Source organism: Schistocerca piceifrons, chromosome 8 (genome assembly GCF_021461385.2).
Source record: "Schistocerca piceifrons isolate TAMUIC-IGC-003096 chromosome 8, iqSchPice1.1, whole genome shotgun sequence".
In the NCBI taxonomy this organism is placed as follows: domain Eukaryota; kingdom Metazoa; phylum Arthropoda; class Insecta; order Orthoptera; family Acrididae; genus Schistocerca; species Schistocerca piceifrons.
Window position 1 is genome coordinate 9,852,377 of NC_060145.1, and position 144,179 is coordinate 9,996,555.

At 41.7% G+C, this 144,179-nt stretch overlaps 3 protein-coding genes across 8 annotated transcripts in view; 2 read left to right on the plus strand and 1 right to left on the minus strand.

Annotated features, from left to right (window-relative positions):
- Positions 1–20,312: 20,312 nt before the first annotated feature.
- On the plus strand, positions 20,313–81,449 carry LOC124711237 (ubiquitin-conjugating enzyme E2 G1-like). Its single transcript, XM_047241198.1, has 6 exons — positions 20,313–20,489; positions 21,101–21,203; positions 56,512–56,609; positions 68,794–68,972; positions 81,044–81,161; positions 81,315–81,449. Exons 1-5 carry the CDS (start codon positions 20,444–20,446, stop codon positions 81,122–81,124), a joined length of 507 nt encoding a protein of 168 aa, XP_047097154.1. The 5' UTR covers positions 20,313–20,443; the 3' UTR covers positions 81,125–81,161; positions 81,315–81,449.
- An 11,173-nt stretch (positions 81,450–92,622) lies between these two features.
- LOC124711803 lies at positions 92,623–95,313 on the plus strand. Its single transcript, XM_047242025.1, has 2 exons — positions 92,623–94,640; positions 94,912–95,313. The coding sequence occupies exons 1-2, from the start codon at positions 94,322–94,324 to the stop codon at positions 95,250–95,252; spliced, it is 660 nt and encodes a 219-aa protein (XP_047097981.1). The 5' UTR covers positions 92,623–94,321; the 3' UTR covers positions 95,253–95,313.
- A 10,229-nt stretch (positions 95,314–105,542) lies between these two features.
- The window catches only part of LOC124711160, a 72,618-nt gene continuing 33,981 nt past the window's right edge, over positions 105,543–144,179 (minus strand). For all 6 annotated transcript variants that reach the window (XR_007005433.1, XR_007005434.1, XR_007005431.1 and 3 more), the window contains 2 exons: positions 108,163–108,292; positions 105,543–106,127 (listed from right to left, as the gene is read on the minus strand). Coding sequence is in view for 2 of the 6 variants with exons in the window: in XM_047241072.1 (XP_047097028.1) it covers positions 106,087–106,127; positions 108,163–108,292 (171 nt within the window). In the remaining 4 variants the exon portion in view is untranslated. The remainder of the gene's footprint in view (positions 106,128–108,162; positions 108,293–144,179) is intronic.

Below are 144,179 nucleotides of genomic sequence, written 5' to 3' on the forward strand. Positions count from 1 at the left end.
AATTGAAATTACACACTTTTAGTTTAGCAATATATTACTTAAAATAATAATTCTTCTTATTATTTTGTATGAAACTAAGGAAACAGCCCCCATGGGTCAACGTTTTAGGTATATCTACCTTTAAATATCTGTAAGAGACAATGAAGATGAAAAAGTTTGTTTACCCAGACAACTGTGTGCAGGGAAAACAACTGTAATTTATGCCACTAGATTTTTGGCGCTGGACTCAGTTAGGCTTAAGATGCTAATTGAAGACCATGTGCATAATGTGGATGATCCTGCCTGTTCTTTAATAGAGAAGAAGATAAAATTCTATTTCACAAAGTGGATGTATCTGCTAGACTTCTTCCACTCTCCAGTTCAGTCTGCAAGAAAGCTTGAGATCACTTCTGTGTCAGTAAATTGAGCCATGAGGACTTCTGTAACTTGAAAACACTGGCTTGAGACCTAGGTCCCTCAATCTGATAAAATTTGAATCCTCACCAACCAAAAACTTCTAGTGTTAAGAGATCTGTCTATTGTTTTCTATAAATAACCATATCAAAATAGTTTTAAAGAAGCCGTAGTAATAAAAGGGGAGACGAAAATTCTGAGTAATAAAACCACCAGCTTGTCCTCAGCTTTTAATTCAAAATTAGCAATCTTAAAAACCAATGTAGAAGACTCTCATTGGTGAGTAAGCGTTCACTTACAAGATATTCCATTACAAATCATCTCTTAAAACTCATGAAGTTTAAGACCTTAGAGAGACAAAACTTAGATAACAGTTATAAACATGTTGTCTTTTTTGTTTTGAGTAATAAAAGTAATATGAGTTATATACTGTCTCCTGCAACTGTGCTTAAGCGTTATTAAATAAGATTTTTATTATAGTTGCAAATACAGGATGTGGCCCATATTACTATTTAGTTACAAACTTTTGTGATGTGATAAAATTTAGCTGAATCTGAAAAAATTATTCAGTTTTATAAAATTAGTTGATGTGGTGGAACTTAGTTGATTGTGATGAAATTACAATATTCTATTACTGAATGTGAATGCCAATTCATAATTTTTGTTTTACTTTTAAATAAAGTTTGTACAAAGATATTTTCTCTAAACTACTTCATATTATGAAGTTCATTTTCAGCCCTTCTGATGGTTTATTATTTTTCTATACAAGTATTTGATGTTTGTTTCAACATTTCATTTTCCTCATTGATAATTTTTACGAAGTTCTGTCTTTTCCCCGCATTCTGAAGGAAATTTTGATAAACTGAAATAAATAAATAAATAAAATAAAAATAGGGTGCAGCAGACTTCTAGCAAAGAAACTCACTGTAGGTCAGTACCAGAAGAGAGTAGAAAGAAAAGAGTCTTCTTGTTAGGTAGTAGTCATGGCAGTGGTATAGACCAGTAGTACAGTACAAATTAGGGACAGGGTACCAGATCACAAGTATCGTGAAGCCAAGTGCTATTCTTATCCAGGTGACAGAGGACATAGGAAATTGTGCAAAGCTTTTGGCAAAGAGGATCAGGTTATTGTACTTGAAGAGGACTACACAGCCTGGATAAGAACAGTAATTACAGCATTAGTGGTGACCTGGATGGAACAGGGATAGCAGCCACACAGATAAATATGAGTTTTGTGGAGGTCGTGCAGCATCATGACCAGCCATATGTACACTGAGATGAGCAGGTGATGATCGAAGCATCCAGATGCAAGTCATCCCCTTTCACTCTGGTCATCGTTAATCAAGAAATGGTCAAGACAGGGGAAGGAATTCAGCGACCAGTCACATATCCAATGTGTATTTTATTTCTGATTTGCATTTCAGGTTAGTGAACAGCTACCCTCAGTTTGTTTAAACTGAGTCATATAGACTTGTCAAGTTAGTGACAACACATGTTACTGAATGAGTTTAACACATACATAGCCAGATTCTAGCTAAATCTGGCTATCTATGTGTTAAAGTTGTATAGTAACATCAGTTGGCAGAAGCTTGACGAGTCTTTATGACTCGGTTTAACCACACGTTGTACAGCTTTCAACAGCTGAAATCTATATCTGCAGTAAAATAAAAATTGGATTTGTAGCTGATCTGACTGATTATCAGTAATCCTTCCCATTTTTTAAAATATACCACAGTCGTAAAACTCATGTGCAGATTGTGTAGGGCGCAGCCTACAGACCCATGCCACAAAGGGACCAACACTACAAATATTTCAAAAAATTGTCTTCCTTTCAATATGGTGGTGTGGGCACTCTTAAAATTGTAAAAATACAGAAACACTTTGTATGTGCTTACTTGGCTGAAATTGTTGGTGGGCACCTGATATGAATTCCCAGCTGTCCTCCGTCGGAAATGAGGCATTCCAGTTGGAAAACTCGCTAAGATTTATAAAAGAATCGTCAACGTAATTTGGGGCTTTTGAAGTGCATTCAATTTTGCAGAAAGCCAATGTCTCACACTCCTTATCTCATCCAAACCAGAAGCCATAAAACTCTTTTTATTCTCGCCAGTAGATGTTGATTTCTAAGTTTTTGAAGTTGGGGGAAATCATTTAAAGATAACTATATTCACTAACAAATACATCGAGACACATAAAAGATCCATAGTGTCTGACAGATAACTTCCTAACTCATGATGTCACAGTAAAGTCATGTGGCCATGATGAGCATTTTAATGAGATATTCAAAAATCAATTTAACAAGTTTGTTTTGTTAAAAAATACTAACATATTTTTATAAAAAAAGTATTTTACTCATAGTAGTTTTATTACTACACATTACTTATGATTCAAACATCTTCTTTTGAAAACTGAAATGCCGAATTCTAAAAAAATTTAGCAATGTTTATAAATCATGTTGAACACCTTACTGATTTCGAATCTTCTCATTTTTGAATCTGATCAACTCATTAAGTCACAGAATTACGTTGAAAATTTTAATACACTTACATAATAAACTTTAAATTCTGCTTTAAGGGCTTTTTGTTCGAATATTGCTCTGAAATGGTATTTTTGGTTGTTAGTTTTCATAACATTTCCGGTGCTAGGGCTCATACCACAAGTTCAGCCTACTGATGTGTAAAACCAGTATATGGTACTGTGTGAATCTCCTTTCATTCCCATAAAAGAAGCGCTTTTCTCCCGAATTTAGAAGAATATGTCAAGAATTGTAACTCTACTAAGCCACTTCAGTGCACAGTAATATCACCATTTTCCCTTACAGATGTTGCAAAAAGCCTCTGAACTCGCAGTAATTGACACTGTGGTGTGCCATAAAACTCGTTCTCTCTACCATGACCTTCATAATGTTGTCATATTGCTTACTTTTTGCGCACACAGACTCCTCATGGAGTGTACTTCAGTAGGGAGGCTGTGGGGGTCCACAGTTTTTAAAGACGTTATGTCTGCATCATGAGAGTCCAGGATGTTATGGCCCCCTTCCCTCCCCCTACTCTCCCTTGATTTATGACCCCTCCTGAACCCTCTCTCCCCCTCCTGCTAGACCATTTGCTTTATTTATAAATGGTGGTTTTGCTATCCTAATGGTTGGGTTGCCAGCATTGAATTTCATGACTCTATGAAATCCGAACATCCTTCATTCTCCCTTCCCCTCTCCCTCTCATTCTAGGACACTTGGTTGTTATCTGGGGTTTATTTAGAATGAAATTTATTACTCATTTAGGACAGGCAGTTATCCTATTCGTTGGAGAGTAAGCGAGGGTGCTTATTTATGATACAAATTATTACTGAGTTAAGGCAGGCTGTGGATGTTTATTTATCATCCTTATCACCATAATTTATTACCCTATATATCATCCAATATGGCTTCCCAAGGATCTCCCCTCCCCCCCCCCAATTAAGTGACAGTGGACATAATCTAGAATGAAACGACAGGAAAATAATCCAAGTTAGACACCTTGTCTGACAGTTGCACATTGCATGCTCTATTTATTTAAACATTTAGGAATGTTTTTGTGTAATTTAACATAGCACTCCTTTTAACAACATGTGTGTAGCCATCTTTTTTTAAAAAAAGTGTACCCTTGCTATGAAGCAGCAACATTGTGTATGTATTGGGTTTCATCTTTTTAAACAAAGTAAACTTTTGTTATGTAACAGGTACACTGTGGAGGTGTTGGGATTCATTTTTAAGCGACATACACCCTTCCTACGTGACAATTGCACCGTGAAGTTGCAAGCTTCATTCTTTAAAACAAAATTCTTTAAAACAAATTGCACTGATAGCCTCTGGTTCCATGTATAACAATTACCACAGGCATTTTTAAGCAGTTGTCCTGTACCATCCAGTGTAGAAGAAAGGAAGGGAACAATTACAACGTTTCTATTATGTAAACATCCTTGCAGCATGCCTGCCGCTAGCACTCAGCAAGCCCAAACACCAGCCATGCTGTCCTCTGTCGTCTTTGCCACACCCTCGTCTGCCGTGCTCTGTTCGATATGAGTGATGCTACAGGTCTGCAGTGTGAGAGAAGTAATCCAAAAAGTACCAGCACCTTATGCTGTATGGTGGAGAGTACTTCTGATATCTGTGCTATTTAACCCCTGTTCCTTCCGTGAGATGGATGTAAGAGAAACCAATATGCTGACCAACTGTTCACAGAATACACTCTCTTGGATTTTCAACAACCTGTCCATGATACACAATGCCTCTCGCATACCATCCACCACTGAAGATTGTTTAGCATCTCCGTAACACTCTGATACATACTAAACGATTGCATACATGCTGTCTATTTCGGATCTTGTCTACGTCTTTTGTTAATGTAACCTGGTAACAGTGCGAAACTGGTGAGCAATACTCAAAAATTAATAGAACAAGTGCTTTGTCAGCTGCTGCTTTCATTGATGAATTGCATTTTCCTAAGATTCCTCCAATGAATCTGAGCGTGTCAATTGCTTTTCCTACATTTTGTTTTATATATTCATTCGACTTAAAGTCCCTCTGTGTGGTTACCCTCACCTGGTTTATGTTGTTACTGCTTCTAGCAATTTGTTGTCAATAGTGTAATTGTACAACATTGGATTTCTAGGCCATATTCAGTGTCAACTCTCAGTCCCTGCACCAGTTATCGATTCTCTGCAGATCTTCCTACTATTAGCTACAGTCGTCTGGCATTGATGTCTCCTTATAGTCAACTACATCACTGATGACCAGCCTCATTAGAGCTTCTGATGTTGTACACTGGAACATTTATTTTCGTGTGGAATCTTCACAGGTATGCCACAACCAATCAGTCACGCGACAAGATTTTATCAGTAGTGTCAAAATATGATCCATGTGTATTTTTTAGCGCTATAGAACAAATAAGTTATAACTTTAACAATTAATTAACCCCACCTTCCCCCCTCTACCACTCCCGCCCCAACCTCCACCCACCCCCAACCCCGGATGTGATTTCCTAAGCTTGCACATGGGTCCCTGCTTCCCCCCCTCTCATCCACCTATTCTATTGGTGGGAATTTCGAATTTTGGAGGGGATTTCTACACCAAGGGCTTTGATGACATCCCACCAGGGCATTGGCGCTACATTAAATGAGAGGAAGGTTAGGTTAGTGTACTTTATTTATTTTGATTGGGAAACTGAGGTAAAGATCGCTCCTAACTGTGTAATTAATGATAAAGATCGATCCTAATTACACTATTATATGAACTGTACTACACAAGGAGTGCCTAAAATCACAGTAAGGCTAAAACATTAACGATGTCATACAGTGTTATCCCACTGGGAGAAAAATTCGCAGTACTGTTCGAAACTAGTGGCAGACATACTCAAACTCTACGTTTCACCTACAACATGGCTGGAAAAGGCTGAAGATACTATTTTTGCTGTTTTGTGGGAAATATATTCAACTGAGAAGATGCTGGTGTTGGGACAGAGAGCAGTTTAATAACTAATTGCACACATAAATTGTCCTGAAAAGAAAAACAGCACTCGTAATCAACAGGTCATAATGCAACACATGTTCTGGAGATTGGGAAAAATCATTATAATAACACAACTACCGCAGAAACCGGCCCCAGAAGAATGCAGAGGTGTGACAGTTGCAGCTATGTCCTCCTCGATGGATGGTTACAAACTAACCATCTTAGAGGCAGTCTTACCTTCCCATCCCCCACCAACCCTCATCCCTCTCTCCCCTCACCGAAGGCTGGGATAGAGGGCTGTTCTATCTTGCCACTGATTGTCCACAAAGAGATCCTTCTGGTGGCATTGATATACTGTCTCCAGCCTGTAGAAATCAGTCACAAATAGACGAAAGACAGGAACACAAGGCTTCATGCAATCTGTTGAATGTGTTTCTCAGAAAGACTTGGCCACCCTGAAACAACAACGAAATTCCAGAGAACTCTCCAGATCGCTTTTTCAAACAGCCAACTCATACTGCTTCTGCGTGCTACGCCCTGCTTTGCTGCCTACCGACATCCGCTGGTGGAGGGATTCGCTGTCGCTGGCCACCTCCAGGCATCGGCTCTTCGCCAGCACAAAAGGATGTAAAGTCAGCTAAACAGTATGAGATAAACAGGGCCTCCACAAGCACAACTTATTTGTCTGTCTGAAATGTAGCGACACCATACCGCTCCACACACCACCGCCTGACCTACGCACAGCGCCTCCAGGGACCACACACACACACACACACACACACACACACACACACACTGGAGCGTCCACCACACCGCCCCTGCAAGAGCAAGCCGTTCTGAATGTGAAAACACTTCACTGTAACAACTGTAATTAACGTCAACGCGAGTACTATAAGCGAGCATTTATTAAAAATGAAAACACAATTGCGACGATAATAAATGTCCTCTTTCTATGAAAATAGGCGCATTCCATTTTCTTTTACTTTTATGAGCAAAGTCGTTATAGTTTTTACGAATTCCTTTCCTGTGCTAACCTCTTCATCTCAGAGTAGCACTTGCAACCTACGTCCTCAATTATTTGCTTGACATATTCCAATCTCTGTCTTCCTCTACAGTTTTTGCCCTCTACAGCTCCCTCTAGTACCATGGAAGTCATTCCCTCATGTCGTAGTAGATGTCCTATCATCCTGTCCCTTCTCCTTATCAGTGTTTTCCACATATTCCTTTCCTCTCCGATTGTGCGTAGAATCTCCTCATTCCTTACCTTATCAGTCCACCTAATTTTCAACATACGTCTATAGCACCACATCTCAAATGCTTCGATTTTCTTCTGTTCCGGTTTTCCCACGTCTAACGTCTAACAAAGTGTAAAAAAAACTACAGCACCGCCATTGATTATAGATGATCAAATTGCAAAGGCCTATACATGTCCACCCTACATAAAACTGGGAAAAAAAACTTCCACTATTTTGCTGCGAAAGCTACTGATCATCGCAGAATGTCCTCGTTATTTTCGAAACCGTCATCAGAGCAAAGAAAAACGAGAATTTAAACTCTATGTTAAGCAATTTATTTCAGCTTGACGGGCAAATTACACGACCTGAGAGCGTCTCTCGCCTTCAAATCAGTGTCTTTAAATTAACTGTCATGTACGTGTGTATTACAAACATTTCAGACACGTGAAATAAGATTTAGAAAACAGCCTTTCACGCCATTTGCTCACATGTCGGAAGAAACACAACCATTTTACATTCCACAATAACAAGCTATAATTTAAAAGGACGTTGCTGTTTTGTACACTATGGCAGATCCCATTTTACCAGTCATCCTTTATCACACTAGCGTTTACGAAACAAATCGGAGAGCCTGTCTTGTAGTAGAACTTTCTATAAGAAATTACCGCGTCGCTCTCTCCCAACCGATACATCAACAACAAATACCATCTGTGTGCTTACATTTGACATTTGTGATCCACAACTCCCCTCTGCAGACATGCGTGTAATATTTTTTTCATACACCAGACAATCATTCGCAATAACAGCAGATTCTTGCGTTATAGTTTTGTAATCAGTTTGATAACCACAGCCTGTTTCACGCATTCTTCTCATAAGTCGGGAAAGACACGATCATTTCTAGGTTCCAAAACGTGCTATAATTCAAGTGGTGTCTATAATTAGATGTTATGAAATAGGAAATAACGCAGGACGTGCGGTAACAGCTATTTTTAAACATGCAATCTTGACGATAATAATAAAAAAACAGTCATGATTCCACGAGAATAGATACAATTCTATTAATGTTATGAACAAAATCGGTAAAATGGAAATGCCGTGTGGCTAGAGCCTCCCGTCGGGTAGACCGTTCGCTTGGTGCAAGTCTTTCGAGTTGACCCCACTTCGGCGACTTGCGTGTCGATGGTGATGAAAGGACGATGATAAGGACAACACAACACCCGGTCCCTGAGCAGAGAAAATCTCCGACCCAGCCGGGAATCGAACCCAGAACGTTAGCTATGACAGTCCGCCACGCTGAACACTCAGCTACCAAACGAAATCGGTGTAGTTTTGAGAGAACTATATGCATCCAAACTTTAACCAATTATACCACTCCTTGTAATAGAACCACCTACAAGATTTTACTGCGTCTCTCTCTCTTCTGATAAATCGAAAATCAAATACCATCTGCATGCTGACATCGAGCATATTATGTATACAAGTATCGCTCCATTGGAGCCAGTGCCCAGTGGTCGAAGTTGCTTGCACAGACCAGCATAAAGGCGGCCGGAGTGGCCGAGCGGTTCTAGGCACTACAGGTTCGAATCCTGCCTCAGACATGGATGTGTGTGATGTCCTTAGGTTAGTTAGGTTTAAGCAGTTCTAAGTTCTAGGGGACTGATGACCTCAGCAGTTAAGTCCCATAGTGCTCAGAGCCATTTTGAACCAGCATAAAGCTTTGTCGAGTGTACTGGAGGAAGACCATATCTAACAGACTATCAATCACATGAGTGGTTCCCTGTTTTGTTCGTTCATAAGCAGTTATGTACATTGTTTTTCAGCTGTAACACATCTAAATAGTGTATGACTACAGCTTTTTACACTGTCATACACTTTGTTTTTCTACCACGACTTCAAGGTCTGTGTCACTCCAGATCTCTCCTGCTTCCTGATCTGACTTCCAAAGGACACAAATAATTTATAACTTTCACTAATCAAGAGTGCAATCCTTCCATAAAAATCTGTATCCATGTTCTGTGACATTCAAAATATATGCTCTTAAGAGAAAAAAGATATTGTGTAATTGTTTTTATGCTTTTATTGATCTTAGATTTTCTACTTTTTAATTCCTCACTAGCATTCCCCATTTTACAATTGAATTATGCTATAAATTTCAACTGTTTTGCTCTATAGCTTTCAATATCAACAACTTTCCGGCCCGATGCTTCCATTTCCAACAGAAAACCTACAAACTGTCACGTATTTACACTTTCAACACCAGTACTTAACTTATTAATCAATTTGGCTGCCTCTGCCCTGCTGCTGTTCCTGAAAGTGAAATCACTGACACTGTTGAAGCCACTGCTGATGCCAACGTTGAAGATCTTGGAGTCGCTGCCATAGCCTCTCCATGTTCTAGTTGCTGCCAATTGAGTCTCTGCTGCTGGCTGCTGATATCTCGTACTCAGAAAAATGACTTGCAATTCCGCTCCACAGCTAATTCCCCATGCCTGATTCCTTCAACATATTTTTATCCATGCAATCTTTAGCTCTGAGTTCCTATAGAAAACTGCTTATTGTATTTCAGATTCAGTAAGTGGATCACGAAATATTAGTAATCTGTTAGAATCACACTTGCAATTCTAAAGGATTGAATTTATATCCTGGATGAGAAAAAGCCCAACTGAGACTTACACTGGTATTAATGCTTTTTACTAAATACAGTTCCTGAGACAAGATTAAACATTAAACGCATTTGGGTGATGCATGGCTTCATTGAGTATTTTGGCTTGATACAGTCAAAGGATCAAGCCGTTCATGTCTGTTTTCATGCCCAACAGCTAAACGTGCTGCAAAAATATGATCTTTTAGTCTAATTGTCCAAGTGTATGCATGTAACGTGGATTTTTAAGTAAAAATATATTTCAATAAAATAGAATGATAATAACAATAAATGATAATAATAGTGAAAAAACGGTTAGATTCTGCTAAATAAATTATGTAAATGACACCAAAAGGCTTAGGTTGAATGAACTGGTTTATTCAGTCACTCAAACAAAGAAATTGTTTATAATGCTGCTCCTACAGTAACTCTTTTACACATAAAGTAAAATAATAATAATTTTCAAATGCAGTAAAGCTTGTGTGTTTGCACAATTAGAATGGTGAAAGATCCCCAAATACCAGTTAAACGCTACTTCTATCCAAAAAACACAAAATATTTGCCTTATCTTAAATACAAAAAAGCCCACTGTGTTGATCATCTCATGAAATCATTAGCAGATCCCTGCTCAATATCCAGTATTAATTCCCAAATGCAACCGAAATAACTTAAAGTTCAAAGCTGCACATCACCCATCGAAATTTTATTTCTTTTGGACTACCAGTCAAAATATAGAAAAGTTACATATATGTATATACAGGGTGGTACATTGATCGTGACTGGGCCAAATATCTCAAGAAATAAGCGTCAAACGAAAAAACTACAAAGAACGAAACTTGTCTAGCTTGAAGGGAGAAGCCAGATGGCGCTATGGTTGGCCCGCTAGATGGCGCTGCCATAGGTCAAAAGGATATCAACGGCGTTTTTTTAAACAGGAACCCCCATTTTTATTACATATTCGTGTAGTATGTTTTAGTTGGACCACTTTTTTCGCTTTGTGATAGATGGCGCTGTAATAGTCACAAACATATGGCTCAAAATTTTAGACGAACAGTTGGTAACGGGTAGGTTTTTTAAATTAAAATACTGAACGTAGGTTCGTTTGAACATTTTATTTTGGTTCTTCCAATGTGATACATGTACCTTTGTGAACTTACCATTACTGAGAACGCATGCCGTTACAGTGTGATTACTTGTAAATACCACACTAATGCAATAAATGCTCAAAATGATGTCTGTCAACCTCAATACATTTGGCAATACGTGTAATGGCATTCCTCTCAACCGCGAGTAGTTCACCTTCCGTAATGTTCGCACACGCATTGACAATGCGCTGATGCATGTTGTCAGGCGTTGTCGGTGGACCATGATAGCAAATATCCTTCAACTTTCCCCACAGAAAGAAATCCGGGGACGTCAGATCCAGTGAATGTGCAGGCCATGGTATAGTGCTTCGTCGACCAATACACCTGTCATGAAATATGCTATTCAACACCGCTTCAACTGCACACGAGCTATGTGCCAGACATCAATCTTGTTGGAAGTACATCGCCATTCTGTCATGCAGTGAAACATCTTGTAGTAACATCGGTAGAACATTATGTAGGAAATCAGCATACATTGCACCATTTAGATTGCCATCGATAAAATGGAGGCCAATTATCCTTCCTCCTATAATGCCGCACCATACATTAACCCGCCAGGGTCGCTGGTGTTCCACTTGTCACAGCCATCGTGGATTTTCCGATGCCCAGTAGTGCATATTATGCCAGTTTACGTTACCGCTGTTGGTGAATGACGCTTCATCACTAAATAGAATGCGTGCAAAAAATCTGTCATCGTCCTGTAATTTCTCTTGTGCCCAGTGACAGAACTGTACACGACGTTCAAAGTCGTCGCCAAGCAATTCCTGGTGCATAGAAATATGGTACGGGTGCAATCGATGTTGATGTAGCATTCTCAACACCGACGTTTTTGAGATTCCTGGTTCTCGCGCAATTTGTCTGCTACTGATGTGCGGATTAGCCGCGACAGCAGCTAAAACACCCTTGGGCATCATCATTTTTTGCAGGGCTGGCCGGAGTGGCCGAGCGGTTCTAGGTGCTACAGTCTGGAACCGTGTGACTGCTACGGTAGCTCCTTCGAATCCTGCCTCGGGCATGGATGTGTGTGATGTCCTTAGGTTAGTTAGGTTTAAGTAGTTTTAAGTTCTAGGGGACTGATGACCACAGCAGTTAAGTCCCATAGTGCTCAGAGCCATTTGTTGCAGGTCGTGGTTGACGTGTCACATGTGGCTGAACACTTCCTGCTCCCTTAAATAACGTAACTATCCGGCGAACGGTCCGGACACGCGGATGATGTCGTCTAGGATACCGAGCAGCATACATAGCACACGCCCGTTGGGCATTTTGATCACAACAGCCACACATCAACACGATATCGACCTTTTCCGCAATTGGCAAATGGTCCATTTTAACACGGGTAATGTATGACGAAGCAAATACCGTCCGCACTGGCGGAATGTTACGTGGTACCACGTACTTATACGTTTGTGACTATTACAGCGCCATCTGTCACAAAGCGAAAAAAGTGGTCCAACTAAAACATTCATATTTCTGTACATACTACACGAATGTGTAATAAAAATGGGGGTTCCTACTTAAAAAAACGCAGTTGATATCCGTTTGACCTATGGCAGCGCCATCTAGAGGGCCTATCATAGCCCCATCTGGTTTCCCCCTTCAAGCTAGACGAGTTTCGTTCTTTGTAGTTTTTTCGTTTGATGCTTATTTCGTGAAATATTTATCCTGGTCACTATCAATGGAGCACCCTGTATATTAAATTAAAAGTCTTGCTCTCTTGATCCCCCTCAGTCCATTCTATATCAAAAAGTTGAAGCATAACAAATTAAAATATAAGCTTTGCACATGCACACTTATAACAAATGACAAAGAAAAATTTGTTAAAATATTTTCACTTTCAAATTACAATTGTCTTTAATGTACACTGAATTAATTTTTAATTAAATACACCAAAAATCAATTGATATTCAAGCCATACGTTGTATGGTTAAGTAAGGAGAGGTATGGAGGATATTGTGCTGTGTTCATTTGATGTCTAACGGTGGAGACTACAATGATCTGAAACATTTACATAATGAAAAAAGATATTAAAAACGCAATAACTCAATACATAAAATAATTGTGACTGTCAGGGGTGATTGCTAGTGTTCTAAGTTATCATCCCATACCCTGTTTGTCAAGATAGCATGACGTTTGCGATGATTATTAACTTTTAATGTATTTTGCAACAGTTACTGTGAGTACCTGACTTCTTTAGTTTTCATGACATTGATAAGTTAATGTTTCAATACTTGCACTTAAGCGCTTTGAATATCCTTATGTGATTGATTTTGTGCTATGATGAAACTGTAAATTATTACTAATTTCGAAGTATTTCAAAGTAGCTACATTCTATAAGTTACAAGTCGCCATTTTGAAATCCACTTACACTGCGGACCATACTTACTGATGGCCAACTGCTTCCCACAACTCCTGCCGCCAGGGGAAACTGCCAATTATCTGTCACTGGGTGCTTGCCTGTGTATGACTGCGTGACTTATCGTGAAAGCCTCAGCCATCAGCGATCATCCTGCCCCCCAGCACTTAAAATTCCATGAATCAAAATTCAACCTGATGAACAGCTTCCCAGTGTATGCACTTCGTTATACCCTGTGTATTGTGTATACTGCTCTGAAAAACTTTAGACTGAGATAGATAAACAATAGCACATTAACAACTCGATGGAAATGAATTAAAGTGCGGAAACATGTGACCAGAGGTCTCCCAGCCGTGCACAGAAAGCTGGACGTCATATGGCGTGAGGTCAGCGTTTCTATAGAACCAAATGGGGCTGGCTCTGCAATGTGGAAGCAGTTGGAGGAACAGAAAAAATAGTTTGTGCCAGCCAACAGCTACAGTGCACTGTGAATGTATTTGTCGTTACAATATGACCCAGAGACAATGTTTGGATGATTTCACATGAGGTCAATTTCATTGGGAAACTAGAAGAAAGACTAAGTGTGGTGAGTGTAGGCCAAGAGTTTGGTATTGCTCAGAGCATTGTCTCATGTGCACAAAGAATTTTCTGAATCACAGGAACTCCTACCCAAAGGAGTGAAATTGGTCGACCATGGTCAGCAATAAATGCAGATGACCGCTATGTTGTGTGACAGAAGATAAGGGATCCATATCAAACAGTAAGTGCTATTGCAACCATACTTAATAGGATTGCAAGGCACTCAGTCTCATGCTCCACAGTGGCACAACGACTGCATGGGGTGATCTCGTAGCAAAAGACCAGTACATTGTGTTCCGTTGACAACTGCACATTGGTGGGGCCATTTTCGATGCTGGCAAGAGCATGGGGACTGGACCGATGAGGAGCTGGGTTGTGTATTCTCCCCAGGTGAGAACAGGTTCAGTCTGAGTCGTGATTTTGGATGTTCCCTCGTATGGCGAGAGACAGGAACACATAAGGCACACAGGAAGATTGTTGAACATTACCATGATGGTTATGATGTGGAAAAGCATAATGCTGCATGTGCACACTGACTTCCAAATAGTTGAACAAAGTATGCTCATTAGTCAAAGTTATTGTGACACTGTACTCTTTCCCCAAGTGCGTCTTTTCAGGGGTGCGTTGAGCCATGACTTCATTTTTATAGATGACAATGTGCAACTGCATCGAAATGCACAGGTGGACTAGCACTTGAATGAGATGATATTTAGCAAATGGATTGGCTTACCCATTCCCCTGACTTAAATCCTATCAAGTACATGTGGAAAGCGATGGGGAGATGTGTTGCAGCATGTACAAATGCACCAATGATTATCCAGCTGTTGTCAACTGCGCTGGTGGAGGACTGGAACACCCTATCACAAAAGCTCCTTACCAACCTTGTGGCTAGAATGTGACCACATTGAAGAGTATGCATTGGCATCTGTAGTGATCATACTCCCTATTCAGGCCCATTTCATGCCTTTTGTGATGTCCAGGGGATTATAATAAATCGCTGTGAGGTTAGTGTAATTATTGTCTTTAAATAAAAGTGTCATTTCTGTTTCTCTCATTATGTATTTCTTTCAGTTACCTTTCGCACTATACTGCAGAGATCTTTTCTGTGTATAGTGCAAGATTCATCAAGCTATGTTACTTGGCAATGACACATCGTGTAGATGTTACTTTCATCCTTAAGTTTTGCACACCACTTTATTAAACTTTGTAGAGAAATGTATTAAACCTTTGTACATAAATATGACACATATTAATCTTGCACATAATATAATTTTTGCAGAACTAGTAATTTGATGACTATACAAAGTACATACCGTATAAAAAATTTAATATCAAATAAAAAATTAAAATGCCCTCCATATGGAATTCTATTGGGTGACTTACCATTTCGTTTTTTTCACAGTCCATATTCTCAGACTGTTTTTCTTTCTATTTCCTATCATATTATTAAATTCCTGTCTCTCAGAACAATTAAATCATCATCGGCTTTAACGATTTGAATAATTTTTTCCCTTTATCGTAAGTTATTTCAGTCTCTTCATCATCAACAGAGGGAAGACATATAATCTTGTACTACTGTGGTAGGTGTTGTTCTGTGTAGTATTTGTTAGATTGATGTGATAGATTTGTACCCCATAAACAGCTATTACAATCAAAAATTGCATTAATAATATACACTCGAATAGATTGGTTGTGTTTTTCCTACATTCTGCATGCATTTGCCAAAATTATAAAGGTACAGATTGTCAATGATTTTCCACTCTGCTCCTTGATGTAGTATCACAGATCATGAATAACTACTGCATTTCCTGCAGAAATGAGTCTTTTAGCAGAAGGTTCTAGTATTGCCTAAAGGGGGGAGAACAATTGGTAATTTTGAGAGAAGATATCTTATTTCTTGTACATTGAAATGAGCCAGTGAGACCATCAAGACACAGCACCAATATGAACTACTAACAAATTTGCTATCCTGTTCTGCCAGTTACTAATAGTCACTGATAAATGACTGGGTTTAATTAAAATATTAGAAAACCGACTAAGTATTTGTGCTGATTCATTTAGAACAGAACTTAAATAGAGACAACCGATAATAGTCAGAGAAGCTTTATCTTCCTTAATTGATGACATCTTATACATGATAAAAACTTTGAATGTTATGCTCCCCTGCAGTGTATTTCATTTTCTTTTCTGAAAGTAATCAAACTAGTTACTCTAGATCATTTTATTTATATTATGGAGAGGTCGTTTGCAATCTTATGTCATCAGTGTAGAAGATGACAGACGAGCAGAGTTTTTCTTGAATTTTAACAAGAATGTGAAATTTTACTATGGACAACAATTGTAAATTTCTATGGATGTGCCTTATTCTCATCATGTTCCGTATACATTTCTGATTATTTAATGACTGTTACTTTTACTTTACAATGTTTTGTTATTGTGTATAGTTGTAGATGCCATTCTCTACATTTATGTTGTGCAGCCCTTTTTCACAATTGACATTCTTATGGAATACAGTTCATCTTTACTCTTGTTTTTTCTTGTTGTTACCATCGGCATTCATTGATACAACATAACAGCTTTTACTTAGAAAAAAAGAGTAATTAATATAAAATATAAATTGACGTTTCCAAAACTAATGTCGTTTTTCATTATAACAATACAGGAATGTGTAATGATAGCTGTATAGGAAGGGTAAACAAGGCCATAGGACAGAAAATCAGAGTACTTGATTGTTAACAAACACACAGAACATAAAATGAAAAAAATTTCAACATTTCAGGAAGCAGTATTCAAACTTTTATTGATCAACCTGTATTATAATAAAAACAAATAACCACAACAGATATGTTATATAAACTAATTAGATGCATTTATTACATATCAATAGCATTTGTAAAGTGCTTTCTTTAATGTGAAAAAATATTTTAACAGATGTGTTACAACTCAGATTTTGTCTATAAATGTCAATTTAAGTGTTCTATGTACAATACTTCCGTCATACAGTTTTATAATTTATCAGATTCGCATGTGCAACATTGAATGTAATGTTGTGTATGGTACTAGAAATCTTTGTATGGTGTAGGAAATTATAGGCTCTTCTATTTTTATACTATATATATTCTGGCAAAATCCATGCAGTATATATAGTATCTTGATAAAGAAACTGCTACTACCTCTACCAGTAGTAGTAGTAGTAGAAGAAGAAGTTAGAAGAGGGGATAACTCACCCTCAAATTCAAAATAGAATCTGACAGGGATTCTGTCAGAGCCTGGAGCTTTGTTCAATTTTAGCGATTTGAGCTGTTTCTAGACACCACTGCCACTAATGCTTATTTAGTTTATCTTTTAGTGTTACACTAATTAAACTGTGGAAGTTCTCCTGGGTTTTCCTTTGTAAAGGAATGTTTCAGAATGGAGTTAAGCATTTCAGCTTTTGCTTTGCAACCCTGTCAGTTCCTGTCTCACTCACTAACTTTGGAGTCACTAACGGACTTTACATATGACCACAATTTCTTTGGGTTCTGTGAAGATCACTTGACAATACTCTGCAATGGTAGTCATAGAAGGCATCTCGCATTACTCTCTTGACAGCCAAATGCGTTTCATTCAGCCTCTCTCTATCTATAGCCCTACGCTTTGTTTTATACCTATTATGCAGTAATCACAGTTTCTGTAGAAGTTTATTTATAGTGACTATACCATGGAGAACTGTTCTGCTGGGTACTTGTTTACCATGGAGGTTCCCTCTAATTATGAACTGTTCTAGTTAGTACAAATCTATCCAGTGCATGGTCAGCTGTTCTTTTAAACTTGAGCCAGAGTTCCGTTTCATGGTGAAAGTTTCAAGTTCCTCATTGAGATATGACGCTACTAATTATTCACCTAGTTTATTGTATATATCTTTCTGCTTCTTTCAGTTGTCCTTCATATTTTGGTAATCATTGTTACCACAATTACATCATGATCAGTGATATTAGTTTCAAAGTGAATATTGAAACTGGACCCAGGTCTAGTTGTTGCTATTAGATCCAGTATATTCCAGTCATGAGTGGGATTTCTAACTATCTGTTCTAGGTAGTTTTCAGAGAATGCATTTAGTAAAGCTTCACGGGATGTCTTATCATGTCCACCTCTAACAAAACTGTAATTTTTTCAATTAATTGTTGATTTGGGAACTTATGCATAAGTGAATTGAGGTTTTCTCTAAAGTTTTTGGTTATATCAGGAGATGAGTCTGGTTGGCAACAGAAGGATCCAATTACCGTTTTATTCCCACCCCTGATACTGAATCTTGTCCAAACAATCTCCCATAGAGGTTCAGTTTCTATCTCAGTGTAATTGAGTTTCTTGAATTCTGCAACAAATACACCACCTCAATTTCTGATTTGTCCACCCTTTTGATATACACCTTAGTTTTCCCTAAAAATCTCACTGCTGCGAATTTCAAGTTTCAACCAGATTTCTGTACCCAGGTATTATGTGAAATTCACTGCTTTTCATGAACGCTTCAAACTCTGGCACTTTGTTGCGATTGCTTGGGCAGTTTACAATTAGGATTTTAACAGTCTCACCTGTCAAAAACCTTGTTGTTGTGTGAAAATAAAAAAAATTTGGTGGCCCCTTATTGCACTCCTTTCGGACAAGAGGTAGCTTTAATGATAATTAATACAGAGATATCTTCTAGTCTTGTTCTTGTGGACATCTGTTGGAACATACCCATAAATTTGTAACATTTCAATTGATATCACTGAGTCCTGTTAATGTGCTACATTTGTCATTGTTGTTATTCCACTGACTGTGTATAAACAAATGTGCTGTGGGGTTTTTCATCAAAGCTATGAGATTGGTAGAAAATGTTTTGACTACTCTTCAAAAAACATTAATGACACTTTATTTTATTTCTGTCCCTTTTGCAGAATTATTCGTGACAAATATGAAATCTGTCGAAAATGATTCTAATTCTGATTGAAGTATTAATGTGAAAGGTCATTCACACGAATAAAGAACAATGGTAAGACTTAGAGTCTGTTGTAATTTTCTCCAACTATATCTTTCTTTTGTATTTACTTTTGACTCTGGTCGAAAGTAGCTACTTGTTTGTGTATTTACTAATTCCAACAATCCAAACTTTTAAAAAATATCAAAATCCACACAGTCAGATGCTTTGGACAGATCATAGCGAATACATACCTCTCATTTCAGGCTTCTAATAAGTGGAGTGGAGTGGACAAATTACGTTTTGACTGGGACAGACTTTCTTGAATCCAAACACTATCGCTTAAAGTAAATTAGTTCAGTTTATTTTTATGCACCATTGTCGTTTTTTAATTTTAATCTACAACAAAATTTCATTAATATAACCTAATGCCATCTATTCAGAAATTCGTCTATGGAGTGGAAGGAATTGTCAAGCAGAAATGATTTCAGTCAGTTTTTAAATCTTTCGTTATTTGCATGAGCATATTTTAGTTCACAAGGAGGGTGGTTAAATTTTTTTTGGCTGTTGCTCTATAATCGTGTCACTACATTACTATGTCGAAAGTTTTGGGAATAATCTCAGTAACGAATTTAGACCAGTATTATTTACGTCTTGCTTTTACTTTTCGTAAGAAGAAGTTTAACTATAGCACATCGGACTGTGTAGCTTCCCGAGGTTTCCGACGTTGACACTAACTGGCTGGAAAAATTTCGTGTGCTAATGACACATTGCATATGTCACTATTCAAGTATCAGCTACTTATATACTAGGAATAACATTTCAGAATCATGTTCGGCATTCATTTGATAGTTTGCGAAGCTTTTTTCTTGCTAATTTTTCTTTGTATTAATTCAGTCAGGGACCCTCGTATTTAAACCATATTCGGTTTGAATATCATACTGCTTTACTTTCGGAAACTAAACACGAAAAACATTTGTCACATTGCAACATGATGGAAGGAGGAAGTCGTAAAGGAAAAGCGACTTAACTGTAATTGGAGGTAATATATAATCATTTATTCCATTAATCTGGTGCGAAAGTATAAATGAAACTACAAACACACTTTAATTTACGATGGCTTTATTAGATGAGTTTACCTTCACAAGGTCAGATGAATCACTGAAAAAAATTATTTATCTAATACTGTGTAGTAGTTCTGCCGATGTCAGTCCAACGGATTTTGCTGTTTTTTCTGGTTTTGTTATAAGGAAAAAATTATGTGATGTGGAAAATTGTTGGGGTGAATGCAACGGATGTTCTCATAAACGATGATACGGACTAGAATTCTGTAGATGGACAATTACCCAAATGTTTTGTAAGCTGAACGTTGGAAATTTCTGTAGACTTGCTTGACATAGAAACAAAATAGAAGGGAATGGAATTATAGTCTATGAAGTGACATTATTCGTATGGCAATTCGTATAGAAGGCCACGGAATACTAGAAGTGCCCGAAGTTCCCGGTAGAGAGCTCAGTTTGTCGGAAGTTTTGTAGAAACAAAATTCTCATACATGTAGCAGCAACTGCCGGAAGTAAAACTCTGTGGTAGCGCATGCGGCCTTGAGATTACTAAACCTGAGCCATTTTCCAAGGAGTGATTGTTTGCCTCTTTAAATTAAAAGTATTCTCTCATTCATGTCAGAGCCACAGTCAGCTCTTTTATTACGGAAACAACTAGCAGGTAAAGGAAGATAAATTTCTGTATTCCTTATAGTCAGGAAATCTTTATTATTGTCATAGCAAAACCTCTACTTATTTGTGTTGTAGATCGGAGATGTTGCCAGACGAACCAAATCTATATTTTGACACTCTAACAGCTGACACATCATTAGATTTTCTATAACTCTAAGATATCTAAATGTGTTAATGACGAAGTGTGGTGTATCAAAAGTATTGGATTTGAAATTCGTTTTGTTGTTAACCTAGAGGTAGACTTATTTGCAAGTCGGTATTATTGTTAGAACACGACAACGACATACATTTAGGAACTTATTTTAGTCTCGGGCCGTGCATAAAACCTATATTAAGCGTATGTGAGCCGAATTAAATTATGTTAGCAGGAAATGTTAAATCGATCGACTAATGTTTGACGTACCTAACCTCAAATAGTGGTACTATTTTGGGCTTTCTTTGATAGTAAAAAGTTTTACGTAGCACCAAAATAGTTTTATTAGCCATTTTAATAAGGACCTGTTATAAAAACTTGTTAGCTAACTGAAATTTTTATTAGTTTAGTTAGGGACTGCCACCTCGAACGACAGTTTATACTATATTTCCTTTTTTTTCCCGTAGAACTTAATAAGAACCCTGTTGAAGGGTTTTCCGCTGGCCTGATTGACGACAATGACATATACAGATGGGAAGTCCTCATCATTGGACCTCCAGACACCTTATAGTAAGTATTATTAGACTGTCATTAATTTAAGTACATGCTTACAATGTATGTTAAATGTTATTTCTCCATATAGTCTGTAACCATTGAAAATAAAAGTGCATGTGTATTATATGGGTGTGTAAATGTATGAAATGTTTAGTATGCAAGGACATTAATACATTGTTGAGTTTGATAGCACTAGTGCTTAGAAAGTAAAGATTGTATTTTGGAGAATGCAAATTTATAGTGTTTACGGTAGTTCAGTAAAATGGGAGAAAATTGTTGATTGAAGGATGGGATGCATTTTAATTATCTACTGTATTGTGTCGAGGGATGGTTGTCAAAATTATCGGATTATATTAGTTTTAATCTCAAAGCAGATTTCTAAAAACAGTTATGATGAAGTCTTGCTGCTGCCAGTAAGTTGTTTTGGGAAATGGATAGCATTGAACAAAATAATGGAGTTAGTTGTTTTTATTATTCCACTTCCTTCAAAATCAAATAAACTAAATACAATAAATCCATAAATATCTTTGTATGCAGCATGACAGTTTAAAAAAAAGTAAACATTAGTGTTGCAACATTCCACATATGAAAGAAAGATGACATTCAACTTTTATTTTCTGTACAGGGTATTATTTCACACATTCACATTAAATTTCACTGGTTTTCTTACTAATAATATTTCCGTCTGTGCTTTTTGAGTATGTAATACTTGGTAATCAATGCCAAATGTGCATGTACAACTGCAAGACAAAAACAGAAAAGCATATAGCAACTAATGACAAACTTTTAATTGACAAAACATGTTATAGAGCAAATCTTGGTTTGCAGATTTTTAAACTGAAAGGCAGCAATGGGCACACACGCGTGCCCTTTTGTGACCATTGTTAAAGAACCAAAAGAATGCCCAATCTGTTTTTGTGCTTAGGCATGTAGCAGTTGTTTTGAAATTTATTTTGATATTGTGTAAGTAATTAACATTTCATGTCCGAAACTTAGATGCTGTGAGTCTTAATTACCTAGTTTTCTGCATGTTACAATTGTAAGAACATAAGTTAATATGCAACATTTAAGACTTCACAATTTTTTAACCCTTTTGACACCTTTTGAACTTTGAATTTTATCTTTTGTCTCTCTTTCTGTTGTCAGTCTACTTACATTCCTTAAGTTAATAGTGTTTCCTAGATAGTGCACTTTTGCAGTAGACAAGTCATTGGACTAGAATATTTTCTTTATCCTCGGTTAATATAGTGGAAGGACCAAACTCGACACAGATTGGAACTTATGTCACTTACTTTGTAATTCAGTCGCTCTTGCCACAAATCCCTGGGTGCAGTAGCCTTTACTTGTTTAGAAGCGTCTGTAAAAGCCATTTGTTCAGACTTATAACTTGTCTTGGGCCCAAACCTGGAACAAGATATGTTTGTGCCATTGACAGTCGTTTGTTCCCAGTGATACACCCAGTCAGCGATTGGATGTAGATTCACAGAAATGAAATTCAAAGAGTAATTCATAACATTCTCTTGAAGTAAAGGTAACAACTCACTGAATGGTAGTGGTGTTGAATAGTGGAAAGGTTTTTAAATAAGTGAAAACTATGTCTTTAGGACAATTTCTTTTTTGAGCGAGAAACCGGACTTAATATTACCAAACTTATAAATTAGTCAGTTTGCACTGGTATGTTTTGAACTTGATTGGTACCCTCATTTTATTTTTATATTAAGAGGTGTCAGACTAGATTATCATAGAAAATGGCCTTACGCACCCCTCCTTGAAATTTAACAGTTGGGGTTGATCTTATTTTTAACATTTCACTTAACTTCCTAAAATACCATGGATCAGTGCAATATAATACTAAAATTATAGAGTTTAACTTTCTAATGTACAGAAAACTTTGTCAACAAAGAACCTTACCTTAACACTTGCCTTTATGAAAATAGTGAAAATTGCTCTAGACACACGTAAGTTTCTTTTCCCACCAAACAGCATTGTTTTCAGGACCTTCTAACGTACAGTTTTGCCATGCAGTATTAATGAAATTTCCTGTACTAGAGAGAATGGTTTTACTTTCCTTGTTCTTTAACAAAACAAGTGACAGGCTGGAGTACTCCCAAAGAATAGTGCTGCTATCTTAGTTTGAATTATTGTTCTGCCTCCCTCCTGTCTCTCCAGGATACTCTTCATTCCTAGTTTAAGAAAAGTTTGAGGTAAATTAAATGCAAGTATTTATTCTGCTTTCAAATGTGAAACAGTACTGATAACTATTCAGCACAGCTTCATCAAACAGATGAAAAAATGATTTAATCAATATGATAAGCTTGATCATGTGCTGTGTAGAACTTGTTCAGTCTATAGGTAGATTGGTATTGTCTTAATGAAAGCTAAAACACAGTGTGAGCAGCCCTGTAGTAACATTTAAATACTAAAAATGTTAATATAATGCTCCTCATGACCACATATTTGTACTTAAATGGCATAAAACAAAACAAAGATAAAACTTTTATTCAACAGGGTGCACTTAACAGGTTCTCTCTGTGGTCATTGATCTGCTGATCTTCTAAAAGCTACTAGCGAACCCAGCTATGGTTTGCCATTGTTAAATTCGTATGGGAGTCAGGTATATATCCTAATCTTGTTGGCCCCATTCTCTCTGCTGTATCCTTCCTCTCCCCTGTCACTATATCCTCCTTCCCCACTTCCTCTCTGCCTGCCTTCTCTCTCTCTCTCTCTCTCTCTCTCTCTCTCTCTCTCTCTCTCTCTCCCCCTCTCCCTCTCTCCCTCTCTCCCTCCCTCCCCCCCTCCCCCCCTCCCCCCCCTCCCCCCCCCCCCCTGCCTCATCCTTCCGCCTTAAAAAAAGTAGCCTATACCCATCGCAATGCTCAATAGAGTATTGTGTAAATATTTGAAGTAAATTGGTCTGAAACTACTTTTCAGGGTTTTTGGTACCAACATTAAATGAGTGTCTTTATATGATAGATCACATAATAATTCATATATGTAAGTGTTTAAATTTCATTTAGATACCCTGTAAGACAGTGTCAGTAACACTGTAGTTTGCACTGAATAATTTCTAATAGCATCAATCAAAATAAACATATCTTGTCAGTGATTTATGTATCGTGTTGATTTTATGGTGTAATATCAGTGAATGATGCCTTTGACAAAAATGTGGAGTGGCGTGATATCAATATGTGCAACATGGCATTAACCTCAACTTTTGCAGACTTGAAGCACCTGTGGTGTAAGACCACTTACATATTCAGATACAAGATATTGAGAGGAAGTGTGACATGAAATTAACTAGCAGTAATTAATCACATTAATGTAAATTACTATTAGGGTAACAATGATCGGTTTGTGAAATTTTATTCAATGATTATTAATGAAATAATTTTACTGGTTCAATCTGAAACACACTCAAATGTAACACAGTATCAACATTGAATTGGAGAGAAGTGGCTTCTCTTTATGAAACATGAGAGGGTAGGACACTACTGGGAGACAAGCCACCAGCATATCACAAAGATTTCTCAAGTTGCTGTTTATTTTTGATGTGTGTCCCAAGGAACAAACATTGTATATCTGCTACAATCAATAAAGCTGTACTTGACCCCAACTTCAGTGTTGTTGCAGGGATTGCATATTTAAAAAATCATTGATGGCACCCATTATGATAGCCTGAGCAAAGATGTGTGCTGGAACAAATCTGCATCCAGCCTCTTTTCTGAGGTCAATAAGTCGTCTCCTGCCATCTGCAGGATACAGTGATCAATCATGTGTAGAGTTCCTTGTCTATTTCAGGTGTGTCGGCATTCCATGCTCTTACTTGCTATTGCAAAGGGAACCAATGGGCCTGTGTTGGTGGTTCAGTCTGTAACATTAGCATTGACAGTCATGTCTACAAACTGCTGTGAATTCTACACACAGCTAGTGTAGTACTAGCAGTGATAAATTTTCCACATCGTGTGACAGTGTCACAGTGGTGTCAGATAAGTTGGAGTTGTTCATGTGGGGTGGATGTGGTTACCTAGATTGTTCAAGTGGCCCATAATTGATTTACTGAAGTGTTTAAGAATATGACACTGTTCTGCAGGTGTTCAGTCCAACTTTTAATGTCACTACACTGAGGTTGGTTAACCATTAAAGCAAGTGATCATTTATCTAAGAATTTAGAAAGTATCTCTGTTCCAATGCCGCCAGATCGAAAAGGGGAAACTTATATTACTTCATGGATACTGTGTGCGTGGAGGGTACTTCACCGCACCATGATGCAGAACACCTTTGTAGTCTCTGCCACTAGTTGGCTGACCATCTCTGTGAAGCTCGTGCTCACCTGTAACAAAACATGCTGCTCTTCTTTGAATCATATATTTCCTCTTATCAATCCTGTCTGGTAAGGATGAACAGTATTCAGACATTGCTCAAAAAAGTGCTAATTCCTTTTTTGGACTAAATTTCTGGAGGTTTTTTCCAGTGAACTTGTCTGACGTCTGCCTTACTCGCAATTAATTTTGTGTGGTTGCTTAACTTCAAATCAGTTTGTAAACATACTCCACGATGTTTACTGGAAGTAAATGCTTCCAGTGATTGTTCTGTTCTCATGTAATTATACAATAAAAGATCTTTGTGTGAATGCATGCTTTCCCGGCATATAAAGCTGGTGAAAAGTTCTCAGGCTTCCAGCCAGGTGATGGTGTCTTCAAACTTGAATGACTCAATGAGTGACATACTCGTCATCTTTTGGCGAAGTGCCGAGACTTTGCGGATGCCAGTCCCTTTATATCTGTGGCGTGCCCCCCACAACCTGGCAACAGGAGGCTGGATCCAGAGGAGCTGGGTGGAGGGGGAAGCGGGTGCGCCATTCGTGTCTGTCAGAACATTCTGGTCGCGTCTCGCAAGCTGGGCAGTTCTTGGTGTGTTCACAGCGTATTGGGGCTAATGCTGGATTCCAGGCCATGCTAAGTTGATAACCTTCATCCCTGTCCACAAGTGGGAGGCTACTGAGAAAATTGATCATAAATAGTGTCGTCTGACCACCGCAGAAGACGAAAGAGATGCTGGGCTCAGCTAAAGACCCACTCACTCAACACACCTGGTATATATAGCATTGCCTGTGAGTGTGGTGTAAGTACCTTGGACAAAAACAGCGCTGCATCTCGAAAAGGTGTGGGGAACACATCAGACAAGTCAGACTTGGACGGACAGAGAAACCTGCTATAGCTGAACATAGTATCAAAGATAACCTCACCTTTGATTTCGATAATACCAGGGTGCTGTGCCGTGTTCAGAGCTATTGGGACAGCGTCATTAAAGAATCGATAGAAATACCGGTCCACAAGAATGTTGTGAACTGGGGCAAAGGTTATCAACTTACCGCGGCCTGGAATCCTGCAGTACGCCGTGAACGCACCAAGAACTGTCCAGCTCGCAAGGCGCGACCAGAATGGTCTGACACACGAACGGCGCACCTGCTTCCTCCCTCCACGCTACCTGAAGTCTCCTGAATCCAGCCTCCCGTGGGTGGGTGGTGGCGACACGCCGCAGGTATAAAGGGACTGGCATCCACAGTCTTGGCACTTCGCCAGAAGATGAGTATATCACTCGTCAAAACGTCGTTGTTTGAAGACTCTGCCACCTGGCTGGAAGCCCGAGAACTCTTCACCAGCTGTATATGCCGGGAAAGCGTACATTCACATTTGACACCTCTATGGGGAGGAGATGCTCTGCAGCTTCAATCTGCTGCAGAAAGAACGCAACTGGAAAGCCAAACTTCTCATCTCATTGGCTTTTCTCTAACGTTGCCGAGACAAGAACATCTTGCTATGATTTTCGGTATCAAAACATCCTGTGAAAACGAATAAAACCGAACATATTTCACGGCAAGCAAGCATGGCCATTGTCAGGGAATGCATTCACTACACATGGCAAGAATGTATGCACACTGGCCGCATGCCACCTGAAGATGGCAGAAGCATTACTGGCACATACTTGGGAGTGGTTTGACTGCAGATCTCATGCCAACAGTGAGGGGCAGAAACAGTGTGCTTCTGCACAACAGATTGGCAAATACGACAGACTTTCTGTAGTTCAGTTGACTCGGGTGACAAATAGCACTAGAGCTATTGTAAATTTGGCAGATAAGGTGCTAGATGCAGCCATAACTTCTGTCCTCATGAAAGTGTTGAACTTTTGCACCTGTACCAAAGACATACCGAAACGGGACATTATCAGCGGCATAGAGGAAGAAATTTGGGGCCTACCCAAGGAGGAAGCTGAGCAGATCCAAAGGGAGACCTGCAGGATCATAGACAAGTCAAGACTCCCAAAACCAACATTACTGTGCAGGAACTAGAGGCTATCCGTGCACTGAGGGGTGATGCTGACACCATGGTCCTCCCAGCAGGCAAGGGAAATGAGACGGTGCTGATGCGCATGTCGACTACCAGCAGAAAATCTGCTCTGCTGCAAGACCCAGCTTAAAAGAAATTCAACAAGGACCCTACCTTGACGATGACCAGAAACACCGTGGCGCTACTGAAGGACTCAGATCTACCAGAGGCAGTGAAGAAACGGCTGTATCCCAGAGTGCCGACAACACCGCGCCTGTATGGATTGCCCAAGATTCACAAAGATGGGGTACCTCTCCGGCCGATTCTGGACACTATTAACTCACACAGTTGTGGACTGGCCAAATACCTGGTGACACTGTTAAAACCACTGGTGGGGGCACTGCAGTCACCACATGGAAAACTGCAGATTTTGTGAGAATACTGAAGGACATTCAAATACAGAGAGATGACTCACTCATGAGCTTAGACGTCACCACCTTGTTCATGGAAGTACCTCTACAGGACACCTTGGCACTCCTTAATCAGCACATCTAGCCTTAAACAGTGAGTATGTGCTTACGGCCACCTACTTAAAGTGCAATGGAGAACATTATGAACAAGTGACTGGAGTGGCCAAGGGATCTCCCCTTGCTTCAGGGATTGCTAATCTGTATATGGAATACTTTGAGGAGATGGCCCTACAAACTGCTCACTGTAAACCCAGGCACTTCTTCTGCTATGTCGACAATACTTTCGTGATTTGGCAGCGTGGCAGGCAGGCATCAGAGTAGTTTATGGACCCTCTAAACAGCATACATGAGAATATCACCTTCATGATGGAAGTAGAGGAGAATGGCTATATTCCTTCCCTAGACATATTGATTAGGAAGAAGGTGGATGGCTCGCTGGGCCATTAAGCGTATAGAAAGGAGATGCACATAGAACTGTGCCTCCGTGCAACCAGCTGCCACCATCCGGCTTAACCCTTTCGTGAGCTGTGGGAAACATGCTTCCCACTACAACAAACTTGCTCCTAGTCCTGTGGGATTCACAGTTTCCACCTCTGTACGGTGCTACCACCTAGTGAACAGTGTAGGGTACTACTTCCAATCGGAAGTTCCTGCCGTTTTTGCTGTGCTTTAGCGCAGAGGCATTGTATAGCTGAGTGTTGCTCTGTAGAGGAGCCTTTCAGTGCTGTTTGCGTGACATTGGTAAATACTTTTGATTTATCCAAATTTATGAAGGAAAACGTAAGATTGGAACGAGGAGAATTCCAGTTTGAAACAAAAGGAGCCATTTCTGCAGTGAAATAGATTGATAACTGTCCAGTCACTTTCCTGTCCTCAATTCATGACCCATGAGAAACAGCCACAGTGAAAAGGAAAAACAAGGATGGTACTAGTACAGAGATTTCGTGTCCTGAAGTTGTGGCAGAATACAACAAAATAATGGGTAGTGTCGATAAGTTAGATCAATTACAAGAAAGGTATGCTATTGGCAGACATTCTGTAAAATGGTGGCACAGAATATTTTATTTCCTGGTGGATGTTGCTGCAGTGAACAGTTTTATCTTGTGGAAAATAAGTAAAAGAGAAAGTGGACAGCATGGTCAGCTCACATACAGGATCCATCTAGCCAGACAATTGATTGCTGGCTTCTCATCCCAAAAAGGCATGGACAAAAACCTGTCTTTCTGGCAAAAAGGGGTAAAGTACCTGAAGATTTTCTTCATGTGGCTGTAGATGAGCATCAACCCATTTTAGGAGAAAGCTACTGGACGTGCTGTCATTGTAGTACCAAAGCTGCGGAAAAGGGCACTTGCTATGTTTGTACATATTGTCAAATACCACTTTGCATAGACCCATGTTTCAGAAAATTTCATGGCAAGTACTTGTGAACAATCATTGTAACAAGAGAAGTAAATTTATCAAATATGACATATATTGAAAAAGTTGTTTTTGTCATTTGACTCCAAGGCAGGGCAGTGGGAAGAATACTTCCCACCTTGTTGTGTGACCTCACTTTCACAGTTGGAGCAAATTTGATATTCTGTATGATAGGTATATTTATCTGTTAACTACTATCTGCTCTCCATTCATTAAAAAAAAACTACTCGATAATTTTGCCCACGAAAGGGTTAACGCCAGTAAGTACTGACCACCTTTGTACATAGGGCTTGTGTCATTTGCGACAAAGAAAGCCTCAGACAAATTACACCACCTAAGAGAGGTATTTCGTAAAAATGGGTGTCGACGACGACGTGCCTTCCTGGGTATATTGGGGCCCCCTGTCAGTCAAAAGTGGGAGGCTGCTGAGAAAATCGAAAGTAAATACTGTCTTCCGACCACCACCGAAGACAAAAGAGCTATTGGGCTCAGCTAAAGACCCACTCAAACTCAACACACCTGGCATATATAGCATTGCCTGTGAGAGTGGTGTACAGTACATTGGACAAACGCAGCACTGCATCTCGAAAAGGTGTGGGGAACACATCAGACGCGTCCAACTTGGACAGACAGAACAACCTGTTATAGCTGAACATAGTATCAAAGAAAACACACCTTTGATTTAGAGAACACCAGGTTGCTGTGCCGAGCCGGGAGCTGTTGGGGCGGCAGCATAAGTAAAGAATCGATAGAAATATGGGTCTTCGAGAATCTTGTGAATAGGGACGACGGTTATCAACTTAGCATGGCCTGGAATCTCGAAATACGCCATGAACACACAAAGAACCGTCCAGCTCGCGAGATGTGACTGGAATGCTGTGACGGAGACACGCACGGCGCACCCACTTCCCCCTCCACCCTGCCTGCCAACCCCTCTGGATACAGCCTCCCGCGGCCAGGTCTTGGGGGTGCGCCGCAGGTATAAAGGGACTGGTATCGGCAAAGTCTCGGTACTTCGCCAGAAGATGAGTATGTTACTTGTCGAAATGTCACAGTGTGAAGGCATTGCCACCTGGCAGGAATCACCAGATCTTTCTATGTATTTGCAATATAATACATTTATGTCAGAAGTTGGTTGCTGCCACTCCCTACACAAGTGTCGATTCTCAGTGAGTCTTTCTGCATTTTGCTACAATTTTCCAGTGTTGACTTCTCTGTACACAGCAGCATTGTCTGTGAAAAGCCTCATGGAACTTTTGACGTTATCTAGATGTTAATTTAGGAATATTGGGATAAGCAGTGGTCTGTAAAACTCTTGGGCAACTAGAATTTAACTTCCTCTGAAGAATTTTCTCTGTTGAGAATAACATGGTTTCACAGAATTAGATATTTACACTGGCCTAATAATGAAATGAATTTGGAGAATTTTCAGATAAGATTCCTAGTCCACTTGGACTAAAATACCAAGATTATAGTTGTGGTGCACACAATTTGCAGTTGTACTGACAACTCGATTAGCTACATAATCCTGCAGCCTATCGGCTGATGCAAATATTTCCAGTGGTTGTTGAATTCAGCCTGCTTGACTCACTTTGCTTAGTAATTTTGTCAGAACATTCTTGATATGATAAAATGTATTGCGATTATTGTGACATTGAAATGACCTTGAACATGACAATACATATAAAATTTATCTGCACATATTTATTTTTAAATGAATTAAGCAGAACAAAAAATAACTTTCAAACCACTGAAACTTGCTATGAAAGATACTGTTGAAAAAACACTGAAATACTGCACACAAAGTGACAAACTCCTCACAATAATATAGAATCGAAAGCAAATTATTTCAGTGCTCGGACTGTTTACTGTCAGCATTAAAATGAGATACCTTCAAAGAAAAGAATACTAGGCTTGTGGCCTGTTGCTACGCAATTGGCTGTTGATTGAGATGAGTAAATCTTCCAAAGGAATGAAATTTTATTTAGTTCTTCTAGTCCTTCTCTGTGGCTTCACTCAAGTACACGTTATAAATATTACACACATCTCCTCCCCCTGTGTCCACTTCTACCTCCCATTTCTATCCGTCCATCTCCTCCTCCCAGCTCACTTGCACATACACACACAGTTCATGTTTGATATTCAGGTTTGCCTGAAGGAATATTTTAATAGGCAACCTATCCCCAGTTATTGTGTTCTATGTCTACATCTATACTCTGCAAACCACCATGAGGTGCAAAGGTATACCCCATTGTACCATTTATTAGTGTTCCTTCCTGTTTTGTTCACGTGTGGAGCATGGGAAGGATAATTGTTTAAATGCCCCTGAGCATGCAGCAGTTATTCTAATCTTATCCTCACAATCCCTGAGTGAGTGATATGGAGGGGGTTGTAGTATATTCCTAGAGTCATAATTAAAAGCTAGTTCTTGAAACTTCCCGAGTTTTCATCGGTATAGTTTACGTCTATCTTAAACTATCTTTCAGTTCAGTTCCCTCAGGATCTCTGTGACACTCTCCCATGGGTTAAACAAACCTGCGACTGTTCGTGCTGCTGCCACCCTTTATGTATGTTAAATATCCTCTGTTAGTCCTATCAGGTATGGGTCCCACAAGCTTGAGCAATATTCTAGAACTGGACACATGAGTGTTGTGTAAGCAATGTCCTGTGTAACTAATTACTTCCCCAGAATTCTACCAATAAACTGAAGTCTGCCACCTGCTTTACCCATAACCGAATCTATGTGATTCCATCTCATATCGCTACAAAGTTTTCCACCCAGGTATTTGTATGAGTTAGCTGATTCCAACATTGACTCATTGATACTACAGTCATAGGATACTAAGTTTCTTTCGTTTGGTGAAGTGCAAAATTTTACATTTTTAAATAATTAGAGCAAGTTGCCAATTTGTGCACCACATTTTCTCAGTAATGAGTTTACCACATGCAGTCTACTCCAATACACAGCACTGTTACAGGGAAATTGCTGTTATCACTATTCACTGGGGTTTAAAATTGAAAATTACTAGTCACTCTAAAGTGCCAATCTTAGTCTCAGGATACTGGCATTGTCACATCAGTCTCGTGATGTTGATTGTCAGGAACAGTGATCCAAAACTGCTATGTCTGGTTTTCAACGACTTACTAATAGTGTGCAGTGACACACTGTTATTAGTTTCCTTCTCTGCCTATTGCAACCCACGAGTGTCAAAGGCACTTGAGTACTGCTTGGTGTTTGGGCCCACTCTGGCTCGAACCTCCTGCTAATGACACTTCCAGTGGCCAAATTCCTTCTCTGTGACCAGTGTATGGACATGTACAAGCAAAGTCATTGTGAGGAAGATGTGTGTAAGCTTAAAATTCTCTTTATCCCACCATACCCCAGTGATTACACATATCAACACATTTTGGTCACTGCGTGTAGAAATTATGGGCATTTTCTGATTGTTATTTCACGATACATTATTTCTGAGCAGTGAAAAGATAATTGTTCGATCTTTTAGTACTCCGAAGAGCTGTTGGAGGATGATCCTGCTTCCACAAAGCTCCACATGACTTGAAAAACACATTACAGGTATGATCATTTCCTGAACAACCATTGTTCTAGTGATCTTCCATGATTCTCCTGATCGCAAAAGTTTGTTGTAAAGTAGGGGACAGAGCGACTCAACTTCGGTAGCTGCTTGAAGAGTTTGGTTCTGAAATTGATGAAGATGGTTTTAAAATTGGCAAAAGTATTTCTGAAATGCCTTTGTCATGCAATAGGATTTCCGGGACTATTCTGAGATATTAGGTTGCCTTAATTCTGCAGTTGTGGGTGCTGACAGACCCTTGGAGGGTGAAAAGGGCTTCGTTGGTCGACAACATGTTAGGCAACCAGTTGTTTGATTCTCTCATTTTTGAACTACCCACACTGTAAATGCTCTCCATGCCACAAAATTGGTGGGTAACAGTTCATGACACTGGATTTTGTACGCATAGCATTGGAGCATACATCTTAGTGCTCTCCAAACAGCAATGTACGGAATGCTGGTGTGATATGAGACTTGACAATCGCTGACTTCACCATGTGGAGGCGAACCCGCTTGTCTCAATTTCTTTTTGAACTGTCAAAATAGTAGTTAACACTTGTCTGATTGCCCACTATGGGGCCAGTCGTCTAATCAAGCTATGTCTTTAAACTTCCTGATCACTTTCTTCACAGCAATATTTATCACAGTACCTTCACTGAATCGAATGCCCTTCTTATGGTGATAGGGTCATAAAGCTTCACTAACAATGCCTTTTCTGTTAAGTGACCATGCTGTGATTACTGGCGCATCTCTCTGATAGCTCGTGCGTTCATATATTAGCTTAAAGAGTTCAAAGCATCTTTTCATTGAAGTATTAGGCTGGCAGGCAGGCTTGATTCGTCATATGCAGCAGTATGTTTTTTGTGGTTGTAGCAAATACACAGCATAGACAGTAAAATTATGCAGATTCCTCATTTTGCTATGTGATCAAATTATTCTGATGCGAAGGGAGGAATTTGTATTAAAAAAGGAAAAGAGCTACCTGGCTTTGATGTTTGCCAGAAAACAATACATTTTATGTACTTGAAACTGGTTCAGCTGTGTCAGAAGTGTGCTCCAGAAAGGAATTAGTTACCCTGTGTGAAACGTTTGTAAATGATTTATTGTAATTGCACTCAGAGCACAGGCGAACTGGAGACTGTGGCTGTACTACTGATCCTACACCATTTCTCACTAGCTCCAACCAAAATATTCAGCACACGGCCAGGAATCCAGCACAGGTAGCACAGCAGGCAGTGAGGGGTCACAGACGAAGGGCCCCACCGTAGGTAGTTGGCTTAGGCCGTAATGATGATGCACTCGGCGTGACCTGTGGCAAGCAAATCTGTAGCAACAGAAGGGTTAAGCACTTGTTTTATAGTTTAAAATTTATTGTGAATTGTGTAGTTACCGTTATTTAAGCCTAGAGAACATTTTTGTGAGAGGTCAAACGGAAAGTCAAGGTTGGGATATTATGAAAAGGATAGGTAGCTACTCATCATAAAGATGACATGTTCAGTTGCATGCAAGCACAACGAAAAGATTGTTACTACACATTGAGCTTTCAGCCAAAGCCTTTTTCAGAAAAGACACACATACATTCACACAAGCAAGCATACTTCCTGTGAACATGACTGCTATCTACAGTTGGTCCATTGTGTTGTTAATGGCCCTCTATCACTTCATTTTCTTTTCAATGAAAATATTTCGAATTTGTTTCTTACGCTGCCACTAAAGTGTCTGATAGATGCATTAAACTAACCACATTTAGGGATGCCTCAAAGACTTAGATCAGTTACTACCTACACTCATTACTATACCCCTGCGGGTCCGGGGTAAGAATAGGCCCGAGGTATTCCTGCCTGTCGTACGAGGCGACTAAAAGGAGTCCATCCCCCTCACGGGGGTAGTTAGCGCCTGCGTCCGGAGACGGACGGTTTCACGACCTATAATCGTGGTCTTTTTGGTTTTTCACTTCTCGTTTCTTCCTTCCTTTTGTTGGTTCCTTTCTTTGCTCTTCTCTACTTCACTGTCTTCCTTACTCTTTCCCTTGACTTCTCCTTGCCTTCTCATTGCCTCCTTCTCCTTGCTTTCTCATTGCCTTCTTCTCCTTGCCTTCTCTGGTCTCCGCCTCGGCGTTTGAGACAGTCTGTCCTCTTTCTCCCTCTCTCTTCTTTTTCCTCTTCTTCCTTCCTCCCTGTGCGTGTCTGAAGGCCGACCCACGCGTTCGCACGCGTAGCCGGTGACGGGGTAACGCGTAAGTCCCCGCCCTGGGTAGACATGTAAGGCACGCGCGTACCCCCTGGTAAAGGCCAGGCCCGGGGAGGGGTGATTGCCTGAGCTGATACCTTCTGACCATGCCGATTGGTCCCTCCGTCTGTTTCTCGGGAGGTGTGACCTGAGGTGTAAACATTCACCTAAGGCGGGAGTGCCCTCTGAGAGGGTCCCCACAAGGAAGGAGCGCGCCATCGGAGACGCTGGCAATCATGGGGGATTCCTCCGCAATGGATTCTACTCCATCGCTTTCGACTTTGACCCACAAACAGAAACGTGACCAGCCAACAGTGACAAAAGTACTACCGCCTGCCCCACAGTTCCTCGTAGTTTCTCGATCTGAGGACGGAAAGGATTTTTCCTCTGTCAACCCTTTCGTTATCCAGAAGGGCGTAGATGCCATAGCCGGATCTGTCAAATCTTGTACCAGGTTGCGTAACGGTACCTTATTACTAGAAACTGAGAGTGCCTTTCAGGCACAAAAACTGCTTCGGGCCACACTCCTGTACACGTTCCCTGTCCGGGTGGAGGCCCACCGAACTTTGAATTCGTCTCGTGGTGTAGTCTATAGTAGCTCTCTCGACGGATTGACTGACGAGGAGCTTCAATCTTTCCTCGCTGAGCAGGGCGTAACGGCTGTCCATCGGGTCATGAAAAAGGTCAACAATGACCTTGTACCGACCCGGACACTTTTCTTAACCTTCGATAGTGTTAAGCTGCCATCGCGCATCAAGGCGGGCTACGAGGTTATTTCTGTTCGCCCCTATGTCCCGACACCTACGCGCTGCTACCAGTGTCAGCGTTTCAATCACACTCGACAGTCTTGCTCCAATGCGGCTAAATGTGTCACTTGTGGCAGGGATGCCCATGAGGGTGACTGTCCACCTCCGTCTCCTCGTTGTGTGAACTGTCAGGGTGGCCATGCCGCATCCTCCCGCGACTGTCCTGTCTATAAGGAAGAACGCTGTATCCAGGAAATTCGAGTCAAAGAGAAAGTGTCCACCTCGGCTGCTCGCAAGCTATTGGCTAGTAGGAAGCCCACGCTGCTCCCAGCGGGGAAATACAGCACTGTCCTCGCCTCTCCTCGGACTACCCGGGAGGTAGCAACCCAGACATGCGATCTGACCTTCAGCACCACGGTCGTCCGTTCGGCCAGTGCTAAGATCGCCCGGTCGACGTCTCCTCTTCCTCCCATCACCCCACAGACACCAGCCACTTCCTCAGCTTCTGCTCAGTCGAAGACCCCGAAGTCAGATGCACGGGCCTTCAAGAAGGAACCATCCCGTGCAGACTTCCTCCGTCCCTCGACCTCCCAGCCTTCGACCGGTACTTCCACCAAACGTCCTTCTAAAAAGGCGCATAGGAAGCACAGTTCTCCTTCTCCGCCGCGGCGCCTTTCTTCTCCTGCGCCACCCAGCGGTTGCCGCCCCAGGCCGTCATCCGTTTCGCCTGGCCGCACCGCTGGTAGCCGAACATCTGGCCGTTCACCGGCGGAGGAAGCTCCCCCTCCCGGCCATCCTCCCGAGATGGCCGATGACCCTATAGACCCCATGGACGATGACTGTCCGCCTCCTGCTAGCGGCGGCAGTGCTCGCTCGAAGCCAGGCCCTAAGCGGCCTTCGAGGTGACCCCTTCTCTCATCTTCCTTTTCTTACGATGGCACTTATTAACTGGAATATTCGCAGCATTCGCTCCAACCGAGAGGACTTGAAGTTGCTGCTCCGCTTGCATCGTCCGCTCGTCGTAGCCCTCCAGGAAACGAAGCTACGCCCATGCGATCAACTTGCCTTGGCACACTACACCTCTGTGCGTTTTGACCTACCCCCTGTGGTAGGTATCCCAGCTCATGGAGGGGTTATGTTGCTGGTCCGGGATGATATTTACTACGATCCCATCACGTTGCACACCGGCCTGCAGGCAGTTGCCATCCGCATTACTCTCCCCACTTTTACGTTTTCCTTTTGTACCGTTTACGCTCCATCGTCATCTGCCGTTACCAGGGCAGACATGACGCAACTTATTGCTCAGCTACCTGCACCATTTTTGTTAACTGGAGACTTCAATGCCCACCATCCTCTTTGGGGCTCTCCAGCATCCTGCCCGAGGGGCTCCTTGTTAGCAGACCTTTTCAACCAGCTCGATCTTGTCTGCCTCAATACTGGCGCCCCTACTTTTCTTTCGGACACATCTCATACCTATTCCCATTTAGACCTCTCTATATGTACTCCCCAACTTGCACGCCGGTTTGAGTGGTATGCACTTGCTGATACATATTCGAGCGACCACTTCCCGTGTGTTATCCATCTCCTGCAGCATACTCCCTCTCCGTGCTCCTCTCGTTGGACCATCTCCAAGGCAGACTGGGGGCTCTTCTCTTCCAGGGCGACCTTTCAGGATCAAACCTTCACAAGCTGCGATCGTCAGGTCGCACACCTCACGGAAGTCATTCTCGCTGCTGCTGAATATTCCATCCCTCACCCTACTTCTTCTCCACGTCGCGTACCGGTCCCCTGGTGGACCGCAGCATGTAGAGACGCTTTACGTGCTCGTCGACGTGCTTTACGCACCTTTAAACGCCACCCTACAGTGGCGAATTGTATTAATTATAAACGATTACGTGCTCAGTGTCGTCGTATTATTAAAGAAAGCAAGAAAGCCAGCTGGGCTGCTTTCACAAGCACCTTCAACAGTTCTACTCCTTCTTCTGTTGTCTGGGGTAGCCTGCGCCGGCTATCTGGCACTAAGGTCCACTCCCCAGTTTCTGGCTTGAAGGTCGCGAATGAAGTCCTTGTGGCCCCTGAGGCTGTCTCCAATGCCTTCGGCCGCTTTTTCGCCGAGGTTTCGAGCTCCGCTCATTACCACCCTGCCTTCCTCCCCCGCAAACAGGCAGAGGAGGCTAGGCCACCTGACTTCCGCTCCTCGAATTGTGAAAGTTATAATGCCCCATTCACCATGCGGGAACTCGAAACCGCACTTGGCCGATCACGGTCCTCCGCTCCAGGGCCTGATTCTATTCATATTCAGATGCTGAAGAACCTTTCTCCTGCGGGTAAAGGTTTTCTTCTTCGTACATACAATCGCATCTGGATTGAGGGATGTGTTCCCGCATGCTGGCGCGAGTCTATTGTTGTCCCGATTCCTAAGCCGGGGAAGGACAAGCACTTGCCTTCCAGTTATCGACCTATCTCGCTTACCAGCTGTGTCTGTAAAGTGATGGAGCGAATGGTTAACTCTCGATTGGTTTGGCTGCTCGAGTCTCGACGCCTACTTACCAATGTACAATGTGGATTTCGAAGGCGCCGCTCTGCTGTTGACCATCTGGTTACCTTGTCGACCTTCATTATGAATAACTTCTTGCGGAAGCGCCCAACCGCGGCTGTGTTCTTTGATTTGGAGAAGGCTTACGACACCTGTTGGAGGGCGGGCATTCTCCGCACCATGCATACATGGGGCCTTCGCGGTCGCCTCCCTCTTTTTATTTGTTCCTTTTTAATGGATCGACAGTTTCGGGTACGTGTGGGTTCTGTCCTGTCCGACACCTTTCGCCAGGAGAATGGGGTGCCACAGGGCTCAGTTTTGAGCGTCGCTCTCTTCGCCATCGCGATCAATCCAATAATGGATTGCCTCCCAGCTGATGTATCAGGCTCCCTTTTCGTGGACGATTTTACCATCTATTGCAGCGCGCAGTGTCCACGTGTCCTGGAGCGCTGTCTTCAGCGTTCTCTTGACCGTCTTTACTCCTGGAGTGTCGCCAATGGCTTCCGTTTTTCTGCCGAGAAGACGGTCTGTATTAACTTCTGGCGCTACAAAGAGTTTCTCCCACCGTCCTTACGACTCGGTCCCGTTGCTCTCCCACTCGTGGAGACAATCAAATTTTTAGGCCTTACCTTTGACAGGAAACTTAGCTGGTCTCCACATGTGTCATATTTGGCCGCCCGTTGTACCCGTTCTTTAAATGTCCTCCGTGTTCTCAGTGGTCTGTCGTGGGGAGCGGATCGAACCGTCCTACTTCGTCTATATCGGTTGATCGTCCGCTCCAAGCTGGATTATGGGAGCTTCGTATACTCCTCTGCACGGCCATCCATCTTACGCCGCCTCAACTCCATACAACATCGGGGTTTACGACTTGCGATCGGAGCATTTTATACCAGTCCCGTAGAGAGTCTTCATGCTGACGCTGGCGAATTGCCACTCACCTACCGGCGCGATATACTGCTTTGTCGGTATGCCTGTCGGCTACTGTCAATGCCCGACCATCCGTCTTATCGTTCCTTTTTTGACGACTCTCTTGACCTTCAATACGGGTTGTATGTCTCTGCCTTGCTACCCCCTGGAGTTCGCTTTCGTCGCCTCCTTCAACACCTTCATTTTTCACTCCCTGCAACCTTTCGAGTGGGCGAGAGCCGCACGCCACCTTGGCTCCAGGCTCAGGTCCGCGTTCACCTCGACCTCAGCTCGCTCCCAAAAGAGGTCACCCCCGGTTCGGTCTACCACTCCCGTTTTTTGGAACTTCGTTCGAAGTTCAACAACATGACTTTCATTTATACAGATGGCTCTAAGACCAATGACGGGGTCGGGTGTTCCTTTATTGTCGGGGCACAAAGTTTCCAATACCGGCTCCATGGCCATTGTTCGGTCTTCACAGCTGAGCTCTTTGCCCTCTACCAGGCTGTTCTTTACATTTGCCGCCACCGACATTCTGCTTATGTCATCTGCTCAGATTCCCTGAGCGCCATCCAGAGCCTCAGTGATCCGTACCCGGTTCACCCTTTCGTACACCGGATCCAACGCTCTCTTCAGCAGCTGGTGGACGTCGGTACGCCGGTTAGCTTTATGTGGGTTCCTGGCCATGTCGGTATCCCTGGGAACGAAGCTGCAGATGCCGCGGCCAAGGCTGCGGTCCTCCAGCCTCGGACAGCTTCTTGTTGTGTCCCTTCGTCCGATTTTAGCAGGGTCATTTGTCGGCGCGTTGTGTCGCTGTGGCATGCCGATTGGGCTGCACTTACCGACAACAAGCTTCGGGCCTTAAAACCTCTTCCCGTGGCTTGGACGTCCTCCTCACGCCCTTCTCGGCGGGAGGAGGTCGTTTTAGCAAGGTTAAGAATTGGACACTGCCGGTTCAGCCATCGCCATCTGCTGACGGCTGCGCCGGCGCCGTTCTGCCCATGTGGGCACTTGCTGACGGTTAGACATATTTTAATGTCCTGTCCAGATCTTACCACACTGCGCCTCGATCTTAACCTGCCTAATACTTTAGATGCCATTTTAGCGGATGACCCACGAGCAGCTGCTCGTGTTCTTTGTTTTATCAATTTGACAAACCTCGCTAAGGACATTTGATGATGTTTTTTAATCTTATGCCTGTCAGTCTGTCTTTTATTGTGTTTTCCCTTTTAGTTGTTGTTGTCAACTTTTGCCTCGCGGTGCATTCTTAGAGTAGTCAGGGCGCTAATGACCATTGACGTTGTGCGCCCGAAAACCACAAAAAAAAAAAAAAAAAAAAAAAAAAAAAAAAAAAAAAAAAAAACTCATTACTAACATGACAGTTTCTTAACCTAACTTTACACAGCTAAAAAAAAAATCAGCAGTGTGAGGGTGGGTATTCACATATCCTTTCTTTGCGTTAATGACAACTTCATTATTATTTACTTTTAAATTGTATTTGTGCAAAATAAAAGTACTGTTATCTAATGGCACTAGGTTGTCAACTGATAATTGTAGTTGGACTTGACTTGATTAATGGTATTTTGCCAATCAAAGATGACAGAACTTCGTGGTGATAGCTGATTAAAATTTATGCAGTGCAGTTTTCAGAGTTCAGCTTGATCGGAGGTGACTTTCTGTGTCAATCTAAGATCAAATGCTGTACACAGTTAGCTCTAAAAGTTGTTTCTGTAGTATGGAGAAAAATCCTTCATTTAACAGGAACTGCTGTCCCAACTTCTGGTGAGTTATTTTGGTGACCACATATCTCTTAAAATATTGTGTGGGTAACAGTGGTTCACATTTTGATGTAATATGTGAATATGGTCTTTTGATCCCCACACTTTATAAATAGGTTAACTGTCGTCTTGTGTCCTTCAGCATATATTGCAGGTACTTCATTGCAATTATGTGAGCTTGTTGCAGTTAGAAATCGTCAATTTATGCATGCAAATCCTGGCTCAGGCATTTACAACTTTGCTGTGCATTTCTTACATCTTAGGACTGTGCCAGGTATTTCTGCCAGATTCAGTGAATTCATCTGCAGATATTTTTTATGGAGCGATGAGTTGCTATTATGAAAAATAGATTTCATAGTTGATTTTCATACAGCTGCTCAGTATCTTCTAGCCCCATTTCGTTCAGGATGGTCATTTTTCAACAACTGTGGCTGCCATACTTCATTCAAATTTCCTGAGTTTCCCTCTGGATATCTTTCGGGTTTACTTTTAGCCCAGTTAAGTAGCTTGTCACAAGCCTTTGGTAAGCTTACCCTGTTCCCCTGCGGGTCTGGGGCTTACAATAGGCCCGAGGTATTCCTGCCTGTCGTAAGAGGTGACTAAAAGGACTTCCACACGTTCTAGCCTTTATGTAATGGTCCCCTGTAGGGTTTGACCCCCATTCTTCAAAATTTTCCCGAAGAGTGAGCCAATTGGGGAAGGGCGCCTTACATGGTGCATTGTGCCCACCATGCATTGAGATCTTTAGCCCACTTTCTCGTTGCATTGCAGTCTAGCCCATTCTCCATCTCTCGGGCGAGGACGCCTTCCTGGGTGCGTTTCCCACCATGCACTGTGTAGTGTCGCTTTATGCGTCGACGATGACCATTGACTTCTTTGCACCTGATATCCAGCACGGTAGCCAGTCAGTTGGGGTGGGGCTGCCATGTACCCTGTTAGTTGTAGCCCCCGACCACACAGGATCTGCTGATGCCTGCGCCGTTAACTCCCCACGTATGCCAAGGGGTAGATGCCCATCCCCCTGGGGCATCGGGACTCCTGCCAATGGACATCCTGTCAGGTGGCCTTTGCTGTGGCTGGGTGGCACCCCTGGGGAGGCCCCCTGGTTGGAGTGTGTGGCATCAGAGTGGATGGCACGTGATGAAGCTTAGTCCATCATCTCTTGCTGGTTGTGAAACACCAGTAGTCTCTAAGTGATAAAGAGCTCAATTCAACGCACAGAAGTAAGACACAGAAGTACGACCCCAAATCATTCCCCTCCCTGGCCACACCATGGGAGGAATGTCAGGCTAAGGATGGCAGTGGATCTTATTCAACCCGGTACCTTGTATGTTCGAGAGCTGATGGGGAATCTTTCATGACGATGAAGCCTCAGTTTTTTGTTGAGCATTTAGGGGACAAGTTTGGGGATGTGGAGGGCTTGTCCAAAATGAGATCTGGGTCATTCTTGATCAAAACAGCATCCTTTGCCCAGTCAGGGGAGTTAATCACTTGTGACAAACTGGGGATGTTTGTTACTATCACTCCCCATAAGAGCCTAAATATTGTTCAGGATATTATATTCCACAGGGACCTTCTGTTCCAGTCTGACGATGAGCTGCGCACCAATTTAAAGTGCAGAGGCGTAAATTATGTCCGGCATGTCCACCAGGGTCTGAGGGATAATCAGGTTGCCACTGGCCTTTGAGTGACACATTGCCCGAGAAGGTCAAGGTGATGGTCTATCGCTGTGATGTAAAGCCCTGTATCCCTTCCCCAATGTGGTGCTTTAAGTGCTGGTAGTTCGGCCATATGTCTTCCCACTGTTTTTCCAGCGTAACATGCAGAGATTGTGGATGCCAGTCACATCCCAATATTCCATGTGCCCCGCCTCCCATCTGTGTCAACTGCAGAGAGCACCATTTGCCTTGCCTGCCAGACTGCAGGATTCTCCAGAAAGAAAGGAAAATTGTGGAATAAAAGACCCTGGAGTGACTGGCCTACACTGAGGCTAAGAGAAAATTTGAACGCTTGCATCCTGTGCGTATGACATTGTCTTACACCGCTGCTACAACAGTTCTGGCACCACCATGAAGCTGTGGCTGTCAGGATAAGGGCGACTTGGGAACTACTTGTATGCAATGTATATCTTCCTCCAGATGGTACAGTATCCCTGAATGTATTAAATGCGCTGATCGATCAACTTCCTAAACCTTTCCTACTTTTGGGAGATTTTAAAACCCATAACCCTTTCTTGGATGGCTTACTGGCTGATGGAGAGATGTTGAAATGTTATAGTCTCAGTTCGACCTCTGCCTCTTAAATACTGGGGCTGCCATTCATTTCAGTGTTGGTCATGGTAGTTACTCGGCGATTGATTTTCAATTTGCAGCCCAGGACTACTCCCATCTATCCACTGTAGAGCACATGATGACCTATGGTAGTGACCACTTCCCCATCTTCCTGCCACTGCCCCGTGTCAGGCTCATGGACGCCTGCCCAGATGGGCTTTAAACAAGGCGGACTGGGAAACTTTCACCTCTGGTGTCACCGTTGAATCTCTCCCACATGGTAACATCGATGTTCTGGTTGAGCAGGTGACTACAAAAATTTTCTACAGCAGAAAACTCTATCCCTCACTCTTTAGGGTGCCCGAGGCTAAAGGCAGTTTCTTGGTGGTCGCCGGAAGTCGCTAAAGGAATCAAGGAGTGTCGGATAGCTCTACAGCAGCACAAGTTGCACCCTTCCCTGGAGCACCTCGTAGCCTTTAAACGACTCAGTGCCTGTGTTCGCTACCTTATCAAACGAGTGTTGGGACAGATATGTCTCAACCATTGGTTGCCATGCATCACCTTCCCAAGTCTGGGCAAAGATCAAACGTGTTTTCACGTACCAGACCCCAACAGGTGTCCCTGGTGTTACCATAAATGGCGTGTTATCTACCGACGCAAACACAGTTGCCGAGCACTTTGCTCAAGCCTCTGCTTCAGAGAATTACCCCCCCAGCCTTTCGCACACTCAAACAGCGGCTGGAAGGGGACGTCCTCTCATTAACTGTACGCCACAGTGAATCCTATAACGCCCAATTTACAGAGTGGGAGCTCCTCAGTGCCCTTGCACATTGCCCCGACACAGCTCCCGGGCATGATCGGATCGACAGCCAGGTGATTAAACGTTTCTCATCTGACTACAAGCGACATCTCCTCGTCATCTTCAATCGGATATGGTGAGATTGTGTCTTTCCATCGCAGTGGCGGGAGAGCACCATCTTTCTGGTGCTCAAACCCGATAAAAACCCGCTTGATGTGGATAGCAATCGGCCCATCAGCCTCACCAACGTTCTTTGTAAACTGCTGGAACATAAGGTATGTCTGCGGTTGGGTTGGGTTGGGTTGGGTCCTGGAGTCACGTGGCGTACTGGGTCCACATCAGGGCAGCTTCCGTCAGGGTCGCTCTACTGCTGATAATCTTGTGTCTATCAAGTCTGCCATTCGAGCAGCCTTTTCCAGACAGCAACACATGGTTGCCGTCTTTCTTTACTTACGTAAAGCATACGACACGACCTGGCAGCACCATATCCTTGCTATATTGTATGAGTGGGGCTTCCGGGGCCCACTCCCAATTTTTATCCGGAACTTTGTGTTGCTCTGTACTTTCCATGTCCAAGTTGGTGCCTCCCATAGATCCATCCATACCCAGGAGAATGGAGTCCTGTAGGGCTCTGTATTTAGTGTCTCTCTCTATTTTTAGTGGCCATTAACGGTCTAGCAGCTGCCGTCAGGCCCTCCGTCTCACCTTCTCTGTATGCAGAAGACTTCTGCATTTCATACTACTGCTCCAGTACTGGTGTTGCTGAGCGGCACCTACAGGGAGCCATCACAAGATGGTCATGGGCTCTATCACATGGCTTCCAGTTTTCAGCTGCAAAGTTGTGTGTCATGCACTTCTGTCAGCGTTGTACCATTCATCCGGAACCAGCGCTCTACTTTAATGATAATCCACTCACTGTAGTGGAGACATATCGATTCCTAGGATTGGTTTTCGACACTCAATTCAATGCCCTCCGTTGCCTGAGTAACAAAAAAATTGGGGTGCAGATTGCTCTACGCTGCTGCAGCTCTACAGAGCCCTTGTCCAATCCCAAATTGACTATGGGAGTGTGGTTTGTGGTTCGGCAGCACCTTCAGCATTGCATTTACTCAACCCAGTGCACCACTGTGGGGTTAGTCCCTCCATTGCAGATCAGATGTGTGCAACTGCTCGCCAGTTACGCAGCACACATTTGTAGTTATCGTGAGCATCCGAATTACCGTCTCTTCCCGCTCGCAGCAGTCCATCTCCCTTATCGCCAGTGCAGGTCGGGGCTAACAATTGCAGTTTGCGTGCGGTCCCTTCTCTCCGAACTGGAGTCCTTCCCTTCACCACCTCTACTTGCGGTCCGTTCATGTACGCCTCCATGGTGTACGTCTCAGTCGCAGCTTCGTCTGGACCTTTCACATAGCCCTAAGGATTCAATTAATCCTGCGGCTCTTCGCTGTCACTTCCTCTTGATTCTTGACGTGTTCTGGGGCTCTGAAGTGATTTACACCAACGGCTTGATGGCTGATGGTCGCATTAGCTTTGCCTACGTGTACGGTGGCCATATTGAACAGTATTCCTTACCCGATGGCTGCAGTGTATTCACTGCAGAGCTGGTGGCCATTTCTCGTGCACTTCAGTATCTCCGTTCACGCCCTGGAGAGTCTTTTCTTTTATGTACTGACTCCTTGAGCAGCCTGAAAACTAGTGTTAACCTCGTCATCCTTTGGTAGCATCCATCAAAGTGTGTCCATCTATGCCCTGGAATGGTCCAGTCATTCAGTGGTGTTTCCTAGTGGACCCCTGGTCATGTCGGAATCCCAGGAAATGAACTTGCTGACAGGCTGGCTGAACAGGCTACATGGAAAACGTTTCTGGAGATGTGCATACCCACAACTGACCTGTGATCGCTATTACACCACAAGGTTTTTCAGCTTTGGGAGACGGAATGGCAAAATCTCAGTATGCACAACAAACTGCGAGCCATTAAGGGGACCACAAACATGTGGAAGTCCTCGATGAGGGTGTCTCACAGGGACTCTGTGGTTTTCTGCAGGCTCCACATTGGCCACACATGGGCGACCCACGGGTATCTCCTGCACCCTGAAGACCCACCTCAGTGTTGGTGTGGTGCCCGATTGACAGTGGCCCACATTCTCCTACTATGTCCTTCTTTGGCTGCCCTGTGACTTCCTCTACGGTTGCCGGACTCGTTATCATTGATTTTAGCAGACAACGCCACGTCGGCTGATTTGGTTTTACGTTTCATCCGTGAGGGTGGGTTTTATCATTCGCTGTGAGTTTTAGCACCTGTCCTTTGTCCCTCGGTGTCCTCCACTCTAGTGCTTTTAGGGTGAAAGTTTTAATGTGTTGCAGGGTGACTGGCTTTTCCTTTTTGTTTTCATGCTCGGCCAGCCACTGTAATCTGCTTCCTTGTTTTACTCTCTTTAACTGTTTCTTGCATCTCTCTGTTCTCTTGTCCTCTCTTGTTCCTTTTAGTGTTTGTTGCCTTTCCTTTGTTCTAGTGGTCTTTCCTTTCTTTCCGTTTTGTGTTATATGTCTGGTCTATTTTATTCTCACACTTGTGGCATTGTTTTATTAGGGACAAGGGACTGATGACCTCGTAGTTTGGTCTTTTTCCCCCTCTTTTAAACAAACCAACCAACCCTACCAGGTCATTTATTTTTTTACCTCTTGCAGCATTTCATTACACCACATTGCCATCACCCCACTTATACCCAGTCTATTACTTGCTCTGTTGATTCATTCATCCCTCCCCCCTGCAGTGGACCCATGGCCCTTCCTTGCCTGTCAGAAAAAGCAACTAAAAAGTCTAAGTAGGTCAAGTTTTTTACCTTTGTCTTGTGAGTATTCTTCAGAGTTTTGAAGGTTTTTGCTTTTCACTTCTTTAATGCTTTTTCCCCTTCTCATATTTTGCATTTTAAATTCTGGTCCCATCTTTGGGTTTGACCTTCACTTTTCCAAATTTTACCGAAGTGCAGGCCATTTGGGGAAGGACTCCTTACTGTGGTGTGTCACCTCTCCATTGTCTGCTGTTACCTTTTGTACCTACCAATCAAGTGGTCTACCTCTGCATCTGAAATAAACTGCAGTAGACAGTCTGTCATGAGGTTGTCATGTATCCTCTCAGTAGCAGCCCCCTGACAACGCAGGGATCGCACTGCAGTGCCTGAGCTTTGACTTTCCTGTGTCAGCCAAGGAGTAGATGCCTGTCCACTTCGGGGTACGGGGACTCAGTGCGAAAGCTACTGTGCCAGGTGGCCTTTGCATTTGGGAGGGGGGGGGGGGGGGGTTATACATGGGGAGAGCCTCCGATCAGAGTGAATGGCATCGGGGTGGATGATCCTCAGTGAAATAAATCAAACTTCATAGTAGCTGTGCCAACATGGCTGTCTCATCAGTCACGAACAGTGATTTTAATGCAGAAGTTTACAATCCTGCAGCATTTCCATCATTGACCATACCTCAAGACTAGAACCAGGCAAGGAGAAATCGCAGGGGACAGTTTGCAGAGTTCTTGGTTTCTTCTCACACTGACGGTGGCTCTTTCACTTCAATGAAGCCAATGTTTTTCATTAAAATATTGAAGATCGGTTTGGGGAAGCTGTGGCAGCAGAGAAGATAAGAAATGGATCTTTGCTAATCAAAACCTCTTTTGCCAACCAATCACAAACACTTCAGGCGTGCATCAAGTTAAGAGATATAGCGATCACAATTTCTCCTCACAACAAGCTCAATAGAATTGAAGGTGTTACTTTCCATCAGGACCTAATGCTACAAACTGATGAAGAGCTGTGTATCAGTTTGGCATGGTGTGTGGAGTCGATTTTGTTTACCACATCCAGAAGGAACCCAAGGATAATAGTGGACAGCGGAGCTTTTGTTCTAGCCTTCACATCAACATTTTACCTGGGAAAGTTAAGATCATGGTTTATAGGTGTGATGTTGGGCCTTACTTTCATCCTCCGGTGAGGTGTTTCAAATGCTAAAGTTTCGAACACATGCCGTTCACTTGTTCTCATGAGGCTATATGTAGGGCACTTGGACGGGTGTCCCTTGAGAGCAGCCCTTGTGACCAAGCCCCTCAATGTGTCAGCTGTCCAGAACCGCACCCTCCTTGTTCACTACAATTCCGTGTTAAAGAGGGAGAAGAAAATTAGAGTATAAAACACTTGATCACCTGTCTTACCAAGAAGCAAGGGAGAAGTTTGAAAGACTTCATGCAACTATTATGGCCTCCAATTTTGCGACTGTTGGCATATTCCACACCTCATGCGATGACAAGGTCTCGCACGACATCTGGCCCTGGTTGTATGCCAGGGCGTGCCCCACCATTGGGGGAGGAAACATCAGCTCCCTCATCCCCTGCACTTATAGCACCAGTGTTTCTCACACAATCAGTGCAGCCAGAGATGCCTAGTCATCCTCTGGCATCATCAGTGAGTACACATGTGAAGGTGTGCTCTTCTCAAGACAAGGACCAGCTGCCACAGGCTGCAGGCCAAAGTAAAGTACTGTCATATTCTCTCCCAGAAGATAAAATGGGGAAATCTTCACAGAAATTGAACTTGGTATGATAAGCTACTTTCTGAGGCTTTGGATGTTCTGCTCCCCAGCCCTGCAACTGTAGAATCTATGCACACGGACAATGGATCACACATTCAGATGGACCACTATCTGGTAGTGGAGTAATTACATCCAGATTGTCCATTCACCACTTTCTCAGACCTGACTCAAACAGCTCCTTCATTGGAACTGTAACAGCTACTATTCTCATTTGATCGAACTCCGCCATTTAATGGCTACTTACTCGGTAATTGGCATAGTGATTGAGGAAACAAGATTTACAGCAACACACCTTCCTGCTCTGAAAAACTGTAAACACTGCTGTACCAATTGTGTTAATGTTGATTGTTTTCAGTGAGCAGGTGCCCCTTACCACTGCACTAGAGGCTGTGGCCATCAGTGTCATACCTGCTTGTATGACAGTATGTACTGTTCATCTACCCCCAGGTGGGCCCTTTCATTGTCACAATATGTTAGTTAGTGATCGACAAATTGGTACAAGATACTATTATTCGTGCTGCAGCAGCAAAGCTACACAACTCCTCCGGCTCATCCCGACAACCACCCGTGCCATGGTGGCCTGAAGATACAGCCACAGCTATCAAGGAATGCCCCCAGGGTGCTTAAACACCACAAGCGCCGTCCCTGTACAGATAGTTTAATAGCATTCTGCACCTACATCTACATAGAAACTCCGCAAGCCATAATACGGGCGTGTGGGATGGTACCCCCCAGGCACTTAAATGTGATTTGCAGGAGTATCCATGTAAATGTAGATGTACCCTGTACCACTACTTGCCATTTCCCCTCCTGTTCTAATCGCAAATAGAGCAAGGGAAAAATATTTATGAGCCCTAATGTCTTATATTTTATCTTTGTGGTACTTGCGTGCAATGTATGTTGGCGGCAGTAGAATTGTTTGGCAGTCAGCTTCAAATGCCAGTTCTCTAAATTTTTTCAATAGCGTTTCTTGAAAAGAATGTCGCTGTCCCTCCAGGGATTCCCATTTGAGTAACACTTGCATATTGTTCGACCCTACCAGTAACAAATCTAGCAGCCTTCCTCTGAATTGCTTCCATGTCTTCCTTCAATCTGACCTGGTATGTATCCCAAATGCTAGATAGTAGTTGCATCAATGTCCTATATGTGGTGTCCTTTACAAATGAACCACTCTTTCCTAAAATTATCTCAATAAACCAGACTGACCATTTGCCTCCACTGCCACAGTTTTCACATGGTCGTTCCACCTCATTATCGCTATGCAATGTTAAGCTCAGCTATTTAAATTACTTGACTGTGTAAAACAGGACATTAGTAATACTGTGTCCGAATATTACAGGTTTGTTCTTCCTACGCATCCTCATTAACTTATATTTTTCGACATTTAGGGCTAGCTGCCATTCATCACACCAACTGGAAATTTTTTAAAGTCATTTTGTCTCTTCCTACTGTCCAACACCTTACCATACATGTGGCTTCATCAGCAAACACAGCAAACAGCTACAGATTGCTGCTCACCCTGTTCGCCAAATCCCCCCACCAAAGGCTCACGGTTCTTTCATGAGTTCGTGTGGGGTGCACACAAGGTGCTGAGCTGTTGCAGCCCATTCTTCTTTCTGTGGCTGCTTTTCCTTCACCCTGCTCTCCCTCCCTATCCTCGCACCTTCCCCGTTGCCCCTTCCTTTCTCTCTCTCTCGGTGTTGTGATTTATCTTGACCTGCCTATCCACCTGGTTCCCTATATTGCTTGAAATTTTGTTTCTTCTGCCTGTTCCTTCATCCGTTTTGGCATTTAGGTCCATGCTTGAGGTTTGACCTCCACTTGTAAATTTTCTGTTTTTAGTGTTAGCCGTTCAGGGAAGAACTCCTTCCCTAGCATCTGTGGTGTGGATTCCTCTCCCCTATTCCTTCCCCTCTTCCTTTCCCACTGTAGCCCTCTTCCACCCTGCTAGGTCATCAGCACATGTAGCCATTCCGTGTGTTTGGGCTGTTATGTACCTATCTGGCTGAGCCCCCTGAAAACACAGGGATCACATTACTGATATCTGAGCTGTTCCCTCCCCATGTGTGCCAACGAGTCGTTGCTTGTCTTCTTGGAGTATCAGAACTCCCGGCAATATTTGCTGTGCGTGGCAGCCCTTGCTTTGGCTTGGTGGTACCCATGGGGATAGTCTCAGATCGGAGTGGGTGTATCAGGGCAGATGCTTGGTGCATGAAGTGTATCTAACTGCAAAAATTAGCAATTCTTAAACAACTGTCACTTTGAATGGTGAAGGATCATTCAATGCTGCATCATATGACCCAGCAGTGTTACCTTCCCTAGCTACACTATGGCAGGAGGGCCATGCTTGCCGTCTTGGGATGAAACAATCCCTGCTACCTTGCCTACACTAGGATGGATGGGGACACATTCACCACCACGAAGCCATGGAGAATATTGAGGACAATTTTGGTGAAGTGGAGTCTCTTAGTAAGAGGCGGTCAGGCTTCCTGCTTCTTCTGTCACCCAACCTCCAGCTCTTCATGCTTGTGTCTTGACTCTTCACAAGTTTCTGAATATGGTTCAGGGAGTGATTTTTTCATAGGGACCTCACCCTGCAAACTGATGAGGAACTCCAGGCTAATCTGGAGTGATGCAGCATTCATTTTGTTCAACGTGTGCCGAAGGGTCGCAAAGACAACCGCACCGATATCAGTGCCTTCATTCTGGCTTGAGTGGGATTCCCTCCCAGAGTAGTTCAAGATTATGTGCTACAGGTGAGATGTGAAGTGGTACATCGCACCACCCTGGAGGTGCTTTTGGTGCTTGCATTTTGGGCATGTCTTCCTGCTGTATGGTGGACACTCATTGTGGTGACTGGACACCCACTTCATGAGGGAAGCCCCTGTGTTCCACCATCTGTGTGTATCAGTTGTCGTGACCGCCATAGTGCTCACTAGCCAGATTGCCCAGCTTGCAAGAGAGAGAAGAAGGTCCAAGAGTAAAAGTCTGGATCACTGTCTTATGCTGAGGGTCACCAAAAGTGTCAGGCACTCCATCTGGTGTCAGGCACTCCATCTGGTGTCAGGCACTCCATCTGGTGTCAGGCACTCCATCTGGTGTCAGGCACTCCATCTGGTGTCAGGCACTCCATCTGGTGTCAGGCACTCCATCTGGTGTCAGGCACTCCATCTGGTGTCAGGCACTCCATCTGGTGTCAGGCACTCCATCTGGTGTCAGGCACTCCATCTGGTGTCAGGCACTCCATCTGGTGTCAGGCACTCCATCTGGTGTCAGGCACTCCATCTGGTGTCAGGCACTCCATCTGGTGTCAGGCACTCCATCTGGTGTCAGGCACTCCATCTGGTGTCAGGCACTCCATCTGGTGTCAGGCACTCCATCTGGTGTCAGGCACTCCATCTGGTGTCAGGCACTCCATCTGGTGTCAGGCACTCCATCTGGTGTCAGGCACTCCATCTGGTGTCAGGCACTCCATCTGGTGTCAGGCACTCCATCTGGTGTCAGGCACTCCATCTGGTGTCAGGCACTCCATCTGGTGTCAGGATCTTAACTTTTGTTTGTTACATCCTTTCCCTCTCCTACCTCTTCCTTACCCCAGCTCAGTTCCCCTCTCCCCTCCCTCTCTAATGCAGTTCCTACGACCTCCCGTCCGGGAGTCACTCCCCACTCCCCGGCGAAAGAAGTGCTCTTCTTCGGCACCTACCTGTGATGAGGCTCCCCAGGTGGACCCTTTCCCAGGTGTCTTTCAGGGCGGAGGCCTCCTACAACAACTCGACCATCAGATGCACTATGTGTGCGCCCCAAGGTCGTCTGCTCTTTCACTTTCGGATCTATCAGATGCCTGTACTCCCTCTGTGCCCTGACCTTCTCCACCTCTGAAAATAAGAAGAAACATAAGTCCCAGGACAAGGCACCTGGGCATCCTCAGAGGTCCCTGTCCCCCCTCTCAACCTGAGTCTTGACATCTTATTTATGGATGTCACTCCATCATTCTTGGTGACAACCACTGAGTGACATGACCACCTCCTGGCTTCTTTATGTCCAAACTGGACTCTTGCCACATGATCATCCAGTGGAATTGCAAGATATACTATCGTCACCCACCGAAAATACATCTTGTCTCCTCCTACTCTGTCTTGCTCTTAAAGAAACGCACTTCTGTGATGACCACTCTCCAATGTTTTGTGGTTATCAGACATTCTGTTGGAACCATGTTAGTGCCAGGGTAGTATCTCATGGGGTCTGCACTTGTGTTCTCTCCGATATCATTAGTGACTTGATCCCCCTACGTACCAACCTAGAAGCAATGGTGGTTAGAGTGCAAACGACTCTGGCAATAACTGTTTGCAATGTCTACTTCCCTCCAGGTGGGCTACTTCCTTATGCTGAACTGTCTACCTTAAGACAGCTACTCCTGCCCCTGTTCCTCCTCCATGGGGACTTCAGTGCCCAGCACTCCCGTGCAGGAAGGCCACTTAAACACATAGGGGTCTCCTAATTTACTAACTTATTACTGATCTCAATTAGTCTTCAGTGATGGTTCCCCTACTCACTTCAGTGCCGCTTATGGCAACTTTACTGCTATCGGTCTCATGATCTCCTCCCCTGTTCACATGGCTTCCCTGCATTGGTCATCCCATGATGACTTTTGTGGCAGTGACCACTTTCTGGTGATTCTATCATTCCACTGCTGCCTCCAGGCAGACAGGTCCCCATGTTGGGCATTCCGCAAGTCCAATTGGCCTTTATATACACGTGCTGTGTTACACCTCCCTCTTGAATTGCATTGATGCGGTCATGGAATTGCATTGATGCGGTCATGGAAGGCATCTCTGCCACTATTCTTCATACTGCTGGCACTGCTGTCCCCCTATTCACAGGTCCTCCTCATCATCGACTGTTACTGTGGTGGACAGAGGATGTAGCAGTTGCTGTTCAGGACTGCCAACAGGTACTGCAGCGATTTAAACGACATCCTTCCCACACCAACCTCCTCACTTTTAAGCTTCTGTGCGCAACTCGTGGTCGTGCGGTAGCGTTCTCGCTTCCCGCGCCCGGGTTCGATTCCCGGCGGGGTCAGGGATTTTCTCTGCCTTGTGATGACTGGGTGTTGTGTGATGTCCTGAGGTTAGTTAGGTTTAAGTAGTTCTAAGTTCTTGGGGACTGATAACCATAGATGTTAAGTCCCATAGTGCTCAGAGCCATTTTTTAAGCTTCTCTGGGTTAAGGCTTATTACCTTATTAAGCAAAGTAAAAAGCAGTGCTGGGAGTGCTGTTTCCTCCCTGAGGCTGTATGCCTTTTCATAGCAGGTTTGGTCAAAGCTCCATAGCCTTCTGGGCCACCAGCAACAGTCTGTTGCCCAGACACAGACAGCATTTGTGTCCTCTTCCTACCCTGCTAACTCTCTCTGGGAGAAACAGAGTTGAACAGATGCCCCTCTGTTTCAACGTGCACAGTGTGGTGCCCTATAATGAACCATTCACTGAATGGGAATTCTTACAGGCTCTTACCTCTTCACAAGACATGGTCCCAGACCTAGATCCCATCCACAACCAGATGACCAACACTTGGGCGTTTCCCAGAGTGGTGGGATCGAACGTAGTTTTCTGATTTATTGACCTTCTTCCATAGATTGTGAAAATCTTCTTTGGTATAACATTAATGCAAGGGTGCTGATCTAGCTGTTTAGTGCCCTCCACCATAAATAATATGAAGCAGTGGGTGTCAGGTGTGGATAATTTTACTTAGAATTCCCTCCCCCCCCCCCCTCCCCCAATGACACACAAAGTATTGCAATTTAAGAGTTGTGAGTCCATTCATAGAAAACACATTATTTTATTTTATTACTATGTGTACTGTCTTGGGAATTATTCAAGACTAATTAGAAGTTCCCACCAGGTTGGAAAAATGAGCCTTTCAATGTGTCTGTACTCTTCTGGTAATTGGAAAGTGACAAATACTTTCTTATTGTTCTTTGTAACTTTACTGCTTAACTAATTCATGTCTGTTAAGTATGTGCTTCTCTTAACTTGTGAAAAAACTCCAAATCAAAAGCTTCATAAACACCTGAGTTACGGGCATTTATGTAGATAAGTACTATTTTGCATTTACATGCTTGTAGAGCCAGTTATCTGAATATCGCTACATTTAAAATTAGATATACAAAAGTTTTAGTCAGAGAACAAAGATTTTGTACAAGTTCTTATGGTAAAAGTTCCGGCAAATGTGCAAAGTTTCATAAAAATCTGAGTTGAGTGACAGGAAGTGTGTAATTAGACATGGAATGACCCTCTTATAACCCCTGTGTTCATAATTTTCTTGTTGCACAACTACTGACTTGATTTTACAAAAGTGCTTATAACTGAAAATTAGTTTCATTTGATGGTTCCAGTTCATACACAATTGCAGAGTTGAGGAATAGAACTCTTTCCTGAAGAGCTTAATTTGTGAAACTTTTACAAAAGATCATTGCTGAGAAACAAGAGACCATTGCCAACAAAAATATTAGGTCACAATAATATAATACCAGTAATTGCTGCTGATGACATGGTGGTCGGCCAGTACCGTTGGGCCTTCAGGGCCTGCCCAGGAGTAGTTTTTTTAAATTGCTTCTGCTTCAGTCCAGAGACTAGTTTGCTCTGTGTAACCATACTAGTCTACTTGTTGCATATAAATAATTTCTTGTTTCTGAATTTAAATTCCTTTTCCAAATTTCTCCTCGATTTCATCTGTAGCTTGCTGTATGTGTAGATTGAATTACAGGGGTGAGGGGAGGTTGGAGCTAGAACACGTCCTCACTTCCTTCTCTGGTACTGCCTTCCTTTCATCTCCTTACTCATAGCTGTTGTCTGATTTCTGTGCAAGTTTTAGATAACCTTTTGCTTCCTGAATTTTAGCCCTGCTATCTTCAGAATGTCAGTCTATTCCAGTGTACAAATGCTATAAATGTAAGTTTGTTGACTTTCTTCAGGTTATCTTCTAAGATAAATTGTAGGTTCAGTATGGCCTCACATTTTATGTAATACTTAGAGAGTCCACATCTGCTTCTAGAAAAACTTTGCCGTTGAAAACCTGGTTTTTAAAATCCTATCTTACCATTACGCAATCTGACTGAAAAGTTGAATTTCCTCCAGATCATCTTGTATACAACCTCCTTTTAAGATGAGTATATGGCTCTATGACGGACTGATAAAAACAGTTTTAGAAGGTTATGTAGAAGGGAAAAGGAAGCGAGGAAGGAAGAGATTCCAGATACTGGATGACATGATGGACGGTACAACATACAGCAGCCTTAAGAAGGAAGCAATGGATCGCAGAAAATGGAGAGGCAAAGGACCTGCTAATATAGCAGATAACATGATGATGATGATGATGATGATGATGATGATATGGCTCTAAGGTCAGCAGACCAACCAGGGAAGCCTGAAGACTCAATTGTTTCACAATTCTTAGAAGCATTTTCAAGCACGAAATTGTGTCAAAAAGTGAAATTTTCGCGGGTTCCCATTTTGTTCCCTACATTCCATGTTCTCCTACTTTCTTTTCCCAGTGGCAAATTCCAGTACCACACGATAGTTAATTTTCGTCTCATTAAAAGTGCTTAAATAGTTCATCTCGTTTATTTTAAAATTAATTTTGACAGTGGTTTGATCTTTTATTGGGTATTTTTCATCAAAGAAATGTATGTTTTGATTTTCAGCGAAGGTGGTTTTTTCAAAGCACACCTTCATTTCCCAAAGGAATATCCACTGCGGCCACCCCGTATGAAATTTATCACAGAAATATGGCATCCAAACAGTGAGTAGCAATTAAAATAAGTTATATACCATCTTGCATGCTTAGTCATTATTGCTAACAAAATTAAAATACTGATTTTTCAGTATCTAAAAATTAGTGTTAATTTGCACTCTGAAATCGTGAAAGTATTTGCCCTCGGTATTGAAAGTACTTCTTCTGTGTTAGAGTAGTATCAGTGTGCAATTTGGACAATATTGTCTGTATCATTTCCATATGATATACTGTAATACTCCCTTTTTATACTTTTCAGTTGATTGACATAGTGTTAAATGCAGGAAAGTGTAAAATATAGGAAAACAAATGCAAATAAATTCCTTGCACTGTCATTCTCTTTGTGTTGTTCAAAGTATGAAATTAAAACAATTTAAATTTTGCCTATTTTTGAAAAATCTGAAATTGTTTTTATTTCTAATAGCAGTTACCTTAACTTACTCTACACAATATACAAAGCATCAAAACAAATCACTACCACCAGATGCCCTACTAATGTACTGCCTCAAAATGTTGATAGCTTCCATGGCAGCTCTGTTGCTTGGCCCAACTGATTCTTGATCATCCTCCTCTTCACAAATCATCTGTCTCTTCCCTTCTTCAAAATGTTTGGTAATGAAGCTGTTTGCACCTCTGAAGTGATGACTGAAGCATCAACATGGCATACTCTTGAAATGTAGATAATGTGCCTATCACAGAAAAATCTGTAGGCTCAGGCAGATCTTCCAGTGGTTTCAGTTTGTTTTCTGTGAACTTAAATCCTGCTGTCATGAAACAGTTAGGAATAATTAAAGGAATCATGTCCATCCCTGCTTTGGCTGCACAGTACATAGCATCCAAAAGTGATATTCATTGATTTTATGTCCATGACATTATCATGCATAAATACAGCCTTCTGGACAAGCATTTTTTTATATTTCCATTTAAATGAGCAGATAATTCCCAGATCTAATGGTCGAAGCTATCATACAATTGGAAGGCAGCAACACTAACTTAATATTTCTGAGATGGAAACTGTCAGGGTGTGCTGGACATCTGTCAAGTAGCAGCATTATTTTCCTATTTTTGCTCTCATTTTAGCATCCAGTGCTTGCATGGTGGATGTGAAGATGGAATTGGTCATCCATGCAGTGCTGTTGGAATCATTAGTCATTCACATTTTTTAAACTTGTTGGCTTTTTAAGTTTACCAATTATCAAAGGAGGTAATTTTTCACATTCGTCAGCATTAAGCACAAGTGAAACAGTTATCCTCAGTTTCCCACTGTGGCATTTATCACCTTTAAGATGTATGATATTACTTGGTAGTGTGTTATAAAAAGACCATTTTCGTCTACATTAAAAATATTTTTAGGACGTAATCTTCAAAGATATATTGCAGTTTGTTTTTCCATTGGTCCACAGTTCCACTATTAACACTTAAACTTTCACTACACAGCTGGCTGTAGACAATGTTCTGATGAGTTTTAAATAGACTGATCCAACAATTCAGTGCTGTGAAGTTTGTGATAACCCATTTTTGCAACAAACTGAAGGCCCCCCCCCCCCTGCAGTTTTTTTTTTTCAGTATGTTGCCATCAAGTGGAGTTCTTGATACTCATGCTAACAAACCACTCCGCAATGAGTTTGGACAAACCATCATATGCTGATGGCCAAATGTATTCACACTTTTTTGCCATGGAACCAGGCTGCCTCGCATTGGCTTTGATATAGGTCCTTCAGTAATTGAACTCACAATCCAAAATGTGAATCTATCCAGTGGAGAATCATCATTCTTTCTTCCACAGAAATACATTTATGTTTCTAATTATGTCTTTTGTAGGCACTAATTCAAGTTACCACAGAATGTGGTTCGTACCCTAGTGTTTGCTTATTATTTTTTAGAGGTACTGTTAGAATTGCAGCTCCCTTTTTACATTCAAAGAAACAGATACTGTATGTATAATGCAGAATATAAAATTTACTTACTACCGTTAGTGAAAATTTAATGGTGCATTTTGTTTCAGAATTCATAATTAAATATGCAGTAATCATTTCTATTTTTTAGTGATAAGAAGACTTCTTGCCTAGTTCGTTTCATTACACATTGGCATGATTCAGAACAACTCCTGTCGACTGTCTTCTGTTTTAAATTGTGGCCATGTATACAGTCAGATGGTAATGGTTATTTTATATTTTACCTAAAAACTAGTGAGATCATTTTCCAACCAAAAAAGTCGGTTTAACATAGATCCATGTGAAGCATTCATTGCAAGCAGTATTCCTCTTCACAAACCCTGTCCTCAAAGGCTTCCTGCACAAATATTGCATAATTCAAAATATACTAGATAAACAAACATTGCATAAAAGTTATATTCTGCAATTTACGTAAATGTTCTGGAAGAAATAAGCAATGAACTAGATGACAGCACTATCTGGATTTCAATTGACGAAAGTACCTACACTTGTGGCCTCTAAATTGCAAATTTAATTATTGGTTCTTTAAAAGAGGAGCCTTCTTCTTATTTAGCAGCCCGCAAAGAACTTGGAAAAAGTAAGTCATTCTATGATTGCCACACTAGCAGGAAAAGCTGTCAAAGTATTTTACCTCAATTTGGTTCATGTGATGTGCTTCGCTCATGGAGTACATAGTCTTGCTGAAGAAATACATTGTATTTGTGTGAATGTCAATAAACTGAGTTCATCCACAAAGAAAGGGTTTCTAAAATCTCGTGCTGGCATCGAGACCTACAAAGAAAAACTACCAAATGTGCCTTTACCTCCCGAACCAATGGTAACTCATTGGGGTATGTTGGTTGAAGCTGTGTTTTTACAATGAAAAATGTAAAATAAATTGCAAATGATACTTTGGCCCGGTGGGAAAGTTTTGTATTCGAGAATAGTACTTCTGTGGGGACCAATAAAAATGAACGTAAGTGGGTAAACATGAATTGGGGAGTGGGGGATTAAAACAGATAAGTGAATAACACTAATAACCAACAGGGGAGGAAGGTTTGAGATTGCTTATGGAGTTTTTCCTTGTGATTGATGGAATCGGAAAGGATGTCAGAAAGTTTACATCTGCATAGTTCAGGGAAACCATACTGTTCAGATGGTTTTGGCCCTTCCACTCAGAACTTTCACATTCTGATGTGGAGGTTGATGGTGTCTATCATCTGCACAAGAATGCTCAGTATATTTTAATGCTACAGACACAATAAGATTGTACATTCAGCATGGTCCACATCCTTCAATAAATTCGTGAATGGTTAATTATTGGAACATACATTTTTAACAACTAAGAGAATTCCATGATGCAAGCATTGGCATTTCGACTAATGCTGAAGAAAGGTTTATTTTTAAGTAGTTTGTAGTGGAAAAGGGTTTTGATTATGATGGCTATTCCAATGTACATGGTTAGTGGCAACCAGTCAGCCAATAGCCATTCCTTCCTTCCGGCCTTGATCATCAGATATGTTTACATTTCATCATAGCTGTCAGAGTACTCACTGGTAGCTTTTGGATGACTCCTGTCTCCACAAATGTTTCTACATTAATAGCACTATAGAGCACCTGGATACTTGTATTTAATCACTGAAGTGTTAAATTTGACTCACTTTGTTTCTGGTTCTGGAATAAAATTTTAAATGCACATAGATTACATTCTACATCCAGTGTTGTTGTTAATGTCTTATTTAAATGGCAGGTATTGCATTTTGCTGTGTCATACATAGGTACCTGGTGATGGCTAGCAGTTTCCTTAAAAGCTAGATACTCATAAAGTGATCGTAATGATGTGCTTTAGGAAAATGAGACAAAACATTACTTCATGTCCTGTTACTTCATTGCGGTATGTTGTCCTCGGAGCTGTCGTTCGTTATGAAGTTAGCAGGGTTGCCACAAGTTCTGGAAATCAGGGAATTTCAAACATGACAGGTAAATCAGAGAAATATTAGGGGAAATTTGAAAAAAAACCTGAAAATCTCGTTTTGTCTCGGTAATTGAAATAGTTTGTTTACTGAGGTGTTGGGCATTTGTCATTGACTAGGTGCAGCTGAGTACACGCACCCCTTCCCCACTCCATTACTACTGCTTCACCCCTTCCTACCACCCCATTTGGCTTGAAGTCTGTGCTGGCACAACTTCTTGCTTCTAGCCTAGCAGCTGCTGATGAGAGGCAGGGAAGCATGAGGAATGGTTTGTTTGGATCTGATTCTCAGAGACTGTAGATGCAGTGACCAATGACGATAGTCATGTGTGTGTGGGTTGTGTCTGAGTGATTGTGTCAATGTGTGGCATTTTGGTTTTCTGAAGCTATGGCTGAATATTTAGGTGTGAGAGTGTGATTCTTTCCTATGTACCTGTGTACAGCTCAGCAATCGTCTTTATGGTAAGTTGCTACCTGTCCTCATTGTTATTGATTCTCAGAGTACTTGTTAAAGTTACCTTTTGCGTCAACTGGATCACCGTGGTCTCATTTCAACATGTTGTCTGTGGCTCATGAATAGCTGGCCACACAAGGTGATTTCTGTGACGGGTCAAAACCACAGGTCGTTTCTGCTGATATCTGTAATGGATCAGGCCTGCTGATCTGGCACCATTTAGTTCCCACTAATGTGCATGCCCTGCCCGTCGGATCAAGTCTCACCAATCTTCCAGCAGGCCAGGTCTGTTTGTGTCGTAATGCAGCGGATTTTCATGGTTTATCCATAAACCCACAACTGGTGTTCTTCAGCAGGCCAGAGGCCGTGGACGATGGATCTCAAGAATTGCGACTCTCACCATAAGAACCTATTTTACCTCACCCTCTTAAATTTTGCTGAAAGTTGGTATACTTATAGTGGGCACTGAGACTAAGAAAAATACCAAATTTCAATTTTTTATCTCCAATAATTCCTGAAATATGGCTATGTAAACTTTTCAAAACCCAGCCAAAAATGTGTGAATGGGCTTTTTAAATTGTCCTAGGACCTGCCCTTATTGAGCTAGAGAACTGGGAAAGGTGTCATTTTGCGTGCTCTTTCCAGGGATATACAACAAAACATAGCTTCTAATTAATAACCTTTCTCAAAATACTAATTAATATTTTGATTTAATTTTAATTTTTTTACAAAAAGTACATAGTTGAAAATTTTCAAAATATTTCTGTAACTACTACGTACTATACAAATCACATGGCAAAATATAAATCTGGGATGATGATGGGTTCATTGTTAAAAAAATTATTCCGGACTCTTGTTTTTCACTAACGACCCTAGTTTGACCAAATTGACCTTTAACAAACAGGAATTTCTTTAAAATATACTGAAAGGTAAGTAAAAAGTATTAGAAATATCATTTACATAATAGTTCTGGTCCATGATGTTTGAAATGGAACTATTAAACAAATTAAATACGTAATGCTTGTTTTTTAGTAACAGCTATCTGTACATAGCCAAATTTAACACAATAGGTACTAACAATAATTTTGAAACAACTTTCTATAAAATATACATTAACACTAACCTGAGACAAAAATTAAGTTTTGAGTTAAAAGCAGTTTCCCAATAAATTGTCTTGGAACTTCACATATTACATTTTAATAAAGCTGACTGGGTTCATTAAGAATGTATGTTCTCCCTGTTGGAGTAAATGGATTCACTTTTGTGAGAACATCCACAATTGACACCCACAGGACACCTGCATGTGCAGGATAAGAGAATGACTTAGCTGGTCCACATGGATGAAGAAAAGTTACTTTCACTTAAAGTTCTTCGTTGTTTTTTTTTTCTAAAATGTACCCAAGCCACCAGTGTCTGCCATATACAGTGGTGATGTAGTTACTTCCCTCTCCCAACTCTGCATATCACTGAGAAGTATTTGACTATTAATTTTGATGTAGTGTTGGGAATGAAAGTGTGAAATTGCTGTGTTCCTTTGATTGTCAAGGCCTCTTCAAGTTGGCTTTTTAAGAATATTTCTGAAGCAGCGTAGTCTTCTTCAGTGGAATATGCAAAATCAACATTTGTGATATTATCTACTGCCCACTCAAATATATATTGTGCTGTTTGGATCTGATTTTGGTATGGCCTTTGCAAACTTGCACGAGCTGCCAGTCTCTTTACTGAACCCCCTACTCCATCACAAGGCCCTTTCCCATGTGCTGTGGCTGAAAAGTGCCACTCAGTTTTTATGTTGAAGTCTTCCTCATGAGGGCAAAGGTTCAGGAAGTTTTTCTAATTTTTATACTGAGCGGCAGAAATGTCAGAATAATAGTATCTTTTTTAAAATCTTTTGAAATTTATTTGTTAGATATGAAATTAGCTTCTTTTGAAAAGTGTAAACTGCAGTTGTATTGTGCTCCAGGCAATCGGAAACAATGACAAAGCTCATATGCTCAATTTTGTATTCTTGTTTGTAATATAATCTGTTGTCTTGTCCAGTGGAAACTCTGAGCTTTATCCTGTAGAACTATACTATATTTTTTCTGAAAAATCACATATGACAACAAATTCAGATTCCTTAAGGTTTTCTCCTGTGGAGTTAAGGAATGTTCATTGTTGCTTGGCAATGAAGTCGTGCCGAATCAAAGTTGACATCTTACTACAAAATAAATCTAGGAATTCTTCAGAAGTTTTCTGAACAATTTCCAGATTACATCGGTCAACTGACATCCACTGTCGGAACTAAACTTGTTCAATTAAGTTTTCATGAAGAGTCTTTTAAAATTTTACATATGACAGTTTGTCCTGGGCAGTATTCAGTTTTTCCCATGTTGCAATCAACTGATGATGGGTTGCAAAGCATTTTTGCAATGCATTGCTTATAATTGTTTAAGCTGCTGTTCGTTCCTGCATTTAGTTTGGCATTTTCTATCATTAATTTTATGTTTTGGTGAGTTGTGCACACGCAGACAGTGTGTGTGCCACTCCGGCCAGCTAATAAACAATGTTTTGGTCTCAACTCGGCAAATTTAGAGAAACCTATATTTATGTTAGGGAACTTGTCTTTAAAATGTTTGTAAGCTTCTTTAAGGTTACACAAAATAAGTTTTTTATATTTTTGTTTTATTTCCACTTGTTTCTGTAATTGTCACACAATCTTTAATACCTGGTATTACCCTGCCAACTTCGTCATTTTCATATGTACAGTTTTGACAGTTTCAGTTGGTAAACAGGTAAACACTTCCCTGGTTTTGGGTTTGGAACTTTCATGAATCCTCTCTTTCAGAATTGTTTTTGACTGCCGAACAATGTAATTAGGAGCATTAAATTCCCTCATTATTTTCCTGACACTCCACTTTTCAGGTAAACTTGTAAGAATCATTAGTTTTTGCTCTGCTTATAGAATTTTTAAAGTTTCTTTTAAGATTTTCAAGAACGGATTCATCAGTATCTGACGAAGTTCCAGGAGCAACAAAAAGTTTACGTGTCCTAATGAGATTTTCTTCACTTTTGATTTGGCGTAATGCCTAGATGTTAGTTTTCTCTTGTCAGTTGGGGACTCACCTAATTCTTGAAGTGTTGTGTTATGTTTTAACAGCTACTGAAGTTGGAGTGAAGTCAGGGTCTTGGTCTCGGATGATTATCTCTGATCCAGAAGATTCTTCTTAAACACTTTAATCACTGATGGGCTCTGGTGTATTTTTCAATTTGGTTCCATCTTTCCTACATTTATCACAAATCTTGGCACCACTTGGTATTTGAGGAAATAATTTGGGCATCCATGGTGTGACATTTCAGTTTTTTTCTGTCTCTAATAAAATGATTCGATTTCTTCAATGGAACACTGCACTCTTACAGCACTGCACTTTTTACTTGGTTCCATATTTATACAAAAAACCACTTATAAACTGTCCTTCAATGTATAGATTTACTTGAAAATGAACTATTAAATATAATAGATACAGGCTGGTCAACACACAGGTAACAATTGATTTGCACTAAAACCGCAGTGCACAATAATGCTGTAGGCACACAAACCCTTAGAAGGTAACAATGCAGACTACATCATCTCAACAATGGCTGCAGTCTCTGAATTACTGTACAGACATCAAGCCCTATGTATACGGTCCTCTACTGACGTACTACCTTAAAGGTCAGTTTGGTCAAACTAGGGCCGTTAGTGAAAAACAAGAGTACAGAATAATTTTTTTAACAATGAACCCATCATCATCCTACATTTATATTTTGCCATGTGATTTACAAGAGTATGAAGTAGTTGTGGAAATATTTTGAAAATTTTCAATTATGTGCTTTTGTAAAAAAATTAATCAAAATATTAATTAGTATTTTGAAAAAGGTTATTAATTAGAAGCTATGTTTTTATCACTGGAAAGAGCATGAAAAATGCTGCAAAATGACACCTTTCCCAGTTCTCTAGCTCAATTAGGGCAGCTCCTAGGGCAACTTAAAAAAGTCCGTTCATACATTTTTGGCCAGTTTTTTAAAAGTTTACATGACCATATTTCAGGAATGGTTTGAGGTAAAAAAATTGAAATTTGGTATTTTTATTAATTTCAGCGCCCACTATAAGCATACGAACTTTCAGCAAAATCTAAGAGTGTGAGGTAAAATTTATTTAAAGTGTGTTGATTTGACATGGAATGACTCCAGTGTTGTGTTTTATAAACATTTTACTTGTTCTAGTACATTTGGGCTCTTAAAAAGTAGTTTGTCAGAAAGTATGGACAATAAGAAGAAAATTGTCAGTCGCTGGGTTTTGTATGCTATGTACTCGTATATTTCTTGAAAGAAAAATCACAAAATACCTGTAAAATAATGAATATAACACAGTGGGTAATAACTTGCATAATAGAAGCAACATTTTATTGGTGGTCACATAAGTGTTGGCTTACATAATTCTTCCCTGTCTTATACAGTTTTCTAGAGGCCTAATTTTTTTTCTGAGGTTATTTCTGAAATCAGTGAAGGTTTTAAATCTGTCGGGCAACTCCAATGAAATGTGCATTTTTCTCACAAAATGTTTCGTTTTATTGAAATAAAATATCAGTGATCTTAATGAAATGCACATATTATTTTGGGTTGCTTTCTCCACCTAAAAACAGTTTCTTACAAAAGATGTTTATGTTCGTACTTAAGAGTTTTTCTGACATAAGGAAACGCCATCTGCTTTCAAGTTTAAAGATATTTCCTCATTCGCACTATTGTCTTTTGTACTGTTGCTGAAAAGACATATTGTCAACTTAGATTTTAATTTACCCTAGATCACTAAATTTGTCGGGGAAAGATGCTAAAACTTGCCTGGAAATCAGGGAAATAGCGGAAAATTCCACTTGGGCAAACTTGTGGTAAGCCTGCTTAGATACCATCAGTTTAGATCAGTGGAAGGTAGAGATCACATGAAATATATTTCAATCTCCAAGTTTTCTTGTGATAACGAATGGTATGATTGATGTACTTTTGCCTATGTAAGCAATTTATATTCTTGTTTATTTTGTGTGCACATTAAAGCTTAGTATTGATAAAATGAACTCATTGTCGATTTTCCTGTACCATCCCTTACTCGCAATTGCTGCCATGATTGCCACCTTGTAAGTGGGACACATTTACATCAAAATGAGAACAGTTATATTTAGTATCTCAACGAAAGAAGTGACACTAATTAAATATTCATATAATCAGAGTTTATCAGCTACTGTTTCTGGACTGGTCAAAATAGTTACGGTAATATGTGGTTTCATCAAAATTCTACCTAATGTAGTTTAGGTACCTATTCTTACAATCAAATTAACACCCCTCATATATTTGGAAATTGTTTTATAGACTGGTAACAGTGCTTTATTAGAGATGCCATAGTGTCATTTTAAATATTGGATATGTAGAAATTATTTACTCTGGTATCTCCTTGTATGCTGTGATGTCAGTGTTAATATGCTTCTGTGATAGGATATTGTTGTAAAATATGTTTGATGTGTGATTGCCCCCTGCCAGTGGCCTTGCTGCAGTGGTAAAATTGGTTCCTGTCAGATCACCGAAGTTAAGCACTGTCGGCTTGGTTAGCACGTGGATGAGTGACTGTCCGGTCTAGTTAGTGCTGTTGGTAAGTAGGGTGCACTCAGCCCTTGAGGCTAATTAAGGAGCTAACTTGATAAGTAGCAGCTCCAGTCACAAGAACTGGCAACAGCCGGAGAGCTGTGTGCATCCACTGACAGCAATAGGCTGAGGATGATACGGTGGTTGGTTAGTACTGTTGGGCCTTCAGAGGCCTGTTCAGACAGTATAGGTAGTTTAGTATGATTTCCCACGGATTTTAATTTGGCTGTTTACAAGAAGTAGGCTCTAATGAAAAGATACAAATAAGCTGGGAGCATTCAGAAAACCAAGTCCAGTAAAGTGTAATTTAAGACACTCTGTATTTGAGGCCACAAATTATTCTTAGAGCTCTTTTTTTCCATTCTAAAACCATTAACGCTAAGAGTTGAATGTCCCTAGAAGGTGGTCCCATATTGGAGCAGTAAGTGGAACTGGATATAGTATACCTGCAGTTTTGTTTTGCTTTTATATTCTTAGGCCATAGCACATGGATGAATTGGAAGTGTACACTGTGCAGGAAAGGGTTACATTTTCCACAGAAGTGTGTCTAATTGCCGTAATGGGAAAAGAAATTATCATGCTTGGAGTTACACCAAGGTAGAGTGAACTCACTGTATCCTTGTGATGAATGATCATAAATTATTTTTTGTTGCAAATATCAAACTTAGCTGCCAAATTATCCTCAACCTTCCTGTGTTCATATCTGAAATAAGTACTGATACTAAGGAAAAATCCACTGATTCAAAGGTTTTGTGCTATTAAGGAGATCAGAAAATAATAAAATTTCCTAAAAAGTAATTTTTCTCCTGCTTAAACGGGTATAATGTGCCCTTAATGCATAAATATCAGTAAACCTAAAATCCTTGACTTCATGCAACTATAAACAAATTTTCTCAAATTATTTACACCAAAAATTATTAATAAAGTACACCAGTGCATAAATGGTAAAATAAAATTATAATAGTCACTTGATTTGTATAAGCATAAATATACTATTTCCTTCAGTCATTTGGAGTGTCATTTTCAATTACTGTGCACTTTGTCAGTGGAAGATAGTGACTTGTTGACCATTTACAGGATTCTCTTAAGATACCTTCACCCCTTTTTTTCTTAAACCAGTAGCATTTGTGTAATAGGTCCTGCAAAATTGAATGTGGAGATCATATGTGTTGGATTTAATTAATATTAAAATTTTTCTATGTGTGTGGTATGCAGCTGTTTTAATGACAGCATCATTGTTTGAGCAGACAGTTATACCAGAATAATGCATAGTTCTGTATGAATATAAAAACCACTGGCCATCATTACTCTTTCTTTTTCTGAGACAGGGCTAGGGAAGCACCACAGCTAATAGTTCTGAGATTTCATTAGGTGACACCACACTTGTTTCACTTGTGCTTAAGTTGGGTTATTGAAGCTTGATAATGTATTGCATTTGTTTGGTTTTTTATTTAATGCAGGTGCATTTTTACACTGTGTAAAAGTGCTTGGGTATATGCTACTTAATGTTTCAGCTGTTTGTTACTATGTTCATGCATTTTAGACAGACATGTCCCTTACATATCGACTTTGAGAAGATTTCTGTTTGAATAAATATAGCCTAATAATTGTCATACCATTCCATGTACATAATGTTTGATGTAGATACTGTCAGCAATTTGGTTGAAGATTTAATATTGATGAGGCTACACGCTTTGAAGAGTTAATGTGCAGATTTTCTTAAATCTGTACTTCCTCCTTATTTCTCTGACTAGAAGGTGGTAAGTCATTTGTTTTGTGTGTTATACAAATACTTCAGTGGGGTCATACAAACTTCAAAAATTAATTGAATTTAAACTAACCAACACAGTGGAGAATACAGCTGAAGGGGAAACATTTCTCACAAAAAATCACTAGTAGATGACACTCTGTCTGTGGAAGGCAAATTTGTGAACAAAAGGTACTGGACCAAATGTAGAATACGTAGAAGATAAGAGCACACACCCAGATTGGAACTGAACAGAAAATTGGATATAAACTTGGCCAACTGAGTTTGTTTCTACATCCACAAATGTAGAAGTTGACAATGTTCAGTGCAAATATTTTATGTACTGTTTCTGATGATTAACATAACCATCATATTTTGATGATATTGCTGTGTAGTCCGTCGTAAAGTGTTAATTGATGACTCTTTTGTTCTAGTCGAGAAGAACGGTGATGTTTGTATATCAATCTTACACGAGCCTGGTGACGATAAGTGGGGTTACGAGAAAGCCTCGGAACGGTGGCTGCCCGTTCATACAGTAGAAACAATTCTAATATCAGTTATATCGATGTTAGCCGATCCCAACGATGAAAGTCCAGCCAACGTGGATGCTGCGGTAAGAAAGTTACTCTCTCTGCTTGCTAAAGAAGTGGAAAAGAAGGCTGATAGCTGAATTTAATTGCAAATTTCTAATCTTTTTTTAGAGTTTGAAGTTTATTGTAGTTCATGTGCCTGTTAAGTTTCAGTTAAATGAAATAAAAACATTAACGCTGTATTTGTGAAGTGTCCAAAGACAGTGAAAATAGTAGAGCAAATCTGGTGCTTCATTAAGTGTATAGTTACCACATTTGAAGTGCCAAATGTCTCAGCTGTCACTCATCAAAGCAGTAAGATTTTAACCAAAAGAATAATTTATTTCTGTTTGTGAGAGATTTTCAGCAATTATTTTCATAGTAAATGAGGTGTGATCAAAAAGAAATGGGAATTTTTTAATTTCACAGGCATTATAATCAGATTTTCAACTTTATCTTGTTGTTAAACATGTTCCTGATACATGTTGACGTTTTCAGCTGTTTTGAATGTTTAGTTTATTGTTGACAGTTGGAAAGGTTACACATGTTTTCGGGTGCTCGATCTATTTTTAGTTTAGAAAAAGATGGACCAAAGAATTTGCATTAAATTTTGCCAGAAAATTGAGTAAAGTGCAGTGCCATTTATGCAATGTTGACTTTGGCTTTGGTGAATCTACTGTAAGACAAGAGTTTGGGTGGTATAAACAGTTCAAAGAGATCTGAGAAGACAATGTGGAAAAGTAAAAATGGTTGTGGAAAATCACCAATCGTCCCAATGGAAACTGCCTGAAGGACCAAGGCCAAAAAAGTTGACATGTTTGATCGCACATTGAAGTACTTCAGTTTCACAGTTTTTTTGGATTACAATGACATACTGCATCATGTGTTCCTGTCTTATGATCGTATGATCAGTAAGTAATACTACCTGGAAGTTAAAAGCAGTTTGCATGAAGCAGTCAGAAGAAAATTACCAGAACTGTCAAAACCACTCTAGGAAGTTGCATCATGATAATGCTCCCACCAACACCTCAGTGCTTGTTAATGATTTTTTGCAAAAAATACTGTTATTTGACATACATGCCCCTCTTGCGACTTCTGTTTATTCTCCAGGCTGAAAAGAACCATGAAAGTAAGTCATTTTGCCATAACTATATCTATATCTGGATCCTGCTCCAGCTACTGCTGGGTCTAGGTACTGATGAGTCCTCTCCATTTGGCTCAGTCCTCCCACCACTTTTCTTCCTCCACTTACTGCCAGGTCACACCTCTACTTTCAACAGATATTCTCACTCCTGTTTTCCACCATGTTCTTGGCTGCCCTCTAGGTCTTTTTCCATCCGTCTTTAGTTCTTCCATAATTTTGGGGAGTCTCGCCCACACATCCTCTTAACATGCTCGTATCATCTTAATTTCCTTTTTCAATTTCTTCTGCTGTACTTACTTGTTTAAGGTCCTTTCTATATCTACATTACTGTCCATTCTTGTTTTTCCCTTTACTGCTCTGAGAAATATTTCATTTCCCCTGCCTGCAGTCTGCTCCAGTCCTTTTGTCATTGTCCATGTTTTTCCTCCATAGGTTGACAATAGGGAAGTAATAACCCTTATGCATAAGGAGTTTTGCTTTTTCTGAAACTTCCTTATTCGAAATCAGGTGTTTTATTGTTTGATAGAAATTGCCTTCCTTCTGTAATTTCGTTGGTTATTTTCCATCACTAGATATTTCACTCCCTAAATAAATGAAACTATCTACCACTTTGAGGGGTTCTCCATTCAAAGTAACATTTCTGTTGATCCCTTTGTCTCTTCCAAATGCAATTACTTCACTCTTATCTTTATTTTTAATCCATACCTTTTCATTATTCCCTTTCACACACAGTTTTAACTGTACATCTACCTCTTTATCACCCCATATTACCATATCTACAAAAATCAACTTTGTCTTTTTGTTTTACTATATCTTTAACTGCCCTATTCATTCCCTCCATCACAACATTAAAAAGTGCAGGAGATAGAATACTTCCTTGTTTAAGTCCTTGTCTTATTTCGAAGTATTCAGAGTTCCCTAATGGTGTTCTAATTCTACTGTTGTCCTCTGTACATTGTCTTTATTACATAAATGTATCCATCTTCTATATCTATCTTCATTTCTTCCCAGTGTCTTTCCCTGTTAACTGAGTCATATGCCTTTTCTATGTCTGTAAAAATCACCACCACCCTTTTGTTACACTCCCAACTTTTTTCAATCAGTTGACGGATAGAAAATATCAGGAAAATCGTGCGTCTTCCTTTCCTTAACCCATGCTGTCCTTCACTCAGCTCCTTTTTTATTGTTTCACTTATTCGATTTAGTAAAATTCTTTCAAAAATCTTAGCTGTGTGCCTCATAAGGGTTGTTCCTCTGTAGTTTTTATAAAGGCTTTTATTGCCTTTGTACTATTTCTCCACACTCTTGATAGTACTCTATACAGCCACTACATTCCCACTGGATCTGCTGCTCTTATGTCCACTGATACTTCAGGTCCTGGGGCTTTCCCCCATTCATCTTTTTCACAGCTATTTCTATTTCTTCTTTGGTAATTTGTCCTAGTTCTGCTTCCCAACTGCTCTCAATTTCTCCATTATTTGTTGTTTCCTCGTGTACCTGCTTCTCAGCGTTTAACAGTTTCTTAATACGTCCTTTCCAGAGATCTTTCACATTCACTGGATCTTCAGTCTCAGTACCATCCTCTGTTCCATCTTTACTGATACTTCAGAAGCCTTCCTTTTATTTTTCATAATTTTATACATCATTTTCTTATTGCTGTTCACATCAAGCTTTTTTGTAAACTCTTCCCATGCCTTTTCCTTTGCTGTTTCCACTGTTTCTTTGCACTTCTTCTTTTCCTCTATATATATTTTATGGTTCTCGTCATTTTTAGTTTTCCCCCACTTTCTCCATGCTCCATTTTTTCTTCTAACTGCATGGATTGTGGCATCACCCCACCAACTTGTCTGACTTCATCCTTTCCAGATGTTCTAGTGCATACTTTTTGTGCTGCTTCGACTAGTGTCTTTGAATAAACCCCATTCTTTTTCTAGATTGCAGAAAACTTCTTTTGGAAATTTTTGTGTGATTCTTTATACTTGTCAGCACTTCCACTCTCCTTCAGTTTCCAATCCTGTATCCTTATCACTTTCTTTTGTTTTATATTATATTTTTCACACACTCATTCATTTTCTATTGTCCCACCAGTAATATATGGACTCCATCTGCACTCACACTTTGAATTACCTTCACGTTTGTTACTTTCTCACCCCATCCCTCTCTACTAGAATATAATCAGTTACACTCTTGGTTCCTCCATCCAACTGTATTTGGTGATAACATGACTTTCTCTCTTCATAAACCAGATGTTTGCTATTTTCATTCCAAATCCAGGAGTCTTTCTCCTTCTTAATTTCTGCCTCCATATCTAAAACATCCCAACACTTGCTCAAATCCCTTTCTGTCTTTCCCTACCTGTGCATTAGAATCTCCCATCACTATATTAGTACTCTCTATATAGTTCTCTAAGTCATTTTCAAAGTCCATCTTCTCTTCTTCACTACATCCCACTTGAGTTGCATAAATCTAGATAACTTTAGTGTTTCTTTTTGAAATATCAGGTTTAAGATTATGATCCTGTCTGATATGTATCTCTCACTTTCAATAAGCTTTGTACATTCTTATTCACCATCACTGCCACACCATTTCTTCCAAACCTGTTATTCCCACTCCAGTACAGTTTTCCTCCTCCTCTCTAATTATTCTCACCTTTTCCCTTCCACTTCGTTTCGCCTAATCCCAAAATGTAGGTTATTTTTAGTCCATTTGGTTTCATCTTGTACTGATGAATATCATCAGGTCTCCCATCATTCGTGCCAGTACTTGAAGAAGCACTGGAGTCAAATCCTGAGTGGTTTGTTCCAAGGCTCATCTGTGTTTTGAAAGTAATATATGAAGACTTTCCTGCTGGCTTGCTAAGCCTAATGCAAGAAAGGATTTTCTGTTGGGGTTGTCTGCGTTAGGAGTTTCTCTGCCACCACAAGGCTGTGGTTCCTTTCTCATTTAATCTCCAGAAAGAAGGGTTGCCTCATCTGCCAGCAATGCTGTTCAGAAGTCTTTCTTCTCTGCCATTGCTGCCATTAAGGTCTTCACCCATAACCCTGGGCATGAGTTCCATGTTATACCCCACGGGATTCCCATCACTGAGTTAACAAAAGAACAGAAGCACTGAAGGAATTGAACACACAACAAAAAGTGAGTTCCAGAACTGCTTCCAAGATGTATTTATCTGAGGCGCATTACTTTAAAGGGGACAAATGTGATGATGATCAAATAAAGATTCTATAGGAAAAACAAATTACCATTACCATTACAGTGTGTATTCAAAATTAAACTGAAAATTGTGGAAGTTTAATTAAACATGTTGAGTAGAATCATTTGCCTTCTTAAGACAGAAAATAATGCATTGGTCTCCTCTGCCCTTTCTTCTCCTTTCTTGTCTGTCGTATTTCTTTTTAGCATTTTAATCCCCTGTTCACAATCTTATTTGATTGTTTTTTGTCCTATCAAGGATGTTTGAAATCACTCTAATCTTCATAGTAGCTGAACAACAGGTCTTGCTTTGCTTGAGCTGTTACTCTCACCAGGCAATTTTTTTTATTATTATTTTTTTTTATTATTATTTTTTTTTAAATCCCCCCCGAAAAGCTTTACACGATTTTAAAGATTTTCGAAACTGTTCTGACAATCCCACATCATCATGTGAGAACCTGCAAAAAGACTTTCTACATTTTCACGGTTCGTGTGATAGGAAATCATTGCCAGGCACAACATTTTAAATTATTACTTCAGTACTACTCACTCTATTTGCAACATATTTGCAGACAGTATCCACTTACAACACATTGTTCAGGAGATATGTCATCATAAACATTTCAGATGTGTGAAAATCTAGGTTTTGCTTAAAATGGAGTGCAAATTACCCAGACTATACTCATCCTGAATCCAGTGGTTTGTAATGAGAGCACGTAGTGACTGCCAACAAACCTGAAACATGTCAGACCTTTCCTAAACGTCCTCACTTGCATTAACACATTTGTAATCAGACATCTGACACTGCTTTATATATGGGAGTTAAATTCTTTAAAGAATTTGAAGTTGGGGGGGGGGGGGGGTTACTGGTATTAAATAATGACACAAGCACATTGTCTTTTGTTTGTCTGCCTAGATTTCATTTCAGGCAAATAACATAATTTTTATTGCAAAGAGCGTGCTATGCACTTGTATATATTATTTGTGATGTGTGAATAGAGCATCACCTTGTTACCATACGTTCTCGTGCAAACCCCCCTGCGGGTTGGAGGTTAGAATATGTTCGAGGTATTCTTGCCTGTCGTAAGAGGCGACTAAAAGGAGTCCCTCCCCCTCAAGGGGGTAGTTTACACCTGCGTCCGGAGACGGACGGTTCCACGACTTACATTTGTGGTAGTTTTGGTTTTTCGCTTATTCTGGTTTCTTCCTTCCTTCCTTCCTTCCTTCGTTTCCTTTCTTTGTCCTCCCTCTCTCACTGTCTTCCTTACTTTTTACCTTGCCTTCTTCCCCTTGCCTTCTTCCCCTTGCCTTCTTCCCCTTGCCTTCTTCCCCTTGCCTTCTTCCCCTTGCCTTCTTCCCCTTGCCTTCTTCCCCTTGCCTTCTTCCCCTTGCCTTCTTCCCCTTGCCTTCTTCCCCTTGCCTTCTTCCCCTTGCCTTCTTCCCCTTGCCTTCTTCCCCTTGCCTTCTTCCCCTTGCCTTCTTCCCCTTGCCTTCTTCCCCTTGCCTTCTTCCCCTTGCCTTCTTCCCCTTGCCTTCTTCCCCTTGCCTTCTTCCCCTTGCCTTCTTCCCCTTGCCTTCTTCCCCTTGCCTTCTTCCCCTTGCCTTCTTCCCCTTGCCTTCTTCCCCTTGCCTTCTTCCCCTTGCCTTCTTCCCCTTGCCTTCTTCCCCTTGCCTTCTTCCCCTTGCCTTCTTCCCCTTGCCTTCTTCCCCTTGCCTTCTTCCCCTTGCCTTCTTCCCCTTGCCTTCTTCCCCTTGCCTTCTTCCCCTTGCCTTCTTCCCCTTGCCTTCTTCCCCTTGCCTTCTTCCCCTTGCCTTCTTCCCCTCCCTCTCTCCCCCTTTTTTCCTCTTCTTCTTTCCTCCCAGTGCGTGCCTGAAGGCCGACCCATGTGTTTGCACGCGTAGCCGGTAACGGGGTAATGCATAATTCCCCGCCCTGGGTAGACAAGTAAGGCACGCATGTACCCCCTGGTAAAGGCCAGGCCCAGCGAGGGGTGATTGCCTGAGCTGATACCATCTGACCATGCCGATTGGTCCTTCCGTCCATTTCTCGGGAGGTGTGACCTGAGGTGTAAACATTCACCTAAGACGGGAGTGCCCTCTGAGAGGGTCCCCACAAGGAAGGAGCGCACCATCGGAGACGCTGGTAATCATGGGGGATTCCTCCGCACTGGATTTCTCTTCTTCTCTCTCGACTTCTGCCCAAAAATGGAAAATTGACCAGCCACCAGTGACAAAAGTACTACTGCCTGCCCCAAAGTTACTCGTAATTTCTAGATCTGAGGATGGAAAGGATTTTTCATCTGTCAACCCTTTCATTATTCAGAAGGGCATAGATGCCATAGCCGGACCTGTCAAGTTTTGTACCAGGATGCGTAACGGTACCTAGTTGTTAGAAACTGAGAGCGCCTTTCAGACACACAAACTACTTCAGTCCACACTCCTGTACACGTTCCCTGTCTGGGTGGAGGCTCACCACACTTTGAATTCGTTGCATGGTGTGGTATACACTAGATCACTTGACGGTTTGATTGACAAGGAGATTCGGTCTTTCCTCGCTGAGCAGGGCGTGACGACTGTCCATAGGGTCATGAAAAGGGTCGACAATGGCCTTTTACCAACCCGGACACTTTTCTTGACCTTTGATAGTGTTCAGCTGCAGTCGCGTGTCAAAGCGGGCTATGAGGTTTTTTCTGTTCGCCCCTATGTCCCAACACCTGCGCGCTGCTACCAGTGTTAGCATTTTAATCTCACCTGCCAGTCTTGTTCTAATGCGGCTAAATGCGTCACTCGTGGCAGGGATGCCCATGAGGGTGACTGTCCCCCTCCGTCTCCTCGTTGTGTGAACTGTCAGGGTGACCATTAAGTGTCCTCCTGAGACTGTCCCATCTACAAGGATGAACGCTGTATACAGGAAATTCGGGTCAAAGAGAAAGTGTCCACCTCGACTGCTGGCAAGCTATTTGCTAATAGGAAGCCCAAACTGCACCCAGCGGGGAAATACAGTACTGTCCTCGCCTCTCTTCAGCCTACCAGTGATGTGTCGACGCAGACATGCGATTTGACCTGTAGCGCTACAGTCGTCCGTTCGGCCAGTGCCAAGATCGCCCGGTCAACGTCTCCTCCTCTCGTCACCCCTAAGATACAAGCACCTTCATCAGCTTCTGCCAAGACTCTGACCCAGAAGTCAGATGCACGGGCCTTCAAGAAGGAACTGTCCCGTGAAGACTTCCTACGTACCCCGAACTCCCAGCCATCGGCCAGTACTTCGACTAAACAACCTTCCAAGAAGGCTCATAGGAAGCAAAGTTCTCCTCCTCCGCCTCGGTGCGTTTCTTCTCCTGAGCCGCCCAGCAGTTGCCGCCCCAGGCCGTCATCCATTTCGCCTGGCCCTCACCGCTGGTAGCCGAACATCTGGCTGTTCACCAGCGAAGGAAGCTCCCCCTCCCAGCCATCTTAACATGGTGGCCAACGAACCTCTTGAAAAAAATGACGGTGACACTCCTCCTATTGATAGCGGCAGCAGTGCTCACTCGAAACAAGGCCCTCGGCAGCCTTCGAGGTGACCCCTTCTTGCTTCTCCTTTTTCTTCTCACGATGGCACTTCTTCAGTGGAATATTCACGGCATTCGCTCCAACCGAGAGGACTTAAAGTTGCTGCTACGCTTGCACTGTCAGCTCATAGTAGCTCTGCAGGAAATGAAGCTACGCCCATGCGATCAAATTGACTTGGCACACTAGGCCTCCGTGTGTTTTGACCTACCCCCTGTGGCAGGTATTCCGGCTCATGGAGGGGTTATGTTGCTGGTCCAGGATCCCATCACATTTCACACCGATCTGCAGGCAGTTGCCGTCCGAATTACTCTCCCCACTGTTCCATTTTCCATTTGCACAGTTTACATTCCGTCTGCCGTTAGACATGATGCAAATTATTGCTCAGCTACCTGCACCATTTTTGTTGACTGGAGACTTCAATGCCCACCATCCCCTTTGGGGCTCTCCAGCATCCTGCCTGAGAGGCTCCCTGTTAGCAGACCTTTTCAACCACCTCAATCTTGTCTGCCTCAATACTGGCGCCCCTACTTTTTTCGGACACAACTCTCACCTATTCCCATTTAGCCTTCTCTATATGTACTACCCAACTTGCACGCCGGCTTGAGTGGTACGCTCTTTCTGATACGTATTCGAGTGACCACTTCCCTTGTGTTATCCATCTCCTGCATCATACCCCATCTCCATGCTCAACTAGTTGGAACATCTCCAAAGCAGACTGGGGGCTCTTCTTATCCAGGGCGACATTTCAGGATCAAAACTTCGCAAGCTGCAATAGTCAGGTCACACACCTCACGGAAGTCATTCTCACTGCTGCTGAATATTCCATCCCTCATACTACTTCTTCTCCACGTCACGTACCGGTCCCCTGGTGCACCGCAGCATGTAGAGACGCTTTACGTGCTCGTTGACGTGCTTTACGCACCTTTAAATGCCGCCCTACGATGGCGAATTGTATTAATTATAAACAATTACGCGCGCAGTGTCGTCGTGTTATTCAAGAAAGCAGCTGGGCTGCTTTCACAAGCTCTTTCAACAGTTTTACTCCCTCTTCTGTTGTCTGGGGTAGCCTGCACAAGCTATCTGGCACTAAGGTCCACTCACCAGTTTCTGGCTTGACGGTCGTGAATGACGTCCTTGTGGCCCCTGAGGATGTCTCCAATGCCTTCGGCCGATTTTTCGCAGAGGTTTCGAGCTCCGCTCATTACCACCCTGCCTTCCTCCCCCGAAAACAGGCAGAGGAGGCAAGATCGCTTTACTTGCACTCCTCGAATCATGAAAGTTATAATGCCCCATTCACCATGCGGGAACTCGAAAATGCACTTGCCCGGTCACAGTCCTCCGCTCTGGGGTCTGATTCTATTCATATTCAGATGCTGAAGAACCTTTCTCCTGCGGGTAAAGGTTTTCTTCTTCGTACTTATAATCGCATCTGGATTGGGGGTCATGTTCCCTGCTCTGCTGTTGACCATCTGGTTACCCTGTCTACCTTCATTATGAATAACTTCTTGCGGAAGCGCCCGACCGCGGCTGTGTTCTTTGATTTGGAGAAGGCGTACGACACCTGTTGGAGGGCGGGCATTCTCCGCACCATGCATACATGGGGCCTTCACGGTCGCCTCCCTCTTTATTCGTGCGTTTTTAAGGGATCAACAGTTCAGGGTACGTGTGGGTTCTGTCGTGTCCGACGCCTTTTGCCAGGAGAATGGGGTGACACAGGGCTCTAGTTTTGAGTGTCGCTCTCTTCGCCATAGTGATCAATTCAATAATGGATTGCCTCCCAGCTGATGTATCAGGCTCCCTTTTCATGGATGATTTTACCATCTACTGCAGTGCACAGTGTACATGTTTCCTGGAGCACTATCTTCAGCGTTGTCTTGACCGTCTTTACTCCTGGAGTGTCACCAATGGCTTCAGTTTTTCTGCTGAGAAGACGGTGTGTATTAACCTCTGGCGCTACAAAGTTTCTCCCACTGTCCTTACATCTCGGTCTCATTGCTCTCCCATTCGTGGAGACAACAAAATTGTTAGGTCTTACATTTGACAGGAAACTCAGCTGGTCTCCACATGTCATATTTGGCTGCCCATTGTACCCGTTCCTTAAATATTCTCAGTGTTCTCAGCAGTAAGTCGTGGGGAGCGGATCGAACCGTCCTACTTCACCTATATCGGTCGATCGTCCGCTCAAAGCTGGATTAGCTTTGTATACTCCTCTGCACGGCCGTCCATCTTACGCCGCCTCAACTCTATACAACATCGGGGGTTATGTCTTGCGATCAGAGCGTTCTGTACTAGTCCTGTCGAGAGTCTTCATGCTGAAGCCGATGAATTGCCACTAACCTACCGGCGCGATATACTGCTTTGTCGGTATGCCTGTCTGTTATCAGTGCCCAACCACCCGTCTTACCGTTCCTTTTTAACAAATCTCTCGACTGTCAATACAGGTTGTATGTATCTGCCCTGCTAGCCCCTGGAGTTCGCTTTCGTCGCCTCCTTGAGCGCCTTGATTTTTCACTCCCTGCCACCTTTAGAGTGGGCAAGAGCCAAACGCCACCTTGGCTCCAGGCTCAGGTTTGCGTTCACCTTGACATCAGCTCTCTCCCAAAGGAGGTTATCCCAGCTTCAGTATACCGCTCGCGGTTTGTCGAACTTCGTTCGAAGTTCATTCATGCGATCTTCATTTATACAGATGGCTCTAAGACCAATGACTGTGTCGGGTGTTCTTTTATTGTCGGGGCACACGGTTTCATATACCGGCTCCATGGCCATTGTTTGGTCTTCACAGCTGAGCTATTTGCTCTCTATCAGGCTGTTCTTTACATCCGTTGCCACCGACATTCTGCTTATGTCATCTGCTCTGATTCCCTGAGCGCCATCCAGAGCCTCAGTGATCTGTATCCAGTTCACCCATTCGTGCACCAGATCCAACGCTCTCTGCAGCAGCTGCTGGACGACGGTTGTCAGGTTACCTTTGTGGGTTCCTGGCCATGTTGGTATCCCTGGGAACGAAGCTGCAGATGCCGCGGCCAAGGCTGTGGTCCTCCAGCCTTGGACAGCTTCTTGTTGTGTGCCTTCATCTGGATTTAGCAGGGTCATCTGTCAGCGCATTTTATCGCTGTGGCATGCCGATTGGTCTACACTTACTGAAAACAACCTTCGGGCCTTGAAACCTCCCCCCACGGCTTGGACGACCTTTCCTCGGCGGGAGGAGGTTGTTTTGGCCTGGTTACGGATTGGACACTGCCGGTTCAGCCATTGCCATCCGCTGACGGCTGCACCGGCACCGTTCTGCCCATGTGGGCAGTTGCTGACGGTACGCCACATTTTAACATCCTGTCCGAATTTTAACACACTGTGCATTGATCTTGGCCTGCCATGTACTCTGAATGACATTTTAGCGGATGACTCAGGAGCAGCTGCTCGTGTTCTTCATTTTATCCACTTGACAAACCTGTCTAAGGACATTTGATTGTGCTGTCTTCTTTTAATCCCTTGCCAGTTAATGTGTCTTTTATAGTGTTGTCCTTTTTAGTTGCTGTTTCAACCTTGTGCATTCATAACTTAGTCTGGGCGCTAATGACCACTGTAGTTGTGCGCCACAAAAAAAAGCTCATGCAAAACACATCCCCTTTTCTATTCTGTTGTTCTGTTTACACTCTTGACTAATTTGAGTAGCAATGGAATGCAGCAGTTTTCTTTCATATTTTATTCCCACAACTAATTATCTTGATGTTTCCTGTCTGAGTCCTAATCATTCTGTACTTACAGATGTATTCAGCCAGTGCTTCAGTAAAATTAACTAGTTCCTTCCAGTCCTTGAAAAATCACTAGGATTATAGGATTTCTGATACTTATTTAGAAGTAGACAAATGTAGCAACCATCATTATATGGTTGCTAATCCATATTTTTTTGTTTGTTTGTTGTCAGAAGTAGGGAAAGTTGATTATAATGTTATTACCCTGAATTAACATTTAAACATTTCATAGCACTGGCAGTTTTTCCACACTTCCGTAAAAGGAACTGTACTTTGAGTCAAAGTAATTTATACTGCAAATTTAATCCATTGATCACAAATTAACATTGCTGTGAAACATTTTCAGACTTGTGTTCTATTTCAGTAATTCATGCACGGCTTTAATTTGGGATATTGCATTGAAATTATCTGTAACTAATAGTTTGAGTAACTGTCAATTAGTGCATATAATTGGCACAACTCTTTCCTGTTACAGAAAGAATGGAGAGAAAACTACGCAGACTTTAAGAGAAAGGTTGCCAGGTGTGTACGAAGAAGTCAAGAAGAATGTTTGTAGGGCATTTTTATTTCATTTGGGGAGACTTGAGAAAGAGGTGTGTACTTGCAAGACATATCTGATTAATCAGATACATGCACACAATTGCAATGTACTGCTCTTGGACTGAGAAATTAAATTAACTTTGTTACCTTAATTTGTGTGAGTGATCTTTGTGGGCTTTCCATGAAATTGTTTTTTATTTTTTTAGGGGACACCATGATGAGGGCTGGATCTCTGTGGGCAATGAGTGTGATAATTTAAACTTTTCAATTGTGGAATTGTGAAAAATAGTGTGGCCATCACCTGTTTTTGGGAACCGAATATGCACATTAATCAGCTCAGTGAGAAACTGAATTACCATTACTTCCATGCTAGTGCTTGTGGGGGTGGGGAGTAGGTAGGAGAGGTGACGGAAAGAGTCACCTGTGCAGTCGCAGTCCTCCGTCGGCTGCAAGCTGTTTCCACCGCACCGACAGCACTGTGCAGGAGCCCTCGCTCCCGTCACCTGGTGTGCTCCGCAGGAAGACATCGCCTGGGTCTCCCCGGTATTGAGAGGAGAGAGAGGAAAACCTTTTGTGCCAGTGGCACCGTTTTGGTGTGGACATCAGCCAGACAGTTGCCTTCTTATTGTGTTTTTTTAATCAAAGGGAAACGAAACTATTTCTGGAATGATAGCCTGTGCAGGAAGTGCTTCATTTGTGATCTGGGTGACAGCAGGAAAAGAGTATTTAGCTGCCTTCTCACCCCAGCCCCATTTGCTCATTAGGCTCATATGAAATGCAGGCCATTACTGCTGACCATGGAAACTCCACATGCCCACTTTAAGTATGAGGACAATGTGATGGGGGGAAGGAGTTAGCCTGTGCGCATGTTGAGAGTTTGTTTTTACTATAATTTTTACATTGATTTTTCCTGCCTCAGAATCAGATTTTCCGTGACACGCTGTATACTAGCTTTGTCTGACTTGTTTGGCACTGTGGCCTCTTGAGCACAACCTTGCTAGAGGTCTGTACAGATATTGTATATAATATACACATGGTCCAAATGTGTTTGACTGGCATCTGTACTGTTCAACACTTCATAATGTTTCTCTTACCCTGTGCCCACGTGCAGTGTGCAGCGAAAGACTTTTCAGTGAGTGTGCTTTTTTTTTTTAAGTTGAATACTAAAAGATAAATAAATGCATCTAAAGTTTGAGTGTAATTGAGATTTCATCTGAAGCATACTAATTTCATTCTGTGACAAATGGAGACACAGCTATAAAATTTGCAATACACTTGTCCTGGAAAGTAATGACTGCTGTATTCAGGGATAAAATTAGTGTACTGCATGTACTCTTTACCCTCACATTTTTCCTTTTTTATGCTCAACAAATTAGATAACATTAGCTTAAGTAAGCATAAAAGACGATGGTAAAAATGGAGGTTGTACATTTAGATTTTGCATTTGTCACTTTCATACTTCTGAATCTGCAGTGTGGTCATTTTTAAATCTGTTTGAAAACAATTTTGTATGCTGTTGTTGCTGTGATTCATTAAGGCAAGACCAGTTTTGTTTGAACTGGTACAGCAACTTATCTGCATGTTTCCCCCAGTTGAAAATTGTTAATTTCAGCTTGTAAATTTGTTTCAAGTAATTGGTGTCTGATGATATATTTTAACTGCCCCTGAAGTGTAACTTAGGGATTTTTTTTGTTTTTTGTTTTAAGCCTATTGCTCCATTTTTCCAATAAAACATGCAAAACTGAAAGGCCAAATGCTGAATGTTATTTTGTTACCTCTGTTCCTCTTGAATTTGGTTTATGTGAAACACAGATTAGTGGGTGCAATGTTTGAAAAGTGCTAAAATAATCTGATGCTTGACACTGAAGAGTGAAATAACAAAATTTTACTGTACTGTATAAAAGTATATAATACACCTTCTACCATTTGGCTATTACATTATACCTGTTATTATGTAATGGGTTTCAGTAAACAGATGGACAAAAAACATACATACACATCTAACAGCATGTACTGTGTGCTCCAGAATCAAAAACACCTAAAGTATTCTGTGATCAAAGTATATAAAACCCGAATGGTGTTTATATTTTATACCAGTCTTCATGACTAAACCTTCCAAGTTACAACAAATGTTAGAATAAGTAATGGGGCCCAAAATATGTCGTGTGGACCAGAGCGACTTGGTAATATTCAGTTGACCTGGCTATGGACGTCAGGGAAGAAATGTTATTTCGCCTCAGTTTTACCATAAATTGTATATTTTTTCATAAAATACAGATATGGCTTATTGTATTTGTCACAATGCCTGTACTGCATGAGTGCTCACCATTTGCCAGTTGAAAATGTTAAGATCCAGTTTCTTGGTAGATCACACCTGAACACAAGGAGAAGCATTGGCAACTCAACACACTTAATTTTATAGCGCAAGGAGAAAACGTCAGTGCCTGATGATAGTAAATGAGCTCTGAAAATGTTTATTCCATTATGTTCATATTGCTTTGCCCACTGCTATGTTTTGGCAACAGCCTAACCTCAGTCTGCATGTGCAAAGTGTACTACTGCAGTGGTCTGAGGCAGTATTTATAAGCTAATTACATTGACCATGTGCACATTCTGATGCACACGTTTACAGTTGTGGTTCAGGGATTAAAGATAATCTTGCTGGACATTGTTAATAAGATATTTTAAACCTTCACATAATTATGCTTCTGTTAAATAATCAGTGTTCTATTTCTGCATTCTAAGAGGCACAATTCAACTACTTTTGTTGCCAGGACTCTTTACATTCTGCAGAATCTATTCTCAAGATAATAAAAACATATATGCAGTGGTATGTGAATAACCCTGAAAAAATGTAAATGTTGCATCCTTCAAACACTGACAGAAACAATAACTTTCTAATACAGAAAATATTTTTTCTGCTTTCCTAGGAAAATGGGGATTGTTTGAGATGTGTAGAGCATAGTAAACGTGATTAATGTGTTTTGAGAGAGCCAGAAAGTAAGTTAGTAATGGCAGTAACAATCTAAAATGAATTTGGTGAAATCAGCGTTGTTGGAGTACTGTGCAAGTAAGGATTCTTTCATACAATGTAGTCCAGCCATGGGACGTTGCTTGTAGTGGAAACAGTAAATTTTTCATGCTGAACATGAAATTTGTGGTTGCAGTACAGTAAGGTGCAAAGTGACAAGAATGAAATGTTAAACTTTATTACCTATGTGTTTTCAATTTATTAGACTTTGGAATACTAAAGTAGTTAGTGTTCTTTATACGTTTCCCCTCCTTGGGAAGGAAAATAATTCTAGCGGTGGAAGGTTACTGCTGTTGTTTCATCTTCCATTTGCTTTTGGTGTCAATCACTTCTCCTTTCATTGGAGCAGAAAATGACAGTGCTGTTCTAATTGGCAGGTGTTAAGTACAGGGTTATTACAAATGATTGAAGCGATTTCACAGCTCTACAATAACTTTATTATTTGAGATATTTTCACAATGCTTTGCACACACATACAAAAACTGTTTTTTTAGGCATTCACAAATGTTCGACATGTGCCCCTTTAGTGATTCGGCAGACATCAAGCCGATAATAAAGTTCCTCCCACGCTCGGCGCAGCATGTCCCCATCAATGAATTCGAAAGCATCGTTGATGCGAGCTCACAGTTCTGGCACGTTTCTTGGTAGAGGAGGTTTAAACACTGAATCTTTCACATAACCCCATGCGATTTCTTTCTGTGGGGTTAAGTCTGGAGAGCGTGGAGGCCATGACATGAATTGCTGATCATGATCTCCACCACGACCGATCCATTGGTTTTCCAATCTCGTGTTTAAGAAATGCCGAACATCATGATGGAAGTGCGGTGGAGTACCATCCTGTTGAAAGATGAAGTCGGCGCTGTCGTTCTCCAGTTGTGGCATGAGCCAATTTTCCAGCACGTCCAAATACACGTGTCCTGTAAGGTTTTTTTTGCAGAAGAAAAAGGGGCCGTAAACTTTAAACCGTGAGATTGCAGAAAACACGTTAACTTTTGGTGAATTGCGAATTTGCTGCACAAATGCGTGAGGATTCTCTACCGCCCAGATTCGCACATTGTGTCTGTTCACTTCACCATTAAGAAAAAATGTTACTTCATCACTGAAAACAAGTTTCGCACTGAACACATCCTCTTCCATGAGCTGTTGCAACCGTGCCGAAAATCAAAGCATTTGACTTTGTCATCAGGTGTCGGGGCTTGTAGCAATTGTAAACGGTAAGGATTCTGCTTTAGCCTTTTCCGTAAGATTTTCCAAACCGTTGGCTGTGGTACGTTTAGCTCCCTGCTTGCTTTATTCGTCGACTTCCGCGGGCTACGCGTGAAACTTGCCCGCACGCGTTCAACCATTTCTTCGCTCTCTGCAGGCCGACCCGTTGATTTCCCCTTAGAGGCATCCAGAAGCTTTAAATTGTGCATACCATCGCCGAATGGAGTTAGCAGTTGGTGGATCTTTGTTGAACTTCGTCCTGAAGCGTCGTTGCACTGTTATGACTGACTGATGTGAGTGCATTTAAAGCACGACATATGCTTTCTCGGCTCCTGTCGCCATTTTGTCTCACTGCGCTCTCGAGCGCTCTGACGGCAGAAACCTGAAGTGCGGCTTCAGCCGAACAAAACTTTGAGTTTTTCTACGTATCTGTAGTGTGTCGTGACCGTATGTCAATGAATGGAGCAACAGTGAATTTATGAAATCGCTTCAATCATTTGTAATAGCCCTGTACACTTATACTGTAAGTATTGCTTAAATTTCATAGTGTTCGTGAAGAGCAGTTTCAGTGCACCAACTCACCTGTCACTGGCTTCTCGTTCATGTTTGGAGATCTCGAAGAGAGGAACACTGGAGATCTCGAAGAGAATTACAGTTGAAACTAGCTTTTGGAATTGTGAATATACTTTCAATGATGCCAGTGTTCGAACTGGAGCCATACTTCAAAGAATCTGAGGAAATGTGATCAGAAAGGAAAGAAGTAGGCCTACACCACAGGAAAGACCATGGGATGGGTTACGTTGTAACAAAATGAACAAGAGATAAGAAAAAAATTATGAAAGGAATACAAAAGGACAGGTAAATATCAGTACAAATGAAATAAATGCAGATGTATATACAACCTTAGAAATGACACTGTGGCATTTACATGCTGAGATAAAGCCAATTATGTGTGGTTTCTGCACAGAGCTGGGCAGTTGCCACATGCCATTACAATAAATTATTATACAGGGTGAAAAGTATTTAAACTGACACTCTGGAAGGTTGTAGGGGACATCAGAACAAATATTTTTCCCTAATGTCATTTTTGTTCCTATGAGGATTATTTAAATCAGTGGAGGCCGTATTACGCTCTTCAGTTGTAGGCAACTGCTGTCCACCAGTGTAGTAGTGTATTGTCTTACTAATGGAGTGAGTACACTGATATGGTTGGTGCGTACTACGTAGCACACCACAACGGACGAGATGCGCAGCGGGTTTAACAATAATAATATCCTGATCACTGTATCCCGCATCATACGACCTTTGCTGCTGTGTACCAACGTCTGTGTGAGACTGGGTCATTTAGCAGAGTACCTGGACAGGGACGCCGTCGCATGGTAAGAACGCTGCAATTTGAGGAAGCTGTCTTGCGGCATGTGGAGCAGGATCCTTCAATCGGCACTTGCGCAATTGCACATAACATGGGGACGAATCAGACGAACGTAAGAACAGTTCTTCTAGAGCAATTGTTAGGTCCATTTCACTTAGTGTGTCCACAACCTGGAACCAGTTGATTATCCACCCAGAGCACAGTTTTCGCAGTGGTACCTGGAACAGTGTGAAATGCATCCTACATTTCCAGCCTCTGTTTTGTTTACCAATGAAGCAACATTCGGGCTTGATGGAGTCTTTAACGTGAACAATTCGCATGTTTGTAGTGAGGATAACCCACATGCCACAGTTACTAGCGCTCATAAAGTGTGGTTCTTGGCTAATGTGTGTCGGTGTTGTTGGGGACTGTTTAATTGGTCTGTATCTGCTACCTAGGCCATTAAATGGCAGGCACTATTACAATTTTCTCACCAGACCATTGCCAGAATTGCTGGCAGACATCCCGCTCCCTACAAGACAATGCATGTGGTTCCAACATGACAGGGCGCTGGCACATTTCAGTCATCGTGTGCGTCGATTCCTGGACAGACGGTTCCCAGAAACGTGGATTAGCAGACATGGTCCTGTACCATGGCCTGCTCGATCCCCAGATATGTCCCCTCTGGACTTTTTGTGTGGGGAGAGATGCACAACCTTGTTTATTCAACTCCTGTTGCATCAGCAGAGGATCTGGTTGCCCAGATAGTAGCAGCAGCAGGAACAATTCAGGATAGTCCTGGGGTTTTTTTGACCATGTCAGACAGAGCATCATCCGACTGTGTAACCTTTGTTTACGTGTCAACGGAGATATTTTTGAAAATCTACTGTAATTGAAATTGGGTTGTGTTAATGTGTTGTCTCTTGGTCATAAAAAAGAAATGGAAAAGTGTTTGTTGGTTTAATTAATTTGCCGCTAGAGAAATCTTCCTCTACCGGTTTAAATACTCCTCATAGGAAAAAAATGTCGGGAAAATATTTGTTTTGATGTTCCCTACAACCTCCCAGAGTTTGTCGGTTTACTTTTCACCCTGTATATGTAGATTTTGTAGTGTGGTTTGGAAAGGGACACAATTCTTCTGAGTTTGAAGGCATCTGTGGTCCTGCTCCCCCTCACCTCCTCCAATCTACCAGGAGTTTCAAAAAGATTATGAATCTGATTTAACTTCTACACGAATGAAGGTAGAGACTTGGGTATGCATTGGAATTAAATTTACCTTTGCTCCAGTTCTAAGACGATTGTTTTTGTGGTTCCCAGTACAGGGGTCTCCCTGATAAGCTGCACTTGCTCATGTACCCACTGTTGGTCAATTGGAGGTGGCAATGGAACAATAACAAAAAGCATTTTGCATTACTGTGTCAACATGGCCGAAGGTGATTTTATCAACCCAGTCCTTTAACAATAGATAAACTGTAAGAATATGTTGATCTCATATTGCACCATTGTCCTGCAGAGTTGTAGGATCTTGCATTCTGAAACGATGCAGTTACTTCAGATGTGCTCACAAAAGTATGGGATGAGTTTGACTATAATCGGGCTGTTTGTTGTTCATCCAGTGGGGGGCACATTGGACATAGTGGGATGTAAATGAAAACTTTGGTCCTAGTTCCTACTGTAATAGACCACAGGGTGGGATGGTCTAAATTCTCTTCATACTTGGCACATGCTTCTCGTTTGTTTGCAATAGCGTCTATTCTGCATTACGATGTAGTGGAACACTGGAAAGCCTTTGCAGCATTAGCTTTGTGTCCAAAGACTGAACTAAATTGTATGTAGTAGGTTTTGTGTAAAGTTCTTATCCTTTTCAGAAAAGGGGGGAGACCATTTCAACATAAAAATGTTTTTGCAGTAGCCTGATAAAGCCCATGATGTTGAGCATCAGTTGCTGCCACGTTCCTCGGCCATCGTGTAGTGTAGTTTTCTCAAGTTGTGGAATCCTTTGTGTGCTTCAATTGTTGCTGTGGTTTAGTGCTTTTTGTGTTAGTGGTGATATGGTAGAAGTATGTGTCTCAAGACAAGGTTCGCCCTAAAAGAGGTTATCGAAGAACACAATCATCAGCTTCATACGTATCAAGGGTTAGAGGGGAAATTATAATCAGGGAACAAAATTGCAGATTTGTGTGAAAGTATTAAATCTGACTTTTCCCGCTGAGAAAAGTAGACATGGGTTTGGAGATACCAATACCTGCATGCAGTGAGGAGCATGTAGTTGAGGTTTTGCGAGGCATCAGGTAATGGATGTCATGCATTGAAAAACAGTGGCTGCACTGTGCGCAACCAAAAGAACAACAAAATTGGCTTGCTTCTTCATTTTAAACTGTTTATTTGTTCCAGAAAGCAAAGTAACTCATGAGGAAATAAATACCACAGTTTTCTAATTTGTTAAAAATATTCTTTAGAATACAACAGTAGTAATGGACAATGTACAGTGCCACTGTTACATTTGATAAAGCTCCAATAAGCCAGCTAAAACATATCCCAGTACAAAATATAACTACGTTATGTATAGTGAGAGAGAGAATGCGAAAACTCTTGTGGTTTTTGAAGGTGAGATATAGAATTATGGGGTGCATAAAATATTGGTAGGGGCAGCTGAATCCCTGTACATATGTTCAGTCATTGGTGGGATTTGTTAGAGCTTTGTTGTTTTTAAATAAAGAAGGGATGGAACCACACCAAGCATCCTCCAAGGGCATTATGCTTGAAACCAAAAGACAGGTTATTTCTGAATTGTCTTCACTGATAAAGATGAGATAGGGTGTAATATCCAAATGAGAATGGGCTCATTGAAGACTCTTATATAAATTGATTTTGTGAAACAGCTAGAAACATCTAAATGGTGGGATGTGGATTTTAGCTCTCTTCATGGCATCCAGTATCTTAAATGCTGTGCTGACACACACACACACACACACACACACACACACACACACACACACACACACACACACAGCCTCGGAGAGCTGAGACCACACAGCGAACAGCAGCACCAGTGCATGATGTGACAGCTGCCACCCATTCCACATCAAACGGTCCCTTCCCTACAGCCTAGGTCTTCGTGGCAAACGAATCTGCTCCAGTCCGGAATCCTTGAACCATTACACCAACAACCTGAAAACAGCTTTTGCATCCCGTAACTACCCTCCCGACCTGGTACAGAAGCAAATAACCAGAGCCACATCCTCATCTCCTCAAACCCGGAACCTTCCACAGAAGAACCCCAAAAGTGCCCCACTTGTGACAGGATACTTTCCGGGACTGGATCAGATTCTGAATGTGGCTCTCCAGCAGGGATACGACTTCCTCAAATCCTGCCCTGAAATGAGATCCATCCTTCATGAAATCCTCCCCACTCCACCAAGAGTGTCTTTCCGCCGTCCACCTAACCTTCGCAACCTCTTAGTTCATCCCTATGAAATCCCCAAACCACCTTCCCTACCCTCTGGCTCCTACCCCTGTAACCGCCCCCGGTGTAAAACCTGTCCCATGCACCCTCCCACCACCACCTATTCCAGTCCTGTAACCCGGAAGGTGTACACGATCAAAGGCAGAGCCACGTGTGAAAGGACCCACGTGATTTACCAACTGACCTGCCTACACTGTGAAGCGTTCTATGTGGGAATGACCAGCAACAAACTGTCCATTCGCATGAATGGACACAGGCAGACAGTGTTTGTTGGTAATGAGGATCACCCTGTGGCTAAACATGCCTTGGTGCACGGCCAGCACATCTTGGCACAGTGTTACACTGTCCGGGTTATCTGGATACTTCCCACTAACACCAACCTGTCAGAACTCCGGAGATGGGAACTTGCCCTTCAGCATATCCTTTCTTCTCGCTATCCGCCAGGCCTCAATCTCCGCTAATTTCTAATTTCAATTTGCCGCCGCTCATACCTCACCTGTCTTTCAACTTCATCTTTGCCTCTGTACATCCGCCCCGACTGACATCTCTGCCCAAACTCTTTGCCTTTACAAATGTCTGCTTGTGTCTGTGTATGTGTGGATGGATATGTGTGTGTGTGCGAGTGTATACCTGTCCTTTTTTCCCCCTAAGGTAAGTCTTTCCGCTCCCGGGATTGGAATGACTCCTTACCCTCTCCCTTAAAACCCATATCCTTTTGTCTTTCCTTCTCCTTCCCTCTTTCCTGACGAGGCAACCATTGGTTGCGAAAGCTAGAATTTTGTGTGTATGTTTGTGTTTGTTTGTGTGTCTATCGACCTGCCAGCGCTTTTGTTCGGTAAGTCACCTCATCTTTGTGTATATATATATACACTCCGGGAAATTGAAATAAGAACACCGTGAATTCATTGTCCCAGGAAGGGGAAACTTTATTGACACATTCCTGGGGTCAGATACATCACATGATCACACTGACAGAACCACAGGCACATAGACACAGGCAACAGAGCATGCACAATGTCGGCACTAGTACAGTGTATATCCACCTTTCGCAGCAATGCAGGCTGCTATTCTCCCATGGAGACGATCGTAGAGCTGCTGGATGTAGTCCTGTGGAACGGCTTGCCATGCCATTTCCACCTGGCGCCTCAGTTGGACCAGCGTTCGTGCTGGACGTGCAGACCGCGTGAGACGCCGCTTCATCCAGTCCCAAACATGCTCAATGGGCGACAGATCCGGAGATCTTGCTGGCCAGGGTAGTTGACTTACACCTTCTAGAGCACGTTGGGTGGCACGGGATACATGCGGACGTGCATTGTCCTGTTGGAACAGCAAGTTCCCTTGCCGGTCTAGGAATGGTAGAACGATGGGTTCGATGACGGTTTGGATGTACCTTGCACTATTCAGTGTCCCCTCGACGATCACCAGTGGTGTACGGCCAGTGTAGAAGATCGCTCCCCACACCATGATACCGGGTGTTGGCCCTGTGTGCCTCGGTCGTATGCAGCCCTGATTGTGGCGCTCACCTGCACGGCGCCAAACACGCATACGACCACCATTGGCACCAAGGCAGAAGCGACTCTCATCGTTGAAGGCGACACGTCTCCATTCGTCCCTCCATTCACGCCTGTCGCGATACTACTGGAGGCGGGCTGCACGATGTTGGGGCGCGAGCGGAAGACAGCCTAACGGTGTGCGGGACCATAGCCCAGCTTCATGGAGACGGTTGCGAATGGTCCTCGCCGATACCCCAGGAGCAACAGTGTCCCTAATTTGCTGGGAAGTGGCGGTGCGGTCCCCTACGGCACTGCGTAGGATCCTACGGTCTTGGCGTGCATCCGTGCGTCGCTGCGGTCCGGTCCCAGGTCGACGGGCACGTGCACCTTCCGCCGACCACTGGCGACAACATCGATGTACTGTGGAGACCTCACGCCCCACGTGTTGAGAAATTCGGCGGTACGTCCACCCGGCCTCCCGCATGCCCACTATACGCCCTCGCTCAAAGTCCGTCAACTGCACATACGGTTCACGTCCACGCTGTCGCGGCATGCTACCAGTGTTAAAGACTGCGATGGAGCTCCGTATGCCACAGCAAACTGGCTGACACTGACGGCGGCGGTGCACAAATGCTGCGCAGCTAGCGCCATTCGACGGCCAACACCGCGGTTCCTGGTGTGTCCGCTGTGCCGTGCGTGTGATCATTGCTTGTACAGCCCTCTCGCAGTGTCCGGAGCAAGTATGGTGGGTCTGACACACCGGTGTCAATGTGTTCTTTTTTCCATTTCCAGGAGTATATATATATATATATATATATATATATATATATATATATATATATATATATATATATATATATATATATATATATATATATAGATATAGATATATTTTCCCACGTGGAATGTTTCCCTCTATTATATTCATATATATATATATATATATATATATATGACCAATCTACAAATGCATATGGTGCTGTCTGATAAAATAGGAAGCTAAAAAGGGAAGGAAAGAAAGGAAAAAGGTACAGTACAGTTCATCTGATATTTTAGCGGAATCTAACTGCAACAAAACATATCCAGATTCTGACAACCTGCTGCATAGAGTAGCTGATAACTAGAAGAAACTGTAAAACAGGAAAGATAAATAAAGTGCAGTGACATGGAAGGTCAGTGGAGACTGCTCAGTTGAGACTGCTGCACATTTGTAACAAAGGAAGCAGTGAAACATGACTAAAAGTACTTGAGTCTTCTAGGGTGTACTCACTGTGATAGAAGGGCCTTAAGTGACCCATGTGTGAAGTGAATTATGACTATGCAGTCTACTGAGTCTACTAAGCACTTTGTCAATGCTATTAATAAAATAGTACCTTACCATGGGATTGTATTTTTGTGCACTCGAGGACCCAACTGTTAGAATGTTCATTACTTATATTGTCAGTTTTGTAACATTAACCAGTATGAGTTCTCACAGTTAACAAAACTGGTGAAGAGAGTATTTGTATCTCATTAGAGCTGTGGAAAGTAACATGGTTGCACAATTCTTCAAACCATGGCAATGCAACCATCAACATGTGTTACAATGATTAAGAACCGAAACCACCAATGGCTCTTGTCTGTCGGTCATAATTACCGCAGCAATTAAGAGTCTGGAATTCTTCCAACATCTTGAGTACTTTCTTAAACACTGACTGCCATGTAGATGCTGCTGGCCACAGCAGAACCACATGCCTACTTCGTGTTGTTGCTGTCGGGCACAGCAGAGCCTCGCACCTGATTCCATGGGCTTAGTCTGGCTGTGAGACATCCATCACTAAGCATGTGGCAGTCAATGTGTTAAAGCCCATTTTATTCCAATTCAGTTATCCTACCTCCCCTCACTCCTCTTCTCCTAGAACCATTACAGTAACCAGATTTTGGAAAAAAATTGTCTCCAGTTAACTGCACACTTCAGTAGCCAGACTACAACCTTGCTTGAAGTTTAAGTTTTTAATAGTTCAGAAATCAATGTAATCATTTGCTGTGTGCCTTGGTAGTAGCTAACTGTAGCTTAAGCCAAATATGCAGGTGCATCTGCTGTAAGCACTGTATGAAGAGGAATTATCTGCGACTGTGTATCCCATTTAAGGAGATTCAGAAAGATGTGCTAACAATACCTGACCCCTCTTCAAGAAGCATCCAAAGTGTGCAGGGAACAAATAGTTGCAAGAACAGGCACTTTTCAAAGCTTAAAGGTCTTCAGTCTCCTAACTACCCAGAGTACAATAGCCTTACTTTTCTTGTCACAAGCTGTGGCACAAGTAGAATGTGATTATCCTTTTATTCACATTGTGTTATGTAAATTCCATCATGAACAACTTTCTGGGATGTAAAATGAGTCAAGTTATACATTGGGTTGTATGAATAAAAACGAGAACATTCTCCGGAGTTGATACTCAGAGCAAAAGAACATTCTCAAAGAAAGTTCTCAGTTTCGTATGAATAAAAACTAGGAAGCATAATCTCTGACCCTGGAGTACTTTCTCTCTACCTCCCCTCCTTACTGAGTAAGTTCTCAGCAAAGAGATTAAAATCCAACATCTTTGGTTCTCAGTTTGTTTCGTTTGCGACTTTGCGTGTGTTTTGTGTTAGCGAAAGTTTTCTGAAATTGTTTCTGTGCCGAAATGGAAGACTCAGAATTAGCGTTTGTTAACATTATTAAAGATTACCCCGCAATTATCGGCAAATCACAAGCTCCGGCCGCAAGAAGAGAGAAAGCGGATTGTCTTAAAGAAGTGCAACACCGTTATATGGTTAATTTCGGGAAAGAAATAACGGACGTGCAGATAATGAAGAAACTGCACAATATGAAATCCCGTATCAAGGCGAAAACGGATGTGAATAAGACGGGAAACATCAAGATTTCCCTGAAAAATTGGGAGCAGATATTTTTAAAGTTTTTGGACGGAGATGACTGCAACCCAACTATCCACAGAGTTCCTGGTAAGTCCCATACTTTTCCATTTTTTAATTACGCGCTTAATGCTTTGAAATTGTGATTCAGACAAATACGTATTTTTAACATGTGAAAATGAAACAGTTTGGTAAATTTCGTCTACTATATCACCACTTTTCAGTAAAAGTATCACAGTGTACTATGCATGAAATTGGACAAACCTCTCCCACATTTCTGGGTAAACATGTTTGGTATATTTACTAACTAGAAACTGAATCCTGACACACTACTATTACTTTTTTTTTAAATTTTCATTAGGAGCTTGTGCAGTAGGTGGTGGTTCCACCTCTATCATTACATCACCAAGGAATTCGGAGGTAGCTGACACAGACTGCATGTATGAACAAGAGTCAATTTTGCAGCTACCACTAATTGTTCCAGCCGACCATACGGATCTCGTGGGCCCCGAAGTCGTCGTATCTTCACAATCGCCTGCTTCGTGGCATGAGTGTGTGCTTAAACATCGGCGATTAAACATGGAAACGGATGAGACACGTAATTTGTCTACTCCAGAGCTGCAAAGGCTGGTGCTATTGTATCAATTGGACATACTCAAACGAAGGCAGCAGAAATTGATGCGCGAAGAAGACAAACAATAAAATGTGTAGTGTCTTATTTACATAATGAATTTTATTAATAAAAACATCTTTTTAAAGTGAATGTTCATTTTCATTCCTTATTTACCAAATTCCATATCTTCTTACAAAAATTATTCAGTACAAATGTCTTTTCAATGAAACAATAAGAGTAATATAATCCAATCTGAAATGTTTAAAAAAGTGTATGCTCTTATTTTGTTGTGTCTGGCCAGTATCTTCACCACATCCTTGAAACAATTTCTGGTAAAGTAAAGCAAAAAGAGTAATTTGTTTTTATTTTAAATGCTGCAGGTTTTACACTTGCCCCAAACAAACTTACTGGAACCTATTTATTTATTTAAGCTGTAACCTTGTTTTTGCCATCACACTAGATCAACTAAACTGGCCTTCCTGTGCACATGGACACCAGAATACCTGATGTGCTGGATTTGTAGGTCTACTGAGTTTGTGTGAGATATATTTTATTTTTTATTTACGTCTACTATATTTTTAAACCACGTTTCCTTTTATAAAATATGACACACAACTGTAAAAATTGTCGCCATTTCAATTAAAGTACAGTATGTGAACCATTGTTTGACTGACAACAATGTTGAACCTGATAATTCGTCCTGCAGCCAATGGATGTAGCAGTGTTTAAGAGTGTGAAATCCACTTGGGACCAAAAGTTAACTCGTCACCAGACACATCATCAAGGGGTAAAAATTAGCAAACGTGACTTTTCCAATCTCCTCACTGCTGTATGGAATGAAACACCACCTGAATTGTTGAAAAGTGGTTTTCAAAAAGCAGGAATATTCCCTTACAGTAAAGAAGTAATTGATAAAACGATAATGCAGCCATGGACTGTGTGGAAGCTACGTCCCTAACAGAAAGTTGCTCAGATTTTTGGGAAGCTTCCAGCTGAACAACATCCAGAATTTTATAGGCCTACATCTACTGAGCCCTGCAGTTCTCCCAGTATCAGAGTTCTTTCTCAACCATTCCCGAGCTAACCAATGTTTCATTATGTTCTGGAACTTCTGATTTGTCATTTGAAAGCTTATTATTGGAAACAGTCTGACAGTGTAGTCCCACTGGTAAAACAAAGAAGAAAAGTATTGCACCAGGAGCTGAAGTTATCACTTTTCAAGATGCCATCTATAAAGAAAAAGATTTTAAAGGAAACAAGAATAATAAGGAGAAAGCAAAACAAAAAAAGCATTACTGGCATAAAAAAGGGCTTGGTAATGAAAAGTAAATCTTCCACACAAAGTGCTGTTACTTTATCCGAAATGGCATCTCAGAATGTTATAGAAAAAAAATCCCTGATTGCTCATGTGGGTAACAAGGAAAAAAGACTGGAAGTTGAATCAAAAAGTGAAGAATGTGAAACTGAAGGAGGCCTACCTTTAACAAGTAGTGATGAAGAAAATGGGACCATAATAACAATGGACAATCTCAGGAAAGAAATGATAAACTGTGAAGAAGAAGAGGCAAACTTTTTTGAAGCCAAAGATAAAATTACAGTTGGAAACTACGTTCTGGTAGCTTTTGCAACAAAATGTAAGAAAGTTCATTTTACTGGCAAAGTTACCAAAATTAGTGATTTAGGAGATCCAGAAGTGATTTTCCTCAGATGCAAAAATAAGACAAAGCATGGCACCACATCCTACTGGCCTGATAGAAGAGATGAGACAGAAGTTCCATCCTCTGATGTCATTTCAGTGCTGCCTGAGCCTACTTTGGGTCACAAGGGATACCTGACATTTGGTGTTACGTTTGATTCATACAACGTTCAGTGACTAAATAATAGTTAGGGCCTAAGTGTGAATATAATAAGTTGAATTAGGGCAGTTTAGCATTAAATACAAATTGCCTACAACTTTAGTTCAATTTCCATGAAAAATAATAGAAAGTGAACTTATAAAGTGAATTTCTCTTGAAGCTACATATTTTATTATTTTTGTTAAATTGCCTAGTAAAGAAAAAAAATTACTTTTGTAGAATTTAAACTAATAAATTACTGGCCTAAAACAAAAATAAATCATCTATGATGCATTCTGTTTCAGTGTTTTATGGTTTAGGCTAACACTTATTTTTTAGTTTAGCTAACATTTTCTGTGTATTTCATAATATACAAAGAGATATGTGCTAAAAAGTTCATATCTTGAGTAAAATTTAAGATATTTTAATAATTTAAAAACCTTCAAATTCAGTAAAAATTGGGTAATCAGGTCACTTATCCCAAGTCTCTTTTACAATGCTCTGTATGGGTACAACAATGCGGGGTTACACTTGCCCCGAACCATGGGGAAAGTGTAATCTCACAACACAAAATTTTGAAAACAATTATTTGACCATATTATTATTATTATTATTTTTTTCAAAAACAAAATGTGTATTGTTTAAAAGACAGTAAGTCAAACTTTAAGCATGAGAAATTTCAAAATCATATCTTCAATAACAAGTTGGAAATTTGGTGTCAAAGTTGAACTATGCCAAAACGTGGTTACACTTACCCCACTTCACCCTAACTTGTTTGTATTTTAAATGCTGCAGGTTAGACAGTTGTGCACTTATTCACTGTAGCACGTGGCAAATACCTTCTCCACATCCTTGGAACAATTTTGGTAAAGTAAAATAATAACTTGTGCCATCAATCTGCTGAAGTTACAGTACAGAAATTACAGTAAGGTTCCAGCAGTTCATGTTAACCTGTTGTGTCCAAAGCTATTTACAGTAGTATCTCTGTTCCAAATAGTTACATGTTAAACAATTTTTGTTGAAAGTAAAATCTATGAAAAAAAAAAAAAAAAAAAAAAAAAAAAAAAAAAAAAAAAAAAAAAAAAAAAAAAAAAAAAAAAAAAAACAACACTTAACAGCATTTTATTACGTAACATCAGAGCACTGGGAATAATTACAAAAAATATCAAATTGGGTTTAATTATTCAATGTTTGGGCAGACACCCATACATTACAGTTGTCGTATTACATTTACAATTTCCCGTCTCCTATTTGTTCCACGTACACGTACGTTTGCTGCTTCCTCTTCTCCCAGTACTGGAAGATTGTTGTCGTCATCACTAGGTGCCTCAAAATCCTCATCCCCTATATGTTTTGCTACGTTGTGCAAAACAAAACAGGCTACTATCACACTGGGGATTTTTGTTTGGGCAAGCCTTATTTTATTTTGCAGAATTGGGAAACGCCTTTTCACCTGTCCAAAGCACTGTTCGATTATCACCCTTTCCTTAGAGTGAAGTCTGTTGTATGCCCTCTCATCAGGTGTTTCTGGATTTTGAAATGGTGTCATTAACCACGTCTCCTAAAATTAGGGCGTTGCACTGGTTCTCACGCAATATACGATAGACATCGGAGTTTCTCCATATCCTAGCATCATGTACAGACCCTGGCCATGAAGCATCAACACTCGTAAACATTTCACTGTTGTCACACGTCGCCTGCACGTTTATTGATGGAAAGCCCTTTCGATTGACATATTCGTCTCCATGTGAAGAAGGTTTCATTATAGGTATGTGAGGGCAGTCTAGGGCCCCTACCGCACATGGAATCTTGTAGCTCGATTGCCATTTAACTTTCGCTGTTTCTAGTTCGTTAATATTTCTCGGAAATCTGATCCACAACGGTGCTTTCCTGTTGACCTGTTGCAGAACATAACAAAATGTTAGTGATACTGTAGTCTGGTGTACTCCCAAATCTTCTCCTACACCTATCTGAAAACCTGGATCCGCTAAATAGCGCAAAAATATTTTCATTTTGCATTCATTGGAAAGGGCGCCTCCTCTTCTTTCATGATTTTCCGGAAGAAAGTGATTCGCCAGCCAATTAATGTTTTGACTGTTAAATCTATACAAACTTCTACAGTTCCTTTCTTCTGTGTTCCTGCGTACTACGTATATCTTTTTTTGCCTTTCAAGAAACATAAATTCCGCCATTTTCGCTAAAAACACTCGGTAACGCTTAATCACAACACAACCCAACACAACTCACTCAGCTCGAAGTATGCTATGGAGCTCACTCATAAAAACAGAGAATGTTCTCCGCTTGTGAGAAACTTCTTTGGCTTTATTCGTACGAAATCGGAGAATATACTTTGCTTTGAGCAACTTCCCCCACCCTTCAACCCACACTGAGAACATACTCGGGTGAAGTATATTCTCAGACTCGCTTTATTCATGCCAACCAGAGAACTTTCTCCGAACTTCTGAGTATAAAGTATATTCTCTGTTTTATTCATACAACCGATTATGTGTGTGCCTGTCAACACGTTGACTGCTACGAGGTTGCTGGCAGACACAGCAGAGCCTGATGCCTGACACTGTATGCCCACTGGCAGCCTTGTGGCAGTCGACATGTTATCGGATAGAAGCAACTTCTGTAAAATACACTGACTTTGATCTTAGCAAAATGATGAATATGATAGCTGGATTATTCACGTATGGATGTCGGAGGAAAAACAGGCATTTTGAGAAAGAGCCACTGTTCTTCCGCCTGTACTACTTAGCTGCTGTTCTCATCTAATATTTTAAACAAAGCATTTACGTAACTTAACACCTGTCTATGTACTGGAGAAGTTAGGATCTATCTGATATTTGTTATGCAGAATTAGCATTCCTGAGCCCAAGTTTTCTGATGAACTGTAAGAGGAGTGGCAATGAGGTGTTTTCACTTTCTCCAATCATGGGATTTTCAGTTTGCAGCCTGATGTCAAATGGCAACTTAGTATATACTTTTGCATCGGAAAATAAAACTTCATTGGAATCCTAGAGATGACTCCATTATGGAAACTCTTTCTATTTCTCGTATTGTGATTGTGAGTTACCGAGTTCATGTACATTCACAAATACCGTTATAGAGTACTCCTATCTGATTGGAAGTATCCAGACACCTATTAGTGGATGTAATATGGGATATGTTCGCCATTGTCCATTATTCTGACTTGAACTCTGCTGGGAATGCTTTTCATGAGGTGTCCGAATGTTTGTGGAGGAATGAAAGGTGAAAATCTGAGGGTGCAAGGTCAGGTGAATAAGATGTGTGCAGAATGGCTTCCTGTGAGCTGAAACCAGAGTACGTAATGATGTTGAAGATTGTAGTCTGGAGTGAAATTGACATTCTAACTCATCCGAAAGATGTTCTGTTTGGTTCAGGTCGGAACTCTGTGGAGGCCAATCTATTTCATGAACATCATTGTCCAAAAACCTTTGCTTACAGATGCTTCTTTATAATAGAGTGCATTACTATGCAGCCATTGTCCCCGTATTGCTCCTCTACAGCAGTGTTCTTTCAACCTGTAGGTCGTGACCCCCTGGGAGGTCGCAAAGCCTTGCTCAGCGGTCGCAGGGAAAAAAAAAAAAAAAAAAAAAAAAAAAAAACACCTTGTCCATTTTATGCTCCCTCAGAGCGAAGACAGTAATCACATCTGTACTCGCTGGTGTACTTGGACAACTGAGTGTAGTGACTGAAAACGCGCGACTATGCTCCGTCTGACCTCTTCTCGCCCTCACACCTCTACCGCGGCAAACAATATAATTATATCTGTACCCACAGAACACTGCGACCTGTTTTCAGATTGCACTTGCTTTCTTGCTCAGTATAGTATCAATATAAAGAAAATTAAATACGTTGGCTTTGAAATCACTGACATACTTCTATTATGGTTCTGGCGTTCGCCAGAATATTTTTACTTGGAAACTAAAAAGTATTTAGTTTTTTCTTAAGGGGACCATAATCTAACACGGAAAAACACCCTTATACCACATAATCACCCCCTCTGGACTGCACTGTTGGCACTACACATGATGGCAGGTACTGCGCTGACATTCGCTAAACCCAAACCATTGCACTGGATTTCCACAGTGTATGGTGTTTCCAGCCATCCACTATTGAGTGTCGTCGCTCTTTACACCACCTCAAGTGTCGCTTAACATCAATTACAGAAATGTGTGGCTTTTGAGGAGCTGCTCAACCATCGTAACCCATTCTTTAACTCCCTAGGAACAGTCATTGTGCACTTTGGAACTCATGAGTGGTTCCTTCCGCTGGTTTCATGCAATTTTTTACAACTATCCTTCGCAGTGCTCCATGGTCCTGACTGTCTGCCTAGTCTTGATTTAGCTACGGTTGTTCTGTCATGTTTCCACTTCACAAACAGTCAACTTGGGCATCCTTAGAAGATTCGAGATGTCCCCGATCGATGCGTTATTCAGGTGACAGCCAGTGACTAGTCCACATTTGAAGTCACTTAGCTCTCCTGATGGACCCATTCTGTTGTTACTGCAGAAGACTCACCACATCTTTTTATACTGGCAGGTCTGCTGCTCATGAGATCTAGTGATCAGTTCTGCATTATATAGGGGTGTCCGCCTACTTTTTATCAGATAGTGTATTGACATAAAAGTATAAGAATCCCTAGGTTCCTGAAGAGGTTTGTACAGGATACTTATCAACTTTTCACAGAATTCTTATTGCATGGTCCTGAAGAATAAGTATTAGCTGCAGTGCGCCGGAAGATTATGCCACACAGCAGAACTAAGTGAAAGTAACTAGCAATCCTTTCTGCAGGCTGAAACAGTGAGACAGATTTCTGCATGCAAAGCAGGCAGAACTAGCTTTTGGTTAATGTAGTCACGTACATCAACTTTTATTTATGAAGATGCCCAGGAACTTTACAATGTAGCCTCTTATGTGTATGGCCATTGATTATGTGGTTCATGTGAGCCATATTTAGCACCAACTCAAAAAAAATTCCACACAAGAATTGGGTTGGTGCACAAGTTTGTAGCTTTTTTCCGTAAGTTTAATAAACACATCAGATACATGTAATAGAAAATTTAGTCATCACTAATACATTCTCCTTCGCAATTTACAACATTCTACCAGTGCTGCGGTAACTTTTCAATTCTATGACTGTAGAAATGTAGTTTTGAGGCAAAGTACTTGTGCCCTGGTTGGAGCACATTTTCATCCAGAAAAGAAATTCCTTGAAGGTCATTCAATAAAGAGTAGAAAAGATGAAAATCTTGAGGGCGCAAGATCAGGTATATAAGGTGTGTGCGGAATGGCTTCCCAACCCAGCTCCTGAATAGTGGTTTTTGCCAGTCTAGCAATATGCGTGCGGGTGTTATTGCGGAGTAGCATCACTCCGTGTAGACTTCCTGGTTGTTGTTCTTGGATTGCATCTGAAAAATGTCGTGGTTGTTAACAATTATTGTCAGCAGTGATGGTTACATCTCGGGGAAGCAATTCATAGTATATCACACTGTCACTGTTCTACCAGATGCATAACATCATTTTTCGTAGATGCGCATCAGTCTACAGGACGTTGCTGCTTTGTTCGGGCTCAACCATTCCTTTCTTTCCCTTATTTTTGCGTAAAGACACCATTTCTCCTCACCAGTAACAATATTGGATAGGAATGGTTAGTGATGTTCATGAGCCAACTGATGAGGAGCACACAGAGATGCACATAGGGTCACCTGCAGATTTTTGCAAGTTTGGCTGAGAACATGGGGTACCCATACATCAGATTTTTGAACCTGCATGCAAATATCGCACAATGGTGGAATGATCACAGTTCACTACAAATTTGCCAGTTCTTGAGTACACTGGCTCATTGTGGATTTATGCATTTAAATGATCATCAAACCCCGAAGGTCTTCCTGAACATGGAGAGTCATTAATGTCAAAACAATCCTCCTTAAAATGAGAAAACCGTTTTCGTGCTGTGCACTGTCCAGTGGCATTATCCCCATACATGAGGCAATGTTTCTGGCTGCCTCCCCTGCCATCACCCCTCTACTGAACTCAAACAGAAGAATATGTTGGTAATGTTCTGATCTCTCTATTTGGCACTCCATTTTCTAGTGTCCACAGCTCCACTCGCTATCTCCAAATGACAATATATAAACTCAAATAGAAAGGGTGAACTACAAATAAAAAATGACAGTTGATAAATAAACCCATAGCAACCAAAATGCCAACAAGCAAAACAAAAATGCTATGAACTTATGCATCAACCTAATAAAAGCAATCACCTCAACATCACATAGCAAAATTCAAAGTCCTGAGCCCCTGCATATGAGTAGCATTTCAGTATTCCCTAGATATTTTCCAGGCTCTAAAACACTAGGTAAATTATTTATCCTTCTCCACATTTTAGAACAAAATTAAAATTATATAGGTGCAACTGTCACCTTAATGAACAGACCTATTACCAATCGAGTCGCTCGACCCCTTATGCTCTCTAGTCTCATTCAACATCCAAAGGATTCTTACAAAGTAAATTCACAATGGTCTCTCACACAGTAACAGTTAACACTGTTTCCATACCAAATGTTAAACACTATTGGACTGGATACACAACTTTTAGCTTTAAAATATTAGATATTGTAAATTTAACATAAGTGGGTAGATAAAAAAATCTTCTCATTAAGCAGTGACAGAAGCAAATTTACAAAATTTAAGGAAATGTGTAAGTTTTTGAGCCAGTGGTTGCTCCTCTTGGCAAAAAGGTTGAAGAGCAAGGAATAGGGATGAAGGAAAAGGCTGGTGACATCTAAGTGGAGAGAGTCACGGAAAAGTTGCCCAGGGTCACCGGAGACTTACTGGACGGCAGGAGCAGGAGAGACTGACTGTTCAGTGCCAAATGGTAAGTCACTTGTGTGGAAAAATGATCTTGAACTGAGCCTGGATGAGGGAAGATTGTATGATGCTACCTGTGAGACTATGTATGGACAGGATGGTGGACTGCTAAGTGCTGCATCAGGAGGCTGTGCTGTGGGAAGGAGAGAAGCAGTGAAGGTAAGAGGACTGTGTAAGTGTGCTTTGGGAGGGGGCGGGGGTGAGGGAGGGACTGACAGCACGTTTAAGGCTAAAGTGGAAGCAAGGGGAAGGAGAGGAGAGAAGAAGCAGCAGAGATTGAAAACGGGGTTGTGTAGGCACATTTGGCCAATAGAAGGTATCGGGAGGCTGGAATGGGAGCAAGGAGGGACCAACAAAGGTTGTGGTCCTTAAGGATTATGAGACCAAAGGATATGTTGCAGGCAGAGTTCAGAAAAACCTAAGCAGTTCAGAAAAGCTGGTGTTAGTAACAAGACTCTAGATGGTACAGGTTGTGAAGCAAGGATTTAAAGTCAACCAAATGGTGGTAGCATGATCGTCAACTGGATGGGTCAACTCTCTCTTGGCCACAGTTTAGTGATGGCATTTTACGCAGATTGACAGTTGGCAGCCAAATGCACAGCATATGTCGCACATTGGTTGCAGGTTAGTCGGTAGACAACATGACTCTGCCTTTGACAGGTTAGGAGATGACTGATGAGACTGGAGTAGGTGGTAGTGAGAGGACGTGTGGAACAGGTCATGCATCTAAGTCTATTACAGAGGTGGGGCAATGGGTTGGGAGCAAGTACAGAGTAGAAATGGGTGAGGGTACTGTGTAGGTTGGATGGACTGCGGACTACCGTTGTGGGATGGGTGCGAAGAATATTTGTCGCTTCAGGACAAGGCGAACTGTAGTTGAAACCCTGGCAGGGAACAAGATTCAGTTGCTCCAACCCTAGCTGATGTGGAGTACTGAGGGGGAGCACACCATTGTGGTCGGTCAGGGGGTATATGACCCTCGGCGTATTTAGAGGACGACAACTTCTTGTCAACAAACACAGGTGGTTAATCTGTATGAAAGAGACTTCTTGGCGGGGAATGGGTGGTAGCTGTTGAAATGGAGGTATTGTTGATGTGGATGGAGATTCTGATGAAGCCATCCAGTCAATTGGAGGTAGTCATAAAGGAAGGTGGCTTGCTGGACTGAGGACTGGGTGAAGGGAGCAGAAGGTATTTGAGGTTTTCAAGAAATGTGAATAGGGTATCTAACCCTCTGCAAAACGGGAAGATATCAGTCAATCGCAAACGTGTGAAGAGTTTAGGATTCTGGGTTGTTAGAAAGATCACCTGTAGACCAGTAATTCCAAACTTTTCTGTAATGCGACCCACTAATTTTTTGGAAATATTTTTGCAATCCGGTATATACATATGTATACTCTACCACTACAGTCACTACACAGTAGTTAATGGTAATATAAAAATTATATATAGTTTGAAACTGAACTTCGTATTGTATCAAAAAATGTTTTGCTGAGTAATTTTGAAAATGGTGAAGGGAACATAAAGAAAAAAAACAATATTTTTGCACATAAGAATTGTATTTCATGCAAATTCAATGGTGAACTTAATGAGATTTGTGGTATTGCTTAGTCTTGTTGTTAATGAGACTTTCTATATCTGGATTGAAGCTTGTTTGTTTTAGTTGTAAATTGTTTTCCATGCAAAGCTTGTTTCTATATTTGTTTTGTATATTTTTTTATTTTTTAAAGTAAGGTAGAACAAGCATATTCACATAAGTAAGTAGTTGTGAATCCCATTAGTTCCTTCATAGCTATGTTTGCAAGCACTCTATACTCTCCCTTTAATGCTGTGGCGCATTGCGTCCACTACAGTGGACAGCTGTTGATGGTCGCTTCTTTGGCATTTTCAATCAGTCCTGAGGCTGCAAATGCACACAGTCACTGCAGTGGGCACTCCCTACTAGTGTTGTGTCCTGCATGCATTTGCAGCCTCATGACTGAATGAAAACACCAGAGAATTGACCATTAAAAGTTGTCCATTGCAGTGAAATTCATGCGCCACAGGGTTAATTTGATTCAAAATGGGATTTGGCTTAATTCTCGAAATAAAGTTTTCACAGAAGAATCACATGATTGTTCTATCAGGGATTCTTCTGCAGATGCCAACAGTTTTAACTTTTTAAGGTTGTCCTCTTGAAATGGATTTCTTATCCATAGCAGTTCATCAGGAATTCTTGGAAAGTAATACCTATATCAAGAAATCAATATTAAGTAACACTCTTGAATAAGCAAACAATTATCAGTGGGATTAATGTGAAATTATCAGATTCTTTTGAGTTCACTATGTGGGGATGGTCTAAAACTATCATTTTGAAGATGGAGGTGTTTGAACTTAATTGTTACTTTTCTGTACTGGGTGAAAAACAATAACATAAAATTATAAACATGTTTAATAAGGAATACTTCAAATCTTAGTGATTACTAGTAAAATTATTTCAGAATAAGTACCTGAAAGTAGAGGCCAGTGCTTCAAGATGTTCCTTCATAGCAGCTGCTGCTTTCTCATTAACTTTAATTCCATATGTTTCTAAGAAATGAATGAGGATAGAGAATGCATCAAAACAACTCTCTTTCACTTCACTGGACCATCTTTCAAGTTTTTTAATGGTTGCTTTTATTTTATCTTGAACATTGAACTTGTGCACATCCTTCACTTGCAGTGATAAATTGAGTCTATTAAGAGCACTGAACATGTCCCCCAAATATGAAAGACCTACTAGCCAGTTTTTGTCATGTAACATGTCCAAGAAACTGCTCACAGATTTCACATCACTTTTGTGTCCTAATAGGAAGATTCTCAGTTCATCTCGAAGCTCGAATAATCTAGATAGCTCTTTCCCTCTTGACAACCAGTCTACTTCACAGTGCAGGAGAAGTGTCTTGTGTTCTCATCGCACAGTATGGCAAACAATCTTGAATTTTTAGGTCTAGATTTAATAAAATTCACAATTTTCACTGCATCATTAATGATTTTCTTTAGGCTTTCAGGCAGACCTTTACATACAAGGGCCTCTCAGTGCAGGCTACAGTGAGTCCACTGAACAGAAGTGGCAACTGCCTCAACTTTGGCAATCGAACTTGAGTTAAACGCCAGACATAGCACAGGCACCATCAGTCGTTAGTGAAAAACATTTTATGCACACTCGTTCATTTTCTACCATAAAGCCATCAAGACATTTTAAAATTTCTTCCCTTGTTGTTGTCATTAGCAAACATTTACAAAAGCGCAGTTCCCCATCTATACTCTCATCAAACGTAAACCTAACAAAAGCTAAAATAATAGCTTCGCCGGCTGTATCTGTGCATCAAGCTCAAGTGAGAAGTAGTCACTTTGCTTGGAAACTGTGATCATGGACTGTTTTACAAACTCTGACACTTCATCAATCCTTTCCTTTACCATTGTGTTTGATAGGAGTATTTCGTCAATTAGTCTTGTGTGCTTTTGGCTAAATAAAGCATAGGATATTATTTTGGCTGCTGGTAAAATTATATCCTCTCCTGCATTGTGAGCTGCCCCTTTTTGGCTATCAATAATGACAGTCGATATGAAGTGATTGTAGCTTGCTTATTTTGTTCCCCAGCAGCAGATTTTGTCATTACTGATTTTCACATTAAAAATTTTCGTTTTTTGTTTTGGAAAAAATCGATTGACTTACTTAGGTATTCTGGATGTTTCTTTGATAAATGTCTTTCCAGGAAGTGGCTCTTGATCTTTGCCAGAAAACACAAATCCATATTTCAAATAATCATCATTGTATTTACGAAAGCAAAATTTTGCCTTCTTCTGGAAGGAGTTCAGTTCACTAACACAGCCACCTTTAGGTGTATTACATGATGCACTGGTACCAATTGTGGCGGGTTTGTCATAATTACATGAAGTCACTCTTTTCTGGCACGATCCTGTTTTAATCCACAGGTCCATAGTGACATAAAATGAAACAAGCCGCCACAATAAACATGCATGCACACACTATACCAAAAAACAAACAAAGCACGCTCTCACAGTCATGAGTCACACTGTCACAAGCGGTGTTACATTATTGCAAATACCGATGAGTCGTGCACCTGCGCTGTTCTCATTTCGCCCAGAGCTCGTTATTAAGCCAGAATGATTTTGTATATAACCTTTCAGATTATACAACTTTCCTCTTGAAATAAGATTTCATATTTTCTGTCGGTAAGATATTTTACTTAGTTATTTTAAAAATTGTTCAGTGACCTACCTGAATAAATCTTGCGAATCACGCCCCACAGTTTGGGGAGCACTGCTCTAGATGACCCACAGATAGGTTCGCAGAAAATAGTGCCAAGTGGGTGCCCATTGCAGTACTGCAGATTTATTTGATGGTGATCCTACAAAAGAGAAGTAATTGTGAGTGAGGATGAAGTTGGTCACAGTGACTGTGAAGGTTGTTGTAAGTTTGGGTCAGTCAGGCATTAGGAAAGTAGTCTTCAATGGAGGCAAGGCCATGGGCATTGGAGATGTTAGTGTAGAGGAAAGTGTCATTGATAGTGATGAGATGACCACCAGGGGGTTGGACAGCGTAAAAAGATAAGATCAAGATACAGTTTGCTATGCTATACGTTCTACATTAGCTATCAGGTGCTAAAAAGTAATCAAGTGTAATCACCTAAAAGTGTGTTGATAGTATACTGACTCATTGTTACGTAGTTCTTGTAATCATCAGGTTTTGGATCTCTGAGACTCTGAATCAACCCATATGGCTGGAATGTTGCCTTTTGGCAATCCATTTTTTTCGCCCATTTTGTGTGCTTTTTCCTTCAAGAAGTACATCAATACACACAGTGCGGTCTAAGGCACTGCTTTCTGGGCGGGAAGGCGTGCTGGTCCCCAGCACGAATCCGCCTGGCGGGATTAGTGTTGAGGTCCGGTGTGCCGGCCAGTCTGTGGATGGTTTTTAAGGTGGTTTTCCATCTGCCTCAGCAAATATGGGCTGGTTCCCCTTATTCCACCTCAGTTACACTATGTTGTTGATTGCCGCGCAAACACTTTCTCCATGTATGCGTACACCATAATTACCCTACCATACAAACATTGGGGTTACACTCGTCTGGTGTGAGACGTTCCCGGGAGGTCCACTGGGAGCCGAACCGCACAATAACCCTGGGTTCGGTGTGGGGCGGCGTTGTGGTGAGTGGACTGTTGTAGGGTTGTGTTCCACTGCAGGCTACAGCGGGGACGAAGCCTCTCTGTTGTTCCTAGGTCCCCAGTTCCATACAATACACAACATTCAAACTGCCGGTGACCGCATCTAGTTGGGTTCCTGGCAGCGAGTACATTAACAGCAAAACTTGCAGCACCTAAACAACACAGCTGCCTAAAGTGGAAGTGACGACGTGGAAGCTCCCCTTTAGTATAACATTGTCTTTGCAATCCTTATGGGAGTGAGGTGGTTGTGCTATCAGGTTCGTGGTGCCCATCTTAAAGTCTCCAACAGTTCAGGTTTATCAGCATTTCTCTGATACTCTTCCATAGTATGGTATGGGGCCCACACATTTGAGCAATATTCTAGAACAGGTCACAAGAGTGTTTTGTAAGCAATCTCCTTTGTATACTGGTTGCATTTTCCCGTGTCCTGCCAATGAACTGAAGTCAGCCACCTGTTTCACTTAGGACAGAGCCTAAGAGCCCAGTCAACAAAGACCAAAAAATGTCAGCTGGGGAAAAATTCATGTAGACAGTGGTAAAGTGTGAGTGTCATGGGCAACATAGCAAAAATCCTGACCAGAGGGTTGTGAGCATAAGGACAGTGGGGTATGTAAAAAGACTTTTCAAAGTTTTTCTTGAATATCTCAAAAACTGTGGCTTCTATTGAAAATGTTACAAGTACAGAATATAACTACATTAACTTAGTTCAAAAAAAAGGTCCCATTCAATATAACTCTGTGAAACACCCTACAGATGCCTTTTGTGACGTAGTGTGGTAGAGACAACACTGAAGTGCCTGCTCTCTCATCATTTTGCAGACCTCTGAAGGAGGGAATGGCATGACCACAATCCAGCAACCTACCTTGACTTTGCACTTCTAACCACCACCACCACCACCTTTCTACACTGTTACACCCCTTAACACAATTTATCCCTTAATACAGTTCTACTGCACTTAGATGTGGTACACACCTTTAATATCTGTTCTTAACCCTCATTATTTAACAGTATACATTAATTTTATACCATTAAAACACTATCAATAATATGTGATGTTTCCATCCCATGCAATCCGGAAACTGCTACTGTGTATCACAAAGTTATACCAACCTTTCCACAGTTCGAATTCTGAGTCATTAACTCCACAGTTTGCAGACATGTCCAGGGTTGTTCATCGTCCACAAAGGTTGTTGACTGGAGCATGGTATCAATTATTAATAACACTAATGAAAGAAACACATCTGGACAGAATCTATGTAAATCTCTGCACATTGTTCTACACTGCTAGAAGTGAAGCGATTCTTAGACATCCTATATGGCAGCAATAATGTTCTTCTGGTAAAAGCAACGTCCCCCATCACAAGTGTTGCATGCTTTTCAGCTTACAGACATACTGTACCTCCCCAACAGTTCCTATCCATTTCTCTCATGTGAGTAGATAAAATAACTTCGCTGAGCGTGTGTTTATTAGTGGAGTTATTTTCAATTTATTAAGTCAACACCTATTTGCAGTTGTTAATCGAGATTTTATGTAAAATATGTTCCCATAAACAATGGCTGAGAAGCACTTAATTTGTGCAATGTTGTCAGTGAAGTATGTAATGTTTGAGGGAAAGGGACTAAGTTGGTAAATGTGGCATCCTTATGCTGTCTGTTGTAGACAGCATATTGTAAAGCCATGTAACCATGCTGTAGTCACTTGGTGGTGAATTAATGAACGACCAGAAAGTTACTGCACTTTTCTCATCATTAATTGTGTTACTGATAGACTGCATAAATCTCTTCCATTCAGGAATTGCTGACACTTGTAGAGTGGGCTACAATGAGTGTAATCACTTACCACACATCCACAGCATATCTTCCAAGGTGGGTGTCAATACATTTCATGGAATGAGACTGATTATGTTCAAAGGTAGAATAGTAATGTGCTGTATGCACTGCCTTACGTGTGTTGAAATATCTGAGGTCTAGTAACATCAAGGTGACCTACTCTTGCTACAAGGGCAGCCCCTATTTAAGCCTGTGGGCCTCTTAAGATGATGGGTGATACAATTGATACATTCCAACTATGAAAAGTATTCTAGCCACTGATAGTGGAGACAGCGAAATGTACATTTTCGTAGAAATATTGACAGCATGTAACAGTATTGTGAAAAGGAAGTTGCTACTCACCGTATAGCGGAGATAGTCACATACAGGCACAACAAAACTACTATCACAAATATAGCTTTCAGCCAGTAAGGCCTTCGAGACACACATACACACTCATGCAAACCAAATCTCTCACATGACTGGAGTCTCAGGCCACTGTTAGAGGGGAATCACGGATTTTCCATTGTTTGAAATATTGGCAGCATGTCACACTTGGGACCGGCTGTTCAGTGTGTAAGACAGTTGACAGCTCCAGCTGTTAAGCTTTTTTTTTACGTAATACATCATTTAACAACTGAAAATAAATATTTAATAAACTGAAAATAACTCCACTATATTTGCACAAGCTCACTGAAGTTATTTTGTCTACTCACATGGGAGAGACGGACAGGAAATCTTTGGGAGGTGTAGTATGTTTGCAAATTGAAAAGCAGCGCCAATCATGATAATGGAAGTTGCCTTTAACAGAAGAACGCTACAACTGCCATACAGGATTACTACGAATTACGTTTCCCACTAGTGGTGCAGAACAGTGTGCAGAGGTTTACATAGATTCAGTCTACATGCTTTTCTTACATTAGTGTTATTAGTAACTTTGTGGAAAATAAACACCCCCAGGCACATTGTCACCAGTGATTCAGAAGGCAAGCTGTGGAAGAGTCAGTACAACTTTGTGAAACATCCTATAGTTAGTTGCTTTTTGTGACAGTGCAGTACAGAGAATAGGGGAATTGATTGCTCATTCTTCATTCTGTTGACACATAAAGGAAGGAAGTGGTTGACGACAATCCAGCGACCTGTCTTTTTACACTTTTAACCTTTACACCCTCAGAACACAATTTATCCCTTAATACTGTTCTACTGCACTTATATGTGGTACAAAGATTTAATAATTGTCCTTAACCCATTTTACTTTTTAATACAAACAAATTCCACACCATTAAAATACTATTTTTAATAATCTGGAATTTTTTTCCATATCCTGCAACATGTAAACTGTTAGTGCAGGATAAAAAATGGATAGAAACTATTTTTGTAGTAAGTTTAATATAGTTTAATTTTGTACTGAGAAACATTTTTGCTACAAGCTATAGTTTTTAAGATGATAAAAAGTGACCTTTAAACATCCCTGATCACCCCAACCCAATCCCCATGCTCACACCCACACCCCAATCACCAGGATTTTTAGTTTCTTTCCCTCACCCCACCATTGTACAAAAATTTGTGACTACACAGAATACTTTTGTCCTTAGTTACCCTTTGTTGAGTGACTATTAGTGATTCAACTGCAGGTCCTTAAAAACCCATGTATGAGTGGATCCACACAATAGTGTGTTATATGTTGCTCAACTGTCTGATGTTCAAAGCATAAATAAATACTATGTGCTTCAAGAACTAAAACCAAAAGTGAAGCCAAAACTGATTTTTTAAGTGGATTTTCAAGCACAGATGGTTGTGAATTATTTTTACAGGACTTGTGTTCAATGGTGAAGTCACATCCAATTTAAGCAGGCATAGTTTTATATTTTCCTTCAGTGTATATTTGCATGCTGTCATGGAGCTTGAAAAAAATTCTGCAATGGAATTAATTTTCTGTGATAACTGGTGAGGTCATCCTGGGTACAGATTTACAGTTTACACCTATCTTAATATGGTTACACAGCATTCACGCTATTTACAAAGAGAGTTACCTAAATTAATTTACATGTCAGGACATTACTCCTCCAGAATGACATATTGCACATACATGATTATCTCAAAAACAGGATTTCTGAGCTTGACTTGGCATAAAGAATTGATGGTATGCTTGTGATGACCTCACTGGTTCTGTGGACGAATGAAACTGGGCAACTATTCGTTCTTTAGCAGCCCAGGCAGAGTCAAGAAAACTGCCTCTTATAGCCGAAGAACATCAGAAAAGTGCTTAGTGTATCTTGTACAGGGTATAAAAAGGAAGTTTTGGAGTGCTGTTGATACTGCTCGTCAGTATTTTATGAAGTTTTAATCTTCAGTTACTTATTTTAAAGTCTATTTGATTTAATATTCACTGTAAAAGTAACTTATTAGTGGATTTTCATTAATCTCAGTCTTTCTTCCTATGTTACTGACTCAAGTGGTCCGTTATTCTCGAGGGTGCTTATGTTGTTCGACTAAGCCTCATGCCTCGGTAGTGTGTTTACATTTTGCGGTGTGCAGTGCAGCTGTAGAGGTTATAAAGTTAAGTACTTACAAATTTATTTGTGCACTGTTATACAGTTATTAAATTTAATAGTTTTCAGCGGTGTTTCATGCTGTTTGTGCCAAAATAACAATTTGATAAACTTTTGGAAATGTTCGCTCGCTGTAGTTTTTAGGGTTTTCTGTGCGATGAAGTCGTTTTGTAAATTTCGTGTTTTAGTTTTCAGCTGATGTTTCTTATTGTTTCTAGTGAAATATTTCAGTAAAATTTTCATTCAGTGTTTTAACTTCGTCGAGTGTTCCAGTGGCCTTTTGAATTTTTGGTTTTAACTAATAATTTTGTGAAATATTGTTGGTATTGGTATTAGCTGTGGTGTAGTAGTATTAATACAAGTAGTGGCTTCCTTAGTACATAGAGAATTTCGAGACCGCTATTGTTAGTTCTATAAATAGTTCTACTGGTGCAAATGAACTCTGGTAACATTAGAAGTCTTTTTTTTCCAGTAGCTGTAAAATTTTACCATGAGTGAGGAGTGTGGGCTCTGTTGTAGGTTTGGGAGTAGTGGGTTACAGTGTAGGATTTGTTCAAAGAATTTTTATTGTGGGGAATGCAGTGGGGAAGCCAGTGGGCATTCTAGCAAGTCTCCTGGGAATGCAGAATCTGTGTTCAGGTGCAGTTACAACGCGCAAAGGAGGAACTAGATAGGTTGAGGAGGGTGAAGGGTGGTAGGGAATAGGAACTGGCAGTTGGGAAGAGGAGGTATTCAGAAAGTTTCACTTTGCATATATGCAATAAATTTGACCAACTGTCAGCGTTGAGTGGAGAGGAGCCTCGTGTAGCTGTAGATGTAGGAAACATGCAGCAGTCCTCAGCAGTTAGGAGGCCTAGGTCAGTAGCAATGTCTAACAGAAAGAAGAAGGTTCTGCCGCTAGGTAGTTCGCACGGTAGAAGTGTGGGCCAGCAGTTTTAGGAAGTGTTGGGAATGAGTACCAGGTCACCAGCATTGTGAAGCCTAGTGTAGGGTTGGCTCAAAGTGACTGACAGCATAGGGTAGTTATGTAGGAATTTTACGAAGGAGGGTCAGGTAGTGAAAGTGAGTGGAGCAGGGAACAGTCTTGATAGGGACCTGGTAAAGATGGTTACTCAAACTGGTGGCACTAATGTGCAACTGTTTTAGCGTCATGATCAGCCTCATCTTAATGCGGCTGTTAGGCACATTCACATGGGGAGTGATGCCAGTTGGGTCTATCAGTAGATCGGGATTCACCAGGCATGACCTGCACCTCAATAGGTATGGGAAGGGGAGGCTGGCAAAGCTTATAGGTGACAGTGTAGTGGGTGCTGGTGGTGGGATCACTCATGGAAAAGTACCTGTAGTAGTTGGTGTTAGCTGCACCTTTTTTAGATTGAAGTCACCTGATAGGTATACCTGCTTAAAGAAGTCCCTCTAACTAAGGGCTCACCTTCAGAGGATGTAATGTTTCCAAGTAGCGAAGGAATTAGCATATTTCATCAAAATATAAGAGGTATTAGAGATAAAGTTAGTGAACTGCTTATAGATGTTGACTCTGAAATTATTGGTATATCAGGATTAGCTGGTTGTTTTTCAATGATCTCATTGTGGGGTTGGGGAGTGGCTATGTACGTAAAAAAAAAGTATTCCATTTGAGTCCGTAGATGTATCAAGGCACTGCACTGAACAGATATTTGAATGTTGTGCAGTGGCAGTTGAATTTAGTGAAACTAAACTTCTAATTGTTGTTTATAGGTCCCCTAACTCTGACTTCAGAGCATTTCTGCTCAAGCTAGAGAGGGTTCTTGCTTCACTTTGTAGGAAGTACCAGAAATTAATTATATATGTTGACTTCAATATAAATTTTGTATATGATGGTGCAAAAAAAAAAAGGATGTTGGTAGATCTTACAATTCATACGATCTGATGCAGACTATATTTTTTTCCAACTAGAGTGCAGGGAAACAGTAGCAAAGCCATAGACAATATTTTTATTCATTCTTCATTACTAGATGGGCCTTCTGTTAGTAAAAAGGTGAATGTCCTTTGAGATCGCGATGCACAAATTTTAACATTAAAAGGCTTAAGTACTCAAACAAATGTCACATTTAATTACAAACTGTGTAGGGAAGTTAATCCAACAGCAATAGTGTGTTTTTTAAACCTTGTCAAGGAACAAGAGTGGCAGGATGTTTGTGATGTCAATAACATAGATGATAAATATAATGCTTTCCATTAGAAACGGGGTACTAGCAGTAATAGGCAGCCTGGGTGGCTGACTAGTGGGATAAGGATATCATGTAGAACAAAGCGGGAATTATATCAAAACGTTAGAAGTAGTCACAACCAAACTACAGTAGCCCTTTATAAACAGTATTGTAAGGTGCTTACAAATGTTATTAGGAAGGCAAAGAGCATGTGGCATGCAAATAGAACAGCTAATTCACAGGATAAAATTAGTTGTGAAGAAGTGTCTGGTCAGCAGCACAAGGTCGATGATATACAGTCAATTTGCAGTAAAAATATTTCTGTTACTCATAAATCAGAAATATGTACAATATTTAACAATCATTTTATGAATTAAATTAAAATTTGGTTTCTACAGGGAATCATGTAACCTTCTTGTCATATGCCTTTCCGAGATTGCTGAAATATTCCTCTGTGATACAGACAAGGGGGAGATTGAGTCAATAATTAAATCACGGAAGACTAAGGACTCTCATGGAGTTCCTAGCAAAATATTAAAGTACTGTGCTGCACATGTTAGCACTGGTGAAACTGAACTGTTCAAATTTCTAGGTGTTCAGATAGATAGTAAGCTGTCCTGGAAAGCCCACGTTCAGGATCTTGTTCAAAGACTAAGGCTGCCATTTTTACTATTTGAACAGTATCTGAAGTTAGTGATAATTCGACACGAAAATTAGTCTACTATGCTTATTTTCATTTGCTTATGTCATTTGGTGTTATATTTTGGGGCAACTCTTGCCATTCTAAGAGGATATTTTTGGCTCAGAAATGGGCGATTCGGACAATAAGTGGTGTAAGTTCATGAACCTCTTGTCGACCCCTTTTCACGAGCCTGGGTATTTTGCCAGTGGCCTATATACGAGAAAATGCTGGTATGTTGATAGGCACAATAAAAAACACACACACATTTCAAGTTTTCGCAACCCAAGGTTGCTTCATCAGGAAAGAGGGAAGGAGAGGGAAAGACAAAAGGATGTGGATTGTATGGGAGAGGGTAAGGACTCATTCCAATCCCAGGAGTGGAAAGACTTACCTTAGGGGGGAAAAAAGGACAGGTACACACACACACACACACACACACACACACACACACACACACACACACAGAGAGAGAGAGAGAGAGAGAGAGAGAGAGAGAGAGAGAGAGAGAGACATATACAGACACAGGCATGTCTGCCTGTGTCTGTATATGAATAAAATAGAAAGAAACTTTCCACATGGGAAAAATATATTAAAAACAAAGATACCATGACTTACCAAATGGGAAAGCACTGGTAGATAGACACAATTAAAAAAACACAAAAACACACACACAAAATTTCAAGCTTTCGCAACCAACGGTTGCTTCGTCAGGAAAGAGGGAAGGAGAGGGAAAGACGAAAGGACGTGGGTTTTAAGGGAGAGGGTAAGGAGTCATTCCAATCCCGGGAGAGGAAAGACTTACCTTAGGGGGGAAAAAAGGACAGGTATACACTCGCGCACACACACACATATCCATCCACACATATACAGACACAAGCAGACATATTTAAAGGCAAAGAGTTTGGGCAGAGATGTCAGTTGAGGCGGAAGTGCACAGGCAAAGATGTTGTTGAATGAAAGGTGAGGTATGAGTGGCGGCAACTTGAAATTAGTGGAGGTTGAGGCCTGGTGGATAACGGGAAGAGATGATATATTGAAGGGCAAGTTGCCATCTCCGGAGTTCTGATAGGTTGGTGTTAGTGGGAAGTATCCAGATAACCCAGACGGTGTAACACTGTGCCAAGATGTGCTGGCCGTGCACCAAGGCATGTTTAGCCACAGCGTGATCCTCATTACCAACAAACACTGTCTGCCTGTGTCCATTCATGTGAATGGACAGTTCATTGCTGGTCATTCCCACATAGAAAGCGTCACAGTGTAGGCAGGTGAGTTGGTAAATCACGTGGGTGCTTTCACACGTGGCTCTGCCTTTGATCGTGTACACCTTCCGGGTTACAGGACTGGAGTAGGTGGTAGTGGGAGGGTGCGTGGGACAGGTTTTACACTGGGGGCGGTTACAAGGATAGGAGCCAGAGGGTAGGGAAGGTGGTTTGGGGATTTCATAGGGATGAACCAAGAGGTTACGAAGGTTAGGTGGACGGCGGAAAGACACTCTTGGTGGAGTGGGGAGGATTTCATGAAGGATGGAGCTCATTTCGGGGCAGGATTTGAGGAAGTCGTATCCCTGCTGGAGAGCCACATTCAGAGTCTGATCCAGTCCCGGGAAGTATCCTGTCACAAGTGGGGCACTGTTGGGGTTCTTCTGTGAGGGGTTCTGGGTTTGAGAGGATGAGGAAGTGGCTCTGGTTATTTGCTTCTGTACCAGGTAGGGAGGGTAGTTGCGGGATGCGAAAGCTGTTTTCAGGTTGTTGGTGTAATGGTTCAGGGATTCAGGACTGGAGCAGACTCGTTTGCCACGAAGGCCTAGGCTGTAGGGAAGGGACTGTTTGATATGGAATGGGTGGCAGCTGTCATAATGGAGGTACTGTTGCTTGTTGGTGGGTTTGATGTGGACGGATGTCCAAGCTTCACACATCCGTCCACATCAAACCCACCAACAAGCAACAGTACCTCCATTATGACAGCTGCCACCCATTCCATATCAAACAGTCCCTTCCCTACAGCCTAGGCCTTCGTGGCAAACGAATCTGCTCCAGTCCTGAATCCCTGAACCATTACACCAACAACCTGAAAACAGCTTTCGTATCCCGCAACTACCCTCCCGACCTGGTACAGAAGCAAATAACCAGAGCCACTTCCTCATCCTTTCAAACCCAGAACCTCTCACAGAAGAACCCCAAAAGTGCCCCACTTGTGACAGGATACTTCCCGGGACCGGATCAGACTCTGAATGTGGCTCTCCAGCAGGGATACGACTTCCTCAAATCCTGCCCCGAAATGAGATCCATCCTTCATGAAATCCTCCCCACTTCACCAAGAGTGTCTTTCCGCCGTCCACCTAACCTTCGTAACCTCTTGGTTCATCCCTATGAAATCCCCAAACCACCTTCCCTACCCTTTGGCTCCTACCCTTGTAACCGCCCCCGGTGCAAAACCTGTCCCATGCACCCTCCCACGACCACCTACTCCAGTCCTGTAACCCAGAAGGTGTACACGATCAAGGGCAGAGCCACGTGTGAAAGCACCCACGTGATTTACCAACTCACCTGCCTACACTGTGACGCTTTCTATGTTGGAATGACCAGCAACACACTGTCCATTCGCATGAATGGACACAGGCAGACAGAGTTTGTTGGTAATGATGATCATCCTGTGGCTAAACATGCCTTGGTGCATGGCCAGCACATCTTGGCACAGTGTTACACCGTCCGGGTTATCTGGATACTTCCCGCTAACACCAACCTATCCGAACTCCGGAGATGGGAACTTGCTCTTCAATATATCCTCTCTTCCCATTATCCACCAGGCCTCAATCTCCGCTGATTTCAAGTTGCCGCCACTCATACCTCACCTTTCATTCAACAACATCTTTGCCTCTGCACTTCCGCCTCGACTGACATCTCTGCCCAAACTCTTTGTCTTTAAATATGTCTGCTTGTGTCTGTATATGTGTGGATGGATATGTGTGTGTGTGTGTGTGTGTGTGTGTGTGTGTGTGTGTGTGAGTGTATACCCGTCCTTTTTTCCCACTAAGGTAAGTCTTTCCGCTCCCGGGATTGGAATGACTCCTTACCCTCTCCCTTAAAACCCACATCCTTTCGTCTTTCCCTCTCCTTCCCTCTTTCCTGATGAGGCAACAGTTTGTTGCAAAAGCTTGAATTTTGTGTGATGTTTGTGTTTGTTTGTGTGTCTATCGACGTGCCAGCGCTTTCGTTTGGTAAGTCACATCATCTTTGTTTTTAGATATATTTTTCCCACGTGGAATGTTTCCCTCTATTAATTCTGAACATGACATTAGACACATTGTTGTGAATTCTCACCACAGTAGTGTGAAGATTCTGTCACTCCTTCAGCAGTATCATAAACCATGACTAAAGAGTGCAGTGGAAAAATTTAACACTGAATATAGAGAATTGCTCAGGGAAGAGAGATGTTCACACCTGGGTGTCACAACTACAGCATACAGAACATGGTTTGCATCTAAATGCTTCAGATAAAAATGCATGGCTAATTTCCAGAAGCACCCAGTCAGACTGTAGCAATATCCATCATATTGTCAATGGATACTTTAATCTTGATTTGATTTAACTGAGGGCACCTACAGTTGTTGATGCCCAACTTCAAATTATACGCTGCAGAAAAATTCCCTGTTTTTAGGCCCGACAACCTACAGTGATTTAATTGTAAAAGTATAGTCAACAGTTTATATGACCTTGATGATCAAATGTTAACAGTACAATATACTGACCAATTTTTACAGAATTTAGAAAAACAAGCACTGTATCAAACAACCATCAATAATGACTCTATCATAAAATTTAGAGACTAATTATGGGAAGAATGCTGGGGAGAAATATATAAAGCAGATAGTGTACATGGAAAATTTAACTTTCTCTTCAAAATATTCTTACAGCATTTTGGGTCTCGTTTTCCCCTAAAACAACAATGGTAAAACAGCAGAAGGAATAAGGGATGGATAACTTCTAGAATTAAAGTATCTTATGCTATATGGAAGACAGACTATAGTCACAACTAGTACTGTAAAATCCTCGAGCCTGTTAATAGGGGAATAAAATTTTTGCACAGTGCACACAAAATAAAATAGTCCAACACTAAAGCAAAATCTATTTGAAACATTGACACATTCATTGTCTTGCACACACAGTGGTGGATGTTTCACTGCCAGGTCATGGCATTAGATGCAATACTCTGCTGTGACCGCTAGCGGGTCCACAGCATCAAGGTTGAGCCTCTGCTGTGACCGCCGGTGGCCTCGTGGCTAACAATTTAAAACAAGAAATAAACAAAAGTAGCATGCAAATGAAACTGAGCCCCCAGAAAATAGCTGTGGTACAAATTGTCTCACTTTCAAATCATTGGCCATCAAATTCAATGATTACTTCCTCACAGTAGCAGCAAACACGGCACACACTAATAAACAACGAAATGCAGAAGCATTACATTTATTTGATACTGCATGCACTACCGACAGACAAAAAATACATCCCCTGAGATAATTATTCATCACGTTAATAATTAGTAGTAATTCGGATGGCTGTGACGGATTTTGTAGCAGAATATTAAAACCTTATGCTGAATTGTTAGGATTACTCTTAGATACTATTTGTAATCAATCATTGCCTCTGGGCATATTTCCTAATAAGCTTAAATATGCAATACGAACACCCAACTGTAAAACTGGAGATAAGCAAATGATCTCATACCCCACTCTTTTCAAAAGTGTTTGAGGAAGTGGCATAATTAGTAGTAATTCGGATGGCTGTGACGGATTTTGTAGCAGAATATTAAAACCTTATGCTGAATTGTTAGGATTACTCTTAGATACTATTTGTAATCAATCATTGCCTCTGGGCATATTTCCTAATAAGCTTAAATATGCAATACGAACACCCAACTGTAAAACTGGAGATAAGCAAATGATCTCATACCCCACTCTTTTCAAAAGTGTTTGAGGAAGTGGCATATGGTAGAGCACTGACTGATTTAACTAACCAGAACTTGTTAATTGCCTCTCTGTTTGGCTTTTGTACAGGATTCTCTACAGAGGAAGCACTACAAGACATCACAAAGTCCTGAGGGAGCTAAACAAGAAGAATTATTCTACCACCTCACCAGTGCCTTTATATGCAAGGACCCCAATATACTGACTGGAAGACTAAAGTGTCATGGCATAACGACATCTCTTTTTCATGGATGGAGTATTAGCTTCATAAAAGGAGGAAGATGATCCCATTAAAAAAACTATGTCTTGGACATTAAAGTAACCATGGAGTGCCACAAGGATCAGTACAAGGCCCACTCACGTTTCAAACCTGCATAAATGATATTAAAGGGTGATTCAAAAACTATATTCTTTGCTGATGACACAGGCATACTATTCTTAGAGCCCACATTTATGTTTAGTTGACACAACTCAAATGATAGCCGAAGACACCTACAAGTGGTTCACAGCTACTGTGTTTGTCCTAATCTCATAAAGACTCATATTATGTTATTTCAACCCAGCAATAATGACTTGTTAACACCAGAAGTAGACACTGATGGACATACACTCGACAAAATGTACTGTATACAACTCCTTGAGTTTCAGCTAGTTAACAAGTTAAATTGGAATAAAAAAAATTGAATCTCCAGGCAGGAATATCAACAATGTAGAAAAAGATAGATTGCTACTTACCATAAAGATAACATATTAAGTTGTAGACAGGCACAGTTAAAAGACACACAAACTTCCAGCCACAGCCTTCATCAGAAAAAGAGAAAAATACACATTCACTCTCACAAGCAGGAACACCTCATGCACACATGATGTCCAACTCCAGCAGCTCGGGCCTGAATGCCACCAACAACACCTGCATCATCTCAACAGTTGTCATCTCTTTCACACCAAAACACCCCTCCCATATAGCCTGGCCACCCACAGACCACATATCTGCAGTGACAAGGGCCCCCTTGCCCAGTATGCTGAGGGTCTCATGAAGGCCTTCACAGACCGACACTATCCAGTCCACAAACAGATCTCCTGTGCCATTTACCCTCACACCCTCAATCCTCTCACCACCTCCAAGAATAAGCCACAAAGGAGTGGCCCCTTCGTCACTCGATACCACCCCAGACTGGAACACCTGAACCACATCCTTCGCCAGGGCTTCATTTACCTGTCGTCATTCCCTGAAATGAAGGACATCCTACCAGAGATCCTTTCCACCCCTCCTAAAGTGGTGGTCCATCGACCACCCAACCTCCACAAAATCTTAGTCCATCTCTGTGCCACTCCCAATCCCAACATCCACAATAATCATATCCCTGTGGAAGGCCCAGGTGCAAGAATTGACCAATCCACCTACCCAGCACTTGCTATTCCAGTTCTGTCACATGTTTATCCTACCCCATCAAGGGCCTGGACACCTGTGAAAGCAGCCATGTCATTCACCAGCTCTGCTGCAATCATTGCACAGTGTTTTTATATTGGTATGACTACCAACTAGCTGTCTGCGAGGATGAACAGTCATCACCAAACTGTGACCAAGAACAAAGTATATCACCCTGTGGCACAGCATGCAGCTGAACATAACATGCTTGAGTTCAATGGCTGTTTCACTAACTGAGCCATCTGGAACCTCCCCTCCACCACCTGCTTTTCTGAACTGCATAGATAAGCGTTATCCTTACAACACATTCTCTGCTCTCGTAATTATCTCGGTCTCAATGTATCGTAACATACTGTCCCCACATGCTCCACCCAACAGTTTCCACCCTCTCCGTCCTATCACCTCCTCCCCATTCTCATCTCCCACTTTCTTTGTTTGCTGCTCTCTTCCAATGCACCTGCCCACCTTTCCTTGCTCCTCTCCTTTTTCGCTCGTTTTCCCCACCTCCCTGCCTCATAACTGCCTGATGCTGCACACTCTGCCAGACAGTGCTCCTTTCTGATGGCATTCTGGTCCGAGCTGCCAGAGTTTGTGGTCATATGTGCATGTGGTGTGCTTGCATGTGTGAATGAATTGTGTGGCATTCTGGACCGAGCTTCCAGAGTCAGCGAACATGTGTGCATCAGGCGTGTTTGCTTGTGTTTTACTTTTTCTGACAAAATCTGTGGCTGAAAGCTTATATGTAAGTGTGTCTTAATTGTGCCTGTCTGCAACTTAGACTTAGAGTACCTAGCAATCTGTCTTTTCCTATGTTGTTAAAATGGAATGAACATATAGATAAACTAATCAATAAGCTGAGTTGAGTGTGTCACACATTTACAAGCATCTCTCATTGTGTTGATCTAAAGACAAGAGTGTTGGCTTATTTTTCATATTTTCACTCCTGTTGGATTATAGAATTATGCAATGCACCTAAAATAAATAAAATGTTTATTTATCAGAAGTGAGCATAAGCATATTGTGTAAAATTTATAACTGCATATATGCAGAAGTCTTTTTAAGGGTCTTAGAGTTCTTACACTCACTCCAATACATTTATCAGTTAATGGTCTTTGCTGCTGATAATTAAAATCAGTTTCAGCTGCCTTGTGGCTTACGCAGTCACAATACAAAACACAAAAATAATACTCATGTAGACTTTGTTGCCTTGTGCAGGGATAAAAATGTAGTTTTGCACTCTGTTGGGAAGATTTTTAACAACCTCTCATCTATCATAAAGCAAGAAATTCGTAATCCGTACCAATTCAAAAGAAAATTAAAAATGTACCTCATTTGCTACTCTTTCTACAAATTATCTGAATAATTAGATTCAGTGATTGAGAAGTTACATTAGCTGTATAGCAAGCAGCAGAATTTGTTATAAACCTGTATGACAAGTACTAATACTGTAAACTGAACTCTGAAAAACAGCTTTTAAATCTAATAAATCTACATCTACCTACATACTTAGCAAGCCACCATGTGGCACGTGACAGAGGATTTCTTGTATCACTACTAGTCATTCCCTTTCCTGTTCCTCGATAAATGGAGCAAGAGAAAAACAATTGCCTATATGCTTTCATATGAACCCTAATTTCCTTTATCTTGTCTTCTTAGCCCTTACATGAAATGTATGTTGATGGCAGTAGAATTGATCTGCAGTCAGCTGCAAATGCCTTTCCTCTAAATTTAATGAAAAGAACTTTGTCTGCCCTCCAAGGATTCCCATTTGAGATCACAGAGCATTTCTGTAATAAGTGTTGTTCGAATCTACCAGTAACAAATCTAGCAGTACACCTGTGATTTATTTCGATGTCTTCCTTTAATCAAAACTGATAAGGATCCCAAACACCACATCAGTGCTCAAGAAAGGGTTGCATCAGTGTTCTTAACATGGTCTCCCCTACATATGAGTTACACTGTCCTAGCATTCTCCCAATAAAACATTGTCGACTATTCGGCTTCCTTACCACCGACCTTATGTACTTGTTCCATTTCATATAACTTTGAAACATTACACCTAGCTGTTTAATCAATGTCACTGTGTGAAGCAGCACAACACTAATACTGGATTTGAACATTACAGAATTGTTTTTCCTACTTATTCACATTAACTTACATTTTTACACTTTTGGCGCAAGCTGCCAACCATCATACCAAATAGAAATTCTGTCATCCAGTATCCCCCTTCAGTCACTTAGTGACAACAATTTCCCATACACTGAAGCATCATCAGCAAACAGTTGCATATTGCTGCTCACCGTATCCACCAATTTGCTTATGTATATAAAGAACAAGAATGATACTGCCACACTTCCCTGTAGCCGCTCCTGACAAGACCTGTATCTCTGATGAATACTTGCTGCCCAGAACAACATACTGGTTTCTACACTCCTGGAAATTGAAATAAGAACACCGTGAATTCATTGTCCCAGGAAGGGGAAACTTTATTGACACATTCCTGGGGTCAGATACATCACATGATCACACTGACAGAACCACAGGCACATAGACACAGGCAACAGAGCATGCACAATGTCGGCACTAGTACAGTGTATATCCACCTTTCGCAGCAATGCAGGCTGCTATTCTCCCATGGAGACGATCGTAGAGATGCTGGATGTAGTCCTGTGGAATGGCTTGCCATGCCATTTCCACCTGGTGCCTCAGTTGGACCAGCGTTCGTGCTGGACGTGCAGACCGCGTGAGACGACGCTTTATCCAGTCCCAAACATGCTCAATGGGGGACAGATCCGGAGATATTGCTGGCCAGGGTAGTTGACTTACACCTTCTAGAGCACGTTGGGTGGCACGGGATACATGCGGACGTGCATTGTCCTGTTGGAACAGCAAGTTCCCTTGCCGGTCTAGGAATGGTAGAACGATGGGTTCGATGACGGTTTGGATGTACCGTGCACTATTCAGTGTCCCCTCGACGATCACCAGTGGTGTACGGCCAGTGTAGGAGATCGCTCCCCACACCATGATGCCGGGTGTTGGCCCTGTGTGCCTCGGTCGTATGCAGTCCTGATTGTGGCGCTCACCTGCACGGCGCCAAACACGCATACGACCATCATTGGCACCAAGGCAGAAGCGACTCTCCTCGCTGAAGGCGACACGTCTCCATTCGCCCTCCATTCACGCCTGTCGCGACACCACTGGAGGCGGGCTGCACGATGTTGGGGCGTGAGCGGAAGACGGCCTAACGGTGTGCGGGACCGTAGCCCAGCTTCATGGAGACGGTTGCGAATGGTCCTCGCCGATACCCCAGGAGCAAGTGTCCCTAATTTGCTGGGAAGTGGCGGTGCGGTCCCCTACGGCACTGCGTAGGATCCTACGGTCTTGGCGTGCATCCGTGCGTCGCTGCGGTCCGGTCCCAGGTCGACGGGCACGTGCACCTTCCGCCGACCACTGGCAACAACATCGATGTACTGTGGAGACCTCACGCCCCACGTGTTGAGCAATTTGGCGGTACGTCCACCCGGCCTCCCGCATGCCCACTATACGCCCTCGCTCAAAGTCCGTCAACTGCACATACGGTTCACGTCCACGCTGTCGCGGCATGCTACCAGTGTTAAAGACTGCGATGGAGCTCCGTATGCCACAGCAAACTGGCTGACACTGACGGCGGCGGTGCACAAATGCTGCGCAGCTAGCGCCATTCGACGGCCAACACCGCGGTTCCTGGTGTGTCCGCTGTGCCGTGCGTGTGATCATTGCTTGTACAGCCCTCTCGCAGTGTCCGGAGCAAGTATGGTGGGTCTGACACACCGGTGTCAATGTGTTCTTTTTTCCATTTCCAGGAGTGTATTATTCAACAAGTCCTCTAGTCACTTCCATATCCGAGAACCCATTCTGTATGCTCAGGTCTTCATTAACAGTCTGCAGTGGGGCACTGTATCAAACACTTTCTGCAAATCTAGGAATACGGAATTTGGCTGTTTCCCTTCATCCCTGGTTTGTCAGATATTGCATGAAAAAAGAGCAAGCTGATTTTTGCTTTCTAAATCCAGGCTGATCTGTGAACAGAAGTTCTCCTTTCTCAAGGAAATTTATTATATTCAAACTTAAGATTATGCTCAAGAAGTCTGCAACAACCCAATTTTAATGATATTGCTCTGTAATTAGGTGGATCTGTTCTTTTACCTTTCTTACATATGTGTCACTTGTGCTTTTTTCCAGTCACTTGAGACTTTCCGCTGGGTGAGAGATTCACGATAACTTCAAGCTAAGTAAGGGGCCAGTACAAAAAGTACTCTCTGTAAAACCGAATTGGAATTCTGTCCAGACCTGCCAACTCATTTGTTTTCAACTCTTTCAGTTGCCGGGGATGGCTATTTCTATGTCCTCCATACATGAATCTGTGTGATGGTCAAATGATGCTATGTCTGTGCAATCCAATGATATTTTAAATGCAAAATTTAAAGCTTCAGGTTTCCTGTGCTGTCTTTTATTGTCACACCAGACTGGTTGACAAATGACTGACTAGAAGACTTCGACCTGGTTAGTGATTTTATGCAGGACCAGAATCTTCTCAGGTTATTGGCAAGATCTTTCACTAACATATGACAGCAAATAGTTGTATGCTTTGTGCATACGTCTTTTTATAGGTGCATGAATTTCTACTAACTTTTGCCTGTCAACACTTGCACATTCTTTTTTGAACAATGAGTGCAACAATCTCTGTGTCCTCAGCATTTTCCGAATTTTGTTATTAAACCGCGATGTGTCTCCCCCATCCTTAATCTACTGATTTGGCACATACTTCTCTAGAATGTGATTTACAATAACAAGGGCCTTCTCCCCCCCCCCCCCCCCCCCCCTTGCCCACAGGCTATAAATAAGACAAGTTCATAGAAAACAGTTATTTTTTATTTTATAACCAAAAGTTTTGTTCACTTATGGTTACTTTTCAACATAATCACCGAAAAGATTGAGACATTTATTGTATTTGTGGACAAGCTTTGCAATACCCCCTTCAAAAAATGTTGCCACCAATGATTGCAAATGAGCATTGCCGTTGTTTGAAGATCTTCATTGGTTTGAAAGTGCTGCCCTCCTTGCCATGTCTTCAGGGAAAAGGTGAAAGCCGCTGGGTGCCAGGTCAGGACTGTACGGTGGATGATGAGAAACATCCTGCTGAAATCTGAAATTGTTCAAGGAGGTGTGGGGTTGTGCCAGCAGTGTGTGGACGAGCATTGTCATGGATCAACACAATTCCTGAAATCAGCATTCCTCTTCATTTGTTTTGAATGGCTCTCTGCAAACGATGTAAAGTTTCACAATAAGCAGTTGCATTGATAGTGGTTCTGGGCTGCGTAAACTCTACAAGCAACACACCTTTTTGGTCCCAAAACACAGTAGCCATAGTGAATTTTGATGCATCCATTGTTTTGATTGCCGTTTTGTTTCTATTGTGTTGTATGAGATCCAAATTTCATCTCCAGTAACAATTGATTTCAAAAAGTTCTCTCCTTTATTGCGATAACGATCAAGGAAATTCAAAGCCTGACGCCATTGTGTGACTTTTGTGGGCATCCGTCAACATTTTTGGAACCCATGAGAACAAAGTTTTTTGTAGCCTAAATGTTCAGTAATGATAGTGTGTATAACAGATCTTGAAACTTGCAGACAAAGCAGGTATGGTGAACCTATGACTTTCTCTAACCATTCTGTCAACTCGTTCAACAAGGTCAGCTGTAATGACAGACTTGCATCCTTGGCCCTCCTTCATTGTGCATGTCATTTCGGCCATCTTTAAGCTTTCGGCACCATTCATGCACAACACTGTTCGTGATATTATCACCATACACTCGGCTCATTCTCTGATGAATTTCTGCTGCACTATTCCCTCCTGCTTGCAGAAACTGAATTACACTTCATAATTCACACTTATTGGGAGCAACAATGACGGCAGCCATGTCTTCGTGGCTGTAGTGCAACACAGACTGTTGCCTTGAGGTCGGCAGTGGCGGAGTGTATAGTCCACTTTCTGCCGCTCATGTAGCTTCTATACTAAGCGATCAGAGGTTGAAAAAAAAAAAAAAGTCCCTTGTAGTCTAAACTTTGCACGCAACTCCCCTACATTCATCATACTGGAACTAAATGACGTCCATTAAATGTTCAAGTAGAATACTAACAACTGCTTTCTGCTCTTTACAGCATAAATATTCTTCTATCCTTTTTGACATATTTACTAACTTCAGTAACCGTCGTCATTATGATGAAACTGTGGTCACTAATCCCTGTCTCTATATTGGCACTGTTGATAAGATTAGCCCTATTTGTGTAGCTACAAGGTCTAAAATATTTCCAATGCATGTGAGTTGTCATGCTACTCACTCAAAAGAATTTTTGGCAAATGTGCCCAGAACTACTTCACAAGACTATCTGTCCATACCACCTGCTATTAATCCACAGACTTCCTGGTCTATAGTTGGTAGATTAAAGTCGCCTCAGACAAATATTCCATGATTGAGGTACTTTGCACTACTGAGTGTAGACTTTCATTGAATGTTTCTACAATTGTTATGGTGGAATCAGGTGGCTTGTAAAAACATCTGGTGATTAACTTGAGTTACGTAGGCCAGTTACTTGTGTCTAGATAACGCCCCAGCCAGGCTTAATTTTGACCTCGTCTTCATATTTAAAAGGTAATGTTCTGACTGACTGACTTACTGACTCATCATTGCCTAGCCCAAACCACTAAGTGCAGAAATTTGGAGAAGGTGTGGGTCTTACACTGTAGGCATAGTTTAAGAAAGGATTTTTTGAACTTCCAACCCTAAGGGGGTGAAATAGGGATGAACGGTTTTTCTGGAAAATGTTGCTATTAAGGCAATTTTGAAGCAAGACCTACGAAAATTACTATTTGGTTTCTCAGTCAGCAATTAAGAAATATGTGTTTCAGTATTTTTGGAAATTTAACCCTATGGAGTGAAATAGTGGGTGAAAGTATTTTTTGAAAATATATTATTATTGAAGAACTACTAAAACATTTTCAAAGCTACATCTATGAATACTGGTATTTGACTTCGCAGTTACAAATAAAAAAAATATGTGTTCCACTGTTTTTGGAAATTCAACCTCTATGGTGGAGAAATGGGAGACAAAAGTTTTTATGGAAATATTTCATTGTGCACACATTTTTGGTGCTAAATCTATGAAAATTTATGTTTTGCTTCTCTGTTAGGAATTAAACATACGAATGTCACTGTTTTTGGAAATTCAACCCCTAAGGGGGTGAAATGTTTTATGAAAATATTTAATTGCGAAAGCATTTTTAAAGCTAAATCTTTGAAAATTGGCGTTTGGCTTCTCAATTAGAGAAAAATACATGTTTCACTGTTTTTGGAAATTCAGTCCCTAAGGGGGTGAAATAGAGTGACACTGATTCACTGACTCTTTTGTGGAGGTTGTGGATCTTATACTGTAGACACCATTTAAGAAGGGATTGTCTGAAATCCCACTCTTAAGGAAATGAAATAGGGGATAAAAGGCTTTTTCAAAGTATGTTTCTGTTAAGGGAATTCTGAAGCTAGAATTATGAAAATGGTATTTGATTTCTCAGTTAGAAAATGAAAAAAAAAAAAAAAAAGTGTTTCTGCATTTTTGGAAATTTAACCACGAAGGAGGCAAAATAGTGCATGAAAGTTTTTTTGAAAATAATAATTACTAAAAAACTCTTCAAGAATTTTTAAGGCCACATCTGTGACAACTGGTATTTGAATTCTCGATTAGAAATAAAAAAAAAATACATGTTTCAGTCTTTCAGGAAATTCAACACCTAAGGGGGTACAAAAGCGGATGAAAATTTTAAAGTAAATATTTCGTTACATTAAAAAAATTTAAAGCTAAATTTATGAAAATTGTTAGTTCCCTTCTCAGTTAGATATAATGAAATATTTGTTATGGGATGAAAGTTGCTATGGAAGTACCTCCACAAGACCACAAAAGGCATGATTAACAGAAACTTCGGACTCCAGCTACCAGCGTCATTTTTTGGTCAGAAGCACATTTTGAGAAGACTTTGCATATATACCCTCAATTAGCATGAAAAGCTTAGAAGGCTTTGATTTTTTAAAAAAATAAATAAATAAAATAAAAATAATCTCTGTAGGCCATACTGAATAATTTTCTTTGATTTCCTTGTCTTTTGTTAATGTATACTTTGTCCTGTTTTACATCTCCAAAGGTTTTCCTTGATAGGATATGTGAAATACAATGAATCCATGAATGAAATGAAATGAATTAATGCTCTTCATATGTGTGGTGCTACTGCAAGTAGATACTATGTGTCCGGTGGTGTGTACTGATGTGGTACAAAACACAGTTTTTTTCTGTGTTCTACCAGTACTTTGTCTCAGACTGTAACAGTAAATTTTGTTTCACGTTTTAACGTTTCTGGTGATGGCTTCTGGCTGAAACTGTTTTCATTTATTGTAGGAAACAAAACCAATTCTGATTTGGACTTAAGAATGTAATAAAAGCATAATGTATGAGTTTCCTAAAAATACACTGGGAATGGCATAAATTAGACTTACTCTGCAGCATGACAACAAGCTCCCAACATCCTTTAGCAATACGATATTATAACCCTGATATTATCTTCATGAGTGAGCAAATCAGCCAACAAACAATGAAGACTGTTGGACAGGCCATTCCTACTAGTCAGCACCACTCAGTCTTATGCCAATTAAATACAGAAATTCAATGACAGATCATTCCCTTTCACTGTAGATATAATATTAAAAAAGCTAATTGGTAATAATTTACCTTATCCCTAGATGATTTTGTTGTCCATGCGAGACCTGCACCAAATTCATATGGTGAGTTTGTGGAAATTGTGAAATACTGTTTGTGTATTGCAAGTTCCCGAGGTTGCAGAACATAATATATAAAAGGCTTATCATCAGGCTTGAAATGGACACACTTTTAAAACCTTTAGGTCATTTAAGCAGGTCGGTCAGGAAACAGTGTTCCTTTGATGAGTGTTGCTGAACCTTCTCTTGAGATGAAATGAAATGTCGTGTGGCTAGGGCCTCCCGTCGGGTAGACCGTTCGCCTGGTGCAGGTCTTTCGATTTGACGCCACTTCGGCGACCTGCGCGTCGATGAGGATGAAATGATGATGATTAGGACAATACAACACCCAGTCCCTGAGCGGAGAAAATCTCCGACCCAGCCGGGAATCGAACCCGAGCCCTTTGGATTGACAGTCTGTCACGCTGACCACTCAGCTACCTGGGGCGGACTCTCTTGAGATACTAAATTAATAAACATTACTTTTATTACAATAAAGCTTTCATTCCTTGGTACTTAAGATACACATTAGTAAAACTTCAGCTCAATAACAACATTCATTTAAAGGAAACACAGTGGACCAAATCCCAGTAATATTAACAATGATGTAAAAGGCAATAAAATACAGGACAATTTTGTTTAACTGCACATACATCAAACCACATAAGACATCTTAACATTAACATCTGGTTTGGAGCCGAGTGAAAGGCTTTAACCAGAGGCTCAGACGATTCTGCCGAGATCTGGGTTGCAAATTTCTCGACCTCCACTATTGGGTGGAGAAATGTAGGGTCACCCTGAACAGGTCAGGTGTGCACTACAAGCACGAAGCAGCTACAAGGGTAGCGAAGTACATGTGGAGTGCACATGTGGGTTTTTTAGGTTAGAGAATTCCCTCCCTAGGCCCGACAAGACGCCTCCTGAGATGCAATAAGGTAGCAGTAGGCAAAACGCAACAGGGAGTGACAATATTAATGTGGTAATAGTAAACTGCAGGAGCGTCTATAGAAATGTCCCAGAACTGCTCTCATTAATAAACATTCACAATGCCCACATAGTACTAGGGACGGAGAGTTGGCTGAAACCAGATGTAAACAGTAATGAAATTCTAAACTCAGATTGGAATGTATACCGCAGAGACAGGCAGGACAGTGAAGGGGAAAGCGTGCTTATAGCGATAAAAAGTGCAATAGTATCAAAGGAAATTGATGGAGATCCCAAATGTGAAATAATTTGGGTGAAGGTCACGGTTAAAGCAGGCTCAAACATGGTAATTGGGTGTCTCTATAGGCCCCCTGGCTCAGCAGCTGTTGTGGCAGAACACCTGAAGGAAAGTTTGGAAAATATTTCGAGTAGATTTCCCCCCCATGTTATAGTTTTGGGTGGAGATTTTAATTTACCAGGTACAGACTGGGAGACTCAAATGTTTATAACGGGTGGCAGGGACAAAGAATCCAGTGAAATTTTTTTAAGTACATTATCTGAAAACTACCTTGAGCAGTTTAACAGAGAATTGACTCGTGGCGATAACATATGAGACCTTCTGGTGACAAACAGACCCAAACTATTTGAAACAGTTAATGCAGAACAGGGAATCAGCTATCATAAAGTGGTTACAGCATTGGTGATTTCAGCAAAAGTGACAAAAAGCAGATTTCAGAGTACTTGACAGCTCAACACAAAAGTTTTATCTCAAGTACAGATAGTATTGAGGATCAGTGGACAGAGTTCAAAACCATCGTACAATATGCATTAGACGGGTATACGCCAAACAGGATCATAAGAGATGGAAAAGAACCACTGTGGTACAACAACTGAGCTAGAAAACTGCTACGGAAGCAAAGGGAACTTCACAGCAAACATAAACATAGCCAAAGTCTTGCAGACAAACAAAAATTACACGAAGCGAAATGTAGTGTGAGGAGGGCTATGTGAGAGGCGTTCAACGAATTTGAAAATAAAGTTCTATGTACTGATTGGCAGAAAATCCTAAGAAATTTTGGTCTTATGTCAAAGTGGTAGGTGGATCAAAACAAAATGTCCGGACACTCTGTGACCAAAATGGTAGTGAAACAGAGGATGACAGACTAAAGGCCGAAATACTAAATGTCTTTTTCCAAAGCTGTTTCACAGAGGAAAACTGCACTGTAGTTCCTTCTCTAGATTGTTGCACAGATGACAAAATGGTAAACATCAAAATAGATTACAGAGGGACAGAAAAACAATTAAAATTGGTCAAAAGAGGAAAGGCCACAGGCCCTGATGGGATACCAGTTTGATTTTACACAGAGTACACTAAAGAATTTGCCCCCCTTCTTGCAGTGGCGTACCATAGGTCTCTAGAAGAGTGTAGCGTTCCAAAAGATTGGAAAAGGGCACAGGTCATCCCCATTTTCAAGAAGGGATATCGGACAGATGTGCAGAACTATAGACCTATATCTATAACGTCGATCAGTTGTTGAATTTTGGAACATGTATTATGTTCGAGTATAATGACTTTTCTGGAGACTAGAAATCTACTCTGCAGGAATCAGCATGGGTTTAGAAAAAGACGATCGTGTGAAACCCAGCTCGTGCTATTTGTCCATGAGACTCAGAGGGCCATAGACACCGGTTCCCAGGTAGATGCCATGTGTCTTGACTTCCGCAAGGTGTTTGATACAGTTCCCCACAGTCATTTAATGAACAAAATAAGAGCACATGGACTATCAGACCAATTGTGTGATTGTATTGAAGAGTTCCTAGATAACAGAATACAGCATGTCATTCTCAATGGAGAGAAGTCTTCCGAAGTAAGAGTGATGTCAGGTGTGCTGCAGGGGAGTGTCGTAGGACCATTGCTATTCACAATATATATATAAATGATCTTGTGGTTAGCACCAGAAGTTCACTGAGGTTCTTTGCAGATGGTGCTGTAGTATATTGAGAGGTTGTAACAGCTGTAGTATATTGAGAGGTTGTAACAATGGAAAATTGTACTGAAATGCAGGAGGATCTGCAACGAATTGACACATGGTGCAGGGAATGGCAATTGAATCTCAATGAAGACAAGTGTAATGTGCTGCGAATACATAGAAAGAAAAATCCTTTATCATTTAGCTACAATATTGCAGGTCAGCAACTGGAAGCAGTTAATTCCATAAATTATCTGGGAGTACGCATTAGGAGTGATTTAAAATGGAATGACTATATAAAATTAATCATCCATAAAGCAGATGCCACACTGAGATTCATTGGAAGAATCCTAAGGAAATGTAGTCCGAAAACAAATGAACTAGGTTACAGTACACTTGTTCGCCCACTGCTTGAATACTGCTCACTGGTGGGGGATCTGTACCAGATAGGGTTGATAGAAGAGAGAGAGAAGATCCAACAGAGAGCAGCCCGCTTCATTACAGGATCATTTAGTAATCGCAAAAGCGTTACAGAGATGATACATAAACTCCAGTGAAAGTCTCTGCAAGAGAGATGCTCAGTAGCTCAGTACGGGCTTTTGTTGAAGTTTTGAGAACATACCTTCACCGAGGAGTCAAGCAGTATTTTGTTCCCTCTTACGTACATCTCGCGAAGAGACCATGAGGATAAAATCAGAGAGATTAGAACCGACACAGAGGCATACCGAAAATCTTTCTTTCCACGAACAATACGAGATTGGAATAGAAGGGAGAACCGATAGAGGTACTCATGGTACCCTCCGCCACACACTGTTAGGTGGCTTGCGAAGTATGGATGTAGATGCAGATTAAACAACTTTCTTGGGGCCCCTAAACGTAATATGAAATTACTGCCAGAAATTCAAGCCACTGACCCAAAATTTTTGCTGTCAAAAAACATCTACAGACCACCTTGAGAGATACACAGAAGATCCAAAGAAACTGGTACACCTGCCTAATATCATGTAGGTCTCCCGCAAGCACACAAAAGTGCCGCAACACGGGGGGCGTGTGGCACGGACTCGACGAATGACTGAAGTAGTGTTGGAGGGAACTGACACCACGAATCCTGCAGGGCTGTTCATAAATCCGTAAGAGTACAAGGGGGTGGGGCTCTCTTCTGAACAGCACATTGCAAGGCATCCCGAATATGCTCAATAATGTTCATATCTGGGGAGTTTGGTGGCCAGCGGAAGTGTTTAAACTCAGAAGAGTGTTCCTGGAGCCACCCTGTAACAATTCTGAATGTATGGGGTTTCGCATTGTCCTGCTGGAGTTGCCGAAGTGTGTCGGAATGCACAATGGACATGAATGGATGAATGTGATCAAACACGATGCTTATGTATATGTCACCTGTCAGAGTCATATGTAGATGTATCAGGGGTCCCATATCACTCCTACTGCACATTCTCCCCCCCCCCCCCTTTCCACCACCACCACAGAGCCTCCACCAGCTTGAACAGTCCCCTGCTGACATGCAGGATCCATGGATTCATGAGGTTGTCTCCGTACCCGTACATTTTCATCCGCTTGATACAATTTGAAATGACACACGTCCGACCAGGCAACATCTTTCCAATCATCAACAGTCACCCAGGCGAGGCGTAAAGCTTTGTGCCATGCTGTCAACAAGGGTATGCAAATGGGCCTTCAGCTCCAAAAATCCATATCAACAATGTTTTGTTGTTGCACTTCTGTCACGTTGAACAATTCTCTTCAGTTGTCATTGGTCCCATTCTTGCAGGATCTTTTTCTGGCCACAGCAGTGTCATAGAATTGATGTCTTACCGGAATCCTGATATTCATGGTACACTTATGAAATGGCCGTACGGGAAAATCCCCACTTTATTGCTACCTCGGAGAGGCTGTGTCCCATTGCTCGTGTGCTGACTATAACACCATTTTCAAACTCAAATCTTGATAACCTGCCATTGTACTAGCAGTAATGGATCTATTAACTGTGCCAGACACTTTCTGCCATATAGAGACATTGCTAACCACAGCACTGTGTTCTGCCTGTTTACATGTCTCTGTATTTGAATACGCGTGCCTATACCAGTTTGTTTGGCATTTCAGTGTATGCAGCTGTCATCTTTTAACTAATACCTAACATTAGAGTTTAGAAAACACATAAATAGCAATCTAAGAATTATATACTGGCATAATCATTGACAAATAGTTCGAATAACATTAAAGAAATACAAAGAAGAAAAGAAAAATCTTTCGAGAAATTTTAACCTAGGGAAATTCAGGTACCAGCATTACAGAACTGCACCATTCTGTCATCTGGACAAGTGTGGTCAAACCTGCCCCAGGCTGCTTGCAATTACAAATAATCCTGTGCAAGTGCAGAAACCAATGCATAGAGTATAATCAGGCTTCTACAACAAAAAGAAAAGTGAAATTAGTTAACTGAAATGACGTACACTTCCATATATGTACTTATTATCAGCAGCGGTGTTCCCATTGAACAGTAACACAGGGAATCAGAACAGTGAAACTTAGCTAAATTTGTCCATGCTGCCACATCAGCTTCTTTGTGAATTTCAAAACTTTGCAAAAAAATGTACCCATGATGACTTGAACCAGCCATAATGTGAAATTAACATTGTTAATTAGATCCTTGGAATTTCAAGGACACAAATTCAAAATTCAATGGCAACAGCAAACGCACTGTGTAACATTCATAATGAGTCACAACTCCAGCACAGCCCCCATAGTTTAATGCTCCATCTCATCATATTAACTGTCGTCCAAAGCTGCTATAGAATGCCCCAGACCTCACAAGGATGTCTTTACACTCTGTCTCACCAAAAGAAGGTGTCTCGCCTGGCCCACAATGCTTGCTTAGTGGCTGTATGTCGCACTTACTCCGCACTGCTAAAGAGTACTCCGCACTGGTGAAGAGGCACTGCTGGCACCAAAATCTCCCACACTACCTTGTGTGTCATTCGGCAACTTCTCCCACTCTCTATGTAGCATTTTGCTCAAGAACTGGTCTATCACGGGGCATGTGTCCACAAGTCACCTACTAGTGATGTTTGGAATTGATTGTGGTTGAGCAAAAGCGATTGGGATGCATCAACCTTTGACGTTGTTCTCCCCCCCCCCCCCCCCCTCCTAGTGAAGCCCTCCTGTGGGGTTTACCAACCCAATATCTTTTTGTTACCATCACTTCAACACCTCACCCATCCAATTTTGAGCTGGCTCAAGTGGAGCCATATTTTCCTTTGTGTTTGCAAGTCTCTAGCCAAGAAAGTAACTGGTGCAAGGACTTTAACCACCTCACGCAGACCAACATACCTTGGCAAAATTTTACCAGTTAACCCATTTTTTGCCTCCGCTCTGCCCCCACGCATTTTTCACACTGATCCAGTCACCCACCACAATCGACACCACATGCCATCCCTTGCTATAAGCTCAAGCTTCTCATTGGTGTGCCAGAATGGTCTTCTTGGTGGCTTCCCATCTAGCCTTCCAATTTCTGGGATCTACATGCTCTGGCAACAGGTCATTAAAAGACCAGAGATTACTTATTGGGGTATTTACTGGATAACCGAACATTAACCTCGCAGGAGGGGTTTTGTGGCAAGCAGTATTAAACACAAGACTTAACCAGTTCAATGAACGGTTCCACTTCCATTGGGAACCTGAGCGAAATTATCAGGGCTGACTTAAGATTGCACATAATCTACTCTGCAAATGGAGGTTGGAGATAATATGGTGAGGTCATAAAGTGCTTTATTCCATGCCAAAAGCAAAACTTGCGGAACTCGTGCGAAGCTAAGCAAACCTGGTAAAAGTGTCTACCATGACAAAGATGAATCAATTTCCATCTTTAGTGTGTGTGAGCGGTCCCCATAGTTCACAAATAGCTTGTCCAAAGGGTGAAACTTCCCAGTGGATTGCAAAAGTTCTTTCCATTACCAGTATTCGGTTTCCTGTGTTCACAATCTTGGGAGTTACTGTCACACCTTTTCAAGTAAAATACTCACTTATTTTCGCCTGCATTTTCTGGGCACCCAAATGATCACTCACACAGAGGCTGGTGATAGTACTCGAGAGCGACTGGCACACTAGGCTTCCAGGCAGGCAAGTTGTAGCTTTCTGATCACATCGCTCTTGATACCAAAGCACCCCTTTTCTCTAATGAGTACCCCTCCAAAGTGTGTCCCTCGTTTAAGGGGCTCCGGAAAGGCTCAAAATCATGAGAAGTTCAATTTTTACTTTTTTGCATTTTCTGAGTCTGCAGACTATTACCTTTTAATAGATATATAATTTATTCAATTCCGAAGACTACAACTATTTTTAAATGTTTTTTGAAATGTGTTCTACATGGGCGTGACCCACTGTGGCGCTGTTAAACTGCTGTCAAATGGTGTTATTATTAACGTCCGTGTTCATCAGGTACATTTTAGTGGTGTGAGATAAGGTATGTGTTGTGGCTAACCTGTGATGGTTCAATATATATCGCTGGTGTGATTGTCGATTGTTTCATGTTTATTTACTCTGTCGTTATCTCGAAAATATTCGTAATTAATTCTGTTTCTTGAGTCTCTGTTTTGTTGAAGTATAATAATGAGTAAAAGTAAAGTTATTAGAAATCCTCTGAAGGCTTTTAAGAAAAGGAGAAATGTTGGAAAGCCAAAGGTATGTGTTATTACTGTAAACAATAAAGACGATAACCAAGTGAGTGAACCTAACCTCTCAAGTACACCTGCCCATAGCAGTCAAAGTGGGAAAGAAAATACTTCACAGAAGAAGCTTGGTTCAATGAGTGAAAACTATGAATGTTTTATGGGCGAATCGGATGTGAATGAAATATTTGATATGTCGGTTCTCAAAGGAATTTTTCAAACTGTAAGATGTATTCATTGTAGTGAAGTTGGTCTGGAACTCTCCATAATAAAGCACGTAGGACTTGCTAGTGAAATACAACTGAAATGTGATAAGTGTTCATACATGACCACCTTTCAGAAGTGTTGCAGTAACTGCAACTGAAGAAAATGGTAGCAAAATCTACGAACACAACAACGAGCGATGCTTGCTTTAGACAAGGAACGCCTTCGGGCTGCAGACAGGGCTGTAAAGAGTCTAGAAATACAAGCAAGAGTAAACAGGAGGAGGAACAAGAGGAAGCTGGGGGAGGTGTTTGCAGAGGATGAAGATAATCCATCCTATGGACCTGGAATGCACTAAAAAGTTAATCCAATCTTTGTCGCTCGATTCCCAAAACTTTTATTTTCTCATACTAATTACACGTTTTCTAAGGATCTTCCAAACATATTTGTTTCAAACTTTCAGTAAATGTTACACAGTACCTTCTGCATAATTTAACACAGCCTTTTTCCAAAAAACTGTATATTTTTGAATATATAAATAAAAAATTGCAAAAAAATGTTGTGAATTTTCATTACAATTGAAAAAAAATCATCTTTAATAACTGAACTAAAATTTTGTAAAATCCCTGTGTTAAGTTGTAGCCAATATTCCAATAAATAATATGTAAAAAGTTCAACTTCCTACCTCAAATACTTTGTGAGGAAAGATGTAATTTATAAGCGTTATTTTAACATTGCAAGTATAGGGCGTTCCGGAGCCCCGTAATCCCCTGTGAACGGCAAAAAGTTGACAAGCCTTCTCTAGTTCTTCCTTCAGACCACTAAACAAAGCCGGGATAGCCATAAGAATGGCAGGAAGTACTTTGGGTCCAGGTGCCTCCACAATCTCAGCAGATGACAGTGCTTGCGGGCCCTCTCTCTCTCTCTGCCTTCCTCTTCCTGTTCAAATACGTGGCTGAGCACATCAGCAGTCTGAGTTTGTGAACCACGGATGTGAACCACATTGAACTGGAATGCCGAGATCCCCACTGGACTAATTCTTCCCATTCTTCATGGTCAGCTGACACCCAATTTAGCACTTGATTGTCCGTTTCAAGCTAAAACTGCCGATGTACCAGACAAAACTTAAACCCAAGGCAAATAGCACCACTAATGCTTCTAGCTCATGAACAGAATAACGCTATTCAGGATTTGAGAGTGCCCTCGAAGCGTAATCCAATCGACACCATTCACCTTTCTGCTCTTGCAGCAGGACTGCCATGATGCCCACTATGAGATAATTTCCATTCACCCCTACGTCCCAAACCCTACGCGTTGCTATCGGTGCCAGCGGTTCAATCACACCAGCGAGTCCTGTTCCAACCCAGCCAAATGTGTTACGTGTGGCAAGGATGCCCATGAGGGTGCTTGTCCACCTCCATCCCCTCGTTGCATTAACTGTGTGGGTGACCACGCTGCTTCCTCTCGAGATTGCCCCATTTTTAAAGACGAAAAGCTCATTCAGGAAATCAGAGTGAAGGAAAAGATGTCGACCTTTGCTGCTCGAAAATTATTCGCAAGTCAATAGCCCACTGTGCCTCAGACAGGAAAATACAGCACTGTCCTTGCCTCTCCTCGGCCAACAAAGGAGGCGGCCACGCAGACTTGTGATCTCACCTATAGTGACACGGTCGTCAGATTGGCCAGCGTAAAGATCGCCCATTCAACCTCCCCACTTTTGCCTGCTCAATCTATGGCTCACCCTTCATTGGGTTCTGCTAAATCTCGATCCCAAAAGTCAGACACCCGGACTTCCGAAAAAGAGCATACTCGTGAAGATTTGTTACGTACCCCAACTTCACAACCATCAGTTCCTCCTTCATCTAAACATCATGTTTCCAAGACAGCTAATAAGAAACCCAGTTCCTCTCCTTCTCCGCCACGGCATGTCTCATCTACAGCACCACCTGGCGGTAACCGCCCTCGGCTGTCTTCTGTGTCGCCGAGGCGCACTGCTGGCGGCCGATCAACCGGCCGATCGCTGGTGGCAGGAGCTGCTCCTGAACAACCTATGGATCATGATCTTTTGCCTTTGGCTGAGTGCCGTTCCACGCTGTCGGTCGCAAGCTCTGAGCAGTCGTTGACTTGACGGCAACCTTGGTCACATTCTTCCATTTTCTCTCCACCCTATGTCCATTATCCATTGGAATATCCGCAGCATTCTAGCCAACCAGGATGAATTGATGATCCTCCTACAATCCTACTCGCCGGTCATCTTCTGTCTTCAGGAAACAAAGCTGCGTCCCCACGACCGCTTTGTCTTCCCCCATTTTCAGTCAGTCCGATTTGATCTCCCCTCTGTTGAAGGCACTCCAGCACATGGAGGACTCATGATTCTTCTCCATAATACTCTCCATTATCACCCAATCCCCTTAAACACTTCCTTTCAAGCAGTTGCTGTCCGTCTTTCCCTTTCTGGATACAACTTCTCTCTTTGTACTGTATATATTCCATCATCCACATCAATGGCACAAGCTGATCTCCTTCTTCTTCTTGGTCAGCTTCCAGCCCCCTATTTGCCGGTTGGGGACTTCAATGCCCACCACCCGCTTTGGGGATCTCCACATCCATGTCCGAGTGGCTCACTATTGTTAGACGTCTTCCACCAAGCGGATCTTGTTTGCCTCAACACTGGGGACCCTACATTTTTGTCTGCCTCCACGACAAATTTCTCTCATTTGGACCTTTCGGTCGGTACTGTTCCGCTAGCTCGGCGCTTCGAATGGTTCACCCTTGCTGATACACACTCGAGTGACCACTTTCCATGTGTCCTTCGATTGCAGCCACAACTGCCATATATGTGCCCGAGATGCTGGAAGTTTGCACAAGCCAATTGGACACTTTTTTCGTCTCTAGCGACATTCGATGACCGTCACTTTCCTAGCGTCGACGATGAGGTCACTCATATTACAGACGTTATTCTTACAGCTGTGGAACGTTCAGTACCACGCACCTCCGAATTGCCCCGGTGCCCCCCAGTTCCTTGGTGGAACGAGGCATGCCGTGACACAATACGTGAGCGGCGACGTGCTCTTTGCGTTTTCCGCCACCATCCTACTTTGGCCAACTGTATCCGCTATAAGCAGTCCCGTGCGCGATGCCATCGCGTCATCCGCGATAGCAAGAAGGCCAGCTAGCTCATTTAACACCTTCACTCCCTCCTCGGAAGTTTGGAGTCGGATTCGACAGTTATCTGACGCGCCTAGTTTCTCCCCGGTCTCTGGGCTCACTGTCGCGCATGATACGTTAGTGGACCCCGCCGCAATTTCTAACTCATTGGGTCAACACTTTGCTGAGATTTCGAGCTCTTCAAATTACCCGCCAGCGTTTCTCCCGAAGAAACGTGCAGCGGAAGTGCAACCTCTTGCTTTCTCCTCTCAAAATCGCGAAAGCTATAATACTGTTTTCTCCATGCGGGAACTCCAACATGCACTCTCTTCTTCTCGCTCCTCCGCCCCAGGACCGGATGGTATCCACATCCAAATGTTGCTGCATTTATCAACCCATAGTCTGTGTTTCCTCCTTCGCCTTTATAATCGAATATGGACCGACAGTACTTTTCCCAGACGATGGCGGGAAGCTATCGTCGTTCCTGTTCCGAAACCTAGAAAGGACAGACATCTTCCCTCTAGCTATCGCCCCATTTCTCTCACGAGTAGTGTATGTAAGGTTTTGGAGCGTATGGTGAATTACTGTTTAGCGTGGTGGCTGGAATCCCGCTGTCTTCTAACACCTGCCCAATGTGGTTTCCGAAAGCATCGTTCTGCAGTTGACCATCTTGTTGCTCTCTCCACTTATATCATGAACAATTTTCTCCGGAAACACCAAACAGTAGCAATATTTTTTGATCTGGAGAGAGCATACAATACCTGTTGGAGGACAGGCATCCTCCACACACTGTTTTCTTGGGGTTTTCGAGGTCGGCTGCCACTTTTTCTTCGCGAATTTATGGCAGAGCACACATTTAAAGTGCGGGTGAACACTACTCTCTCCCATACTTTCTCCCAAGAAAATGGGGTACCCCAGGGCTCCGTGCTAAGTGTTGTACTGTTTGCCATTGCCATAAATACAATTATGGACTGTCTCCTTCCCGATGTCTCAGGCTCCCTCTTTGTGGATGATTTTGCGATCGACTACAGCTCTCAATGGACCAGCCTTCTTGAACGACGTCTTCAAGGATGTCTCGATCGCCTCCACTCTTGGGGCACCGAAACTGGCTTCCACTTTTTTCCCAGTAAGACTGTTTGTGTTATTTTTGGCGTCATCAGGAGTTTCTTCCACCCTCCTTACATCTAGGACCTGTCAACCTTCCGTTTTCGGACGTCGCTAAATTCTTGGGTCTTATGTTTGACAGAAAACTGTGCTGGTCCTCCCACGTTTCCTATCTTTTGGCTCGCTGTCTGCGATCCCTCAACACCCTCCGTGTCCTGAATGATACCTCCTGGGGAGCGGACCGAGTGGTCCTTCTCCGCCTCTATCGCGCCTTAGTGCACTCGAAATTGGGCTATGGAAGCATAGTCTACTCCTCTGCTCGGCCTTCTATTCTTTGGCGTCTCGACTCTATCCAGCTCCGTGGATTACGTTTAGTGTCTGGAACTTTTTACACCAGCCCTGTGGAAAGTGTTTATGCTGAGACTGCTGAACATCCGCTGTCCAATCGGCGAGCAGTCCTTCTGAGTCGTTATGCTAGCCATCTGTCTTCCATGCCTGCTAATCCGGCCCATGACATTTTTTTCGATGCCTCCTTGGATTTAGGGTATGCAGGCCGCCCTTCCTCCCTACTACCACCGGGA

Coding starts and splice junctions, on each gene's coding strand:
- LOC124711237 (XM_047241198.1), top strand. CDS start 20,444: ATGTCAGAGCCACAGTCAGCTCTTTTATTACGGAAACAACTAGCAG. Junction 20,490..21,100: donor ATTACGGAAACAACTAGCAG/GTAAAGGAAGAT, acceptor TTTTTCCCGTAG/AACTTAATAAGAACCCTGTT. Junction 56,610..68,793: donor AGAAATATGGCATCCAAACA/GTGAGTAGCAAT, acceptor CTTTTGTTCTAG/TCGAGAAGAACGGTGATGTT.
- LOC124711803 (XM_047242025.1), top strand. CDS start 94,322: ATGGAAGACTCAGAATTAGCGTTTGTTAACATTATTAAAGATTACCCC. Junction 94,641..94,911: donor AACTATCCACAGAGTTCCTG/GTAAGTCCCATA, acceptor AATTTTCATTAG/GAGCTTGTGCAGTAGGTGGT.